Here is a 144,179-nt window from a genome sequence, read left to right as displayed (position 1 = left end):
GTCGGGGCTAACGCTGGGTGAGGTATGCGCAGGGCCGGGCCCTGCCGACGCAGAACGACCAATCTACTCCTTATTCCCCCCTTTCCTAATTGTTGCTTGCGCGTCAAGGGGGACTCTTGAGCATCGCGACTCAGGAGCCTAACTTGTCACGTAGCCCCTCACCCCTTAGTCCTGTCCTGGTTTCCGGTTGGGGCTAACGCCGGGTGAGGTATGCGCGGGGCCGGGCCCTGCCGATGTAGAGTGCGAGCAAGTAGGAGAGAAAAACGCAACTTCCAGGAAATTCAAAGCAAGTATTACAAGCCATAGATTGTTTCACGATGCCAAACACAAGTTTAAACGCCTCCGCGAGGCATGGTGCATGTTGCAGGAATAAAAACAAGACATAAACCGCGAAGGGATCACTCTCCAGTGGCGCCACCGCCTGTGGTGGAGTCGTGCTGGGCGACCCCGCCTCCTGGGGCCACGGAGCTGGCGGCACCATGCCCGGGCAAGATGCTGAAGGCGCGGAACCTCCCCAGCAAAGCTTCGGCTCGGCCTTTCACGGCCTCAGCAGCAGCGGCGGCAAGGTCGCCGCTCATGGGTTCCAGCAGGCTGTCGAAGTCGACGTTGGGGTCGCGCAGGTAGACGTGGCTGAGGACATGCGTCAGCGCCGCAGAAGACAAGGCACGCGCCTTGATGTCTACTACACCACCTTCTTCTTGTAGACGTTGTTGGGCCTCCAAGTGCAGAGGTTTGTAGGACAGTTGAAAATTTCCCTCAAGTGGATGACCTAAGGTTTATCAATCCGTAGGAGGCGTAGGATGAAGATGGTCTCTCTCAAGCAACCCTGCAACCAAATAACAAAGAGTCTCTTGTGTCCCCAACACACCCAATACACTGGTAAATTGTATAGGTGCACTAGTTCGGCGAAGAGATGGTGATACAACTGGTATATGGATAATAGATATGGGTATTTGTAATCTGAAATAATAAAAACAGCAAGGTAGCAAGTGATAAAAGTGAGCGTAAACGGTATTGCAATGTGTTGAAACAAGGCCTAGGGTTCATACTTTCGCTAGTGTAAGTTCCCTCAACAATACTAACATAATTGGATCACATAACTATCCCTCAACATGCAACAAAGAGTCACTCCAAAGTCACTAATAGCGGAGAACGAACGAAGAGATTATGGTAGGGTACGAAACCACCTCAAAGTTATTCTTTCCAATCAATCCGTTGGGCTATTCCTATAAGTGTCACAAACAGCCCTAGAGTTCGTACTAGAATAACACCTTAAGACAATCAACCAAAACCCTAATGTCACCTAGATACTCCAATGTCACCTCAAGTATCCGTGGGCATGATTATACGATATGCATCACACAATCTCAATTCATCTATTCAACCAACACATAGGACCTCAAAGAGTGCCCCAAAGTTCTACCAGAGAATCACGACGAAAACGTGTGCCAACCCCTATGCATAGGTTCATGGGCGGAACCCGCAAGTTGGTCACCAAAACATACATCAAGTGGCACGTGGTATCCCATTGTCACCACAGATATCCACGGCAAGACATACATCAAGTGTTCTCAAGTCTTTAAAGACTCAATCCGATAAGATAACTTCAAAGGGGAAACTCAATTCATTACAAGAGAGAAGAGGGAGAGGAGAAACATAAGATCCAACTATAATAGCAAAGCTCGCGATACATCAAGATTGTATCACCTCAAGAACACGAGAGAGAGAGAGAGAGAGAGAGATCAAACACATAGCTACTGGTACATACCCTCAGCCCTCGAGGGAGAACTTTCGGTGTTCTGGGAACGGGGGTCCCCAGACTTGCCTACCTGCGGCCTGCGGCGTGGCTCAAAGGGGGCCCGGCACGGCCCATCTTCATCAACACAAGACTCAAGACCCTCGCGAGGGGCCAAGCCTCGCGGGGCGGACGACATGGAGCTTCCTCAGGCGCGGCCTCGTCAGGCTGGCTCATGAGGAGGCAGAGAAATCAAGGCGGGGTACCTCGCGAGGTGCCCGTGACGCAAGCCATGACGACTCAAGGCGCCAGGCGGGTGCCAGCCTGTGCAGCGTCCTCCTTTCCTCTTTGGTGCAAAGGGAGCAAGCGCAGCCGCGGAGTACCGAGGCATCAGGCAAATGTTGCCATTTCGGTGCAACGAGACCAAGACCAGGAGGACTACGAGACGGAGGTCACCGTGGAGCCCAAGACGGCGTCATCACCAGAGCTTTGTGCAGGCGAAGACTACTTTTGTCAGGATAACTGATACTTGCTGTCCCCCTTCAAATTAGCCCGCCATTGTTGGCTCCCTTCCCGCTCAATATTTGGGAAGAGGACCAGGGCTTCTATAAATAGGACCAGCCGCCCACAGAGCAAGGGGTTGGAAAAAAGGAAGGGGAGGCTCGATAGAGAGGTTGGAAGCATAGAGAGAGAGAGAGAAAGGTGGCTGAACTCCTCCCAGCAGTTCATTGCCCAAGCCAAGAGCAGACCCTCGCGAGGCTGTTCTTCCTTGTATTGTTCATCATCATCAGCCCCAAGAGGCAATCCACCCACCACACACTGGAGTAGGGTATTACACCACAACGGTGGCCCGAACCAGTATAAACCTTGTGCCTCTTGTGCAGTTCTTTCAGTAGTCTAGATCCTTGCGAGACGGAGGGGTAGAAGACGTAACCTTCACGCTCACCTTAGAGTTCGAACCTTAAGGGTCTGCCGGAACCCGAAATCCGACATTTGGCCCGCCAGGTAGGGGTGCACCGGAGTTTGTCTTCCACCGCACCGTTCTCCTCCGACCGTCGCGTCCATGTCCGACGCTCGTCGGGCCCGTGCCGAGCGCCGGGCCGCCATCGCTTCCCGCATCGCCCAGACGGTACCCGTCGGCGGACGTCCTCATCATTCCCCGTCACCTGCCATCAACGCCGCCACCGGCCCGGCGGGGGGCGAGCAGCAAGCGTCGTCTCAGCATCCGTCCGTGTGGCAAGACGGCCGCACCGCTACTCCATCGCTCACACCAGCTGGTTCTTCGTCCCGCGCGCTCCGCGCACCCTTGGAGGCTCGAGCTGCGCTCATCACGGCAAATGAGCTCCTGCGCTACCGTCCCGTCGACGACATCAACAAAGAGTGGCTCGACCGCGTCGCCGAGCTCGTCCGCGCCGCGGGGGGCTCTCTCACGCCGTCCATTCCGCTGCGCCGCACCCCGCCCCGCGCGGGAGACGAAGCTCCGGGGGCATATCAGCCGCCTCCTCTCCAAGAAGACACCATGGCTCCAAGGCGGGTGGCCCCTGGGCGGAACCCGCTCCGTCAGGCGCCAGCGCAGCAAGAACGGAGCTGCCAAGAAGTCCCTCGCCCGCAAGGAGCTGCTCGGGGGCTCCCTGCTCCGGCACGCCGCGACCCTGCTCCGGCTCCGGCACGCCAAGACCCCGCGCTGCTCCTAGCTGCAGCGCGTGGGGACCCTCAAGACCGAGCTCTCCACCAGCCGAAGCCTTTCGTGGCCACCGCAGGCTGCCGTGCCTACACCACCGAGCTGTGTAGCGTCGCGTGGCCCGGCAAGTTCAAGCCAGGCCTGCCTCCTCGTTACGACGGCATGACTGACCCTGCAGAGTTCCTCCAGCTCTATGAGCTGGGCATCGAAGCTGCCAGCGGGGAAGAGAAGGTCATGGCGAACTGGTTCCTCATGGTGCTCAAGGAAGGAGCTTGCACCTGGCTCGTGAATCTGGCTCCAGGCACGATTTCTTCCTAGGACCAGATGCGCACCCGCTTCATCGCCAACTTCCAAGGTACTCGCGACCGGCCACCCGCCATGAGCGACATGCGCTGCATCAAGCAACAACCCGGAGAGACCCTGCAAAAGTACATCCAGCGCTTCAATAGCGCGCGCCTCAAGATCCCCAAGGTGTCTGAGGAGGCCATCATCTCAGCCTTCTCCGATAGTGTGCACGACGTCAAGATGAAGGAGGAGCTGGCGATGCATGAAGACCTGTGCACCTCCCTGGAGCTATTCAACTTGGCGACCAAGTGCGCCAGGGATGAGGAGGGACGCCTCTCCCTCCTTGAGATGCCTGCCGTAGACCCAGAAGAGAAGAAGCCCAAGGCCAAGGATGTGAAGCGCAAGGGGGCTGTCGTGCTCGCGGCAGAACTAGACACCAAGCGGGGCAAAGATCTGCCTGAGTCCTCCAGGGGCAGCCGGTACTGTGTGTATCACGACCTCCACACCCACAACACCAACGAATGCCAAGAACTCCGCACCGTGCGAGAAGGAAGGATCGGCCGAGGAGGAAGAAACGCAGGACGCTGGGAAGACCGCGGCCCGCACCAAGGGTGGCGCGATCAACCTTGCGAGGATCGCTGGCGAGACCTGCCTCGCGAGGGGGACTGGAGGGATCAGCCTTGTGAGGATCGCCCACAGGGAAACGTAGGCCTCCCTCCACTGCCGCCTCAGCCAAGGAGAAACGAGGACCGCCTCAGCCATCGAGACGAAGGGGCTGGGGGCCCCAGCCTCACAACGCATCTTCAAGCAGTTTGCCCGCGAAGTGAATGCAGTCCTCCCCAGGCTTGAAGCAACGCGCCCTCTCAGGTGGTCGGCCTGCTCCATCACATTCAGCTCAGCGGATCAACTCAAGTGTGCGGCCACAGCCGGGGTCCTCCCGATGCTTTGCTCCCCAGTCATCAGCAATGTACTGGTCACCAGGACCCTCATCAACGGTGGGGCAGGGCTCAACGTCCTATCTGTGGAAACGTTCAACAATCTCCAAGTGCCCTACGACCAACTTCAGCCAACCAAGCCCTTCTCTGGAGTCACCGACGGCTCCACGGTCCCGATTGGGCAGGTCCGCCTCCCTATCACCTTTGGGGCATGCAACAACTACCGCACCGAGCTCATCGACTTCGACGTCGCCCACATCCGACTGCCGTACAACGCCATCCTCGGGTACCCAACGCTGGCCAAGTTCATGGCCGTAACTCACCATGGCTACAACGTCCTCAAGATGCCAGGAAGTGGCGGAGTCATCACGGTGCCCTGTGAAGAGAAGGATGCAGTGTGTTCCCTGGAGCGAGCCTTTCAGGCCGCATCACTGGAAGACCCGGATCGTGGGAGCAGGAGGCTTCCCGAGACCACCCCCAAGAAGAAGAAGACATCGTCCGGACCAGCCCCTCGGGAGGCGGGCCCCTCAGGGCCCGCATCTGCCCAGGGGGAACCTCCTTCCATCGCATAGGAAAGCGCGCCTGACTCCCTCCTTGGGTAGGGCTCAGGGGCTCTTCCCTGGAGGGCCACCGACCTGGCCAAGGTCACGAGGGAGGCACTTGGGCACCACATGGAGGTGTGTTACGAAGCACGTTTCCCTCAAGGAGGAGCAAGGCAAGGAAGGTCAGACCCGCAGGAGTTCGTCGACAAGGCCATTCAAGAACTACAGGAATCAAGAATCACGAGGGGTTGCCGCCGTCCACCGGCTGTGGCTCCCCATCCAGGCGAGGATGGTAGGCTGCGCGTCTGCATCGACGTACCAGGGCTCAACCAAGTCGCTACAATAGAGCGCCTCTGGCCCTCGCGAGTGGAGCGCTGCGGGGGTCCGCCCCATAGCTATGTCCGCATGCCTTACGGCTTGCCGAGCGCGGTTGCAACGTGCCAGCGCCTCATGAGGGGCATCATGGAGGCTCAAGAAGACATGCGTTCCGCAGCCTTGGCGGAGATGGAGACGATTCACGAAGAGCCACCAGTGCCTCCGGAGCCTCCCGAGGCCCCTAGGCCTGGGGGCTCGTGAGGATCGGCTTCCGCAGCCCACCGAGTCTGCTGCACCAACACCCCTTCGCCCTCGACACCTTTAGGTGACATCTTACAAGTTTCATTTCCAGCTGGGAGCGCCCTCCCAGGGCTGCATCATTCCCAGGCCACGTGGGTCCGTCCCTGCGGTATGTATCCCTTTTATTTCATGTCGTTAGCTTGCTTTGTTGGGGGCACCCCTCGGGCTGCATCATCCCTAAGTCGCTCGGGCCAGGCCTAGCGGCATGTATCTCCCTTGCGTTTATTTCCGGCTATGCATTCGCCCGTCATGCTTGATTACTTGATGCCTGTCCACGGCACCTCTTCTTCTCCATGTCGACCACTTGCACGTTAAAGAGGGGGGGTACCCGAGCATCGCGACTCAGGGCTCTTACTGGCTCTCCAGCCCTCACCCTCTGGCCATGTCCACGGCATCGCGACCTGGCATACCAGCGACGGCTGAGACAAGCTCGAGGGCCGGGACCCGAGGACGTAGAGTGCCGGCATCTAACCAAATTTGCAGGAACACAGCACAAGATAAGGCCCAGTGCTAGGCGCAACCCGCCTAGAGGTAGGGCCCCGTGAGTCCCGCGCTGGCTCACGGGTGCCCAGATACACCTCACCTAACCCTACCGTGCCGGCCATGTGTCAGGGCGGGGCTGTACACGCCCCGGGGGCTCCTCTCGGAGGGGAGCCCCCTCCCACATACCAGTGGAAGCACCATGCTCCGCGCTGGCTGACGACACTACCGAGGAGCGGCTATGCCCATACACATGCGGAAGCGCTATGCTCCGCGCTGGTGATAAACAACTGAGGGTGGCCCCCAGGTTGCATCAACCTCAGGGAGCCCAGAGCTCAGTGTCTAGCCTCATTGCAACGCCTCCCCTCGGGAGCGCCGCGCGAGGGGGCTGGGCACGGGGGCCGCACCTGGGTCACGCCCAGACGTACGCCACCCAGCCAGGCCCCTCGGGCCTGGTTCACCGCGCGTCTCTCCCCTAGCGGAGCCAATGTATGAAGGTCGTTTGAGCATCAAGGGGGACCCCTGAGCATCGCGACTTAGGGGCCTAACTGGTCCCGTAGCCCCTCACTCGTTAGTTCCGAAAGGCTAGTGCTGGGTGAGGCACGTGCGGGGCTGAGCTCTGCAGACGTAGAACGGTGGTCCCACTTGCATCTCACCTCATCACTTGCTGTTTGCGCGTCAAGGGGGACTCCTGAGCATCGCGACTCAGGAGCCTAACTGGCTCCGTAGCCCCTCACTCCTTTGGTCCCGTCCTAGTTTCCGGTCGGGGCTAATGCTGGGTGAGGTACGCGCGGAGTCGGGCTCTGCAGATGTAAAGCGGAAGATCCACCTACATCACACCTCCCTACTTGTTGTAAGTGCGCCAAGGGGGACTCCTGAGTATCGCGACTCAGGAGCCTAACTGTCTCCATAGCCCCTCACTCCTTTGGTCCCGTCCTGGTTTCCGGTCGGGGCTAATGCTGGGTGAGGTACGCGCGGGGCCGGGCTCTGCCGGCGTAGAACACATGTAAGTAGGGAAGAAAAGCATAAAATTCAAGGAATTTGAAAGCAAATATTATAGTCCATACTGTCGTCTCAATACCAAACGCGAGTTTAAACGCCTCCCCGAGGCATGATGCATGTGCAGGAATGAAAAGCAGGGCAGGAGCAGTAGCGGAGTCACTCGGCGGCGATAGAGCAGCGCGGGTGGTCCCGCCTCATGGAGCAGCAGGACCGGCAGCATCCTGCTTCGACTTGGTACTGAAGGCCCGGAACTTCCCCAGCAGAGCCTCCGCGTGACCCTTCACGGCCTCGGCAGCAGCGGCAGCACCCTCGCCGCTTACTGGCTCCAATAGGCTGTCGAGGTCGGCGCTGGGATCGCGAAGGTAGATGTGGGTGAAGACCCGCGTCAGCGCAACAGAAGACAGGACACGCGCCTTGGCCTTGGCCGTGGGGCCAAGGCCAAGGGTGACATCCTCAAGAGCACAAACCAGGAAGGGAAGCAGCTTGGCGGGGCCGTCCTCAGCGCCGGCCAGCGAGCTCTCCAGGCCACTGGCGTAGAGCATCTTCAGCGAAGCACGAGCCTTCTTCTCCATGTCTGCGAAGGCCACACGATCCTCGGCAAGAACCTGGGCCTTGCTGTCCAGCTCGACCTTCGTCGCCTCCAACTCCTTCCCCAGCGCACCCAGGCGGTCGCGGCGCTTCTTGAGCTTGGCCTCTCGGCCCTCGATGGCCACCTCGCAAGCCTTCATGCCTTCTTCTTGCTCCTGGCGAAGACGAACCTCTTTCGCGAGCTGGTCCTGCAGGCCTTGCAGCTCGTCCTCCAGCGCCTTGCAATGATCACGGACTTCAACCACCTCCCCCAGGGCTGCGTCACGAGCAGCCTTCATCTCAAGGACGGCCTGCCTCTCCTTGTCGCAGGCAGTCGAGGCTCGAACCAGCGCCGCACGGATTGAGGCGTCGGAGCAAATCCATCCTGAAGCTAGCTCCAAGCGCTCGGCCACCAGGCGAGGGTCGGCAAGAAGATCCTGCTGCAGCCGGTCCAGTCCAGCAACAGCACGCTCCAGGACGGCAGGAGGAGTTGGAGAAACAACAGTCGGCGGAACGGGGGAAGAAGGCGGCGACGGCAAGACCACAACGTCCTGAGGTGGAGCTTGCTGCGCCCCAGCGGCTGTGGTGGTGGCAGTGGGCAAAGGCACCACAGGAGTCACTTGGGCCATGGGGGCCAAGCTCACCCCAGCCAGCTCGGCCAGGCCTCGCGAGGACGACCGAGCAGGAGAAGCCCGCACGCCACGGTCACCCCCTCCACAGGTGGAGGCGCTGCCGCGGATGGAGCCTCAGGAGCCCCCTTCGGCTTCTTCGCCGTGGGCGCCAGCCTATTCAAGAGATGCGAACGTCAAGCCTCGGCAGCGGAACAAGAAATAAAGACAAGGGTCAAGCACTTACGGGTCATCGCCGGTGAGCTCGGGCAGCCTCCGGCCTAACTTGAAGCCTGACAGCCGGCTGGAAGGGTCAACCTCGGAAGCAGAAGGCGCGTCTGCAGACTGGCTCGGGGCAGGGGCAGACCCGCGGGAGATCAACCCGGTCCTGTCCTTCTTCGGGATCAGGGGCAAGCTCCCGCCAACCTGCTCATCTCCGTCCTTGTCATCGTCGCTCTAAGAAAGGCGGAGATCGCGGGGCCTGCGCCGGGGGAGGGGAGCCCTCGACTCTCCATCGGTCGCCTCGGAGTCAGGCCCCTTTTTCCGCTCCTCCTTGTCCTCCTCTTTGCTGGAGTCGCCGGAGGACACGTTCACCAGTCCCTCGGAAGCCGCCACAGGCACGGGCCCGTCCCCATTGAAAACAGGCATGGACTCCACCACCTGCTCCCAGTCGTCGCGAAGGAACAAGGGCTTGGGAGCGCCCTCCAACCTTGACACCTCGCCACCAACCAGAGATTGGAGGACCGCGGCCAAATCTTCGTCGGCCAAGGCCGCAGGGCTCGGATGAGGCCTCCACATCGGAGGCGAGTACTGCCGGAGTGGAGCCAGCTGGTGCTCCAGGAACTCCCTCAGCAGCAACGCATCGGACAACTTCGCCATCGCCGTGCTGACCGGCCTCAGGTCCGCGTCCATCTTCTCCAACACCAGTTTCGCGCGGGGGTCCATGAGCTCCGCCCGGCACCAGTCGCTGGAGCTCGCGGGCTGCTCCGCGGGCAAGATCAGCCGAGGGTGGATGCGCCCGACATCTACCAAGACCCACTTGCTCCTGAAGCCCTCAATCCTCTTCCCGGGATTCGAGATGGCAATGGTGCCGCCATACGCGACGAAGCTCGCACATGCGGAAGGAGAACCGCGAGAGACCCGGAGGGAGAAGTAGTGGCGCAGAAAGGCCACTGAGGGATGCACCCCTACGTGAGCCTCGCAGTAATAAGCGAAGATCGCCAAGAGAAGGACGGAGTTGGGGTGGAGATGCATAGCCTGCAAGTTGTAATGGCGGAGGACAGAGAAGAAAAACTCGGAGAAGGGAGGCACCAGGCCCGCAGCAATGGAGCTTACAAAGAGAGGGTAAAAGGTGCTCCCTCGGCCCTCAGGAGTGGCGGAGCCGACCTTGAACACCTGCACCCCATCGATGCCCTGCGCCGCTGCCATCCGACGCAGCCGGGCGAGGCCCGCCTCGGACACGCTCGGCAAGTCCAGAGCAGGAGAGTACCAAGCTTCGGTCAGTGGCTGATGAGGCGCCATGCCTTCCTAGGTCACGCGGCCGAAGTAGATATGGAAATTTGGAGGAAGAAAGGGGAGGCGCAAGAAAGGGGATCTGAGCAGCAACCGGAGAAAGCAAAAGGCAAAGTCTGGGCAAATGCCGCTCCTTTATCAACCTGCGCGGTTGTTGAAGCACTTGTGTCCAATCAACCGCCACGCGGAGCCCAAGGCCGCAAGATGTTAGGGCTCGTGGCGCTTCGCCCTCGCCCTTTCGCCTCCCAGCATGGCCAAGTCCGGGCGCGCCTTGGGCCCGGGGGCTACTGTCGGCGTTCTGGGAACGGGGGTCCCCAGACTTGCCTGCCTGCGGCCTGCGGCATGGCTCAAAGGGGGCCCAACACGGCCCATCTTCATCAACACAAGACTCAAGACCCTCGCGAGGGGCCGAGCCTTGTGGGGCAGACGACGTGGAGCTTCCTCAGGCGCGGCCTCGTCAGGCTGGCTCACGAGGAGGCAGAGAAATCAAGGCGGGGTACCTCGCGAGGTGCCCACGACGCAAGCCATGACGACTCAGGGCGCCAGGCGGGTGCCAGCCCGCGCAGCGTCCTCCTTTCCTCTTTGGTCCAAAGGGAGCAAGCGCAACCGCAGAGTACCGAGGCATCAGACAAAGGTTGCCATTTCGGTGCAACGAGACCAAGACCAGGAGGACTACGAGATGGAGGTCACCGTGGAGCCCAAGACGGCGTCATCGCCAGAGCTTTGTGCAGGCGAAGACTACTTTTGTCAGGATAGCTGATACTTGCTGTCCCCCTTCAAATTAGCCCGCCATTGTTGGCTCCCTTCCCGCTCAATATTTGGGAAGAGGACCAGGGCCTCTATAAATAGGACCAGCCGCCCACAGAGCAAGGGGTTGGAAAAAAGGAAGGGGAGGCTCAATAGAGAGGTTGGAAGCATAGAGAGAGAGAGAGAAAGGTGGCTGAACTCCTCCCAGCAGTTCATTGCCCCAGCCAAGAGCAGACCCTCGCGAGGCTGTTCTTCCTTGTATTGTTCATCATCATCAGCCCCAAGAGGCAATCCACCCACCACACACTGGAGTAGGGTATTACACCACAACGGTGGCCCGAACTAGTATAAACCTTGTGCCTCTTGTGCAGTTCTTTCAGTAGTCTAGATCCTTGCGAGACGGAGGGGTAGAAGATGTAACCTTCGTGCGCACCCCAGAGTTTGAACCTTAAGGGTCTGCCGGAACCCGAAATCCGAGAAGAACTACTCCCTCCTCGTCATGGAGAGCACCGGGATGATGAAGATGGCCACCGGAGAGGGATTGCCCCCTCCGGTAGGGTGCCGGAACGGGTCTAGATTGGTTTTCGGTGGCTACGGAGGCTTGTGGCGGCGGAACTCCCGATCTATCTTGCGTTCTGGAAGTTTTAGGGTATATGGAGTTATATAGGAAGAAGAAGCACGCCAGGGGAGCCACAAGGGCCCCACGAGGCAGAGGCGCGCCCTAGGGGGTGGGCGCGCCCCTACCCTCGTGAGCTCCTGCTTCCTTCCTTGACGTGGGGTCCAAGTCCATCGGGTGGCTTTCGTTCCAAAAATAACTTCTCTAGTTGATTTTGTTCCGTTTCGACTCCGTCTGATATTCCTTTTCTTCAAAACACTGAAATAGGCATAAAACAACAAATCTGGGCTGGGACTCCGGTTAATAGGTTAGTCCCGAAAGTAATATAAAAGTGGATAATAAAGCCCAATAATGCCCAAAACAGTTGATAATATAGCATGGAGCAATCAAAAATTATAGATACGTTGGAGACGTATCAAGCATCCCCAAGCTTAATTCCTGCTCGTCCTCGAGTAGGTAAATGATAAAAAAGATAATTTTTGATGTGGAATGCTAGTTGGCATAATTTCAATGTAATTCTTCTTACTTATGATATGAATATTCAGATCCGAAAGATTTAAGACAAAAGTTCATATTGACATAGAAATAATAATACTTCAAGCAAACTAACTAAGCAATCATGTCTTCTCAAAATAACATGGCCAAAGAAAGTTATCCCTACAAAATCATATAGTCTGGCTATGCTCTATCTTCACCACACAAAATATTTAAATCATGCACAACCCCGATGACAAGCCAAGCAATTGTTTCATACTTTTGATGTTCTCAAACTGTTTCAATCTTCGCGCAATACATGAGCGTGAGCCATGGACATAGCACTATAGGTGGAATAGAATGGTGGTTGTGGAGAAGACAAAAAGGGAGAAGATAGTCTCACATCAACTAGGCGTATCAACGGGCTATGGAGATGTCCATCAATAGATATCAATGTGAGTGAGTAGGGATTGCCATGCAACGAATGCACTAGAGCTATAAATGTATGAAGGCTCAACAAAAGAAACTAGTGGGTGTGCATCCAACTTGCTTGCTCATGAAGACCTAGGGCATTTTGAGGAAGCCCATCATTGGAATATACAAGCCAAGTTCTATAATGAAAGATTCCCACTAGTATATGAAAGTGACAACATAGGAGACTCTCTATCATGAAGATCATGGTGCTACTTTGAAGCACAAGTGTGGTAAAAGGATAGTAGCATTGTCCCTTCTCTCTTTTTCTCTCATTTTTAGTTTTTTTTTATTTGGGTCTTTTCTCTTTTTAATGGCCTCTTTTCTTTTTTTATTTGGGCTTCTTTGGCCTCTTTTATTTATTTTTCGTTCGAAGTCTCATCCCGACTTGTGGGGGAATCATAGTCTCCATCATCCTTTCCTCACTGGGACGATGCTCTAATAATGATGATCATCACACTTTTATTTTTCTTACAACTAAACAATTACAACTCGATACTTAGAACAAAATATGACTCTATATGCATGCCTCCGGTGGTGTACCGGGATATGCAATGAATCAAGAGTGACAAGTATGAAAGAATTATGAACGGTGGCTTTGCCACGAATACTATGTCAACTACATGATCATGCTAAGCAATATGACAATGATGAATGTGTCATGATGAACTAGATGGTGGAAAGTTGCATGGAAATATATCTCGGAATGGCTATGGAAATGCCATAATAGGTAGGTATGGTGGCTGTTTTGAGGAAGGTATATGGTAGGTGTATGATACCGGTGAAAGGTGCGCGGTATTAGAGAGGCCACCAAAGGTGGAAGGGTGAGAGTGCGTATAATCCATGGACTCAACATTAGTCATAAAGAACTCATATACTTATTGCAAAAATTTAAAAGTTATCAAAGCAAAGTATTACACGCATGCTCCTAGGGGGATAGATTGGTAGGAAAAGACGATCGCTCGTCCCCGACCGCCACTCATAAGGAAGACAATCAATAAATAAATCATGCTCCGACTTCGTCACATAACAGTTCACCATACGTGCATGCTACGGGAATCACAAACTTCAACACAAGTATCTCTCAAATTCACAATTACTCAACTAGCATGACTCTAATATCACCATCTCCATATCTCAAAACAATTATCAAGTATCAAACTTCTCTTAGTATTCAACACACTCATAAGAGAATTTTATTATTCTTGAATACCTAGCATATTAGGATTTTAAGCAAATTACCATGCTATTTAAGACTCTCAAAATAATCTAAGTGAAGCATGAGATTTCATCTATTTCTTCAAAATCAAACTACCACCATGCTCTAAAAGATATAAGTGAAGCACTAGAGCAACAACAAACTACTCCGAAAGATATACGCGAAGATCAATGAGTAGTCGAATAATTATGCAACTATGTGAAGACTCTCTAACATTTAATAATTTCAGATCTTGGTATTTTATTCGAACAGCAAGCAAAGCAAAATAAAATTACATCTAAGAATAGCAAACATCATGTGAAGAAGCAAAAACTTAGGATCAACCGATACTAACCGATAGTTGTTGAAGAAGAAAGGTGGGATGCCAACCGGGGCATCCCCAAGCTTAGATGCTTGAGACTTCTTGAAATATTATCTTGGGATGCCTTGGGCATCCACAAGCTTGACCTTTTGTGTCTCCTTAATTCCTCTCATATCACGGTCTCCCTAAATCTCAAAAGCTTCGTCCACACAAAACTCAACAAGGACTCGTGAGATAAGTTAGTATAAACCATTGCAAAAACCTTATCATACTCTATTGTAGCAAATCACTAAAATTATTATTCAACATTTCATACTAAATGTCTCTGCATATTTAATAGTCCTATCCTCAAATATAATCATTAAAGAAGCAAATATATGCAAACAATGCAAACATAATAGCAATCTGCCTAAACAGGATAGTCTGTAAAGAATGCTGCAACATCCATACTTCCCTAGCTCCAAAAATTATGAAAGAAAATTCCCACTGTAGTAAATTTATCAGATCTTAATATGCAAAAGGTTTCAACATTTTATCTCATTCTGAATTTTCTAGGGAATTATTGCAACAGCGGTAAACTTTCTGTTTTCAAACAGCAACATGTATACTTGTAACATAGGCGTAGTAAAGGCTATTAATGCCACTTTTATTGAAATAAAAGATGAAAAACATTATTATAAATAACATCAAGAAAATTCTAACAAAATAAATTGACGCTCCAAGCAAAACACATATCATGTGGCGAATAAAAATACAGCTCCAAGTAAAGTTACCGATGAACGAAGACGAAGGAGGGGATGCATTCCGGGGCATCCCCAAGCTTAGGCTCTTGGTTGTCCTTGAACATTACCTTGGGGTGCCTTGGGCATCCCCAAGCTTAGGCTCTTGGTTGTCCTTGAATATTACCTTGGGGTGCCTTGGGCATCCCCAAGCTTAGGCTCTTGCCACTCCTTATTCCATAGTCCATCGAATCCTTACCCAAAACTTGAAAACTTCACAACACAAAACTTAACAGAAAACTCGTAAGCTCCGTTAGTATAAGAAAATAAATCACCACTTCAAGGTACTGTAATGAACTCATTCTTTATTTATATTGGTGTTAAACCTACTTTATTCCAACTCCTCTATGGTTTATAAACTATTTTACTAGCCATAGATTCATCAAAATAAGCAAACAACACACGAAAAACAGAATCTGTCAAAAACAGAACAGTCTGTAGTAATCTGGATCAAACGTATACTTATGGAACTCATAAAATTCTCAAATAAATTTATGGACCTAAGGAATTTATCTATTAATCATATTCAAAAATAACTAACTAAATATCACTCTCCAAATAAAAATGGCAGCAATTCTCGTGAGCGCTAAAGTTTCTGTTTTTTTACAGCATGATCAACAAGACTTTCCCCTAGTCTTCCCAAAGGTTCTACTTGGCACGAACACTAATTAAAAGCATAAAACCACATATAAACAGAGTCTAGATGAATTATTTATTACTAAACAGGAACAAAAGGCAAGGAATAAAAATAAATTTGCGTTGCCTCCCAACAAGCGCTATCGTTTAATGCCCCTAGCTAGGCATGATGATTTCAATGATGCTCACATGAAGGATAAGAATTGTAACATAAAGAGAGCATCATGAAGAATATGACTAGCACATTTAAGTCTAACCCACTTCCTATGCATAGGGATTTTGTGAGCAAACAACTTATGGGAACAAGAATCAACTTGCATAGGAAGGTAAAACAAGCATAACTTCAAGATTTTAAGCACATAGAGAGGAAACTTGATATTATTGCAATTTCTACAAGCATATGTTCCTCCCTCATAATAATTTTCAGTAGCATCATGAATTAATTCAACAATATAACAAGCACCTAAAGCATTCTTTTCATGATCAACAAGCATAGAAAATTTACTACTCTCCACATAAGCAAAATTCTTCTCATGAATAATAGTGGGAGCAAACTCAACAAAGTAACTATCATGGGATTGAAAATTGAAATCAAGATGACAAGTTTCATCATAATTCTTTAAAGCATACGTGTCATCACAGTAATCATCATATATAGGAAGCATGCTTTCATCATAATAAATTTGCTCATCAAAACTTGGGGGACAAAAAATATCATCTTCATCAAACATAGCTTCCCCAAACTTGTGGCTTTGCATATCATTAGCATCATAGATATTCAAAGAATTCATACTAACAACATTGTAATCATGCTCATCATTCAAAGATTTAGTGCCAAACATTTTATAGATTTCTTCTTCTAGCACTTGAGCACAATTATCCTTTCCATCATACTCACGAAAGATATTAAAAAGGTGAAGCGTATGAGACAAACTCAATTCCATTTTTTATAGTTTTCTTTTATAAACTAAACTAGTGATAAAACAAGAAACTAAAAGACTCGATTGCAAGATCTAAAGATATACGTTCAAGCGCTAACCTCCCCGGCAACGGCGCCAGAAAAGAGCTTGATGTCTACTACACAACCTTCTTCTTGTAGACGTTGTTGGGCCTCCAAGTGCAGAGGTTTGTAGGACAGTAGCAAATTTCCCTCAAGTGGATGACCTAAGGTTTATCAATTCGTAGGAGGCGTAGGATGAATATGGTCTCTCTCAAGCAACCCTGCAACCAAATAACAAAGAGTCTCTTGTGTCCCCAACACACCCAATACAATGGTAAATTGTATAGGTGCACTAGTTCGGCGAAGAGATGGTGATACAAGTGGTATATGGATAATAGATATGGGTATTTGTAATCTGAAATAATAAAAACAGCAAGGTAGCAACTGATAAAAGTGAGCGTAAACGGTATTGCAATGTGTTGAAACAAGGCCTAGGGTTCATACTTTCGCTAGTGTAAGTTCCCTCAACAATACTAACATAATTGGATCACATAACTATCCCTCAACATGCAACAAAGAGTCACTCCAAAGTCACTAATAGCGGAGAACGAACGAAGAGATTATGGTAGGGTACGAAACCACCTCAAAGTTATTCTTTCCAATCAATCCGTTGGGCTATTCCTATAAGTGTCACAAACAGCCCTAGAGTTCGTACTAGAATAACACCTTAAGACAATCAACCAAAACCCTAATGTCACCTAGATACTCCAATGTCACCTCAAGTATCCGTGGGCATGATTATACGATATGCATCACACAATCTCAATTCATCTATTCAACCAACACATAGGACCTCAAAGAGTGCCCCAAAGTTCTACCAGAGAATCACGACGAAAACATGTGCCAACCCCTATGCATAGGTTCATGGGCAGAACCCGCAACTTGGTCACCAAAACATACATCAAGTGGCACGTGGTATCCCATGGTCACCACAGATATCCAGGACAAGACATACATCAAGTGTTCACAAGTCTTTAAAGACTCAATCCGATAAGATAACTTCAAAGGGGAAACTCAATTCATTACAAGAGAGAAGAGGGGGAGGAGAAACATAAGATCCAACTATAATAGCAAAGCTCGCGATACATCAAGATTGTATCACCTCAAGAACATGAGAGAGAGAGACATCAAACACATAGCTACTGGTACATACCCTCAGCCCCGAGGGAGAACTACTCCCTCCTCGTCATGGAGAGCACCGGGATGATGAAGATGGCCACCGGAGAGGGATTGCCCGCTCCGGCAGGGTGCCGGAACGGGTCTAGATTGGTTTTCGGTGGCTACGGAGGCTTCTGGCGGCGGAACTCCCGATCTATCTTGCGTTCTGGAAGTTTTAGGGTATATGGAGTTATATAGGCAGAAGAAGCACGTTAGGGGAGCCACGAGGGCCCCACGAGGCAGGGGGCGCGCCCCAGGGGGGTGGGCGAGCTCCTTCTTCCTTCCTTGACGTGGGGTCCAAGTCCATCGGGTGGCTTTCGTTCCAAAAATAACTTCTCTAGTTGATTTCGTTCCGTTTCGGCTCCGTCTGATATTCCTTTTCTTCAAAACACTGAAATAGGCATAAAACAACAAATCTGGGCTGGGCCTCCGGTTAATAGGTTAGTCCCGAAAGTAATATAAAAGTGGATAATAAAGCCCAATAATGCCCAAAATAGTAGATAATATAGCATGGAGCAATCAAAAATTATAGATACATTGGAGACGTATCACGCCTCGGCCTCGGCCGTGGGGCCAAGGCCGTCTACGACATCTTCAAGCGCATGGACCAGGAAGGGAAGCAGCTTGGCGGGGCCGTCCTCCGCACCGGCCAATGGCTCCTCCAAGCCGCTCTCGTAAAGCATCTTCAGCGCGGCAAGAGCCTTCTTCTCCATCTTCGCGAAGGCCACCCGATCCTCCGCCAGGACCTTCGCCTTGGCGTCTAGCTCGGTCCTCTCCGCGTGCAGCGATCGCTCCAGCGTCTCCAATCGGCCGTGGCGGTCATCAAGCTCGACGTCTCGGTCCTTGACGACAGCCTCCCGAGCCTTCATCTCTTTCTCTCTCTCCTGGCGGCCGTGGGCCTCCTTGGTGAGCTTGTCGCGCAGGCCTTGCAGCTCGGTCTCCAGCGCCTCGCAGCGAGCCTTGGCAGCCGCAGCGTCGCCCAAGGCAGTGTCGCGAGCGGCCTTGGCTTGGTTGGTGGCCTGCTTCTCCCCATCAGAGGCCGACACGGCCTGGCTCAGCGCTGTTCGAACGGAGGCAGCGGAACAGGCCCAGCCAGAAGCTAGCTCCAGGCACCCGGCCGCTAGGCGAGGGTTCGCGCTCAGAAGATCCTCTCGCAGCTGGCTTAGTTTGCTGGCGACCTGGTCTAGGATGACGGCAGAGGGAACAGAAGAAGCGGGAACCGGCAGAGCAGGCGAAGAGGACGGCAGCATGATCACGACTTGACAAGAAGGAACCCCCTGGGCCTTGGCTGCCCCGGCTGTAGCATCGAGCGCAGTCGACTCTAGGGTCAGCGGGGCCACGGGGGCTGACTCCTCGCCGAGGCGTCCCAGTCGGCCTCGTGAGGACGACCGGGCAGGGGAGGCGCGAGCCTCGCCGTCTTCCTCCCCAGCGGATGAAGGCACTGCCCCGGCAGATGGACTCGCCCCAAGCAGGGCCACAGAAGCCCCTCTCAACCTCTTCGCCGCAGGCGCCGGCCTGACAAAGAATATGTATGTCAAGCCTCGGTGGCAGAAACCAAGCAAAGCATGAATCGAGCACTTGCTGGTCATCGCTCGCAGACTCAAGCAACCTCCGGCCAAACTTGAAGCCCGAGAGCCTGCTGCTAGGGTCAGCCTCGGGAGGCCCGGAAGCAGAGGGCGCGTCAGGAGGGCTGGAGCTGGCCTCAGACCGCCCAGGGACCAGAGCAGACCCTGGGGGAACCAGCCCCGACCTGCCCTTCCTTGTGACCGAGGGAGAGTCCTCCCCTCGTCGCCTGGCGCCGGCCTCGTCGTTGTCCGGCATGGAGCGGAGGGCCTCGGACCTGCGCCGAGGGAAAGACTCCCTCGACTCCTCGCCAGTCGCCTCAGAGTCAGACTCTTCCTCCTCCACCTCTTCTTCCCCCACGCTCCCGCTGGAGCTGCCGGAGGACACGTTCACCATCGCTAGTGCCGCAAGACCCCCGGGAGCTTCCGCGGGCACCAGCCCCTCACCATTGAAGGTGGGCATGGCATTCACCACCTGCTCCCACTCATCACAAAGGAACAGGGGGATGGGGGCACCCACCGGGCTCGCCATGTCTCCCCCAACCAAGGAATGGAGGGCTGCGACCAGATTCTCATCGGTCAGGGCCTCAGAGCTTAGGTGCAAGGTGGCGTCCGCTTCCCCAAGCCTCCACAACGGGAGCGAGTGCTCCTGGAGTGGAGCCACCCGGTGCTCCAAGAACTCCCTCAGGAGCGTGGCCCTAGTCAGCTTCGCCACCCCCAAGTTGCTTGGCCTCAGGTCCGCGTTCATCCTCTTCAGCACCGCCTTCGCACAGGGGTCGACGAGCTCCGCGCGGGACCACACGTCGACAGCCTTGGGCTGCCCCGTAGGCAACACCAGACGGGGGTGGATGCGCCCATGACCCACTTGCTCTGGAAGCCTTCGATCGTCTTCCCAGGCTTCGAGATAGCATTAGAATTGGAGTATGCGATGAAGCTTGCACATGCGGAGATATGGCCACCAGAAACCCGGAGGGAAAAATAGTGACGCAACAAGGCCACCGAGGGCTTTACCCCGACGTGAGCCTCACAGTAGTAAGCAAAAATCGCCAGGAGAAGAACAGAGTTGGGGTGGAAATGCAGAGCCTGCAAGTTGTACTGGCGGAGAACAACAAAGAAGAACTCAGAGAAAGGAGGCACCAGACCGGCGACGATGGCACTCACAAAGAGCGGATAGAAGGTGCTCCCCTTGCCTTCAAGCTGGTCGGAGCCGGCCTTGAGCCCAGTTGTCCCCTTGCTGCCCTGCGCCACCGTCATCAGGCGTGTAAGGGCGAGGTTCTTCTCCGACATGTTCGGGGAATCCAGGGCCGGCGAGTACCAGGCCTCGGTTGGGGACTTGCGAGGCGCCATGGCGTGCCAGATGAGAAGGATTGAGATAGATCTGGAGGATTTCGGGAGCAAGAAGGAGGAGAGCGAGAAAGGGGATCTGGGGCGAGGCGAACGAGAACAAAGCAAGTAGGTCTGGCCCGGGCACCTCTTTTGTCAGATGGACAGTTGCCGAGGCGTCGTGGGGAAGCGCAGAGGCCGCAGGCTTTTTGGGCCCGCGGCGCTTCGCGCTCGCCCCTCCGCTTCCCTGCTAGGCCAAGCCCGGGCGCACCATGGGCCCCGGGGCTACTGTCGGTATTCTGGGAACGGGGGTCCCGAGACTTGCCTGCCTCCGGCCTGCGGCGTGGCTCAGGTGGGGGCCCAGCGTGGTCCATCTTCATCAGCTCAAGCTCAAGACCCTCGCGAGGGGCCAAGCCTCACGGGGCGGATGACCGGAAGCTTCCTCAGAGGCACCCTCATTAGGCAGGCTCGCGAGGAGGCGGAGAGATCAAGGCAGGGGTATCTTGCGAGGATCCGGTGACGCAAGCCATGATGTCGAGACCAGGCGGGCGCCAGGTGGGCGCCGGCCTGCGCAATGTCCTTGTTTCCCCTTTGGTGCAAAGGGGGCAAGCATAGGCCGAGCCATCGGGCAAAGGTTACCATTCCGGTGCAACGAGACCAAGACCAGCAGAGCGGCAGGACGGAGGTCACCATGGAGCCCAAGACGGCGTCATCACCAGTGCTTTTGGCAGCCGAAGACCACCTTTGGTCAGGATAACTTGTACTAGATGTTCCCCTTCAAAATGGCCAATTGTTGGTGCCCTTCCCGCTCATTATTTGGGGAGAGGCCCAGGGCTTCTATAAATAGAGCTAGCCACCACAGAGTAAAAAAAGAGAGAAAATGAGGAGAGAGAGAGAGCTCTGATAGAACCCTACCAAAGAGAGGACATCTAGAGATCTGATAGAGCCCTAGAAGAGAGAGAGAGGCGATTGAACTCACCCAAACAGTTCATCGCACTAGCTCAAGAACACCTCTCGCGAGGCTGTTCTTCCCTTGTACTGTTCATCATCAGCCCCTGAGACAATCCACCACACCACACACTGGAGTAGGGTATTACACCACAATGGTGGCCCGAACCAGTATAAACCTCGTGTCCCTTGTGTTGTTCGTTGTTTACAGCTTAGATCACGCGAGGAGATTGGACGTAGACTGGTAGGGGAGAGATCTCCGCGTGCACCCCAGTGTTCAAACCTCAAGGGTCTGCCGGAACCCAAAATCCGACAGTCGTGCACGCTGAGCCGTCTCGATGATGTCGGTACAGATGTCCGGCTCAGCGCCCGGTTTGCAGATCTTGCCGATGAAGACGTGGATTCCGCCGAAGGGGACCCGATACCCGTACTCAATTGAGCCGGCCTCGTGGCCCAAGCCTGCATCATCGATGTAGAGCTTGCCGCAATGACTCTTGGTCATCTGGCCCACAATGTATCCCTTGACCCCTTCGAAGCTTCCATGTAAGAACTCGAAACCACCATGCGTCAGCCCCACGGTGGGCGCCAACTATCATGGAATTGTTACAGCAGATGTCCTAGCGGAAGGACTTAGTCATGGAGCCACCGCAACTAGGTTAGCTTAAAGAGGTTAAACGGGACAAAGGACACATAGAGTTTATACTGGTTCGGCCCCTTGCGGTGAAGGTAAAGGCCTAATCCAGTTTGAGGTGGTATTGCTTAGGTTTTAATTACCAGAGAGCGAATATGCTTGACCTAGCTTCCGATCTCTTGTTTCTTTCCCTAAACCGCCACCGAGTCGTCCCTTTAGATACAAAGGTAGACGCCCAACAGCTCATAGAGTCTCGGCTGGCTCATATACAACGTGTCTGGCTCGGTGACTAATTACACTTTCCTTACATGGCGTTCATCCTCCTGGGCCTTAAATCACCTCTGGGCCTTGGGCCGTCATCCGGCTCGTATGATCCGCCACCTTCATTGGTAAGCCATCAGTGGTATAACTCGGCCCCTCCTGGGCAGTTTATACCCAATAGTTATATCCCCAACACATAGGGAATGACTTTTCATTCTCTTTCTGTTTTCTGCCGTGGTCGGGTTTTGAGTCTTTACTCAACTTCACACCTTACAACTCATGCAAGAACTCCTTCTTTGACTGCTCCATTTTGAACTCCTTCAAAATCTTATCAAGGTATGTACTCATCGAAAGTCTTATCAAGCGTCTTGATCTATATTTATAGATCTTGATGCCCAATATGTAAGTAGCTTCACAGAGGTTTTTCATTAAAAAATTCTTATTCATGTATCCTTTTATGCTATGCAGAAATTCTATATTGTTTCCAATCAACAATGTGTCATCCACATATAATATTAGAAATGCTACAAAGCTCCTACTCACTTTCTTGTAAATACAGGCTTCTTCGAAAGTCTGTATAAAACCATATGCATATATTCCAACTCCGAGAGGCTTGCACCAGTCAATAAATGGATCGCTAGAGCTTGCAAACTTTGTTAGCACCTTTAGGATCGACAAAACCTTCTGGTTGCATCATATACAACTCTTCTTTAAGATATCCATTAAGGAATGCAATTTTGACATCTATTTGCCAAATTTCATAATCATAAAATGCGGCAATTGCTAACATGATTCAGACAGACTTAAGCATCACTACGAGTGAGAAGATCTTATCATACTCAACACCTTGAACTTGTCAAAAACCTTTTGCAACAATTCAAGCTTTGTAGATAGTACCATTACTATCAGCGTCCGTCTTCCTCTTGAAGATCCATTTATTCTCAATGGCTCGCCAATCATCGGGCAAGTCAATCAAACTCCATACTTTGTTCTCATACATGGATCCCATCTCAGATTTCATGGCCTCAAGCCATTTCATGGAATCTGGGCTCATCATCGCTTCCTCATAGTTTGTAGGTTCGGTAGTAATTTGATCTGAAGTTTCATGATCATCATCATTAACTTCCTCACTAATTGGTGTAGGAATCACCAGGACTGATTTCTGTGATGAACTACTTTCCAATTCAGGAGAAGGTACAATTACCTCATGAAGTTCTACATTCCTTCCACTCACTTCTTTCGAGAGGAACTTCTTCTCTAGAAAGGATCCATTCTTAGCAACGAATATCTTGCCTTGGGATCTGTGATAGAAGGTGTACCCAATATTTTCTTTTGGGTATCCTATGAAGATGCATTTCTTTGATCTGGGTTTGAGCTTATCACGTTGAAGCTTTTTCACATAAGCATCACAGCCCCAAACTTCAAGAAACAACAGCTTAGGTTTCTTGCTAAACCACAGTTCATATGGTATCATCTCAACGGATTTGGATGGTGCCCTATTTAATGTGAATGCAGCTGTCTCTAATGCATAACCCCAAAACAATAGTGGTAAATCGGTAAGAGACATCATAGATCGCACCATATCCAATATAGTACGGTTACGACATTCGGACGCACCATTATGCTTTGGTGTTCCATGTGGCGTGAGTTGTGAAACTATTCCACATTGTTTCAAATGAAGACCAAACTTGTAAGTCAAATATTCGCCTCCACGATCAGATCGCAGAAACTTTATTTTCCTGTTTTGATGATTTTCCACTTCACTATGAAATTCTTTGAACTTTTCAAATGTTTCAGACTTATGTTTCATTAAGTAGATATACCCATATCTGCTCAAATCATCTGTGAAGGTTAGAAAATACCCACCGTGAGCCTCAACACTCATCGGACTGCTTACATTAGTATGTATTATTTCCAATAAGTCAGTGGCTCGCTCCATTGTTCTGAAGAACGGAGTTTTAATCATCTTGCCCATGAGGCATGGTTCGCAAGTATCAAATGTTTCATAATCAAGTGATTCCAAAAGTCCATCCGCATGGAATTTCTTCATGCGCTTTACAACAATATGACATAAATGTCAGTGCCACTAGTATGTTGCACTATCATTATCAACTTTGCATCTTTTGGCATCAATATTATGAATATGTGTATTACTACGATCGAGATTTAATAAACCATTCACCTTGGGTGTATGACCATAGAAGATTTTATTAATGTAAATAGAATAACAATTATTCTTTGACTTAAATGAATAACCGTATTGCAATAAACATGATCCAATCATATTATACTCAAGGCAAACACCAAACAACATTTATTTTAGGTTCAAGACCAATCCCGAAGGTAAAGGAAGTGTGCGATGGTGATCTTATCAACCTTGGAATCACTTCCTACACACATCGTCACCTCACCCTCAACTAGTCTCTGTTCATTTTGTAACTCATGTTTCAAGTTACTAATCATAACAACTGAACCAACATCAAATACCCAGGGGCTACTATGAACACTAGTAAAGTACACATCAATAACATGTATATCATATATACTTTTCTTCACTTTGCCATCCTTCTTATCTGCCAAGTATTTGGGGTAATTCCGCTTCCAGTGACCATTTTCTTTGCAGTAGAAGCACTCAGTTTCAAGCTTGGGTCTAGCTTTGGGCTTCTTTATGAGAGTGGCAACTTGCTTGCCATTCTTCTTGAAGTTCCCTTTCTTTCCCTTGCCCTTTTACTTAAAACTAATGGTCTTGTCAACCATCAACACTTGATGCTTTTCTTGATTTCTACCTTCGCTGATTTCAACATTGCTTAGAGCTCTGGGAATCGTTTTCGTCATCCCTTGCATATTATAGTTCATCACGAAGTTCTAGTAACATGGTGATAGTGACTAGAGAACTGTGTTACATTCTGAGTACATGCTCACTGGTTGATCTATTCTCCTCCTTCTTGTAGGCAAAATACGTGTCAGAGGTCTCATACCTCTCGACTCGGGCATGAGTCTGAAATACCAATTTCAGCACTTGGAACATCTTATATGCTCCTTGGCGTTCAAAACGGTTTTTGAAGTCCCGGTTCTAAGCTGTAAAGCATGGTGTGCTAAACTATCAAGTAGTCATCATACTAAGCTTGCTAAACGTTCATAACGTCCGCATCTGCTCCTGCAATAGGCCCGTCACCTAGCGGTGCATCAAGGACATAATTCTTCTATGCAACAATGAGGATGATCCTTAGATCACGGATCCAGTCCGCATCATTGCTACTATCATCTTTCAACTTATTTTTCTCTAGGAACACATACAAAATAAACGGGGAGCTTCAACATGAGCTATTGATCTACAACATAATTTGCAAATACTATCAGGACTAAGTTCATGACAAATTAAAGTTCAATTAATCATATTACTTAAGAACTCCCACTTAGATAAACATCTCTCTAGTCATCTAAATGATCATGTGATCCATATCAACTAAACCATGTCCGATCATCACGTGAGATGGAGTAGTTTTCAATGGTGAACATCACTATGTTGATCATATCTACTATATGATTCACGTTCAACCTTCCGGTCTTAGTGTTCCGAGGCCATATCTGCATATGCTAGGCTCGTCAAGTTTAACCCGAGTATTCCACATGTGCAAAACTGGCTTGCACCCGTTGTATGTGAACGTAGAGCTTATCACACCTGATCATCACGTGATGTCTCGGCATGACAAACTGTAGCAACTGTGCATACTCAGGGAGAACCCATATACCTTGAAATTTAGTGAGAGATCATCTTATAATGCTACCGCCTTACTAAGCAAAATAAGATGCATAAAAGATAAACATCACATGCAATCAAAATAAGTGATATGATATGGCCATCATCATCTCGTGCCTTTGATCTCCATCTCCAAAGCACCATCATGATCACCATCGTCACCGGCTTGACACCTTGATCTCCATCGTAGCATTGTTGTCGTCTCGCCAACTATTGCTTCTACGACTATTGCTACCACTTAGTGATAAAGTAAAGCAATTACATGGAGATTGCATTTCATACAATAAAGTGACAACCACATGGCTCCTGCCAGTTGCCAATAACTTTTACAAAACATGTTCATCTCATACAACAATTTATATCTCATCACGTCTTGACCATATCACATCACAACATGCCCTGCAAAAACAAGTTAGACGGCATCTACTTTGTTGTTGCAAGTTTTACATGGCTACTACGGGCTTCTAGCAAGAACCGTTCTTACCTGTGCATCAAAACCACAACGATTTTTCATCAAGTGTGCTGTTTTAACCTTCAACAAGGACCGAGCATAGTCAAACTTGATTCAACTAAAGTTGGAGAAATAGACACCTGCCAGTCACCTGTGTGCGAAGCACGTCGGTAGAACCAGTCTCATAAACGCGTTCAGGTAATGTCAGTCTGGGCCGCTTCATCCAACAATACCGCTGAATCAAAGTAAGACGTTGCTGGTAAGCAGTATGACTATTATCGCCCTCAACTCTTTGTGTTCTACTCGTGCATATCATCTACGCACAGACCTGGCTCGGATTCCACTGTTGGGGAACGCAGTACTTCAAAAAATTTCCTATGACCACACAAGATCTATCTAGGAGATGCATACGAACGAGAGGGGAGAGTGTGTCCACGTACCCTCGTAGACCGAAAGCGGAAGCATTTAGTAACGCAGTTGATGTAGTCGAACGTATTCACGATCCAAACGATCCAAGCACCAAACGTACGGCACCTCCGCGTTCAGCACACGTTCAGATCAATGATCTCCCTCGACCTCTTGATCCAGTTGAGGATTATGGAGAGTTCTGTCAGCACGACGACGTGGTGACGGTGATGATGATGTTACCGGCGCAAGGCTTCACCTAAGCACTACGATGATATGATTGACGTGTGTAAGTGTGCAGGGGGGCACCGCACACGGCTAAGAGAAGACTTGGTGTTCCTTTGGGGTGCCCCCTCCCACGTATATAAAGGGGGGAGGAGAGGAGGCCGGCCCTAGAGGGGGTGCGCCAAGGCGGGGAGTCCTACTTGGACTCCCGGTCCAAGTAGTATTCACCCCCCCTTTCCTATTCCAACTAGGAGAAGGAAGGGAAGGGAGAAGGGGGGAGAAGGAAAGAGGGGGGCGCCGCCCCCTCCTAGTCCAATTCGACCAGTCCATGGGGGGCGCGCGACCACCCCTTGAGGCCATCCTCTCCTTTCCACTAAAGCCCATTAAGGCCCATTACTTCCCCGAGGGGCTCCCGTAACCTCCCGATACTCCAGAAAATACCCAAAGCACTTCGGAACCATTCCGGTGTCCGGATATAACCTTCCAATATATCGATCTTTACCTCTCGCCCATTACGTGACTCCTCATCATGTCCATGATCTCATCCGGGACTCCTAACAAACTTTGGTCATCAAATCACATAACTCATAATACAAATTGTTATCGAACGTTAAGCGTGCGGACCCTACGGGTTCGAGAACTATGTAGACATGACCAAGACACATCTCCGGTCAATAACCAATAGCGAAACCTGGATGCTCATATTGGCTCCTACATATTCCACGAAGATCTTTATCGGTCAAACCGCACAACAACATATGTTGTTCCCTTTATCGTAGGTATGTTACTTGCCCGAGATTCGATCGTCGGTATCATCATACCTAGTTCAATCTCGTCACCGGCAAGTCTCTTTACTCGTTCAGTAATGCATCATCCCGTAACTAACTCATCAGTCACATTGCTTGCGAGGCTCATGGTGATGTGCATTACCGAGAGGGCCCAGAGATACCTCTCCGATACACGGAGTGACAAATCCTAATCTCGATCTATGCCAACTCAACAAACACCATCGGAGACACCTGTAGAGCATATTTATAATTGATACGTCTCCAACGTATCTATAATTTTTGATTGGTCCATGCTATATTATCTACTGTTTTGGACTATATTGGGCTTTATTTTCTACTTTTATATTATTTTTGGGACTAACCTATTAACCGGAGGCCCAGCCCAGAATTGATGTTTTTTTTTGCCTATTTCAGTGTTTTGGATAAACAGAATATCAAAAGGAGTCCAAACGGAATAAAATCTTCGGAAACATGATTTTCTCACCGAACGTGATCCAGGAGACTTGGACCCTACCGCAAGGGATCAAAGAGGTGGTCACGAGGGTGGGGGGCGCGCCCCCTGCCTCGTGGGCCCGTCGGTGCTCCACCGACGTACTCCTTCCTCCTATATATACACACGTACCCCCAAACGATCAGAACAAGAGCCAAAACCCTAATTCCACCGCCGCAACTTTCTGTATCCACGAGATCCCATCTTGGGGCCTGTTCTGGAGCTCCGCCGGAAGAGGGCCGTCATCACGGAGGGCTTATACATCTTCCTAGCCCCTCCGATGAAGTGTGTGTAGTTTACCTCAGACCTTCAGGTCCATAGTTAGTAGCTAGATGGCTTCCTCTCTCTCTTTGAATCTCAATACAGAGTTCTCCCCCTCTCTCGTGGGGATCTATTTGATGTAATCTTCTTTTTGCGGTGTGTTTGTTGAGACCGATGAATTGTGGGTTTATGATCAAGTCTATCTATGAATAATATTTGAATCTTCTCTGAATTATTTTATGCATGATTATCTTTGCAAGTCTCTTTGAATTATTCGTTTGGTTTGGCCAACTAGATTGGTAGTTCTTGCCATGGGAGAAGTGCTTAGCTTTGGGTTCGATCTTGCGGTGTCCTTACCCAGTGATAGAAGGGGCAGCAAGGCACGTATTGTATCGTTGCCATCGAGGATAACAAGAAGGGGTTTATTTCATATTGCATGAATTTATCTCTCTACATCATGTCATCTTGCTTAAGGGGTTACTCTGTTTTTAACTTAATACTCTAGATGCATGCTGGATAGCGGTCGATGAGTGGAGTAATAGTAGTAGATGCAGAATCGTTTTGATCTACTTGTCACGGACGTGATGCCTATATACATGATCATGCCTAGATATTCTCATAATTATGCACAATTCTATCAATTGCTCAATAGTAATTTGTTCACCCACCATAGAATACTTATGCTCTTGAGAGAAGCCACTAGTGAAACCGATGGCCCCCGGGTCTATTCTCATCATATCAATCTCCATCACTTTTATATTGTTTTGCTATTTACTTTGCCTTTACTTTTTACTTTGCATCTTTATATCAAAAATACCAAAAATATTCTATCTATCAGATCTCACTCTCGTAAGTGACCGTGAAGGGCTTGACAACCCCTAATCCCATTGGTTGCGAGTAGCTATCGCTTTGTGCAGGTACGAGGGACTTGAGCGTGGGCTCCTACTAGATTGATACCTTGGTTCTAAAAAACTGAGGGAAATACTTACGCTACTCTGCTGCATCATCCCTTCCTCTTTGGGGAAAACCAACGCAAGCTCAAGACATAGCAAGAAGGATTTCTGGCGCCGTTGCCGGGGATTCTACGCAAAAAGTCATATACCAAGTACCCATCACAATCCCTATATCTCGCATTACACTATTTGCCATTTGCCTCTCGTTTTCCTCTCCCCCCAATTGACCCTTGCCATTTTATTCGCCCTCTCTCTCTATCCTCCCTCTCTATTTGCCTCTTTTTGTCCGCTTGCTTTTTGTTGGCCCGTGTGTTAGATTGCTTGTTTGTCGCGATGGCTCAACCAAGATTTGGTGATTTTCACCTTAAAAGGTTAGAGGAGATCGAAAACAACGTTAGGAAGTTTATGGTTTTGCAATTTGAGCATAATAATTTCTTTAGAAACGAGCTTAAAGAACAAAAAAGTTTTTTGAGTTATATGAATAAAGAGCTTGATGATATGTCTAAAGAATTTGAGGGTATAAGATCCCACATTGCTCGTCTAGAGAAGATGACTGCTGAAATTTCGGATATGCAAGCCACCTTAGTCAATAAGATGGGTGCTAAACCGAATACCTATGAAAATCAAGATGAAGATCTAAAAGTTATTGATGTGTCTCCAATTAAATCTTTATTTTGCAATATGAATCTTGATGAAACTGAATATGATCTTCCTTTACCTACAAGGCGTTCTAAAAATTCGGAGTGTTTAGATCTTAATGATGAAATTGATGAAAGTGGGATTGAAAGAAATAAAAATCTAGATGTTACTAAACCCACTATATTTGATTTCAAGGAATTTAATTATGAAAATTTCTCTTTGATTGATTGTATTTCCTTGTTGCAATTCGTGCTAAATTCTCCACATACTTATAGTCGAAATAAAGCCTTCACCAAACATATTGTTGATGCCTTGATGCAATCTTATGAAGAAAAACTTGAGTTGAAAGTTTCTATCCATAGAAAACTCTATGATGAGTGGGAACCAACTATTAAAATTATAATTAAAGATCATGAGTTTTATGCTTTGTGTGATTTGGGTGCTAGTGTCTCTACTATTCCCAAGACTTTGTGTGATTTACTAGATTTCCGTAATTTTGATGATTGCTCTCTAAATTTGCATCTTGCGGATTCCACTATTAAGAAATCTATGGGAAGAATTAATGATGTTCTTATTGTTGCAAATAGGAATTATGTGCCCATAGATTTCATTGTTCTTGATATAAATTGCAATCCTTCTTGCTCTATTATTCTTGGTAGACCTTTCCTTAGAACGGTTGGTGCGATTATTGATATGAAGGAAGGGAATATTAGATTTCAATTTCCATTAAAAAAGGGCATGGAACACTTTCCAAGAAATAAAATAAAATTACCATATGAAACTATCATGAGAGCTACTTATGGATTACCTACCAAAGATGGCAATACCTAGATCTATTCTTGCTCGTTATGCCTAGCTAGGGGCGTTAAACGATAGCGCTTGTTGGGAGGCAACCCAATTTTATTTTTATTCCTTGCTTTTTGATCCTGTTTATTAATAAATAAATTATTTAGCCTCTGTTTTGGTTGTGTTTTGTGTGTGTTTAATTAGTGTTTGTGCCAAGTAGAACAGTTGGGAAGACTTGGGGAAAGTCTTGTTGAACTTGCTGTAAAAAACAGAAACTTTAGCGCTCACGAGAACTGCTGTAATTTTTATTTGAAGAGTGATATTTAGTTAATTATTTTTGCAGATGATTAATAGAGAAAGTCCTCACATCCAGCAATTTATTTTATAATTTTTGGGGTTCCAGATCTTGCGCTAGCTACAGATTACTACAGACTGTTCTGTTTTTGTCAGATTCTGTTTTTCGTGTGTTGTTTGCTTATTTTGATGAATCTATGGCTAGTAAAATAGTTTATAATCCATAGATAAGTTGGAATACAGTAGGTTTAACACCAATATAAATAAAGAATGAGTTCATTACAGTACCTTGAAGTGGTCTTTTGTTTTCTTTCGCTAACGCAGCTCACGAGTTTTCTATCTTGAGTTTTGTGTTGTGAAGTTTTCAAGTTTGGGTGAATTCTTTTGATGGATCATGGAACAAGGAGTGGCAAGATCCTAAGCTTTGGGATGCCCATGGCACCCCCAAGATAATCCAAGGACACCAAAAAGTCAAAGCTTGGGGATGCCCCCAGAAGGCATCCCCTCTTTCGTCCACTTCCATCGGTAATTTACTTGGAGCTATATTTTTATTCACCAACATGATATGTGTTTTGCTCGGAGTGTCTTGTATTATTTGTTTCTTTGTTTGTTAGTATGACACAATCATCCTTGCTGTACACACCTTTTGAGAGAGCCATACATGAATTAAAATTTTATATAATGCTCTATGTGCTTCACTTATTTCTTTTGAGCTAGATAATTTTGCTCTATGTGCTTCACTTATATCTTTTGAGCTAGATAATTTTGCTCTATGTGCTTCACTTATATATTTTGAGCTAGATAATTTTGCTCTATGTGCTTCACTTATATCTTTTGAGCTAGATAATTTTTCTCTATGTGCTTCACTTAGATCTTTTAGAGCACGGTGGTGGATATGTTTTAAAGAAACTATTGATCTCTCATGCTTCACTTAAATTAATTTGAGAGTCTCTTAATAGCATGGTAATTTGCCTAATAATAATATGCTTGGTATTCAAGATTTGTGAAACTTTTTTTTGAGTGTGTTGAATACTAAGAAAAGATTGAAGCATGATAATTGTTTTGAGATATGGAGGTGATAATATTAAAGTCATGCTAGTTGAGTAGTTGTGAATTTAAAGAATACTTGTGTTGAAGTTTATGATTCCCGTAGCATGCACGTATGGTGAACCGTTATGTGATGAAGTCGGAGCATGATTTATTTATTGATTGTCTTCCTTATGAGTGGCGGTCGGGGACGAGCGATGGTCTTTTCCTACCAATCTATCCCGCTAGGAGCATGCGCGTAATACTTTGCTTTGATGACTTCTAAATTTTTGCAATAAGTATATGAGTTCTTTATGACTAATGTTGAGTCCATGGATTATACGCACTCCCACCCTTCCACCCTTGCTAGCCTCTCTAATACCGCGCAACTTTCGCCGGTATCATACACCTACCATATACCTTCCTCAAAACAGCCACCATACCTACCTATTATGGCATTTCCATAGCCATTCCGAGATATATTGCCATGCAACTTTCCACCATCTAGTTCATCATGACACATCCATCATTGTCATATTGCTTAGCATGATCATGTAGTTGACATAGTATTTGTGGGAAAGCCACCGTTCATAATTCTTTCATACTTGTCATTCGTGATTCATTGCATATCCCGGTACACCACCGGAGGCACTCATATAGAGTCATACTTTGTTTTAGTATCAAGTTGTAAATAAATAGAAGTGTGATGATCATCATTCAATAGAGCATTGTCCCAAAAAAAGAGAAAGGCCAAAGAAAAAAAGAAGGCCCAAAAAAATAAAAAGTAAAAAGGGGCAATGCTACTATCCTTTTTCCACACTTGTGCTTCAAAGTAGCACCATGATATAGCAAGTCTCATATATTGTGCTTCAAATTAGCACCAGGTTCTTCATATAGAGAGTCTCATATGTTGTCACTTTCATATACTAGTGGGAATTTTACGTTATAGAACTTGGCTTGTATATTCCAATGATGGGCTTCCTCAAATTGCCCTAGGTCTTCGTGAGCAAGCAAGTTGGATGCACACCCACTAGTTCCTTTTGTTGAGCTTTCATACATTTATAGCTCTAGTGCATCCGTTGCATGGCAATCCCTACTCACTCACATTGATATCTATTGATGGGCATCTCCATAGCCCGTTGATACGCCTAGTCGATGTGAGACTATCTTCTCCTTTATTGTCTTCTCCACAACCACCATTCTATTCCACCTATAGTGCTATGTCCATGGCTCACGCTTATGTATTGCGTGAAGATTGTAAAAGTTTTGAAAAAGTTAGAGTATGAAACAATTGCTTGGCTTGTCATCGGGGTTGTGCATGATTTAAATACTTTGTGTGAGGAAGATGGAGCATAGCCAGACTATATGATTTTGTAGGGATAACTTTCTTTGGCCATGTTATTTTGAGAAGACATAATTGCTTTGTTAGTATGCTTGAAGTATTATTATTTTCTATGTCAATATAAACTTTTGTCTTGAATATTTCTAATCTGAATATTCATACCACAATTAAGAAGATTTACATTGAAATTATGCCAAGTAGCACTCCGCATCAAAAATTCTCTTTTTATCATTTACCTACTCGAGGACGGGCAGGAATTAAGCTTGGGGATGCCTGATACGTCTCCAACGTATCTATAATTTTTGATTGCTCCATGCTATATTATCTACTATTTTGGACTATATTGGGCTTTATTTTCCACTTTTATATTATTTTTGGGACTAACCTATTAACCAGAGGCCCAGCCCAGAATTGCTATTTTTTTGCCTATTTCATTGTTTCGGATAAACAGAATATCAAAAGGAGTCCAAACGGAATAAAATCTTCGGAAACGTGATTTTCTCACCGAACGTGATCCAGGAGACTTGGACCCTACTGCAAGGGATCAGAGAGGTGGTCACGAGGGTGGGGGGCGCGCCCCCTGCCTCGTGGGCCCCTCGGTGCTCCACCGACGTACTCCTTCCTCCTATATATACACACGTACCCCCAAACGATCAGAACAGGAGCCAAAACCCTAATTCCACCGCCGCAACTTTTTGTATCCATGAGATCCCATCTTGGGGCCTATTCCGGAGCTCCACCGGAAGAGGGCCGTCATCACGGAGGGCTTCTACATCTTCCTAGCCCCTCCGATGAAGTGTGAGTAGTTTACCTCAGACTTTCGGGTCCATAGTTAGTAGCTAGATGGCTTCCTCTCTCTCTTTAAATCTCAATACAAAGTTCTCCCCCTCTCTCGTGGAGATCTATTCGATGTAATCTTCTTTTTGCGGTGTGTTTGCTGAGACCGATGAATTGTGGGTTTATGATCAAGTCTATCTATGAATAATATTTGAATCTTCTCTGAATTCTTTTATGCATGATTGGTTATCTTTGCAAGTCTTTTCAAATTATTCGTTTGGTTTGGCCAACTAGATTGGTAGTTCTTGCCATGGGAGAAGTGCTTAGCTTTGGGTTCGATCTTGCGGTGTCCTTACCCAGTGACAGAAGGGGCAGCAAGGCACGTATTGTATCGTTGCCATCGAGGATAACAAGATGGGGTTTATTTCATATTGCATGAATTTATCTCTCTACATCATGTCATCTTGCTTAAGGCGTTACTCTGTTTTTAACTTAATACTCTAGATGCATGTTGGATAGCGGTCGATGAGTGGAGTAATAGTAGTAGATGCAGAATCGTTTCGATCTACTTGTCACAGACGTGATGCCTATATACATGATCATGCCTAGATATTCTCATAATTATGCACAATTCTATCAATTGCTCAACAGTAATTTGTTCACCCACCGTAGAATACTTATGCTCTTAAGAGAAGCCACTAGTGAAACCTATGGCCCCCGGGTCTATTCTCATCATATCAATCTCCATCACTTTTATATTGTTTTGCTATTTACTTTGCCTTTACTTTTTACTTTGCATCTTTATATCAAAAATACAAAAAATATTATATCTATCAGATCTCACTCTCGTAAGTGACCGTGAAGGGCTTGACAACCCCTAATCGCGTTGGTTGCGAGTAGTTATCGCTCTGTGCAGGTACGAGGGACTTGAGCGTGGGCTCCTATTGGATTGATACCTTGGTTCTCAAAAACTGAGGGAAATACTTACGCTACTCTGTTGCATCATCCTTGCCTCTTCGGGGAAAACGAATGCAAGCTCAAGACGTAGCAATAATCACCCAGTTACATTGTGATGTTTGATAGCACACAAGGTGTTCCTCCGCTATTCGGTAGTTGCATAATCTCATAGTCAGAGGAACATGTATAAGTCATGAAGAAAGCAATAACAATAAAACTAAACGATCATAATGCTAAGCTAACGGATGGGTCTGGTCCATCACATCATTCTCTAATGATGTGATCCCATTTATCAAATGACAACACATGTCTATGGTTAGAAAACTTAACCATCTTTGATTAATGAGCTAGTCTAGTAGAGGCATACTAGGGACACTCTATTTGTCTATGTATCCACACATGTACTAAGTTTCCGATTAATACAATTCTAGCATGAATAATAAACATTTATCATGGTATAAGGAAATATAAATAACAACTTTGTTATTGCCTATAGGGCATATTTCCTTCAAAAGGAATTGCAACAGAAAGAACTACAGTCTCATTTCCCCCCGCCAGCAGCCTCTTGAGCCCTAGCACCCAGATCCGATCTTGCCTTCCTTCTCTGCTACATCCCAGCTTTCACTCCCAGCAATGGTTGACACCCTCAAGGGGCACTGGGGTGGTTCGCTCGTGACGGAGGGCACCATCCTGGAGCTTCACATTGCGGGGTACATCCCCGCCAACACTGACACCTGAGCGCCGGACCCCAACCAGCAGGTACCCTCTCCCAAACCAGGGGAGAGGGTGGTCTTCATTCCCACCCTCATTGGAGGCCTATGGTTCCCGCTGCACCCCTTCATGAGCGGGATAATGTTCTACTATGGGCTGGACTTCCGCTACATGCCCCCGAACTCCATCCTCCACCTCGCCCCTTCATCACGGTCCGCGAGGCCTTCCTCTACATTGAGCCGCACTTCGGCGTCAAGCCAAAGTCTAGGGGCTCTGATATACCAGAGTGCGGAGGGGCCATGATCAGCAAGAACCATAAGTCTGACTGGTTCCAAGGCGCCTTCATCAAGACGGTGAAGGAGTGGCAACGCGAGTGGTTCTATATCACCAAGCCACTTGCCACTGGGCAGGCTGAGGTCCCAGCCTTTTCGACTAGGCCTCCAAAGATGCTCGTGTCCTAGAAGAAGAAGGGAATCACCTCGGGGAACCCAAAGGAGGTGGAGGCATTGATCAAGAAGATCAAGTGGTGGTCTACCGAGATGAACCTCCAGTTAGCCAACATAGTAAATGTCATGCTCCACCACCGCATCCTCCTGCTCTAACTCTTGGCTAACCCGATGTGGGAGCACAAGTCCAAGGACGCATGGCCCATCCTTAAATTCTTCCGCTCCACCTTGGCCGGCATGTGGATGCGGCTGTTCAAGCCATCCAAGGAAGGAGTCCCTTCAGAAGGCCACGACCTCATCTTTGAAACCAATGACGACCCCCGGTAATTTTTACACATAGAGGTTTATACTCTGTGTTTCCTTGAACTTTATAGTTCGCAACTAACCTGATTGGTCTTGTATTCATAAACGTGGATCTCTAAGGCACAACTGATGTTGTGCCCGGCTCCGCTGCCAGAGGGGGAGAGGACCCCTGAGCTCACGGCCCTCCTAGTCGAGGAGACACATGTGGTGATCCCTAAGGGGCCGAAGATTCAGAAGGGTAGGGCTGGGCTGGGCTCCGGACCCGGGAGACCTCGGTTACCCGGTCTGAGGACACCCATGCCTCACTACAAAAAAGTACACTTCCGTGATGATACGTGTTTGTCACAGTAGGTCACATTTTTGTCATGCATGTACATCCATGATGATTTTATAATAGAATCAAGATAGTCATACGTGTGCTGTCGTAGAAGTGTTCCATGACATTACCAAAATTATCATCAAGGATGCCCGCAAATGATCTGGAGAAAATTAAGAAGCGGATTAAGGAGTTATTGGAGAAAGGTAATATTCGACCAAGTTCGTCACCGTGGGGAGGCCCAGTGCTCTTAGTTGAGAAGAAGGATGGATCTTTGCGAATGGTTGTGGATTATCGTGCACTGAATGAGGTGACGATCAAGAGCAAATACCCACTACCGATGATCAACGATTTGTTTGACTAGCTACAGGGAGCCAAAGTATTCTCCAAGATTGATCTTTGATCAGGATACCACCAGCCGAAGATCTGAGAACACGATATACCTAAGACAACTTTTACCACAAGGTATGGGCTATATGAGTACACTGTCATGTCTTTTGGTTTGACCAACGACCCTGCCTACTTTATGAGTATGATGAATAAGGTGTCATGGAGTTCTTGGATAAGTTTTGTCAGATCTCGGGTTCCGGCAAAACCCTCAAGGTTTGAACACTGGGGTGCACACGAAGATCTCCCCCTACCAACTCACGCCCTCAACCTCGCCACGATCTCTAAGCTTAGCTCGATGAACTCGCAACACAAGAGACACAAGATTTATACTGGTTTTGGCCACCGTTGTGGTGTAATACCCTACTCCAGTGTGGTGTGGTGGATTGCCTCTCGAGATGAGGATGAATAGTACAAGGGGAAGAACAGCCTCCTGAGGTGAGGTGTTCTTGTGCTAGGTGGGTGTGAGGATGGGTTGGATCTAGTCCAAGATGAGATGGCTAAGGATCTATTTGTTCGCCCCTCCTACTGTGGTGGCTAATCCTATTTATAGAGGCCCTGGTCCTCTCCCCAAATATTGAGCGGGAAGGGAGCCAACAACAACCAATTTGAAAGGGGACAACTAGTACAAGTTATCCTGACAAAAGCAGTCTTCGCCTGCCAAAGGCTCTGGTGGTGACGCCGCCTTGGGCTCCATGGTGACCTCCATCTTGCTGTCCTGCTGGTCTTGGTCTCGTTGCACCGATATGGAAACCTTTTATTGACGCCTTGGTACTCCTCGCCTGCGCTTGCCTCCTTAGCACCAAAGAGGAAACAAGGACACTATGCGCGCTGGCGCCCGCCTGGTCTCGATCGTCATGGCTCATGTCATTGGAACCTCGCGAGGTTTGCCCGGCCTTGATCTCTCCGCCCCTCATGAGCCAGCCTGGTGAGGCCGCTCCCGAGGAGGTCTTGTGTCGTCCGCCTCGCGAGGCTTGGCCCCTCGCGAGGGTCTTGAATGCTTGTTGGTGAAGATGGGCCGTACGGGCCCGCCTGCAGAGCCATGCCGTGGGCCGCAGGCAGGCAAGTTTGGGGGCCCTCGTTCCTAGAACCCCAACAGTAGCCCCTGGGCCCAAGGCGCGCTCGGGCTTGGCTTCGAGGCGAAGCCAAAGGGCAAGTGGGGAGCGCCGCGGGACCGAATAGCCTGCGACCTTGGTCGACGCGTGTCGGTTGATTGGTCATGGGCGTCTCCGCTTCCCATGTTGCCTCGGCAACTGACCGACTTGACGAGTCCCTGCTGCATGCAAGGAAGAAACCATCATTACCTGTGATCGTGGGGGGAGCTTGTTGGCCTTCTCCTGCTATAACTGGGAAGGGGGCAGAGCCCCCGTCGCCCATCTCTTCCCATTCCGCTCGCTTCTCCCTCTTTGCTCCATTGCCAGTGGCGGCACCAATGGCGCCGATCCAAAGATTTTCTGCCACGAAGAAAGGAAAGACTCCCCGCGACAAGCCAGGGCCGCTCCCGCCGAAGAAGAGGCCGGTCCACCGTAGTGACGTGGTGGTGACGCAGGAGGTGACAAGGCCTTGGTACAAGCGGCCTCCTCTTGGGTATCCATTGCCCCTGTCGCTCAAGCCGAGGGCTCAGGAGGAAGAGGCGTCAAGGGGCGCCACGCGCGCCACGGCCATGGTCGCCGTGCCACGGTGGCGCGTGTCGCTGCCCCTGGAGTCCACGCCACAGACTCCTCGCGTGAACTTGTGCTGTTGGCGGTGATGCCTCTGAGCACTTGGATCCGCTTCCCTTCCTTCTTCTCTGCTAAGATGCCACCGAGGGGGCCCCTCGAGCTTTGGCTGCAACACGCCGACTGCGACGCGCCGATGACTGGGGCGGAAGTTGAGGCCGTCTCCTCGGGCAAGATCTTCATGACCCAAGGCTGGGGTAAGGTCGCTCGAATGACGTGCGGAGGGCTCCCTCGCGATCCACTTCGAGTACGACGACGCCTCCACGTTGTCCTTCAAGGTCTTCGACATAGAAGGCCGTTGTCTTGAGTGCTGCTCCGGAAGGGATCGTCAGGACGGCGCCGCGGCAGGGCAGGGCCTGCCATCCATGTCGCCAGCAGCTCCTCTGGAAGTAGCAGCGACGCCTGGAGTCCAGCGATTCTCTCGAGCTCCACGAGACTCTGAAGACGAGTGACGAAAACTACGTGCGCCCAAGCTCTCGCCGTGCCCGGAGCAAGGCCGCAACGGCTGGCCGCCGCCGCCGCTGATCTGGATGAGGTTGGCACCAGCCTCTCGTGGCCCACTGTTGATGATGGCATCGGCCACTGGGGCACGTGTAAATAGAGCTTGAGGGAGTCCTAGATTAGGGGGTGTTCGGATAGCCGGACTATACCTTCAGCCAGACTCCTGGACTATGAAGATACAAGATTGGAGACTTCGTCCCGTGTCCGGGGGGACTTTCCTTGGCATGGAAGGCAAGCTTGGCGATACGGATATTCAGATCTCCTACCATTGTAACCGACTCTATGTAACCCTAACCCTCTCCGGTATCTATATAAACCGGAGGGTTTTAGTCCGTAGGACAACATACACATCAACAATCATACCATAGGCTAGCTTCTAGGGTTTAGCCTCTCTGATCTCGTGGTAGATCTACTCTTGTACTACCCATATCATCAATATTAATCAAGCAGGACGTAGGGTTTTACCTCCATCGAGAGGGCCCGAACCTGGGTAAAACTTCGTGTTCCTTGCCTCCTGTTACCATCCGGCCTAGACGCATAGTTCGGGAGACCCTACCCGAGATCCACCGGTTTTGACACCGACATTGGTGCTTTCATTGAGAGTTCCTCTGTGTCGTCACTGTCAGGCCCGATGGCTCCTACGATCATCAATAGCGATGCAGTCTAGGGTGAGACCTTCCTCCCCAGACAGATCTTCGTCTTCGGCGGCTTTGCACTGCAGGCCAATTCACTAGGCCATCTGGAGCAGATCGAAAGCTACGCCCCTGGCCGTCAGGTTAGATTTGGAAGTTTAAACTACACGGCTGACATCCGCAAGGACTTGATCTTCGACGGATTCGAGCCACTGCCGAGCGCGCCGCACTGTCACGACGAGCATGATCTAACTCTGCCGCCGAACAGTGCCCTGGAGGCCGCACCCGCACCGGCTCCGACCCCTAGTTCGGAGCCAACTATGCCGATCGAGGATGGGCGGTTGGACGCCACCTCGGGGGCTGCGACCCGAACGACGATTGAGCCGAACACCAGCCCCGTACTCTGCGAGACTCGTGACTCCAAGGCGCCGGACTCCTCTCCGGACTCCGAGCCCTCCGCGCCCCTGCCAATCGAATCCGATTGGGCGCCGATCATGGAGTTCACCGTCGCAGACATCTTTCTGCACTCGCCTTTTGGCGATGTCCTGAAGTCACTAAAGTCTCTCTCTTTTTATCAGGAGAGCCCTGGCCAGGTTACGGTCAGCAAGGTTGGGGTACGGACGATGAAGAAATTTAAAGCCCACCCACCACCCAGTTTCTAGCCACTGTCGACGACTTAACCGACATGCTCGACTTCGACTCCGAAGACATCGACGGTATGGACGCCGATGAAGGAGATGATGAAGCACCAGCGCCTACTAGGCCTTGGAACGCAACCCCGTCATATGACGTATACATGGTGGACGCACCAAAAGATGACGACGAGGAGCGGAAGGACGCACCGAAGGCTTGTTCCCTCGAGAAGCAGTCAAAACGGCGACGCAAGCGCCGCCCCAAATCCCGCCCCGGCAGAAATAGCGATCACACAGACCCAGCGCTGGAGCAGGACGAACCGCTGCAGGACAACGACAATCCGGATAATCAAACCGAACAAACAAATTCCATCAAGGATTATGGTCCGAACGACATAACGCCGGACATGCACCCGGAGCAGCAGAATGACCATAAAAGGCTTGTTGCTACCGCGAGGAGCCTGAAAAAACAGAAGCAAAGGTTGAAGGCTGCGCAAGACACACTCCAAATCAGATGGAGTAAAATACTCAGCACAGCAGCGATGTACGGCGACAATCGCCCCTCCAAGAGCTACCCAAAGCGGAAGCTGCTACCTGAATTCGATGAGGAGGCCTCAGACCCCCACAACCAAATATCAAAGCAGCCACCTGGTCGGATAGACGACCCCTCTATCAACATAGAGCGGCATAAAACGCCACTCACAATACAACACGCGACCCATGCGAGGGCTCGCACCCAAAGGACGGCGCAACAAGATCCATCTATGGACCACGCAAGCGCGCCCTAGCATACAATGCAACACAACAAACATCCGAACAACACGGTACACCCAGCTACAGGGGTGCCGCACACCCCCTATGTTTCACCGATGAGGTGCTGGACCATGCATTTCCAGAGGGATTCAAGCCCGTAAACACAGAGGCATACGATGGAACAACAGACCCTGGGGTTTGGATTGAGGACTATATCCTTCATATCCATATGGCTCGAGAAGATGATCTCCACGCCATTAAGTACTTACCCCTCAAGCTCAAAGGGCCAGCTCGTCACTGGCTCAAAGGCCTCCCCGAAAGCTCCATTGGAAGTTGGGAAGATCTCGAAGACGCCTTTCGGGCAAATTTTCAAGGAACTTATGTCCGACCTCTGGATGCGGACGATTTGAGTCATATAACTCAACAGCCCGGAGAGTCAGCCCGAAAGCTTTGGAACATGTTTCTTACTAAAAAGAACCAGATTGTCGACTGTCCGGACGCTGAAGCCTTGGCAGCTTTCAAACATAGCGTCCGTGACGAATGGCTTGCCAGACACCTCAGCCAAAATAAGCCGAGAACGATGGCCGCATTAACAAACCTCATGACCCGCTTTTGCGCGGGTGAGGACAGCTGGCTAGCCAGATGCAGCACCAGCGACCCCAGTACATCTGAAGTTAGAGATGGAAACGGGAAATCACGGCGCAACTACAATAAAAAACGCCGGAATAAAGAAGACATCACGAAGGGCACGACAGTAAATGCCGGATTCAAAAGCTCCCGACCAGGTCAAAGGCCGCCCACTAAAGGCACCAGGGATGAACTGTCCAGCCTCAACAAAATTCTGGACCAAGTATGTCAGATCCATAGTACCCCTAGCAAACCTGCTAATCATACCCACAGAGAATGTTGGGTCTTCAAACAGTCCGGCAAGCTTAACGCCGTACACAAGGGGGAGGATACACCAAGTGAAGACGAGGACGTGCCTCCCAAGCAAGACACGGGGGAACAAAAGAAATTCCCACCAGAAGTCAAAACAGTAAACGTGTTACACGTTATCAAGGGAAAAAACAATGCGGCACCCCCAGGAAAATTTACCCAAGTGCCTGTCACCGCGAAGTCCTGCCAATGGTCGTGTCAACCGATCACTTTCGACCATCGTGATTACTCAGCAAGTATCCGACATGCAGGATGGGCGGCCCTGGTATTAGACCCAGTTATTGGCGGATATCACTACACATGAGTCTTGATGGACGGCGGCAGCAGCCTATACCTAATATATCAGGATACAATCCGTGGGATGGGATTAGACCCAACACAAATTCGCCATAGCAATACTACCTTCAAAGGAGTAACACCAGGCCCAGGGGCTCGTTGTACGGGCTCCCTCCTACTACAAGTTATATTTGGCTCCCCCGATAACTTCCGTAGTGAGCATTTAACCTTCCACATCGCTCCGTTTCAAAGTGGCTATCAAGCACTGCTCGGGCGCGAAGCTTTCACTCGCTTTAATGCAATACCACACTACGCCTCCCTCACACTCAAGATGCCCGGTCCACGCGGGATCATTTCAGTGCACGGAAATATCAAGCGATCTCTGCGCGCCGAAAAGAGTGAGGCTGCCTTGGCAGCCGCACACTAAAGGTGCTCGGACTAGCCAAATCGTCCCACAGGTCGTCAAGACCTCAGACACAACTAATCGAGTCCGGCGCTGCTACTTATACCGAATAAATGGTCACACCCCTATTCGTCAATACAAGGGGCTCAACGCGCGCAGACATGTGGCCATCTCTCCTCATCTTGAATTATGCATAGTTTCTTTAACAAACTATATTTTTGCACGACAACTTTTTTCACCTAAATTCCTCTCTTTTACAGACGATCATCGTGCTACACCCGTCCAGGATACATCACAATGGAGACACAGGCGCAAACGTGCAGCAGGGACCCGTTCCAAGGATTCTTTTTAGATTAAGACCCTGCGTAAACCTTTTTTACTGTCTCTTGTTGATACATATCCACCGTTTAGAAGGATGCTGACGTCTTGGCATGTGGCCATGCCAGACCAATGCACGTACCTGGACATAAGGGGCTTCTTACAAAGGCCATTATTTAGGCCCGGTTTATACCACAAAGACCGAATACCTTAGGGAGTGTTCGGCGTCGCGAGTTTGGCCCTATATGCATCAGCTCCGAATCATTGTCTTTGGACAAATGTTGGGTTTGCCCGGCTCCTGTGTTTTGGTGCCTTACGTTCCGCTTTACCGGCTAAGGTAGCACCAGGAGAACTACTGCGATTGTGCCCTGGTTCATCCGGACGAGCCCCTCAGTAGAGAAAGCTGAAAACTGACTGTCATGATCTAGCGTGAGACTGGTCAACCACTCGATGACCCATGGGAATGTTGGAATTCCTCCGCCTTAATGAAGGGCCGTTTTTCGGCCAGGCATGTACGCACCCCGGGATCGGGAGAGTACGGAGCCACCAGGGGCTATCTAGTAGCCCCACTGTCAAACTCCCATGGCTAAGTGAAAGTGTTAAAGCGTTATAGTCCGGTTGCCTCGCTTGCTCCGCTATCACCTCCTTAATAGGACCAAGACGTTGCGTTAAGTGTGAACGCGTGTTTCTGCAAACACCTCCGCATTATATGCGTGGGGGTTGAGGCCGACGACTGCAATGTTTCAGGTTATACACAGGTATACATAAACGGCTGCCCAGGAGGCATCACATTACTTTCAGGAAAAAGTATAAAAGTAGCCTTATGAAAATTTATAAAAGCATTTCGCTTACAATGAGATTACATATCACTCAAACATAATATTTTTTGAGCACTGGGTCTCTATCAAACGAGCACCCTCAAGAACTTCCTCAAAGTAGTGCTCAGCAGCCCTTCGACCTATGGCCGAATCCTGCACTGCAACAGTGGTAGCATCCATTTCTGCCCAGTATGCTTTAGCACGGGCAAAGGCCATTCGTGCGCCTTCTATGCACGCCAACCTCTTCATCGCATTTATGCGCGGCGCCACGTCAAGGAACTGCTGCACCAAGCTGAAATAGCTGCTCGGTTTTGACCTTGCCGGCCATAGCTGCTCCACAACAGACCTCATGGAGAGTCCGTACAACCTATTTAGTTCGGCCCATCCGGCTAATTGGTCAGTCAATGAAAGCGGACGCTCGGGAGAAAGGAATTGTTTCCAAAACAGCTGGTCTACTTCACGGTTTGTCTGACCCTGGAAGTACTTGGCCGCATCGGCAGCGCTCGCCGCCAAATCCATATACACATCCTCCGAACTCCATAGCCGATCCAGAGGGGCATACCGTGGATCTCCGAACTTCCTCTGCAGCATAAAGGATTTCCCAGCTACAATATCCCCGGCTTCCCGCAGCTCCTCCTTCTTTGCCCTCATAGCAGAGTGGAGGTCTTTTCCCGTTGCAGCAGCCTTCTCAAGGTCCGCTGCCTTCGCCCGGTTTTCCTTTTCAAGAACCCGACAACGGCCGACGGTGGTTTTTAATTTTACTGCCATATTGGCCATCTTATCCCGGCTCTTGCCATGCGCGGCCTTGTCGGCTCGCAACTCTTCAGCCGCCTTCAAAGCAGCCACATTACCCAATTTCGCTTGTTCCTTGGCTCGAGCAAGTTCCGCCCGCAAGGCTTCAATAGTGACAGCTCCATCTGTAGTCATAACATGTTAAATATACTGACTTCATGCCGCCCTTACTATGCGGCGTTTACCAGACAATAGCACTTACCCTATGCCTCGTCAAGCCTTTTGTTAACAAGCTCGATGTCGGCGTCTGCCGCATCCAACTGCCGTCTTAAATGGGCAAACTCGCTAGTCCGGCTAGCCACCGGAGCTTCCATCACCTGCTCATAGAGGCAGTATGGTTACTACCTGGGATTATGATTCTCTGATCGTTGTCGTTCCCGATGACAACCAGAGTCTCACGGGCTACGATCTACACAGGGCACACTTAGCATGTGTAGGATTATCATACATTACTTTACGTACCTCAAAACCTGTCAGTAGACTCATAAAAGCTTTATGCAATCCGCTTTCAGCGGACGAGATTCTCTCCATCACCGTATTCATCAGCACACGGTGTTCATCTGAGATGGCCGCTCGCCCCACCAACTCCCTCAGAACATCCGACCGCACACTAGACGGTACCAGACTCTCTTGTCTGCTCTCTTCGGGAGCCGGACACTGGGAGCTTTGGGGGTCGATGGGATTATCTTCTGGCCTCGCCGGACTCGGAGAGGCCCTCCACGACGACACTTCAGGGTCGCCCGCTTCCGGAGCGGAGGAGTCTGGAGGAGGCGTTTCGCTTTCCATCATCTTTGGAAGAAGATCCCCCGAAGACGAGCTCATTTGAGAGGGCCTAAGGCCCGAACTGCAAAGATATATGCGGTGGTTATTTTCTCAGAAGAAAAGATGGCATATCTATACTATTAAGGTATTTTAGGTCACTTACGACTCGTGGGAGGATTGATCCACCCGCGGACTTTGTGCGGCAACCGCACCCCCCGGGGCAGGACCCTCTGTGGGAAACTTCTTCTCCCATTTGGAAGCTTTGGCTTCCGAATCCCCGGACGCAGTCCTTTTCCTCTTCTGGTCGTCTTCCTTCATGGAGACGCTCGCTCTCTCGGCTAGTGTGGGCAGCGTTGGGGGCCCGCGACCGCCCGCATTTTCCTTCAAGGGCTCCGGGCAAGGTGCGGTCTGGGGCATCTTTTCCAATACCGGATTTTCCAAACCCTCAGGGAGGGGAGACGAGCACCGAATCAACTTCGCCTTCGTTAGCCAGTCCTGGTCAAAAAAGCAAACTCTCAGAAATAACTTTGTATCAAAGGAGAGGTAGTACGTTCGGTCGGGAGGTGCCTTACCTTTTCGGCGACGCGGTTACTACTCAGGCCCACGTCCTCGGTGGTTTCCGGACACTCCACTTGAGGTCCGAAGAACGACTTGTACATCTCCTCGTGCATCAGGCCAAGGAAATTTTGAATGGCGCGCGGTCCCTCAGGATTGAACTCCCACAATCGAAGAGGCCGGCGTTTGCAAGGCTGGACTTGACGAACCAGCATAACTTGTGTTACCACAACCAAACTAAGATCTCCATTAAAGAGATCCTGAATGCGGATTTGCAGTATAGGTACGTCCTTGGCTGGATCCCAGCTCAATCCTCTGCTTATCCATGACATCAGTTGTGGTGGAGGGCCGGGGCGAAAAACAGGGGCGGCCGCCCACTTGGCATTTCTAGGAGCCGTGATGTAAAACCACTCATGTTGCCGCAATTCAGACACCTCTGTAATGGAACCTTTGGGCCATACAGCTCCCGTCAGCTTGCGTATTGAGGCACCTCCACACGCCGCATGTTGCCCCTCGATCATCTTCAGCTTTACTTCGAAAGTCTTGAGCCATAGGCCAAAGTGAGGGGTAATCAGGAGGAAGGCCTCGCACACAACAATAAATGTCGTGATATGAAGGAAGGAGTCCGAAGCTAGATCATGGAAATCTAGCCCGTAGGAAAACATCAAGCCCCTGACAAAAGGATCCAATGCAAGGACTAGACCTCGGAGGAAGTGGGAGACGAACACGACGCTCTCGTTGGGTTCGAGGGAGGGGACGACCTGCCCCCGGGGAGGCAGCCGATGCAGAATCTCGGCGGTCAGATATCTAGCCTCCCTCAACTTTTTGACGTCTTCTTCCGTGACAGAGGAAAGCACCCATCGGCCTTGAAGACTAGATCCGGACATGACTGAAGGTTTGGAGCACCTGACCTGAACTTTGGGCGTTTGAGCTTGAGGTGGGGGAAGGATTCGATTGAGCACGGGAGGGAAAAATAAAAAGCATCGTCCCTTTATAAAGAGGGTGAATATCGAGCGTCCTCTCTGTGTCCGTTTGGACTTGCCTATAATCTAGGAGTCCTAGAAGCGGCTGGGTTACCCACGCCCGTATTGATGAGAATCCCGGAATAAGGGCACACGATCTCTGCTTTGACAAGACGTGCCAAGGAAACCGCCTCGCATGATGGGCTGAGGTGGGATAATGAAACGACTCGGATAAAGGCTTGGCCATGGTGTGTCACACTACGGAATACGTCAACAGATTAGATTGATGTAAATATTATTCTCTCTATGGCAATATGTGGAAACTTATTTTGCAGAGCCGGACACTATCTTTGTGTTCAAAACCTGCTACGAAGTACTTGGAGAAGGAACCCACCTTGCAATGCCGAAGACAATTTGCGCGCCGGACTTGTCGTCATTGAAGCCTGGTTCAGGGGCTACTGAGGGAGGCCTGGATTAGGGGGTGTTCGGATAGCCAGACTATACCTTCAGCCGGACTCCTGGACTATGAAGATACAAGATTGGAGACTTCGTCCCGTGTCCGGGGGGGGGGGGGGACTTTCCTTGGCGTGGAAGGCAAGCTTGGCGATACGGATATTCAGGTCTCCTACCATTGTAACCGACTCTATGTAACCCTAACCCTATCCGGTGTCTATATAAACCGGAGGGTTTTAGTCCGTAGGACAACATACACATCAACAATCATACCATAGGCTAGCTTCTAGGGTTTAGCCTCTCTGATCTCGTGGTAGATCTACTCTTGTACTACCCATATCATCAATATTAATCAAGCAGGACGTAGGGTTTTACCTCCATCGAGAGGGCCCGAACCTGGGTAAAACTTCGTGTTCCTTGCCTCCTGTTACCATCCGGCCTAGACGCACAGTTCGGGACCCCCTACCCGAGATCCGCCGGTTTTGACACCGACAGGGCTCCTAGAAGTTCTTTTCCTTTGTTCCCTGCGAGGAATCAAGAAGTACCCTATGGGGGCATGTAAAGGGTCCGCAATGTCCTTTGTTGATATTATCCTTATTATGAAGTTGTGCGTGTGCGTGCTCCGTTTCGGCTCGGTTTCCCCTTTCCAACCTCGCGATGGCCTGGTGCTCTACGCCGGCAGGTCCCGGTCCCCAGGCAGGCTTCAGTCTTCGCTGGTATGCCAGGTCGCGATGTCGTGGTCAAGGCCAGGAGGTGAGCGGCCTGAGGTCCAGCAAGAGCCCCTGAGATGCGATTCTCAGGAGGTCCCCTTTGGTGCGCAAGCAACCATCGAGAGGTAGGAAAGGGAGACTACGTGGCTGCGGCGGGGCAACACAAATGAGAACTCTATGCCATAGCGATTGGTTGACCCGAGCGTGAAACTTATCTTGGTAGTCCTGGGTCGGTCCTTCGCGAGATGCCAGGCTCGTGCATAGGAGGTTGTAGCTTATCCAGGTCAGGCCCATACGAACCTCCCCCTCTTCCCACGCCCTCCTTCGTGTTCTACGTCCTCAGGTCCCAGCCCTCGAGCGAGCTCAGCCGCCGCTGGTATGCCAGGTCGCGATGCCGTGGTCAAGGCCAGGGGGTGAGGGCTGGAGAGCCAGTAAGAGCTCCTGATTCGCGATGCTTAAGAGCCCCCCTTTTAACGTGCAAGCGGATTACATGGGAGAAGAGGGAACCCACGGTGCCACCTGCGAAGGTCCTTACGAGGTTCCTGCAAGTCAGCACGAGGGAGGGTGCAGTTTGCTGTTATGATAGCCGGGTGGCCACTGATTGCTTCGCCAGAGAATGGAGGCACTGAGGGCCTGGTGAGGTGGCACGCGCGGCCAGAGCTCGGCCGCTCAGATTTGTCGACGTTGTAGGGACAGAACCAAGCACAAACACTGTGCTAGCGTGAGCAGCTCCCGTGATAGGCAACAATGAAGCAAGTGACAATCATAGATAGATTAAGCATGGAAAGTGAACGTGCCACTGGGTTAGGCCCAAGCGGCTTGGGGATGATGCAGCCCGAGGGGCGCCCCCAGCAAGGTAAGCTAAAGGCATAAACAAGAAGGGACACATGCCATAGGGACGGACCCATGCGGCCTGGGAATGATGCAGCCCCGAGGGCGCTCCCAACTAAATAAACTTGGAAAATGTCACCTGATTCTGTCGATGGAGGAATGTTGGGGCAGCTGCAGGTATGCGGCGAAGGGGTTGCTCCTCACGAGCCATCGGGGCCCCGAGCCTCGGGAGGCTCTATGGGCCCAGGCAGTTCCTTGAGGACCGTCGCCATCTCCGCCAGGACTGCGTGATGCCTGGCCTCCTAAGCTGCCAGGACGCACCACAAGTTGCGTTGGTAGGCGGACTCCATGCTCGGCAGGCTGAATGGCATGCGAACGTAGATGTGTGGTGGGCCCTCGCAGCATCGCACGCACGAAGGCCAGAAGAGCTCCTAAGATGCGGCCCTGTTGAGCCCTGGGACGTCGACGCAGACGCACAGCCCGACATCCTCGCCTGGATGGGGGCTACGCCAGGTGAGCGGCGATCGCCGCACATGGCCCTCGCATCCTGCAGTTCCTGAGTGGTCTTGGTGATGAACTCCTAAGCACTGGGTGCTCCTCGCCCTGTGTCCTCCTGAGGGAAACGTGCCATGAAGCACGCCTCCAAATGGTGCCCGAGCGCCTCCCTCGTAACGTTGGCAAGGTCTGAGGCCCTCCAGAAGAGAGCCCCCGAGCCCTGCCCGAGGAGGGCGCTGGGCGCGCCTCCTATGCGACAGAGGGAGGCGCCCTAGGTGCGGGCACTGATCATGATGTGGCGCCACTTGTGGCGCCGCTCTCCTGAGGCCCAGTACGGAGTAGCTGCTTCTTATTCTTGGGGATGGCCTCAGGAGGGTACTTGCCCTTGCTGTCGGGGTCGTTGATTGCTGCAGCTTGGAAAGCACTCTCAAGGGAGCACACCGCGTGTCTTTCTTCGCATGGGATTGTGATGATTCTGCCGCTTCTATCAGCGTTCTGGGAACGGGGGTGTCGGTGTCAAAACCGGCGGATCTCGGGTAGGGGGGTCCCAAACTTTGTGTCTAGGCCGGATGGTAACATGAGGCAAGGAACACGAAGTTTTACCCAGGTTCGGGCCCTCTCGATGGAGGTAAAACCCTACGTCCTGTTTGATTAATATTGATGATATGGGTAGTACAAGAGTAGGTCTACCACGAGATCAGAGAGGCTAAACCCTAGAAGCTAGCCTATTGTTTGATTGTTGATGTGTATGTTGTCCTACGGACTAAAACCCTCCAGTTTATATAGACACCGGAGAGGGTTAGGGTTACATAGAGTCGGTTACAATGGTAGGAGATCTGAATATCCGTATCACCAAGCTTGCCTTCCACGCCAAGGAAAGTCCCTTCCGGACATGGGACGAAGTCTTCAATCTTGTATCTTCATAGTCCAGGAGTCTGGCTGAAGGTATAGTCCGGCTATCCAAACAACCCCTAATCCAGGACTCCCTCAGTAGCCCCTGAACCAGGCTTCAATGACGACGAGTCCGGCGCGCAAATTGTCTTCGGCATTGCAAGGCGGGTTCCTCCTCCAAGTACTTCACAGAATATTTTGAACACAAAGATAGTGTCCGGCTCTGCAAAATAAGTTTCCACATATTGCCATAGAGAGAATAATATTCACACCAATCTAATCTGCTGACGTATTCCGTAGTGTGACACACCACGGCCAAGCCTTTATCTGAGTCATTTCATTATCCCACCTCAGCGCGTCATGCGAGGTGGTTTCCTTAGCACGTCTTGTCAAAGCAGAGATCGTGTCCCCCTTATTCCGGGATTCCCATCAATACGGGCGTGGGTAACCCAACCGCGCCCTTGATTACGGTGCTTGGAGATAAGCGAGTTTTACCAGGCTGGTGGGGACATGTAGTTGCATCCATCCATATAAGGGGATAAGGATCCACCTTTTCACCCACACCTTCTTCCTCCTTTGCCTATCCATTCTTGCGCACTCGAGCTCCAGCGTCCATGTCCGTACTCTCAACTCAACCTTTCTCCAGCCATGTCCAGAGCAGGAGGCAAGTGGATGGTCTCCTCCGTCACGGAGGGACACATCAAAAAGCTGAGGAAGGCCGGATACCTGTCTAGCGACATCGCGCACCGGCTTCCCGAAAAGGGGAAGCTTATCCCCACCCCTAGGCCCCATGAGAGGGTGGTATTCCTCCCCCATTTCCTCCGCGTACTGGGCTTCCCTCTGCATCCATTTGTCCGTGGCTCATGTTCTACTACGGCCTGGATTTCCACGACCTGGCCCCGAACTTCGTCCTCAACATCTCGGCCTTTATCGTCATGTGAGAGGGCTTCCTCCGTATTCGCCCCCATTTCGGCCTATGGCTCAAGACTTTCAACGTCAAGCCGAAGGTGGTGCGCGGCAGCCAGGCGGAGTGCAGCGGTGCCATGGTGGGCAAGATGGCCAACGTCCTGTGGCTCGAGGGCTCCTTTGTGGAAACCCTGAAGGGGTGGCAATCGTGGTGGTTTTATGTCACCAAGCCGTGCGACGCCGAATGGGCCGCACCCCCTGAGTTTCGATCCGCCCCCCTACACGTCTCACCTCCTGGAAGGAGACGGGCCTGTCTTGGGGTAAAAAAGGAGAGCTGACCGGACTCCAAACATGCATCCAAACCCTGGTGGACAAGAAGCTCAAGCTTGTCAACGTAGTCCAGGTGATGCTCATCCGCATGATCCTCCCGTGTCAACAACGGGCCTTCAACTTGTGGGAGTTCGACCCGGCGCAACACCGAACTCTAAACAGGCTCTTCGACACGACGTACAAAGATGCCTAGAGGATGCTTTTGAAGGGCGCCGAGGCTCCCGCATCCACTACCGAGGATCGCGGATTCAGTATGCAACATCACGCTCATGCGGTATGCTGTTATTTTTCCTTTTACAGGACATTAGGCTATCATAGTTTGACTCCATGCGGGATCTAAGCTCCCTTACCTTTGACAGGATTGGTAGGTGACGTCCGGACAGATCAACTGTCCGGCTCCTTTGCCCGAAGGCCCAGCAGACGCTCGCTTGGCGAAGCTGCTGGTTCCGGCGCCCCTATGTGGTGCCGGAGAAGAAGGCCGCGAAAAGGGCCACGGGGACTCGAAAGAGTGCCCGACGCCAGGAGGTGTCGGATTCATCATCCGACGGTCCCGAAGCGCCTTCCTCTCGTGAAGACGAGGAGGAAGAAGAAGAAACCTCTCCCCCTCCAGCGGGAGGAGAGAAGAAAAGGAAGGCCGCCCTCTCTGAGGAGGCCGGAGGGTCCAAGAAGGGGAAAACCCTTCCTCCGGACTATTCCACCGACGCCGACGACGACGGAGAGGAGTGGCAGCCCAGGGCCAAGCCCTTGGCAAAGTCGTAAGTATCCGGATACCGGATTAATTCATAGTATTCGTTTATTGCACAACTTTCCCTTATGTCGAATATGTTTATGCAGTCCACTCAAAGACCGGCTCAACACGTCATCGAGCGGCTCACTGGACTCGTCGGATGTGAACTCGCTTTCGACGGCTTCCTCCCCCCGTCCTACGGACGACACCGAGGTGTTGTCCCAACAGGCTCCAAGCAGGGAGGAGGTGGTCCTGGAGGCGCCGCGAGGCGACCTCCCGGACTCCAGGAGTAAAGGGGATGAAACCCCCCAGGGCTCCAAGTCTGGCTCTAGGCCGGACACCGCTTCGGAACCTTCAAAGGTTCCGGAGTCCGGCGGGGGACCTCCTTCCAAGAGGAGCAAGTCCACCGTGCCGGCGGCCCCCATCCAACCGGAGGCGCCGGACAATATGTTGGAGGCGCTCCAAGGCGCCTCCATCGACGAGGAGCACCGCATTATTATGAGTGTGGTGATCCACAAGGATCAGTCCGCCAAGAGCGGACTGACTGAAGCTTGTACAAGCCTTTTGACAGGCTTTGAGGTAAGTAAACAATGTGTAAATAATATTATCGCATAGACAGTAGCCCCTGATGCTCTGTTGGGCGTTCGGGAAGAAAAGCCGAATAGAGGACCAAAAAATTCGCAGGAGTCTAACAAAAGGAGTCAATATGCGTATGCAGGCTTCTCTGCTAGCGTCCGCCGCACTGACTGCGGAAGTGGACGCGCTGAAGTAGAGCCTCGAGAAGTTCGAGCAGGAGCTCGGGCATGCCAAGAAGCAGCTCGAGGAGAAGGAAGGTAAGAAATACCTTGTTTGAATATATATATATATATATATATATATATATATATATATAATAGGGGTGCAATTGCAAAAAATGACAAGATTAACATGGCTATTGTAGGGGCCATGTCTGAGGTGGCAACCCTTAAGCAAGCGCTGCTCGAGGCTGAGAAGAGTGCGGCCGCGGAGCGCACCGAGCGGGAGAAATATGAGGCCGAGGTTGGCAAGGTGCGGCGAGAGCGCCAGGTTCTCATGAAGAAACATGAGAGTTTGGAGCCTGACTCGAAGACGCGAGCGTCTGAGCTCACGGCGGCTATTGAGAATGCCAAGTCTGCCAAGACCGAGTCCCAGAAGACCCTCCAGGAGTTGGATGAGGTGAAGAAGATAGCGGCGGGTAAGGCATTCTTTATGCAAAGCAAACATATAAACATGAGCTACTTGATACTTACCCGAATCCGGAGCTCTCCAGGAGCATTTGCAGATCTTCCTCGGAGTGTATCTAATGCCGCCGCATTCTATCGAGCCACGGAGGGTAGCTCGACAGAGAAGGTGTTCTGGTCTCAGTATGCTGAGGCCGGACACCCCGTGCCCCTGAGCGACCAGCTGAAGCAACTGGTCGAGCTCCACAGGGCGGCCGAACAGGCCATGAAGGGCCTCCTAGTTCGGCTGTGGCCTGGAGAGGCTCTGCCTGGGAGCTATTTCGGGCTAGTGCGGCGGCTGGTGGAGGCCTGTCCAAGGCTCGAAGTCATCAAGTGCTCCGTCTGCATTGAAGGTGCCCATAGGGCCTTTGCCCGTGCTAAGGTGCACTGGGGCAGGCTGGATGCTGAGAAGCTTGTGACGGACGGGCCACCGCCGGGGAAAGAGCATCGCAAGCCCGAAAATTACTATAAGGATGTTCTGAAGGGTGCCCGCCTTGTGGCGGATGAATGTACTAGGGATGTAATTTTGAGTAAAACTCGCTTGTTTTTGTCCTGTGCGCTGAAAACTTGTTCATATGCGCTGAGCAATGCTGCTTGAATTTAAAATATTACCTTCTGTGCGGCTGTTTATCAATACTGAGAGATGGCGAGTCGTCGGCTTCTGCCCCCTTGCCACTAGTGCTGGGGTGTTCGAGGATAAACCTGGGTGCTCTTTTCCCCATATTTGGGTCCTTCGAGGGAGGCGCTCAGCCCAACGAACGAGGCAATCGGACTATAATGCGTGAACACTCTCACTTAGCCATAGAATTCTATAATTTTAAATTTCGGCGAAGCCCCTAGTATTCGGAAGACCGAGTTCGGGGCGCTATCCACGCCTTGGCCGGACAGAGCCGACTCCTCACCCTAAGCGGCATAAGTCTTTAGGGACTCAAAAAAACCTCTCGAACAACGACTAGCTCTCGCTTCATCATGACAGTCAGTTTTAGCTTTCTCCACTGAGGTGCTTGCCCAGCTCAACTGGGGCACAATCGCAGTGGTTCTCCTAGTGCTACCTTAGCCGATATAGCGGAACGTAAGGCACCAAAACATAAGAGCCGGGCAAACCCAACTATTGACCCAAGACATGATTCAGAGCCGATGCATATAATGCTATAAGTTCGGGGTGCCGCACTTGTGAAAGTGTTCGGACTTCTCACACCATATTGAGGGATACTGAAGCCCCTGGCGTATTTTGGCCGTACCAAATTGTACGGGAGCAACATGTCATTAAGGAACATATATTTATAAAGAGGTAATGCAAAAATAGATAAAAGCTGTGCATTGTTTATTAAAAATAGCTGCGATCGAAGCAGAACGATACAAGTAATGCGATGAACAAAAAGCTAGACTATTTAACATGTCTGCTCCAGGGGCAGGCTGCGGAATAGAATGCGAAATAGGTATACTGCTCGTGATAGAGACCACCTGAGAGTTTCGTAATGTGGCATGGCTCGTCTGCTTCCCTGGTTCTTGCATCGTTTGTGCGGCAATTGAACTGCCGGACAGGCCTTCCGAAGAGTAGAGTCCTGGAAGTAAGAGAAAAGTAAAAAAATCGGCAGCCCCTGGTGCGGTTTAAGCCGTGTTTTGGGCGTGCCGTGATAGTGCCCCTCCCCCTATGCCCATGGTATTTCTAGAGCGTAGTTATGTACGCGAAGTACTGGTGTCGCCTTTTTGCGAGGGTTGGGGTTGGGGCCGCATTGCTACGCCTGCTCAGAACGTGCCAGGCGGTCTTGTTGTGGGTTACTCCGGGCGCGCTTGACGGTGTCCGGACGTTTAATGGCCGGACTGGAGAATTGCCTGGAGAGGCTGCTTTGTACTTCCGCTGCAAGGGCGGCCGTGTGCTCCTCCGTTCGGAGAGAGCGTTCGGTGTTTCCATTGACCGTAATTACTCCACGAGGGCCTGGCATCTTGAGCTTAAGGTATGCGTAGTGCGGTACCGCATTAAACTTGGCGAATGCAGTTCGTACGAGCAGTGCATGATAGCCACTGCGGAATGGGACTATGTCGAAGATCAACTCCTTGCTTTGGGAATTATTTGGAGATCCGAAGACCACTTCAAGTGTGACCGAGCCTGTACAGTTGGCCTCTACACCTGGTATTACGCCTTTAAAGGTCGTTTTGGTGGGCTTAATCCTCGAGGGATCTCTGCCCATTTTCCGCACTGTATCCTGGTAAAGCAGGTTCAGGCTGCTGCCGCCGTCCATAAGGACTCTAGTGAGATGAAATCCGTCAATAATTGGGTCTAGAACCAATGCGGCGAAACCGCCATGACGGATGCTAGTGGGATGGTCCCTTCGATCAAAGGTGATCGGGCAGGAGGACCATGGGTTGAACTTTGGGGCGACTGGCTCTACCGCGTATACGGCCCTTATCGCGCGCTTCCGCTCCCTTTTGGGGATGTGGGTTGCGTATATCATGTTCACTGTCCGCACTTGTGGGGGAAAACCCTTCTGTCCATTGTTGTTCGGCGGCCGGGGCTCCTCGTCGTCATCGCTATGCATCCCCTTGTCTTCGTTGTCGGCGTTTAATTTGCCTGCCTGCTTGAACACCCAACAATCCCTGTTGGTGTGATTGGCTGCCTTTATGGGGTGCCATGTATTTGGCACAAGCGGTCGAGTATACAGTCCAAGCTGGACGGGCCCCTAGGATTCCTTTTGAATGGCTTTTTCCGCTGACCGGATTTAGAGCCTATGAATCCGGCATTAACTGTCGTATCCTCAGCGTTGTCGCTGTTAATGCGGCGCTTCTACTTGTTGCAGCGCGACCTGCCACTAATGTCCCTGGTGTCCGAACTACCAGGGTTCTTGGTCATATTGTTGCTACGAGCAAGCCAACTGTCTTCTCCCGCGCAAAAGCGGGTCATGAGTGTCGTGAGTGCTGCCATAGATTTTGGCTTTTCCTGTCCGAGGTGCCGGGCCAGCCACTCGTCACGGATATTGTGCTTGAAGGCTGCAAGGGCCTCAGCATCCGGACAGTCGACTATTTGGTTTTTCTTTGTTAGGAACCGTGTCCAGAATTGCCTGGCCGATTCCTCTGGCTGCTGAATTACGTGACTTAGGTCATCGGCGTCTGGGGGTCGCACATAAGTGCCCTGGAAATTGTTGAGGAATGCAGCTTCCAGGTCTTTGCAACAACTGATTGATCCTGTTGGCAAGCTGTTAAGCCAATGCCGAGCTGGTCCTTTAAGCTTGAGTGGGAGGTATTTGATGGTGTGAAAATCGTCGCCGCGGGCCATGTGGATATGAAGGAGATAATCCTCGATCCATACCGCAGGATCTATTGTGCATTCATATGATTCGATGTTTCCGGGTTTGAAACCCTCGGGGATTTGATGATCCATTATTTCGTCTGTAAAGCATAGTGGGTGTGCGGCGCCTCTGTACTGGGCGATATCATGACGTAGCTCCAATGAGCTTTGTCTACTGTGTTCGGCCCTGCCGAATTTGTGGCCAGCGTGACGGTTACCGTCTCGAGCCGTGGGGTGCCCACGCGATCCGTAGATCGATCGTGTTTGCCTTGCCTTGTCCTCCAACATGTCTCGTAAGTCCGGCGCATATTCCCGTGCCTTGGTACGGGGTGCGGCTTGAGTGGAGGACCGGGAGGCCTCTCTGTCGCGGCCACGAGGTGGCCGTTCGGCCGCATCAAGTGCTTCCTCCTCTAATTGGGGTAGCAACCTGCGCTTTGGGTAGCTCTTGGAGGGGCGTTCGAGTTTATGCTCTTCGGCCGCAAGGACTTCAGTCCATTTGTCAAGCAGCAAATCTTGATCAGCTCTAAGCTGTTGCTGTTTTTTCTTGAGGCTTCTTGACGTGGCCATAAGCCTGCGTTGAAAACGTTTTTGTTCGACGGGATCCTCTAGCACGATGAATTCGTCGTCGTCGAGGCTTGCCTCGTCTTCGGAGGGAGGCATATAATTATCGTCCTCGACCTCTCTGTCAGCCGCTCCCTCATGAGGGCTGGTTTCTCCATCCTCCTGTGCTACATCTTGCTGGAGGGGGTTTTCTTCGGCACTTTCCAGGGTATTATTATCTCCCGTGCTTGAATCGCCGTTTTTGTTTTGGCGGGATTTTGAGCGGCGCTGCTGACACCAACGCTTAGGCTGTTTCTTGGAGGGGTCATCCTCCGCTGTTCCATCGCCATCTCCTTCTTTTGGGGTGTCCACCATGTATATGTCATATGACGAGGTGGCCTTCCAGGGCCTGGTAGGCACTAGTGCTTCATCATCTCCTTCATCGGCGTCCATACCGTCGATGTCTTCGGGCTCGAAGTCGAGCATGTTGGTTAAGTCATCGATAGTGGCTACAAAGTGAGTGGTGGGTGGGCTTTGAATTTCTTCATCGTCCGTACCCCAACCTTGCTGACCGTAGTCCGGCCAGGGCTCTCTTGATAAAGAGAGAGACTTCAGTGACTTCAGGATATCGCCGAAAGGCGAGTGCTGAAAGATGTCTGCGGCAGTGAAATCCATGATCGGCGCCCGATCGGATTCGATTGGCAGGGGCACGGAGGGTTCGGAGTCCGGAGAGGAGTCCGGCTCCTTGGAGTCACAAGTCTCGAAGAGTACGGGGCTGGTGTTTGGCTCAATCGCCGTTGGGATCGCAGCCCCCGAGGTGGCGTCCAACCGTCCATCCTCGATTGGTGCAGTTGGCTCCGAACTAAGGGTTGGAGCCGGTGCGGGTGCGGCCTCCAGGGCACTGTTCGGCGGCAGAGTTAGATCATGCTCGTCGTGATAGTGCGGCGCGCTCGGCAGTGGCTCGAATCCGTCAAAGATCAAGTCCCCGCGGATATCGGCCGTGTAGTTTAAACTTCCAAATCTGACCTGACGGCCAGGGGCGTAGCTTTTGATCTGCTCCAGATGGCCAAGTGAATTGGCCCGCAGTGCGAAGCCGCCGAAGACGAAGATCTGTCCGGGGAGGAAGGTCTCTACCTGGACTGAATCACTATTGATGATTGTAGGAGCCATCGGGCCTGACGGCGACGACACAGAGGAACTCTCAATGAAAGCACCAATGTCGGTGTCAAAACCGGCGGATCTCCGGTAGGGGGTCCCGAACTGTGTGTCTAGGCCGGATGGTAACAGGAGGCAAGGAACACAAAGTTTTACGCAGGTTCGGGTCCTCTCGATGGAGGTAAAACCCTACGTCCTGCTTGATTAATATTGATGATATGGGTAGTACAAGAGTAGATCTACCACGAGATCAGAGAGGCTAAACCCTAGAAGCTAGCCTATGGTATGTTTGTTGATGTGTATGTTGTCCTACGGACTAAAACCCTCCGGTTTATAGACACCGGAGAGGGTTAGGGTTACATAGAGTCTGTTACAATGGTAGGAGATCTGAATATCCGTATCGCCAAGCTTGCCTTCCACGACAAGGAAAGTCCCTTCCGGACACGCGACGAAGTCTTCAATCTTGTATCTTCATAGTCCAGGAGTCTGGCTGAAGGTATAGTCCGGCTATCCGAACACCCCCTAATCCAGGACTCCCTCAGGGGGTCCCCAGACTTGCCTGCCTGCGGCCTGCGACGTGGCTCAAGTAGGGGCCCAGCGCGGCCCATCTTCATCAGCTCAAGATCAAGACCCTCGTGAGGGGCCAAGCCTCGCGGGGCGGACGACAGAAAGCTTCCTCTGAGGCAGCCTCATCAAGCAGGCTCGCGAGGAGGCGGAGAGATCAAGGCGGGGATACCTCGCGAGGAGCCCGTGACGCAAGCCATGACGATCGAGACCAGGTGGGCGCCAGGCGGGCGCCGGCCTGCGCAGTGTCCTTGTTTCCCTTTGGTGCAAAGGGGGCAAGCACAGGCCAAGGCACCGGGCAAAGGTTACCATTCTGGTGCAACGAGACCAAGACTAGCAGAGCGGCAGGACGGAGGTCACCGTGGAGCCCAAGATGGCGTCATCACCATTGCTTTTGGCAGCCGAAGACAACCTTTGGTCAGGATAGCTCGTACTATATGTTCCTCTTCAAAATGGCCAAGTGTTGGCGCCCTTCCTGCTCATTATTTGGGGAGAGGCCCAGGGCCTCTATAAGTAGAACTAGCCACACAGAGTAGAGGCACATCTAGAAATCTGGTAGAGCCCTAGCAGAGAGAGAGAGAGGCGACTGAACTCGCCCAAGCAGTTCATCGCACCAGCTCAAGAACACCCCTCGCGAGGCTATTCTTCCCTTGTACTGTTCATCATCAGCCCCTGAGGCAATCCACCACACCACACACTGGAGTAGGGTATTACACCACAACGGTGGCCCGAACCAGTATAAACCTTGTGTCCCTTGTGTTGTTCGTTGTTTCCAGCTTAGATCATGCGATGAGATTGGACGTAGATCGGTAGGGGAGAGATCTCCGCGCGCACCCCAGTGTTCGAACCTCAAGGGTCTGCCGGAACCCGAAATCTGACATTTGGCGCGCCAGGTAGGGGTGCGTCGGAATCTTTCTTGCGCTGCTCGCGTGTGATCTTCCGTCGTGTCCATGGCTGACGCTCGTCGGGCTCGCGCCGAACGCCGGGCTGCTCTCGCCACCCGCGTCGCCCAGACGGCGCCCATCGGCGGACGCCCTCGTCGTTCCCCGTCGCCTGCCGCCAACGCCGCCACCGGGGAACAAGCAGCAGGCCTCGTCCCAGCATCCTTCAGTGCAGCGGGAAGGCCACACCGCCACACCATCGCTGACTCCAGCCCCTTCGTCGTCCCACGCCCGTCGCGCCCCCACGGACGCGCACGCCGTGCTGCTCCTGGCAAGAGAGCTCTTGCACTCCCGCCCCGTCGACGACCTCTACGAAGACTGGCTCTCCCGCATCACTAAGCTCATCAGCGCCGCAGGGGGCTCCCCCTTGCCGTCCTTCTCGCTGCCTCGCCCTCCATTCCGCGCAGGAGGCGAGGATCAGGAGGCGCCTCCACCACTTCCTCCCCAAGAAGGCGCCCTGGCTCCAAGGCGCGCAGCCCCAGGGCAAGACTCTCCGCATCCGGCGCCTGTGCAGCAAGAAAGGAGCTGCCAAGAGATCCCTCGTCCCCAAGAAGGTGCTCGCGCGCTCCCAGCGCCAGCACGCCAAGATCGCGTCCCTGCACCTCCACGCCAAGACCCCGCGCTACTCCAAGCGGCGGCACGCGGTAATCCCCAGGAGGAAGCCTAGTACCGCAAAAGGCACCGGTGGCCATAGCAGGCTGCCGCGCCCTCACCCCCGAGCTACGCGGCGTCGCATGGCCAGGCAAGTTCAAGCCTGACCTGCCCCCTCGCTAGATGGCACGGCGGACCCTGCGGAGTTCCTGCAGCTCTACGATCTATGCATCGAAGCCGCCAACAGAGACGAAAGGGTCATGGCGAACTGGTTCCCCATGGCGCTCAAGGACGGGGCCCGCACCTGGCTCCCGAACTTGGCTCCTGGCACAATCTCCTCCTGGGACGAGATGCGCACTCGCTTCGTCGCCAACTTCCAGGGCACTCGCGACCCGCCCCCGGCCGTGAGCGATCTGCGCCGCATCAAGCAGCAGTAAGGGGAAACCCTGCAGAAATACATCCAGCGCTTCAACAATGCTCGCCTCAAGATCCTCAGGGTGACTGAAGAAGCCATCATCTCGGCCTTCTCCGATGGCGTACGCGACATCAAGATGAAGGAGGAGCTAGCAATCCACGAAGACCTGTGCACATCCATGGAGCTGTTCAACTTGGCGACCAAGTGCGCCAGGGCTGAGGAAGGGCGCCTTTCCCTCCTCAAACTCCCGACTGCCGACCCAGAAGAGAAGAAGCCCAAGGCCAAGGACATGAAGTGCAAGGGGGATGTCGTGCTTGCAGCGGAGCCAGACACCAAGCGAGGCAGGGATCAGCCTGAGTCATCCAAGGGCAGCCGGTACTGCGTGTACCACGACCTCCACACCCACAACACCAACGAATGTCAAGAGCTCAGGGCCGTGAGAGATGGACGTGTCAGCCGACACCCCGAGCGCAACGACAGGGGCTATGGCTGAGGAGGAGGAAGAGGTGGCGGACGATGGGAAGACCATGGCCCTCGCCAAGGGTGGCATGACCGACCTCGCGAGGATCATTGGCAGGACCAGCCTCGCGAGGGAGGCTGGTGAGGTCAGCCTTGTGAGGACCGCCCGCACGGCAACGCAGGCCTTCCTCCTCTGCCGCCACCGCCAAGGAGGACCAACATCAAGATGAGGGAGCCGGGGGCTTCTAGGAGCCGTGCGCAATCGCTTGCATCTTGGGTGGCGCGCAGGCCCCAGCCTCACAGCGCATCTTCAAGCAGTTTGCTCGCGAAGTGAATGCAGTCCTCCCCAAGCTTGAGGCCACGCACCCTCTCAGGTGGTCTGCGTGCCCTATCACGTTCAGCTCAGCGGATCAGCTCAAGTGCGCGGCAACGGCCGGAGTCCTCCCTATGCTTTGCTCCCCAGTCATCAGCAATGTGCAGGTCACCAGGACCCTCATTGACGGCGGAATAGGACTCAAGTCCTGTCCGTCGAGACATTCGCCAATCTCAAAGTGCCGTACGATCAGCTTCAGCCAACCAAGCCATTCTCAGGAGTCACTGATGGTTCCACTGTTCCGATAGGGCAAGTTCACCTTCTAGTCACCTCCGGGCAGCGCAACAACTACCGCACAGAGCTCATCGACTTCGACGTCGCCCACATCCGTCTGCCATACAACGCCATGCTCGGGTACCCAGCCCTGTCCAAGTTCATGGCAGTGACTCAACATGGATACAATGTCCTCAAGATGCCAAGAAGCAGTGGAGTCATCACCGTACCCTGTGAAGAAAGGGACGCAGTGTGTTCACTCGAGCGCGCTTTCCAAGCCGCAGCAATCGAAGACCCAGACCACAGGAACGGAAGACTTCCCGAGGCGACCCCCAAGAAGAAGAAGGTTTCGCCTGGCCCAAGTCATCAGGAGGCAGGCGCCTCCAGAGGTGTTGCGTCAGGATCTGCGCCCAATCAGGGAGCGCCACCCTCTCTCGCATAGGAAGGCGCGCCAGGCGCCCTCCTCAGGCAGGGCTCGAGGGCTCTTTCTTGGAGAGCCACCGACTTTGCCAAGGTCACGAAGGAGGCGCTCGGGCACCACTTGGAGGGGTGCTTCCAGGCACGTTTCCCTCAGGAAGGTACAAGGCAAGGAAGACCAAACCCTCAGGAGTTCATCGCAAGCAACACTCAGGAGCTACAAGAGTCGAGAGTCATGCATGACAGCCACCGCTTGCCCGCCATGGCCCCACATCCAGGCGAGGATGGTGGGCTGCGTGTCAGCATCGATGTGCCAGGGCTCAACCGAGCCGCGTCTCAGGAGCGCCTCTGGCCTTCCCGCTTGGGGCGTTGCGAGGGTCCACCTCACAGCTACGTTCGCATGCCTTTCGGCCTGCCGAACGCGGTCACTGCTCATCAATGCCTGCTGAGGAGCATTCTGGAGGCTCAGAAGGTCAGGCATCATGCGGTCCTGGCGGAGATGGAGAAGGCCCTCGGAAACCCACCAGTGCCCCCGGAGCCTCTCGAGGCTCCTGGGCCTGGGGGCTCGTAAGGATCGACATCTTCATCGCGCATCGCCCGCTTCTTCAACATCAACCCATCTTCAACGGCACCAGGTGACATCTTTCTAAGTTCCGTTTTAGGCTGGGAGCGCCCACAGGGCCGCATCATTCCCAAGTCGCGTGGGTCCGTCCCTGCGGCATGTATCCGTTTTGCTTATGCTCTTTACTTACCTTATTGGGGCGTCCCTCGGGCTGCATCATCCCCGAGCTACTCGGGCCTGGCCCAGCGGCGTTTTCTTTTCCCGCGTCTACTTAAAATGAATTTCCTCCTGCGTGCTTAACATACCCAACCTAATCGCCTGCTCGATTGACGCCTACCTATGGAGCCGCTCGCTCTGGCATGACATTTGCACACGGGTCTGTCCCTGCAACACCGATAAATCTGAGTGGTCGAGCTCTGGCCGCGGCAGCCCCGCAAGGTGCCACCTCACCAGGCCCTCAGTGCCCCAATCACTCCCACGGAGCGACGAAAGGTTGGCTGGCAACCGTAACAACAGGTCTTGTTTCTCTTTATGATTGGTGTGCAGGACCTACTCCAGGAGCAATGCTAGGGACGTCGTGAGCTTCCTCTCCCTCTCTCCGGCACGGAGCGCTTGCATGTTAAAAGGGGAGCGCCTGAGCATCACGACTCATGGTCTCCTACTGGCTCTCCGGCCTTCACCCCTGGCCTTGACCCACGGCATCGCGACCTGTCATACCAGTGGCGGCTGAGCTCGCTCAAGGGCCGGGACCTGAGGACGTAGAACATTAAGGAAAGTGCAGGGGAGTGGGAAGAAGCTCGCAAGGACCTAACCCAACAGCGCCTCAGCTGCCACCGCTCGGGCCAGGTGCTTCATCGAGGAACTACACGAAACTCAAGAGATAAGTCACGCCCTTACAAGAGTTGAACCAACACAGCGCAAAAACCCTCGCCCAGTGCATCTCTGTCACGGCGACGTTGCCTTCCTTTCTCGCCCAGCAAGGGCTGCTTGAGCGCTAAAGGGGACCTCCCGAGCATCGCGACTCGGGGGCTCTTACCGGACCTCGGGCCGCTCACCTCCTGGCCTTGACCACGGCATCGCGACCTGGCATACCAGCAATGGCTGAAGCCTGCCTGGGGACTGGGACCTGTCAGCCTAGAGCGCCAAGTCCTCATGAGGATAGAAAGGGGGAGCTGACCCGAGACAGGGCAAGCACCCCGCATTGATTCATATTAAGGATACAATATTCATAAAAGACATGGCAGGCACCTTACATACCCCCGCGGGTGTTGCTTCGATTCCTCGCAGGGAACAAGAGTACTAATCCTAAGGAACGCCAACCGTCGAGCACCACGATCACAGGTAATCATGACTGGTTTCTCTGCATGCAGGGACAAGTCAAGTCGTGCGATTGCCGAGGCGTCATGGGGAAGCGCAGACGCCCACGTCCAATCAATCGCCATGCGGCGCCCAAGGCCGCAGGCTGTTGGGGCCCGCGGCGCTTCACGCTTGCCCCTTCGCTTCCCTGCTAGGCCAAGCCCGGGCGTGCCTTGGGCCCGGGGGCTACTGTCGGCGTTCTGGGAATGGGAGTCCCCAGACTTGCCTGCCTGCGGCCTACGGCGTGGCTCAAGTGGGGGCCCAGCACGACCCATCTTCATCAGCTCAAGCTCAAGACCCTCGCGAGGGGCCAAGCCTCGCGGGGCGGTCGACAAAAAGTTTCCTCTGAGGCAGCCTCATTAGGCAGGCTCGCGAGGAGGCGGAGAGATCAAGGCGGGGATACCTCGCGAGGAGCCCGTGACACAAGCCATGACGATCGAGACCAGGCAGGCACCAGCCTGCGCAGTGTCCTTGTTTCCCCTTTGGTGCAAAGGGGGCAAGCAGAGGCCAAGGCACCGGGCAAAGGTTACTGTTTCGGTGCAATGAGACCAAGACCAGCAGAGCGGCAGGACGGAGGTTACCGTGGATCCCAAGACGGTGTCATCACCAGTGCTTTTGGCAGCCGAAGACCACCTTTGGTCAGGATAGCTCATACTATATGTTCCCCTTCAAAATGGCCAAGTGTTGGCGCCCTTCCCGCTCATAATTTGGGGAGAGGCCCAGGGCCTCTATAAGTAGAACTAGCCACACAGAGTAGAGGCACATCTAGAAATCTGGTAGAGCCCTAGCAGAGAGAGAGAGAGATATGCGACTGAACTCGCCCAAGCAGTTCATCGCACTAGCTCAAGAACACCTCTCGCGAGGCTGTTCTTCCCTTGTACTATTCATCATCAGCCCCTGAGGCAATCCACCACACCACACACTGGAGTAGGGTATTACACCACAACGGTGGCCCGAACCAGTATAAACCTTGTGTCCCTTGTGTTGTTCGTTGTTTCCAGCTTAGATCATGCGATGAGATTGGACGTAGATCGGTAGGGAGAGATCTCCGCGCGCACCCTAGTGTTCGAACCTTAAGGGTCTGCCGGAACCCGAAATCCGATAGCTTCCTGGCATTTTGAGGACATTGTAGCCGTGGTGGGTCACCGCCATGAACTTAGCCAGGGCCGGATACCCGAGGATGGCATTGTACGATAGACGGATGTGGGCGACATCGAAGTCGATGAGCTCGGTGCGGTAGTTGTCGCGCTGTCCGGAGGTGACTGGGAGGCGGACCTGACCTATCAGGGTGGTGGAGCCGTCGGTCACTCCTGAGAAATGCTTGGTAGGCTGAAGCTGATCGTAGGGAACTTGAAGGTTGTTGAACATCTCGACGGACAGGACGTTAAGCCCTGCACCGCCGTCGATGAGAGTCTTGGTGACTTGCACATTGCGGATGACGAGTGAACAGAGCATTGGAGAGCGCCAGCGATGGCCGCGCACTTGAGCTGGTCTGCTGAGCTGAAGGTAATAGCGCACTTGGACCACCTGAGTGGGCGTGTAGCCTCGAGCTTGGGAAGGACTGTGTTCACCTCATGAGCAAATTGCTTGAAGATAAGCTGTGAGGCTGGGGATTGAGCTCCGCCCAAGATGCAGGCGATAGCACGCGGCTCCTGGAAGCCCCCATCCCCCTCGTCTTGGTGGTGGTCATCGTTCCTTCTTGGTGGTGGTGGCAGTGGAGGAAGCTCAGCATTGCCCTAAGGACGGTCCCCGCGAGGCTGATCCCTCCAGGCATCGTCGCGAGGCTGATCCTGCCATCGGTCCTCACGAGGCCGGTCGCGCTGCTCCTGGCGTGGGCCCCGGTCATCCTAGCGTTCTCCGCCACGTCCTCCTTGTCGGTCGTAGCCTCGGTCGTTGCACTTGGGGCATCGACCAAAGCGTCCGTCGTGAATGGCCCTGAGCTCTTGACAATCGCTGGTGTTGTGGCTGTGCACGTTGTGGAAAGCGCAGAACGATGGCTGCTCTTGGATGACTCGGGCTGGTCCCTGCCGCACTTCGTGTCCGGCTCTGCCGCGAGTATGGCCGCTCCCTTGTGCTTCACGTCCTTGGCCTTGGCTTTCTTCTCTTCCAGGTCGGCAGCTGGGAGCTCGAGAAGGGAAAGGCGCCCTTCCTCAACCCTTGCACACTTGGTCGCGAGCTTGAACAACTCCAGGGATGTGCATAGCTCCTCATGGATGGTGAGCTCCTCTTTCATCTTGACGTCGCGGACGCCATCGAAGAACACAGAGATGATGGCCTCGTTCGTCACCTTGGGGATCTTGAGACAAACGTTGTTGAAGCGCTGGATGTACTTCTGGAGGGTTTCCCCTGGTTGTTGCTTGACGCGGCGCAGGTCACCCGTGGCCGGAGGGCGGTCGCGAGTGCCCTGGAAGTTGGTGACGAAGCGGTCGCGCATATCATTCCAGGAAGAGATGGAGCCTGGAGGCAGGTTCAGGAGCCGTGAGCGTGCGCCATTCTTGAGAGCCATGGGGAACCAGTTCACCATGACTTTCTCGTCATCGTTGGCCGCCTCAATTCTCAGCACGTAGAGCTACAGGAACTTCGCGGGGTCGGAGTGTCATCGTAGCGCGAAGACAGGTCTGGCTTGAACTTGCCTGGCTAGGCGACACTACGCAGCTCGGGGGTGAAAGCGCAGCAGTCCGTGGTGGCCGCAGGGACCCTTTGCTCATGTGGAGCCTGGCCTTGACGCCCTCGCACCGCCATCACAGGCGGCACACGGTCTTGTCGTAGCGGCGCTGGGTGCGCAGGAGCGTTTTCTTGCGGACGAGGGACTTCTTGGCAGCTTCCTTATTCGCGTACAGGGACTTCTTGCGGACGAGGGGCCGCATGCCTTGGCGCCAGGGTGCCGTCTTGGGCCAGAGGTGGTGGAGGCGCTCCATGAGCCACGTCGCCTGCAGCTGGTGGAGGGCGAGGCAACGAGAGGGACGACACAGGGGAGCCCCCTGTGGCGCTGACAAGCTCGGTGATGCGGTCGAGCCTGTCCTCGTAGAGGTCATCAATGGGGTGGTAGCGCACGAGTTCGCGTGCCATGCACAGCGCGGCCTGTGCGGCCATGGGAGCACGACGGGCGTGAGACGATGAGCCGGCCGGGGTCAGCGATAGAGTGGCGGTGCGGCCGTCCTGCCGCACCGAAGGGTGAAGCGAGGAGGCTTGCTGCTCATTCCCCGCCGAGCCGATGACGGCGTTGGCGGCAGGCGACGGAGAGTGATGGGGTGGCCCGCCGATGGGAGCCGTCTGAACAACGCGGTCGGCGAGGGTGGCCCGATGCTCAGCGCGAGCTCGGCGAGCGTCTGACATGGACGTGACAAAGCGTCGGGACGCGGAGCGATGGAAGGAAAGCTTCGGCGCACCCCTTCCTAGCACGCCAAATGTCGGATCTCGGGTTCGGGCAAAACCCTCAAGGTTCGAACATTGGGGTGCACACGAAGATCTCCCCCTACCAACTCACGCCCTCAACCTCGCCACGATCTCTAAGCTTAGCTCGACGAACTCGCAACACAAGAGACACAAGATTTATACTGGTTCAGGCCACCGTTCTGGCGTAATACACTACTCGAGTGTGGTGTGGTGGATTGCCTCTCGAGATGAGGACGAATGGTACAAGGGGAAGAACGGCCTCCTGAGGTGAGGTGTTCTTGTGCTAGGTGGGTGTGAGGATGGGTTGGATCTAGTCCAAGATGAGATGGCTGAGGCTCTGTTTGTTCGCCCCTCCTACTGTGGTGGCTAATCCTATTTATAGAGGCCCTGGTCCTCTCCCCAAATATTGAGCAGGAAGGGAGCCAACAACGGCCAATTTGAAAGGGGATAGCTAGTACAAGTTATCCTGACAAAAGCAGTCCTCGCCTGCCAAAGGCTCTGGTGGTGACGCCGCCTTGGGCTCCATGGTGACCTCCGTCTTGCCGTCCTGCTAGTCTTGGTCTCGCTACACCGATATGGAAACCTTTGCTTGACGCCTCGGTACTCCTCGCCTGCGCTTGCCTCCTTAGCACCAAAGAGGAAACAAGGACACTATGCGCGCTGGCGCCCGCCTGGTCTTGATCATCATGGCTCACTCCATTGGAACTTCGCGAGGTTTGCCTAGCCTTGATCTCTCTGCCCCTCGTGATCCAGCCTGGTGAGGCCGCTCCCGAGGAGGTCTTGTGTCATCCGCCTCGCGAGGCTTGGCCCCTCGCGAGGGTCTTGAATGCTTGTTGGTGAAGATGGTCCGTACGGGCCCGCCTGTAGAGCCATGTCGTGGGCCGCAGGCAAGCAAGTCTGGGGGGCCCCGTTCCCAGAACACTGACAAGTTTGCTGTGGTGTTCATTGATGATATGTTGGTATGCTCGAAGAATGAATAAGAACACAAAGAACATTTGCGCTTAGTTCTCGAGAAGCTCAGGGAACATCAGCTATATGCCAAGTTTAGCAAATGTGAATTTTGGTTGAAGGAAGTTGGATTTCTCAGACATGTTATATCTGGAGAAGGTATAACAGTAGACCCTTCCAAGGTTCAGTCTGTCACTGAGTGGTTGGCACCCACCTCAGTTGGAGCGATACATAGTTTTCTTGGACTCGCAGGATATTACCGGAGATTCATTGAGAATTTTTTCAGGATTGCGAAGCCCATGACGGAGTTACTGAAGAAGGACACCAAGTTCAAATGGTCCGAAGAATGTGAGGCCAGTTTTCCAGAGTTGAAGAAAAGTTTAGTTACAGCCACAGTGCTAATTCTTCTGGATATACGCAAGGATTTCCAAGTCTATTGCGACGCTTCTCGCCAGGGACTTGGAGGTGTACTTATGCAAGACGGAAGAGTTGTATCATATGCCTCACGTCAGCTTCGACCTCATGAGTTGAATTATGCCACACATGATTTGGAGTTAGCAGCCGTGGTACATGCACTCAAAACCTGGAGACATTTTCTTATTGGAAACCGTTGTGATGTATACATGGACCATAAGAGTTTGAAGTACATTTTTACGCAGAAGGAGTTGAATCTCAGGCAGAGGAGATGGTCGGGGCTCATAAAGGTTTATGATATGAAGCCCCATTATCATCCAGGGAAGGCCAATGTTATAGCAGACGCTTTGAGCCGCCAGAGTTATGTTAATACTCTCGTGACCGGAGGATTACCGCAAGAGTTAGCCGATGATCTCAGAGAACTTCGTTTGGAGATAGTTCCGAGAGGTTTTATTACAACATTGGAAGTTCAGTCCACGTTGTTGGGAAAGATTCGAGAATCCGAGAAGACTGATAAGGAGATTGTGGAGATAAGGGAAAATATGAGTACATAAAATGCCAAAGATTTTCCTGAGGATGATCATGAAACTTTATGGCTTGAGGACCGTATTTATGTGCCCAATGACCCAGAAATCAGGAAGTTAATACTTCAAGAGGCTCATGACTCACCATACTCGATTCACCCCCGAAACACCAAGATGTATTTGGATTTCAAGGAATGTTTCTGGTGGACACGAATGAAGAAGGATATTGCCGAGTATGTAGCCGTATGTGGCGTATGTCAAAGAGTTAAGGCAGAAAACCAGAAGCCAGCTGGATTACTTCAGCCTATGCCGATACCCGAATGGAAGTGGGATAAGCTTGGCATAGATTTCATCAACGGATTATCCAGGACACTATTAGGTTATGACTCCATCTGGGTAGTAGTAAATCACTTGACCAAAGTGGCTCACTGTCGATGTTCTGGGAATAGGGGTCCCCAGACTTGCCTGCCTACGACCCGCGGCGTGGCTAAGCCAGCAGGCCGTACGACCCATCTTCATGAACAAGTCATCCGAGACCCTCGCGAGGGGCCAAGCCTCGCAAGGCGGACGACATGAGACCTCCTCTGGAGTGGCCTACTCGGGAAGGCTCACGAGGGGTGGAGATATCAAGGCGAGGCAAACCTCACAAGGCCCTCGTGACGTGAACCATGACGATCGACACCAGGCGGGCGCCAGCACGCGCAATGCCCATGTTTCCTCTTTGGTGCTAAGGAGGCCAGCACATGCGAGGACTACCGAGGCATCAGGCAAAGGATGCCATATCAGGGCAACAAGACCAAGACCAGAAGGACAACAAGACGAAGGTCATCGTGGAGCCCAAGATGGCGTCACCACCAGAGCCTTTCGCAGGCGGAGACCGCCTTTGTCAGGATATCTTGTACTGGCTGTCCCCCTTCAAATTTGCCCGCCGCTATTGGCTGCCTTCCCGCTCAATATTTGGGAAGTGGACCAGGGCCTATATAAGTAGAGCTAGCCACCACCACGAAAGAGAGGAACGGACAAGGGAGACAGACAAAAGAGATGGACAAGAGTGGACGGATCATCAAGATCATCCCCAACCACACAAGTCCACCAAGGACGAGAACACCTCAACCTCAGGAGGTTGTTCTTCCCCTTGTATTGTTCATCATCAGCCCTAGAGGCAATCCACCACCACCACACTAGAGTAGGGTATTACACCACAACGGTGGCCCGAACCAGTATAAATCTTGTGTCTTTTTGTGTTGCGAGTTCGTCGAGTTCGTCCGCAAGATCTTAGCGAGCTAGGGCGTAGATCGGTGGGAGGAAAAGACTCCGTGCGCACCCCAATGTTCGAACCTTAAGGGTTTGCCGGAACCCCACATCCGACACTCACTTTATCCCCGTGAAAACCACTTATACGAGCGCGAAGTTGGGAAAGATATATATGACCAGGACCGTATGTCTGCATGGAGTTCCAAGGACCATCGTATCAGATAGAAGAACACAGTTTACCTTGAAGTTTTGGAATCAATTACACCAGACTTTGGGTACCAGGCTAGAGTTCAGTACAGCCTTTCATCCACAGATAGATGGACAGACCGAGAGAGTCAATCAGATTCTGGAGGAAATGTTGAGAGCTTGTGCACTAGACTATGGATCTAGTTGGGATTGTAATTTTCCCTACGCAGAGTTCTCATATAACAACAGCTACCAATCCAGTTTGAAGATGGCCCTTTTGAAGCTTTGTATGGAAGAAGGTGTAGAATACCATTGATGTGGGATGAAGTCAGAGACCATCAATTGTTCGGACCAGATTTAATCAGAGAGTCTGAAGAGAAGGTTAATTTGATTCGTGATAGACTGAAGGTAGCTCAGTCCAAGCAGAAGAGTTATGCCGACACTAAACGCAAGGAGGTAGCCTTTGAAGTCGGAGACAGAGCATATCTCCGTGTGTCATCACTTCGAGGAGTGAAACGATTTGGAGTCAAGGGAAAGTTAGCCCCAAGGTTTGTAGGACCATACCGAGTTTTGGAGCGTATGGGAGAAGTTGCCTACAAATTGGAGTTACCCGAAGGATTGTCAGGAGTTCATGATGTGTTCCACGTTTCCCAGTTGAAGAAGTGCCATGTAGAGATGGCCGATATTCCTCTGAGAGATATAGTGCCCCTGGAAGCAATTCAGTTGGAGAGTGACCTAACCTACAAGGAGAAACCTGTCAAGATTCTCGAGTTTGCCAACCGAGTTACACATAGCAAGGTCATAAAGTTTTGCAACGTCCAGTGGAGCCACCATACCAAGGAAGAAGCCACCTGGGAGCAAGAAGAAGACCGACGGAAAGACCACCCACACCTATTTGCTAGCCAACCCGAATCTCGAGGGCGAGATTCATTTTAAGGGGGGTAGGTTTGTAACATCCCAATTTTCAATTTGGATGTTAATCATTAGGTCATCATATGCATCCATATTTTGATCATTTTGAATTTGGTTTATTCGGACACTTTGATCCTAGAAGACCTTAAGCAACTCAAGGACCATGTGAGAGAGTTGGAGGTTTCATAAAACTCCATTTTGAATTTTTAAAGTTGGTAATTTGGATCAAAGTGATTTTTGTTTGAAATTATTTTTCCCAATTATTTCCAAATAAATAAAAATAATAAGAGAGGATAATATGACTTCTTCAAAAAAAAGGAAATAATGAGATTTAATTTTGAATAATATATATATATATATATATATTTGAGTTTTATTTGATATTTATTCGGTTAAATAGGGAAAAATTGCATTTTAACCCAGAAAAGTGTTCACCTGGTCCAAAATATTTGGAAAGGACTGTGAAAATTATTTTTGGAATTTTAGGAATTTTAGTTATATTATTTTGGATTTTTCTCTGTGGCGATTTTTTTTTAAAATCTGCACGCCGACTAGGCCGGACCAGGCGAAGCCAGGCCCAGCTCTGCCGAGCGCCTTCCCCGCGTCGCCGCCGTGTCCTCACCGGACTCCGGCTAGGAGTCCGGGTCGGACTCCACCCCGCCGCCGTGGCCCCTTTCCCAAGCGGGCCACCGCCGCCCATTTATATAGCCGCCACCCCGCCTCTCCTCCTCAAGCTGCCTGCCGCCCCAAGCCACCACCTGCCGTCGCACCGCATCCCGCCGCGCCGCCGCCGCCTCGCCGCGCCGCCGCCACCTCTTCGCACCGCCGCCGCGCTGCTCCACCGCCGCCGCTGCCTTACCACGCCTCGCCGGAGCCGCCGCCGGTTCTTCTCCCCGAACCGGTATAAATTTGCTAAAACCCGTTCGTTTTTTTAAAGTTTGGTTTTATTTTATTAGATTGGTTTATTATTTTGGTTATGTTATTTAGTGAACGTTCACCCGATTCGTTCTGTTAACGAACGAATTTGTTCGCTAGTTTTTGTTAGCGAACGTTCGTTCGTTAGATTTTTCTTTTTAGTTTAATTTTCCACCAGGGACCTATCCGTAATTATTTTCATCACAGATTAGTCCCTGATCTTCAAATCCTCCCTAGTTTTTGCTCGTTTATCCAAATCCAGTGAAACCAACGCCAATTTCTTCGTCTTGATCCCCTTTGTCCAGAAAAACAACTTGAACATGATTTTGAAAATTTAAAATTTGGTTTCAAGAAGATTTGAATTTTGAACTTCTTTTGATCGTAGTTTGAGTTTCGTAACTCCGATTCGAGTGATTCTTTTTGCAAATCGAAGCTCTTCACTTTAACTTTTTGTTTAGATATTTTCTTTTGATTTTACCTTTGAATCTTATGCTTGAGTGATTATGTATGCTATTGTTTGTTCACGATAGAGTTTTCGGAGTGCGAGGCTTGCTACTGCGAATCTCTAGGGTTTTTCGATCGTCAGCAAGGCAAGTAACACTTTGATCATATCCCTTATTTACCCAGTTTTTATGCATTAGTTTCAAACCCTCAAACTTTGCATGAGTAGGGTTTTGATAACATGTGGGTATTGGGAAGTAGTTCATGAGGTAGGAACCTATTGTCTTATATCAAAACCCAGGTATTATTGCGTCATGCTTGCACTACTTTGCTATGCTAGTAGACGTGGATTGGTATGTGAGATTCATGAAAGATGTGAGAGTTATTTATAACTGAGGGAAACTTAAGGTGGCTACTTTAATACACATCTGGGTGGATTGGTTGCAGGCACCTGGGGAATCCAGTGTTGTCCTAGGAGATCCTGGGGTATCCGTCTGATCATCCTATGGAATGCTACTGACAGAGTCCTGGATTAGGGGGTCTCCGGACAGCCGGACTATATCCTTTGGCCGGACTGTTGGACCATGAAGATACAAGATTGAAGACTTCATCTCGTGTCCGGATGGGACTTTACTTGGCGTGGAAGGAAAGCTAGGGAATACGGATATGTATATCTCCTCCTTTATAACCGACCTTGTGTAACCCTAGCCCCCTCCGGTCTCTATATAAACCGGAGGGTTTTAGTCCATAGGACAATAGACATCATACCATAGGCTAGCTTCTAGGGTTTAGCCTCTCCGATCTCTTGGTAGATCTACTCTTGTAATACTCATATCATCAAGAACAATCAAGCAGGACGTAGGGTTTTACCTCTATCAAGAGGGCCCGAACCTGGGTAAAACATCGTGTCCCCTGGCTCCTGTTACCATCCGCCTTAGACGCACAGTTCGGGACCCCCTACCCGAGATCCGCCGGTTTTGACACCGACATTGGTGCTTTCATTGAGAGTTCCACTGTGTCGTCATCATAAGGAAAGATGGCTCGCCTCGTTGTCAAGGACAACATCACCTCTGGGGGAGCCCTGGTTGTAGGCCAAACTCTCCGACTAGGCGGCTTCGTCATGACCGCTTGCTCGGCCGCTGCGCCGACGATGACGTCTCGGGTCATCGAAAATAGCCTCCACATCGGCTCAAAATTTGCCGAGCAGATGGATCCAATGGAGCTCTCCTCTTTGAACGATCTCTTGGATCGCATTGCCGCTTTGGGAGTCACTACGGACTACGATCGAATCGGGCTTAAACCCGACCAAAGGGAGATTAACTCTCCGCCGGTCACCCATCAAATAGTGGTGGTGGAGGAGCAATGCGGTGATTCTCCCTCTATCCTGAGGATGAACTATGTCCGGATTCCAGAGCTCTCCGAACAGGATACGTGTTTGCAGGAGGACACCGCCTTAATCCTGAATCCAGAATCAGGCCGCATACCGAACCCGCAGGGCAATATCCCGGAGCCCGAACTTCCAAGATCGGAAACTGCCCTGCCCCGGGATCATAGATTGGGCCTGTACTTAAATCCACCCACCCACCCAGATAAAAACTATCTTTCCCGCATTAGGCAAGCGCCCCAAGAGACAATACATCACTATTGGGCCAGATTCCTCCTTGTAATGAACAAGGTCATGGACTGTCACTAGGAAGATGCAATTGCGTTCTTTTGCAACAATTGCACGGACAAGGGAGTCCTTAACGCCATAAGCCGCCGTGACGTAGCACACTTTGCTGACTTGGCGGACATAGTATGGAAATACTGTGCGATGGAAAGTGCCTAGAAAACCCAAACGCAATTTTGGGACAATCCGGCTCTAACAAGACCCCCAGTCCGAACTAAAAGGGCGCACTCTTATAAGTCGCCCGACTCAATTACATAGAAACAAAAGCCCACTACAGGGCGTGGAACCGTATTGGAGGGATGGCTCAACGGGCCCTGCAAAATCCATAGTACATCGGATACCATATCAACACACATCCTTAGAGCATGTTGGGTACTCTGGCAGGTGGCCAAAAGCAGCGAGGATCTTCTCACCCAAAATACCTCAGAGCACCCCCATGGATAACAACACAGTATTAACGGTCTTCAAGACCTTCGCCTCAAATAATTGGCGTAAGCGAGCACTCCGCGGTCTCGCCAAAGTCTGCCACATGGCAGAAATAAATCCATGGAGCGACACAGCTATCACCTTCAACGCCAGTGACGAACATAAATTCTGAATAGCCCGAGCACCAGCCTCTTTGGTCCTCAACCCAATTGTGGATGGCTTTCGGCTCACTAAGGTGCTCATGGATGGCGGCAGCGGATTAAACCTCATCTACAAGGAAACTCTCCAAAAAATGGACATAGACAACAACCGTATTGAACAAAGCAGTACAACCTTCCGAGGAATCATCCCTAGTCGGGAGGCACGTTGCGTAGGGAAAATCACATTTGATGTGGTATTCGGCACTCCAGAGAATTATAGGTCCAAATAAATTACATTACAAGTGGCCCCGTTCAGTAGCGGATACCACGCCCTTCTAGGGCTTGAGGCATTCACGATTTTTCAAGCCATACCCCATTATGGGTACATGAAGCTCAAAATGCCCGGAGCCAAGGGAATTATCACTCTAGCTAGTGATACGGACATAGCACTCCGCGTCGAGAACAAAACAGCCGCACTAGTCCTCGAGGCATTATCCGAAGCCCTTGTGGTGGAGGAGTTAACCGCGCTGCGCTCCACGGTGGACAGGGACGACGTGATACTAGACAAAAGATCCAAGTCCACCTCCTTTAAACCAGCGGATGAAATATTTAAATTCCAAGTCCATCCAATGGACCCTACAAAAACAGCATCCATTGGGGGCACAGTTAGACCCCGCTGTAGACGCCGCACTATGAGAGTTTCTACGCGAGAATTGGGACATATTCGCCTGGCATCCTTCTGTTGGGGAACGTAGTAATTTCAAAAAAATTCCTACGCACATGCAAGATCATGGTGATGCATAGCAACAAGAGGGGAGAGTGTTGTCCACGTACCCTCGTAGAGCGAAAGCGGAAGCGTTAGCACAACGCGGTTGATGTAGTCGTGCGTCTTCACGATCCGACCGATCAAGTACCGAACGCACGACACCTCCGAGTTCAGCACACGTTCAGCCCGATGATGTCCCTCGAACTCTGATCCAGCCGAGTGTTGAGGGAGAGTTTCGTCAGCACGATGGCGTGGTGACGATGTTGATGTTCTACCAACGCAGGGCTTCGCCTAAGCACTGCTACAGTATTATCGAGGTGGACTATGGTGGAGGGGGGCACCGCACACGGCTAAAAGATCAACTTGATCAATTGTTCTGTCTATGGGGTGCCCCCTGCCCCCGTATATAAAGGAGCAAGGGGGGGGGTGCGTCCGGCCAGGGAGGAGGCGCGCCAGGAGGAGTCCTACTCCCAAGTAGGACTCCCCCCTTTCCTAGTTGGAATAGGATTCGGGAGGGGGAAAGAGAAGGGAGAGAAGGAAAGGGGGGGGGCGCCCCCCTCTCCTTGTCCTATTCGGACTAGGGGGGAGGGGCGCGCGGCCCAGCCCTGGCCGCCTCTCCTCTTCTCTGTAAAGGCCCACTAAGGCCCATTTACCTCCCGGGGGTTCCGGTAACCTCCCGGTACTCCGGTAAAATCCCGATTTCACCCGGAACACTTCCGATATCCAAACATAGGCTTCCAATATATCAATCTTCATGTCTCGACCATTTCGAGACTCCTCGTCATGTCTGTGATCACATCCAGGACTCCAAACAACCTTCGGTACATCAAAACATATAAACTCATAATATAACCGTCATCGAAACTTTAAGCATGCGGACCCTACGGGTTCGAGAACTATGTAGACATGATCGAGATATGTCTCTGGTCAATAACCAATAGCGGAAACTGGATGTTCATATTGGCTCCCACATATTCTATGAAGATCTTTATCGTTCAGACCGCATAACAACATACGTTGTTCCCTTTGTCATTGGTATGTTACTTGCCCGAGATTCGATCGTCGGTATCTCAATACCTAGTTTAATCTTGTTACCGGCAAGTCTCTTTACTCGTTCTATAATACATCATCCCACAACTAACTCATTAGTTGCAATGCTTGCAAGGCTTAAGTGATGTGCATTACCGAGAGGGCCCAGAGATACCTCTCCAACAATTGGAGTGACAAATCCTAATCTCGAAATACGCCAACCCAACAAGTACCTTTGGAGACACCTGTAGAGCACCTTTATAATCACCCAGTTACGTTGTGACGTTTGGTAGCACACAAAGTGTTCCTCCGGTAAACGGGAGTTGCATAATCTCATAGTCGTAGGAACATGTATAAGTCATGAAGAAAGCAATAGCAACATACTAAACGATCGGGTGCTAAGCTAACGGAATGGGTCATGTCAATCACATCATTCTCCTAATGATGTGACCATGTTAATCAAATGACAACTCATGTCTATGGTTAGGAAACATAACCATCTTTGATCAACGAGCTAGTCAAGTAGAGGCATACTAGTGACAATCTGTTTGTCTATGTATTCACACATGTATTATGTTTCCGGTTAATACAATTCTAGCACGAATAATAAACATTTATCATGATATAAGGAAATAAATAATAACTTTATTATTGCCTCTAGGGCATATTTCCTTTAGTATCCCACTTGCACTAGAGTCAATAATCTAGATTACACAGTAATGATTCTAACACCTATGGAGCCTTGGTGTTGATCATGTTTTGCTCGTGGAAGAGGCTTAGTCAACGTGTCTGCAACATTCAGATCCGTATGTATCTTGCAAATTTCTATGTCTCCCACCTGGACTATTTCCCGGATGGAATTGAAGCGTCTCTTGATGTGCTTGGTTCTCTTGTGAAATCTGGATTCCTTCGCCAAGGCAATTGCACCAGTATTGTCACAAAAGATTTTCATTGGACCCGATGCACTAGGTATGACACCTAGATCGGATATGAACTCCTTCATCCAGACTCCTTCATTTGCTGCTTCCAAAGCAGGTATGTACTCTACTTCACATGTAGATCCCACCACAACGCTTTGTTTAGAACTGCACCAACTGACAGCTCCACCGTTCAATGTAAACACGTATCCGGTTTGGGATTTAGAATCGTCCGGATCAGTGTCAAAGCTTGCATCAACGTAACCGTTTACGATGAGCTCATCTCCATATACGAGAAACATATCCTTAGTCCTTTTCAGGTATTTCAGGATGTTCTTGACCGCTGTCCAGTGATCCACTCCTGGATTACTTTGGTACCTCCTTGCTAGACTTATAGCAAGGCACACATCAGGTCTGGTACACAGCATTGCATGCATGATAGAGCCTATGGCTGAAGCATAGGGAACATCTTTCATTTTCTCTCTATCTTCTGCAGTGGTCGGGCATTGAGTCTTACTCAACGTCACACCTTGTAACACAGGCAAGAACCCTTTCTTTGCTTGATCCATTTTGAACTTCTTCAAAACTTTGTCAAGGTATGTGCTTTGTGAAAGTCAAATTAAGCGTGTTGATCTATCTCTATAGATCTTGATGCCCAATATATAAGCAGCTTCACCGAGGTCTTTCATTGAAAAACTCTTATTCAAGTATCCCTTTATGCTATCTAGAAATTCTATATCATTTCCAATCAACAATATGTCATCCACATATAATACTAGAAATGCTATAGAGCTCCCACTCACTTTCTTGTAAATACCGGCTTCTCCAAAAGTCTGTATAAAACCAAATGCTTTGATCACACTATCGAAGCGTTTATTCCAACTTCGAGAGGCTTGCACCAGTCCATAAATGGATCGCTGGAGCTTGCACACTTTGTTAGCTCCCTTTGGATCGACAAAACCTTCTGGTTGCATCATATACAACTCTTCTTCTAGAAATCCATTTAGAAATGCAGTTTTGACATCCATTTGCCAAATTTCATAATCATAAAATGCGGCAATTGCTAACATGATTTGGACAGACTTAAGCATTGCTACGAGTGAGAAAGTCACATCATAGCCAATCCCTTGAACTTGTCGAAAACCTTTCGCAACAAGTCGAGCTTTGTATATAGTAACATTACCGTCAGCGTCAGTCTTCTTCTTGAAGATCCATTTATTCTCAATTGCTTGCCGATCATCAGGCAAGTCAATCAAAGTCCACACTTTGTTCTCATACATGGATCCCATCTCAGATTTCATGGCTTCAAGCCATTTTGCGGAATCTGGGCTCACCATCGCTTCTTCATAGTTCGTAGGTTCACCGTGATCTAGTAGCACGACTTCTAGAAGAGGATTACCGTACCACTCTGGTGCGGATCTTACTTTGGTTGATCTACGAGGTTTAGTAGTAACTTGATCTGAAGTTCCATGATCATCATCATTAACTTCCTCACTAATTGGTGTAGGCGTCACATGAACTGGCTTCTGTGATGAACCGCTTTCCAATAGAGGAGCAGGTATAGTTACCTCATCAAGTTCCACTTTCCTCCCACTCACTTCTTTCGAGAGAAACTCCTTCTCTAGAAAGGATCCATTCTTAGCAACGAATGTCTTGCCTTCAGATCTGTGATAGAAGGTGTACCCAACAGTTTCCTTTGGGTATCCTATGAATACACATTTCTCCAATTTGGGTTCGAGCTTATCAGGTTGAAGCTTTTTCACATAAGCATCGCAGCCCCAAACTTTCAGAAATGACAACTTTGGTTTCTTGCCAAACCACAGTTCATAAGGCGTCGTCTCAACGGATTTTGATGGTGCCCTATTTAATGTGAATGCGGCTGTGTCTAAAGCATATCCCCAAAATGATAGCGGTAAATCTGTAAGAGACATCATAGATCGTACCATATCTAGTAAAGTACGATTACGAGGTTCGGACACACCATTACGCTGTGGTGTTCCGGGTGGCGTGAGTTACGAAACTATTCCGCATTGTTTCAAATGTAGACCAAACTCGTAACTCAAATATTCTCCTGCACGATCAGATCGTAGAAACTTTATTTTCTTGTTACGATGATTTTCAACTTCACTCTGAAATTCTTTGAACTTTTCAAATGTTTCAGACTTATGCTTCATCAAGTAGATATACCCATATCTGCTTAAATCATCTGTGAAGGTGAGAAAATAACGATATCCGCCACGAGCCTCAACATTCATCGGACCACATACATCAATATGTATGATTTCAAACAAATCTTTTGCTCTCTCCATAGTTCCGGAGAACGGCGTTTTAGTCATCTTTCCCATGAGGCACAGTTCACAAGTACCAAGTGATTCATAATCAAGTGGTTCCAAAAGTCCATCAGTATGGAGTTTCTTCATGCGCTTTACACCGATATGACCTGAACGGCAGTTCCACAAATAAGTTCCACTATCATTATCAACTCTGCATCTTTTGGTTTCAACATTATGAATATGTGTATCACTACTATCGAGATTCATCAAAAATAGACCACTCTTCAAAGGTGCATGACCATAAAAGATATTACTCATATAAATTGAACAACCATTATTCTCTTATTTAAATGAATAACCGTCTCGCATCAAACAAGATCCAGATATAATGTTCATGCTCAACACCGGCACCAAATAACAATTATTTAGGTCTAATACTAATCCCGAAGGTAGATGTAGAGGTAGCATGCCGACCATGATCACATCGACTTTGGAACCATTTCCCACGCATATCGTCACCTCATCCTTTGCCAGTGTTCGCTTAATCCGTAGTCCCTGTTTCGAGTTGCAAATATTAGCAACAGAACCAGTATCAAATACCCAGGTGCTACTGCGAGCTCTAGTAAGGTACACATCAATAACATGTATATCGCATATACCTTTGTTCACCTTGCCATCCTTCTTATCCGCCAAATACTTGGGGCAGTTCCGCTTCCAGTGACCAGTCTGCTTGCAGTAGAAGCACTCAGTCTCTGGCTTAGGTCCAGACTTGGGTTTCTTCTCCTGAGCAGCAACTTGCTTGCTGTTCTTCTTGAAGTTCCCCTTATTCTTCCCTTTGCCCTTCTTGAAACTGGTGGTCTTACTGACCATCAACACTTGATGCTCCTTCTTTATTTCTACCTCCGCAACTTTTAGCATTGCGAAGAGCTCGAGAATTGTCTTATCCATCCCTTGCATATTATAGTTCATCACGAAGCTCTTGTAGCTTGGTGGAAGTGATTGGAGAATTCTGTCAGTGACGCTATCATCCGGAAGATAAACTCCCAGTTGAATCAAGTGATTGTAGTACCCAGACATCTTGAGTATATGCTCACTAACAGAACTATTCTCCTCCATCTTGCAGCTATAGAACTTATTGGAGACGTCATATCCCTCAATCCGGGCATTCTTTTGAAATATTAACTTCAACTCCTGGAACATCTCATATGCTCCACGATGTTCAAAACGTCATTGAAGTGCCGGTTCTAAGCCGTAAAGCATGGCACACTGAACTATCGAGTAGTCATCAACACGTGACTGCCAGGCATTCACAATGTCTATAGTTGCTGGCGCAGGTGGTACACCTAGCGGTGCTTCCAGGATGTAATTCTTCTAAGCAGCAATGAGGGTAATCCTCAAGTTACGGATCCAGTCCGTGTAATTGATACCATCATCTTTCAACTTTGCTTTCTCAAGGAACGCATTAAAATTCAACGGAACAACAGCACGTGCCATCTATCTACAATCAACATAGACAAGCAAGATACTATCAGGTACTAAGTTCATGATAAATTTAAGTTCAATTAATCATATTACTTAAGAACTTCCACTTAGAAAGACATCCCTCTAATCTTGTAAGTGATCACGTGATCCAAATCAACTAAACCATAACCAATCATCACGTGAAATGGAGTAGTTTTCAATGGTGAACATCACTATGTTGATCATATCTACTATATGATTCACGCTCGACCTTTCGGTCTCAGTGTTCTGAGGCCATATCTGCATATGCTAGGCTCGTCAAGTTTAACCCGACTATTCTGCGTGTGCAAAACTGGCTTGCACCCGTTGTAGATGGACGTAGAGCTTATCACACCCGATCATCACGTGGTGTTTGGGCACGACGAACTTTGGCAACGGTGCATACTCAGGGAGAACACTATTATCTTGAAATTTAGTGAGAGATCATCTTATAATGCTACCGTCAATCAAAGCAAGATAAGATGCATAAAAGATAAACATCACATGAAATCAATATAAGTGATATGATATGGCCATCATCATCTTGTGCTTGTGATCTCCATCTCTGAAGCACCGTCATGATCACCATCGTCACCGGCGTGACACCTTGATCTCCGTCGTAGCATCGTTGTCGTCTCGCCAAACTTATGCTTCCACGACTATCGCTACCGCTTAGTGATAAAGTAAAGCATTACAGGGCGATTGCATTGCATACAATAAAGCGACAACCATATGGCTCCTGCCAGTTGCCGATAACTCGGTTACAAAACATGATCATCTCATACAATAAAATTTAGCATCATGTCTTGACCATATCACATCACAACATGCCCTGCAAAAACAAGTTAGACGTCCTCTACTTTGTTGTTGCAAGTTTTGTGTGGCTGCTACGGGATTAGCAAGAACCGTTCTTACCTACGCATCAAAACCACAACGATAGTTTGTCAAGTTGGTGCTGTTTTAACCTTCGCAAGGACTGGGCGTAGCCACACTTGGTTCAACTAAAGTTGGAGAAACTGACACCTGCCAACCACCTTTGTGCAAAGCACGTCGGTAGAACCAGTCTCGCGTAAGCGTACGTGTAATGTCGGTCCGGGCTGCTTCATCCAACAATACCGCCGAACCAAAGTATGACATGCTGGTAAGCAGTATGACTAATATCGCCCACAACTCACTTGTGTTCCACTCGTGCATATGACTTCTACGCATAAAACCTGGCTCTGATACCAATGTTGGGGAACGTACTAATTTCAAAAAAATTCCTACGCACATGCAAGATCATGGTGATGCACAACAACGAGAGGGGAGAGTTTGTCCATGTACCCTCGTAGACCGAAAGCAGAAGCGTTAGCACAACGCGGTTGATGTAGTCGTACGTCTACACGATCCGATCGATCAAGTACCGAACGCACGACACCTCCGAGTTCAGCACACGTTCAGCCTGATGACGTCCCTCAAACTCCGATCCAGCCGAGTGTTGAGGGAGAGTTTCTTCAGCACGACGGTGTGGTGACGATGTTGATGTTCTACTGACGCAGGGCTTCGCCTAAGCACCGCTACAGTATTATCGAGGTGGACTATGGTGGAGGGGGGCACCGCACACGGCTAAAAGATCAACTTGATCAATTGTTGTGTCTATGGGGTCCCCCTGCCCCTGTATATAAAGGAGCAAGGGGGGTGCGGCCGGCCAGGGAGGAGGCGCGCCAGGAGGAGTCCTACTCCCACCGAGAGTAGGACTCCCCCCTTTCCTAGTTGGAATAGGATTCAGGAGGGGGAAAGAGAAGGGAGAGAAGGAAAGGGGGCGCCTCCCCCCTCTCCTTGTCCTATTCGGACTAGGGGGGAGGGGCACGCGGCCCAGCCCTGGCCGCCTCTCCTCTTCTCCGTAAAGGCCCACTAAGGCCCATTTACCTCCTGGGGGGTTCCGGTAACCTCCCGGTACTCCGGTAAAATCCCGATTTCACCCGGAACACTTCCGATATCCAAACATAGGCTTCCAATATATCAATCTTCATGTCTCGACCATTTCGAGACTCCTCGTCATGTCTGTGATCACATCCGGGACTCTGAACAACCTTTGGTACATCAAAACATATAAACTCATAATATAACCGTCATTGAAACTTTAAGCATGCGGACCCTACAGGTTCGAGAACTATGTAGACATGACCGAGACATGTCTCCGATCAATAACCAATAGCGGAACCTAGATGTTCATATTGGCTCCCACATATTCTCCCTTTGTCATCGGTATGTTACTTCCCCGAGATTCGATCGTCGGTATCTCAATACCTAGTTGAATCTCGTTACCAGCAAGTCTCTCTACTCGTTATGTAATACATCATCCCGCAACTAACTCATTACTTGCAATGCTTGCAAGGCTTAAGTGATGTGCATTACCGAGAGGGCCTGGAGATACCTCTCCGACAATCGGAGTGACAAATCCTAATCTCGAAATACGCCAACCCAACAAGTACCTTTGGAGACACCTGTAGAGCACCTTTATAATCACCCAGTTACGTTGTGACGTTTGGTAGCACACAAAGTGTTCCTCTAGTAAACGGGAGTTGCATAATCTCATAATCATAGGAACATGTATAAGTCATGAAGAAAGCAATAGCAACATACTAAATGATCGGGTGCTAAGCTAACAGAATGGGTCATGTCAATCACATCATTCTCCTAACTTTATTATTGCCTCTAGGGCATATTTCCTTCACCTTCAGACATGCCAGGAATCCCACACAGATTGGCCGAGCATAGCCTTAATATTCTAAAAGGATTCAAGCTGGTCAAGCAGACTCTTCGGTGTTTCTCTGAACCTAAGCGACAAGCCATGTGAGAGGAGCTAGCCAAGCTACTGGAAGCCGGATTCATTAAAGAAATAAAACATCCGGATTGGCTAGCAAACCTGGTGATGGTACCAAAGAAGGACAAATCTTGGCGCCTATGTGTCGACTTCAAAGACCTTAACAAGGCTTGCCCAAAGGATCCCTTCCCACTCCCTCGCATCGATCAAATCATCGACGCTACCGCAGGACATGAATCATTGTGCTCCATCTACGCATACTCTGGTTACCACCAGATTAAGATGGCAGAGTCTGATCAAGCCACAACAGCATTTATAACACCACAGGACCCCTTCTGCTTTAACACAATGCTTTGGGCTCAAAAATGCCGGCGCAACATATCAGCGCATGATCCAGACATGTCTGGAAAAGCAGATCGGCAAGACTGTGGAGGCATACGTAGACAATGTGGTCATTAAAACCAGACACGTCGACTCTTTAATAGACGACTTGAGGCTCATGTTCACCAATCTCCGAACATACGACATTAAGCTCAATCCAGAAAAATGCGTCTTCGGCGTTCCCGCCGGAAAGCTCCTGGGCTTCATCGTCTCGAATAGTGGAATTGAAGCAAACCCGGCTAAAATCCAAGCTCTGTCACAGTTGGCTATCCCAACTGACCTCAAGCAAATCCAGAAATTTACTGGATGCATGGCGGCTTTAAGCCGCTTTATCTCCCGAATAGAAGCAAAGGCACTTCCCTTTATCGCCTTCTTAGGTGCACCGAACACTTTGAGTGGACGGACGCAGCCACGGCCGGACTGGAAGAAATCAAAGCCATGCTGGCCGCCAACCCAATCTTGGCCGCGCCAACTATTGGCGAACCAATGCTATTATATATAGCGGCAACTCACAAAGTTGTAAGCGCAGTGCTCATCGTCGAACGAGAGATGGACGGACATAAATTCCCGCTTCAAAAGCCGGTATATTATGTATCCACCATCCTCACTCCATGCAAATCACGGTACCCACATTACCAAAAGATAGCACAAGCGGTATTTATGGCATCCCGGAAATTACGACACTACTTTCAAGAGTGTTCGATGACGATAGCATCCGAAGTACCACGCAATGACATATTAAACAACCGTGATGCCACGGGCTGGATTGCCAAATGGGCCATTGAGCTCCTCCCGTTCGACATAACATATAAGCCACAATGAGCCATTAAGTCGCAAGTACTAGCCGATTTCGTAGCCGAATGGATAGAAGCCGAACTCCCTAAAGAGTACGGCGCATACTCCAATTGGATCATGCACTTCGACGGCTCTAAAATGCTGGTTGGTCTAGGGGCTGGCATCATCCTGACGTCCCCCACCGGAGACACGGTGAAATACGTGCTCCAAATACTATATACGGACTCCAATAACACAGCCGAATACGAGGCCCTACTACACAGCCTCCGGATGGCAGTCTCCATGGGCATCCAACGCCTAGAGGTGCGTGGGGACTCAAACCTCGCAATATCCTAAACGAATGGAGACTTCGATGCCAAGGATCCGAAAATGGCGGCATATCGCAACATCGTCCTCAAAATGTCAGCCCGGTTCGAGGGGCTGGAATTCCACCACGTGGCTCGGGAAAACAACCAGGAAACAGACATCCTAGCTCGTATCGGCGCTAAACGCGACCCTGTCCCACCAAACATCTTCCTGGAAGGACTGTTTAAACCATCCGTGGTATGGGAAGGGGACACCGACAAAATTAGTCTGGACCTGGCCACAACCCCAGATACCAAATACTCTGACCCAATCGGAGGCTCTGCCACCGAAATAACACCTTTAGCCCACGTGATAATGGCTGTCATCGCCCTGTGGACAGAACCATTCCTGGCCTAACTAACTAGACAGGAATTACCTGAGGACCAAAATGAGGCTCGCTGCATAGTGCGGCGATCTAAAGCCTACAAGGTCCATGAGGGAGAGCTCTATAAGAAAAGCACAACCGGAGTCCTTCAAAGGTTCATCTCCGAGGAGGAGGGGCGGAAACTGTTGGCAGAAATCCATGCCGGAATCGACGGCCACCATGCAGCAGCCCGGACCCTTGTAAGTAAGGCCTTCCATACAGGTTTTTATTGGCCGACGGCCCGGGCAGATGCACAACATCTGGTTCAACATTGCGTTGGTTGCCAGCTTTTTGCAAACCAAAGCCACATGCCACCTACCGCCCTCCAAACCATCCCATTACTTGGCCCTTTGTGGTCTGGGGGCTCAATATGGTCGGACCCCTCAAGGGGGAAACCCATAAGAGAAAATACTTACTGGTCATGGTGGATAAATTCACCAAATGGATAGAAGCCAAACCTGTCAAAACGGATGAATCCGGACCGGTGATAGACTTCATATCCGGGGTTGTACACCGTTATGGCATTCCCCACAACATCATCACTGACAACGGCACGAACTTTACAGCCGACAAGGTGAAACTTTGGTGCAGCAACATGGGCATCAAGCTCGATTATGCTTCGGTCTATCATCCGCAAACTAATGGTCAAGTCGAACGAGCAAATGGTCTTATCATGAGTGGTATTAAACCCAGATTAGTCTGGTCCTTAAAGGAATCAGACACCTATTGGGTAGAGGAGCTCAACTCCGTACTATGGGGGCTGCAGACCACGCCGAATCGTACTACCGGATACACACCGTTTTTATGGTGTACGGCGCTGAGGTGGTGCTACCTTGCGACATAATTCATGGCTCACCTCGAGTGCGCATGTACGAAGAAAGAGATGCCGAGCTCGATCGGCAGGACAATTTGGTGTAGGGATCTATGGTAGGGTGCGTCGACTGCAAATTAAAATTTCCTACACGCAGAACAACAAAGAACATGCTACGGGAGATGGATCATAGTTCGTTACCACTAGACGCGCAGTGTCGTGCAGCGGAAGAAGAGTTGGGGCAGCGCGTCCGCGTGGATCGTCTCCTCCTTGTCCGATCTCCCTCCTACTACCGGTGGTCGGTTCCCACGTACAGGTTCGCCGGTGCGGCGCAAGTGCACCGCCTCTAACAGTATCCGCGCGTGCAGGAGGAACGTCGTGCGTCAGACTGCTAGGTCCGATCACACAACCGGCGGCGAGTGGAGGTGTTTATTCGCAACGCATGTAAACCCTAGTGACAACGCCGAAGCGATCATCCCCATGAGTGTGCCGCACCTCCACTATATATATAGGCGTCTGTCACGGGCTCAACACTTGGGCCTCGCACGGACCCTAAAGCCCATAAGTCTACTCGGCCACAATCCGAATACAGTTCGGATCACATCCGACCAGTGTCCTCGGATCCGACCTTGTAGGTTCCTTCCCTTAAGCGCGTGACCCCTTAGGTTCAAGTCAACTTGGTCGTAGTTCGGATCACCTCCAAACTGCACTGTTGGTAGCGGCCTCTAGCAAGGCATGCCAAACACCAAGCAGACTATGAAGCTGGTTAGCGAACCTGTACATCACACTTTCATTCCTTTTGCCACACGATATATGTTGTTGATCTCAAGGCGAGTCTGTCATCCTTGTGCTAGCCCGACCTCTTTCTCGTTCCAGTGATGCCGACCACAAACCGGATTATCTCATAATCCTTGTCGCATGGCCATGCTTATCTTGGTCGGATCACATGAGGGGCCCAGAGTATATCTCTCCTGATTGGAGGGGCAAATCCCATCTTGCTCGACCACGTCTCGCAACATGGTTCTGGACAAACCCAAAACCTACCTTTATAACTACCAAGTTACGGAGTAGCGTTTGGTCAGCCCAAAGCAAGTCTGTCACCATCCCAAGTACATGCGTCAGCTCAGGTCTTAGGACATAGAACATATGTTGTACTAGAGACTAATATATGACATATCTATGCGTCTCATAGTTGGGTCTGTCCGACTCGGACCTTATCTCGACTCGGATCCGACTACGTCGAATCCGACTAGATCCTTCCAAGTCCATACTATACGGTTAGCATCCAATGCTCCATGGCTAGTGAGACCAAGCCATTGAACGTGTCATATGCTAGTCTAGTTGGCTGCGCGTCCACACAACCCTTTCGACTAGGGACCTTTTAGGACAGTCATCATACAATGCATAGTCCCACAAACAAGTCACGTACTTGCTGATACACATCATTGATAATGTCTAAAGACTATCTTTATTCATAAACACATAGGAAATATCATTATACATGATTGCCTCTAGGGCATATCTCCAAAAGTCTCCCACTTGCACTAGAGTCAATCAAATAGACATCGAATGCCCATAGCTCTAACATGCCCCTCATGCTTGGGTTGTGGAAGTGGCTTAGTCAACGGATCCACAACATTTGCATCCGTGTGAATTTGCATAACTCTACATCACCACTCTTTATGACCGTTCGTATCAGGTGATATTTCCGATCTATGTGTCTGACCTTGTGGTGATTCCTCGGCTCCTTGGCTTGTGCGATGGCACTAGAATTATCACAATAAAGGTCCAACGGTTTTACCGAGGCTGGGAAAATACCAAGATCATCTAGAAAGTTCCGGATCCAAACACCTTCCTTTGCAGCTTCACAAGCCGCAATGTATTCGGCTTCTGTAGTAGAATCGGCCACCGTATCTTGCTTGGAACTCATCCAGCTCACTGCTCCTTTGTTCATGATGTACACGAATTCGGACGGTGATCGACAATCATCTCTATCGGTTCGGAAACTAGCATCGGTGTAACCCCTTACGACGAGCTTTTCCTCACCTCCATAAACTAGGAACATCTCTTTAGTCCTTTTCAGGTACTTCAAAATAGTCTTTACCGCTGCCCAGTGACTCTCACCTGGGTTGGCCTGGTATCTACTTGTTAGGCTTATTGCAAAAGCAACATCGGGCCGCGTACATATCATGGCATACATGGTGGATCCGATTGCCGAGGCATATGGAATCCTACTCATCCTGCTTCGCTCATCAGATGTCGAAGGACTCCGAGTCTCACTTAGCCTTATACCATGTGAGAGTGGCAAGAACCCTTTCTTTGCCTCACTCATGTTGAACCGCTTCAATACTTTATCTATGTACGTGCTCTGGCTTAAGCCGAGCAGCCTCCTTGATCTATCTCTATAGATCTTAATGCCTAAAATATACATTGCCTCACCAAGGTCCTTCATCGAAAACTTTCCATTCAATGACTCCTTGACCGAGTTCAGCATCGAAATATCATTTCCGATCAGCAGTATGTCATCCACATACAAGATCAAAAACACTATCGAGCTCCCACTTAACTTGTATAAACAAGAGTCCTCTTCGCTTTTGATGAAGCCGAAACCAGTGACGACCTCATCAAAACGAATCTTCCAGCTCCGAGATGCTTGCCTCAACCCATAAATGGATCTCTTGAGCTAGCATACCTTACTAGTGCTAGTCGGATCGACAAAACCCTCAGGCTGTATCATATACACGTCCTCGGTTAAATTTCCATGAAGGAAAGCTGTATTGACATCCATCTGCCATATCTCGTAATCGAAATATGCAGCTATAGCTAGTACGATCCTTACCGACTTCAGCATCGCTACCGGCGAGTAAGTCTCGTCGTAGTCAATTTCTTGAACTTGTACATAACCCTTAGCGACAAGCCGAGCTTTGTGGATCTGAACATTTACATCCACATCGGTTTTCTTCTGAAAGACCCATTTGCAACCAATGGCCGTTACGCCAGGCGGCGGATCAACCAAGTCCCAAACTTGATTCTCATCCATGGACTTTAACTCGGATCTCATGGCCTCCAGCCATGCCTCGGAATCTAGGCTCACCATCGCTTCCGCATATGTGGCTGGCTCGTCGCTTTCTAGGAACAATACATCATGCACCCTGCGCAATCTTTCCGACCTCCGTGGTTCCGGTGCCGCTTCCACTACGGGTTTCCTGACTGACTCCCGTATGATCTCATCACCAGCCGAGCCATCCTCGAGTGGTCCTTGAATTTCTTCACATCGAACCGTCCTCCCACTGGCCTCCCGACTGAGAAACTCTTTATCAGGGAAAACCCCGTTCCGAGCAACAAACACTTTGTTCTCTTCCCGGTTGTAGAAGTTATACCCCAAGGTTTCCCTTGGATATCCCACGAATATGCATTTATCCGACTTGGGTGTAAGCTTGTCTGACATAAGTTTCTTGACAAATGCTTCAAAATCCCAAATCTTTAGAAAAGACAAACTGGGACTCTTCCTGGTCCACATCTCATGTGGTGTCTTGTCTACAGATTTTGATGGTACCCTGTTAAGTGTGAAAGCTATAGTTTCTAGAGCATATCCCAAAATGGCAAGGGTAAATCCGACTTGCTCATCATAGATCGAACCATGTCCAACAAGGTGCGATTCCTCCATTCTGATACACCATTTCTCTGTGGCGTACCTAGAGGTGTGAGCTGAGGTACTATACCTCTGCTTTTCAGATGATCATCAAACTCCTGGCTCATGTACTCACCTCCATGATCAGATCGTAGAAGTTTTATAGTCTTGCCGAGCTGATTCTCCACCTCGTTTTGAAACTCTTTGAACTTTTCAAAAGTCTCTGACTTGTGCCTCATCAAATAGATATATCCATATCTACTCAAGTCGTCGGTAAAAGTCACGAAGTACTGAGAGCCACCTCTGGTAGTTTTGCTCATTGGTCCACACACATCACTGTGTATCAGTTCTAACAGCTCGGATGCCCTCTCGCAACTCTTTGCGAAAGGAGACTTAGTCATCTTGCCGAGCAAGCATGATTCGCATGTCTCGAACGAACCAAAGTCGGTCTAAGTTAGGAGTCCATCATCATGGAGCTTCTTCATGCGTTTCAGACTAATGTGTCCAAGCCGGCAATACCAGAAGTATGTCAGATTTATCTAATTGGGCTTATGCCTCTTGACAATTCAATATAAATAACCCATCAAGAATGGGTGCATAGCCGTGGAACATTACCATTCAAATAAATCGAACAACCATTGTCCTTTAAATTGAATTCATAACCCTGACTCATCAAGAATGAGGCAGAAATAATGTTCCGACTAAGTGCAGGAATATAATAACAATTTTTCAATTCCAAAGTAAATCCAGAAGGAAGCTGGAGCTGCATTGTGCCGACCTCCAACGCAGCAACTCTTGCTTTGTTGCCAACCCTGATGTCAATCTCCCCTTGTGCCACACGCCTAGTTCTTACCAGCCCCTGCATCGAGTTGCAAATATGAACAACCGATCCGGTATCAAATACCCAAGATCTACTAGGTATGTCAGCAAGGTAAATGTCTATAACATATGCAACAAGTGTACCTTTGCCTGAAGCAGCATTCCCGGCCTTCTTGCCATGCTCTACAAGCCACTTGCTACAGTTACTCTTCCAGTGACCACTTTCCTTGCAATGATAGCAAATGGTCTTTGAGTCCGGTCCAGACTTCGGTGAAGTGGTGGAGGTTACCATCTGTGTGCCCTTTGCCTTAGCTTTCTTCTTAGACCAACTCTTCTTGAACTTAGCCGATTTCTTCACCATCAACACTTGATGCGTGCCTTTCTTAATATCCTGCTCTGCCACTTTGAGCATCCCATGCAATTCAGTGAGCTTCTCATCCATGCCATGCATATGATAGTTCGAGATGAACGTCCCATAGCTGGGCGGAAGAGAACACAGAACTGCATCAGTAGCCAGCTCATCCAAGAGCGGGAAGCCCAACCGATCCAAAGCTTGCACATATATGATCATCTTGATCACATGCGGGCTCAGTGGATCACCTTCCTTCAGCTTACAATCCATCAAGGATTGCCAGACGTTGAACCTTTCAGTCCTAGCCTGCACCTGAAACATGCTCTTGAGACTCTCGGTCATATCTAAAGCCCCAACGTCTTCGAAATGTTGCTGCAAATCAGGCTCCATACAAGCCAGCATGAGGCAGCTGATCTCGTTTGATTCATCAACGAGTTTCTGGTAGGCATTCTTGGTTGTGGTACTAGCATTATCGGCAGGTTCCTCTGGAAGTGGATCCTCTAGAATATGTTCCTTTTTATCATGCTTGAGAACAATTCTCAAATTTTTATACCAGGTAGTAAAGTTTGTTCCATTCAGTTTATACTTTTCCAGAATTGATTTCAATGCAAAGTTGGGTGAGCAGGTGGTGCCATTGATCTACAACAGAAAAATATGCAATCACTAAGCAATGTGTTTTGTAGAGTAATTCTAGCCTTAAACAGAAATACTCCCACTAAAGTCAGCATCCCTCCGCAAACTCTCAGTGATTTAGGATCCGACTAGCACATACGACTAGTGAGATTTAGCATCACTGCTAGACAACATGCCTATCCGGTAAGCAATTCCTTGCTAATCGTATCTCTATACGACTCCTGTCGGTCGGGTAGGTATCTCATACCCCGGCTCCCGACCTCTTTTGCCACAAGGCCCAAAACCGTTTTGATAGCCTTGTCAAGTCAACCTAATGCAGTGCATGTCCGTGTCCGACATGAACCCTTCAGTTGAAGGACACCAAGCAGCACCCCAATTTTATGAGCCCACTACTAGACGTACTTGACGTGCGAAGGTGCAACATCGGGGATGGAAATTCGCTTGATATTCATGAGGGATCTTTCTACCATTCTAACATGCATAGAAAACAAGGAAGCATAACAATAAAAAATAAACACATATTGTGAAATAGTATGGCTCCTTCATGGATGTTTTTCTAGGTCGGCTCCAACTCCGATGACCATCTAGAAACTCCATCTTGTTTGTCACGCCGGGACGCCAAGCCACCAACCTGATCTGTATTATCCAACTACAACTAGTAATGAATTTTACATAGAGTCACAAGTCGACACGCAGGTCATTATACAATATAATGACAGCACTTTGGCTCCTGCCAGCTGCCAAACATGACACGCAAGCCATGTATAATTTACACACATGCGTCACATACACATGAGCCATACTATTCACATCAAACCCTGCAAAATAAAGTTATTCATAGAATCACATTCTACCGGTTTGAGTGATCGTGTACAAAATACAAGGCGCTACGCACACGGTGGTCCTGCTAGCTGGTTAGCGGGTGGGGTTCGAAGGGGCAGCGCCCGACGTTTTCGGAAATCACAGATCACATCTGAACTCCGATCACGCTGAATTCTCTGATCCGACCGATCTCATCGATCACCGCGAATCCGATTCGGATTTACGTTTCACTGTTAATCCTAATGGCGGACAACCGACCGGTAGGGGTAGATCGTGTCACGACCTCATCGATCCCAATCAACAGAAAACATAGCGACATCGATCCCCATGTGCAGTTGATCTCATCAACCATGCACACAGCCAATCTTATCAATGACAACATATCTCATCTATTGCCTCCACATATCTAATATGCATACAATCTGAACCCAAATCCTATAGCAGAGGCTCTGATACCATTGTAGAGATCTACGATAGGGTGCATCGATTGCAAATAAAAATTTCCTACACGTGGAACAACCAAAAACATGCTACGGGAGATGGATCATAGTTCGTTACCACTAGACGCGCAGTGCCGTGCAGCGGAAGAAGAGTTGGGGCAGCGCATCCGCGTGGATCGTCTCCTCCTCGTTCGATCTCCCTCGTACTACCGGTGGTCGGTTCCCACGTACAGGTTCGCCGAAGTGGCGCAAGTGCACCGCCTCTAACAGTATCCACGCATGCAGGAGGAACGTCATGCAGTGGACTTCTAGGTCCGATCACACAACAAGCAGCGAGTGGAGGTGTCTATTCGCAACGCATGCAAACCCTAGTGACAGCGCCGAAGCGATCATCCCCATGAGTGTGCCGCACCTCCACTATATATATAGGCGTCTGTCACGGGCTCAACACTTGGGCCTCGCATGGACCCTAAAGCCCATAAGTCTACTCGGCCACAATCCGAATACAGTTCGGATCACATCCGACCAGTGTCCTAGGATCCGACCTTGTAGGTTCCTTCCCTTAAGCGTGTGACCCCTTAGGTTCAAGTCGGCTTGGTCGCAGTTCGGATCACCTCCAAACTGCACGGTTGGTAGTGGCCTCTAGCAAGGCATGCCAAACACCAAGCATACTATGAAGCTGGTTAGCGAACCTGTACATCACACTTGCATTCCTTTTGCCACACGATATATGTTGTCGATCTCAAGGCGAGTCTGTCATCCTTGTGCTAGCCCGACCTCTTTCTCGTTCCAGTGATGCCGACCAGAAATCGGATTATCTCATAATCCTTGTCGCATGGCCATGCTTATCCTGGTCGGATCACATGAGGGGCCCAGAGTATATCTCTCCTGATCGGAGGGGCAAATCCCATCTTGCTCGACCACGTCTCGCAGCATGGTTCTGGACAAACCCGAAACCTACCTTTATAACTACCAAGTTATGGAGTAGCGTTTGGTCGGTCCAAAGCAAGTCTGTCACCATCCCGAGTACATGCGTCAGCTCAGGTCTTAGGACATAGAACATATGTTGTACTAGAGACTCACAGATGACATATCGTTGCGTCTCATAGTTGGGTTTGTCCGACTCGGACCTTATCTCGACTCGGATCCGACTACGTCGAATCCGACCAGATCCTTCCAAGTCCATATTATCCGGTTAGCATCCAGTGCTCCATGGCTAGTGGGACCAAGCCATCGACCGTGTCATATGTTAGTCTAGTTGGTTGCGCGTCCATACATCCCTTTCGACTAGGGACCTTTTAGGACAATCATCATACAGTGCATAGTCCCACAAAAAAGTCACGTACTTGCTGATACACATCATTGGTAATGTCCAAGGACTATCTTTATTCATAAACACATAGGAAATATCATCATACATGATTGCCTCTAGGGCATATCTCCAACATTTGGATGCCCTGGAGGAGGAGCACGACATGGCAAAACCCCGTTCCGCATTTTGTCAACAACAGGCTCGAAGGTATCAAAGCAGAGAAGTGCAGGCCAAAACCTATAACGTTGGTGAACTAGTTTTGCGCCTGCCGAAGAAGAAAAAGAACAAGCTCAAGCCCAAATGGGAAGGTCCTTTCATTATCGACCATTTTCTGACCGGTGGAGCGTACCGTCTGCGGGATGCATCAAATAATCGACTCGAGCCAAACCCATGGAACACAGCCAAACTTCGATGATTCTATGCCTAGCGCCGGACTCTATGTTCGTCTCCTTACCTCCATGAATTTTCTGCACACCTGTTTTTTCACTCTTTCTTCCTTTGTTTTCTCTTCAAAGCCCTTAAGGGCTAAACCTGTGTCTTGGTTACACAATCTCGACGCACTAACCGCACTCAATATACCTGGGGGCTTCCTATACAGAAGCTTAATCTAATTATTTTTCCTGGCTTCATGCCCCGCACATGTGTTATTCTTCCGCATGTACCCTTTTTCGCCATTATATGCATCGATATGACTTAAGTTTTGGCCAAGATGGGTTGCCTGGCTCTTGTGTTTATGCCCTACATTCTCGTTAATTCGGCTAGGGAATAAGGGGAGCACCTCTGCGATTGTTACTGCCGGGTCAGCCGGATGTGTACCTCAGACTGGGTGAAGCCGAAAGCTAGCGTTCTTAAGGGAATATTCAGTCGGTGAATAAAAGATGACTTTTATTTAAATTACTACATGCCCCCAGATGTTTTTAACCTGCGTCTCGCAGTTCGGACATGCACATTAGGGCATGCGTACCAAGGGAAAGGAACCCTTAACGGAACTATTCTCCCTGGAAGATGTTTCTTACTACCCATGTAATATAACATAGCTAGCTGGGTACTTGTCTGTTCAAGCACTTATGACCCATACGCCTGGTCTCCATGCATACCCCGGTTTTTCTATAACCGAGTGGTTATTCGGATACACTCTGGACTATCGGGTCCAGAGGTCGAAGCGAAAAGGTCCGCCATGACAAATGATTTACAATCCGGCTAGGGACATTACATATGTCACTGAAGTACACAGTCACTAAGACTAATTAAATTCTTCTTCTATGCCATCCAACAGGCTGTCTAGCCTACAATCCTATTGGGAATACTTGGCGGCTAACTCTACTTGATCATACACTAAACTGACAGGGATCTCCTTCCCATCGGGCCCCATAGGTTCGACCTCGGCCATGTGGTTTGGGTCAGCCTTGGTGTATCGTGTCTTCACCATAGCCCAGGCCTCCCGTGCACCTTGTCGGCAGGCTGATATCTTTCATAATCGGAAGCGCCGTCGTCCTCCCTTCAACTTCTCTATAAGCTCTCCCATGCCTCCTGGCAGGGACGCGGCCGACCACAAGGCTTGGGCAATACTCCGCATCACCCGCCGAACTTGTTCGTGCAGTTGTGAGAGCTCTGACAAAAGATCACCCGAGGACCGGGCATCTGCTCCACGGGATGACCCATCAGGATACCTGCAGATATAACGCAGTTAGCAGGCTTCTTCGCCGAACTCCTTTAAAAAGTTTGTTCAAGCACTTACTAAAAATGCCGCGCTGAAGCTGTTTATTCTCCTTCACGGAGTCCGCAAGCTGGGCTCGGACATCCTTCAGTTCCACGCCCAGCCGGATATTGGCATCTTGGAGATCATTTTTCTCCTGCCTGACTCGCGTCAGCATGCGCTCGCCAGCATTTCGCTGTCGATCATCACGTGCTGTATCCGCCTCCACAGCCTCGGAATTAACTCCGGGGCCACCTGCAACATCTATTGTTAGGTGTGCATGTACGCTGCATACTACCTGGTACTGATATTCTTTGCAATAGACAAAGGAGTTACCATGGGGCCATTTTTAGACTCCTTCAATGCGGCAACAACGGCTTCCAGCCGGGCCTTGCACTCGTCCAACTTTTGAGACAGTTGGGAATTCTTCTTTGTAAGATCGTGCACAAATATTGATCCTTAAATCATTTGTGTCAAGTGTTTCAAGTCTCAGGGGCTACTGATACATATAATCATCAGATGTACTTACCTGTACATCCCTTACATACTGGTCCGTGCCTCTGGCTAGACCATTTTGAGCAGCACGGAGGTACGCGTCTCCAGAATTGAAGGCATCAAATGCCTCTGGTGAGAAGCAAGCGTCACAGAGTACGGCCCAGCGACACCTATGATTCATGGCGCTCTCCACTTGTGAATTTGTAGCGGACAGTCTATCCGCATCCTCTGTAGGAGGAGTATCCGGCGTCCGCCCCATGTCGGCTTCCCCCTCTATGTCTGGCCCTGGAGCCCGACTGGTGGAAGCATGATCGGCAGCCTCTCCGGACATATTCCAGCAAGCGTTTTTTCTATTAAAGAAACATGGATGTCATTACATTTTGAGAAAGACGACAACCACGGAGCGGGTTTTTTTCTTTCATACCTCTGCGCTGGCATCTCTGTCCTGACCGCCTTCCTTTTTGGCCTACCCGGCCTTGGTGCCTCTTGTTGGCGAGTTGTTGCGGGTTCGGCACGGTGTCCTGCATGCCTTCCCTATAAAACACCATATGTATATGGTAGGTGAAGTGTCTAAAAGGGGATCCTAGTTTTTGGAGTTGGGATTTTGGCTTTTCTTACATGCGACATAGGGAGCAGTCCGGGATAATCAGCCGTAATGGCCACCATGGCGTCATCACAGCTCAGTTGATAGAACTGTCTGTCTATCAGCTCCACGAATATGTCCAGATCTTCTTCGAGTCCGGGACCAAGGGCCCGGTCAGGGTCCTCTGGTTGTGGAGATGGGCTGTTGACCTCCCTTACAGCTTTTCGCAGTTCCTGCCGTAAAATGGCAAGGTAAGTACCTACGACAAAAAATGCGGGAAGAATGGGAGTAAGGAGATATAACTCACCCAGCTTGGAGGATTGTACATGGAAAATCCATCCCGTGGCTTGATGCGGATGAACTCCTCTTCCTCTCCCTTGAACAACTCAAATAGAATTTTTGCTAAAGCAGCAGCGGAGTCCGATCCCTTGCGCCCGCAATGGGTGGCATCATCTTCCCCGTTAAAACACCACAAAGGGTGCCCTCGATATTGAAGTGGCTGCACTCCCCACATTATGCATATTGAGATAACCTCGATTACTGTCAATCCTGATTGAGCCAGTGCTTTAATCCGATTCATTAGGTAAAGGACTTCCCCGTTGTCTTCCTCCTAGGGGCTCCGTGGGTGCCAGCTTTGGCGTTTCTTCATAGGAGCATTGTTGAACTCAGGAAGACCCCGCCGAACAGGGTCCAGAAGGGGAACGTCCTCCATATAAAACCATTCAAAAGGCCAGTCTTCGGACGTCTTCTTCGGAGTACCAGACAGGTATCCGATTTCGGTGATGCGCCATATTTCGGCTCCGCCCACTTGACAAAGTGACCCATTCTGTGTGCGAGGGACGAGGCAAAATAACCTCTTCCACAGCTCGAAATGAGCCTCGCAGCCCAGGAATAACTCGCAAAGGGCGACGTAGCCAGCGATGTGTAATATGGAAGCAAGGGTGAAATTATGCAGTTGGAGGCCGTAAAACTCCAGGAGCCCGCGGAGGAATGGATGAATTGGAAATCCGAGTCCCCTTAATAAGTAAGGAACAAGGTACACCCGCTCCCCCGTAGAGGGGCTGGGGAAGCTCTCCGCTTGCTCCCCGCCATTGTAGGTGGCGAGCCCGGCTCAAACAAGAACCATATACGCTGGAGGGAGAAATCCCTGAGTTTGTAGTTGGATTAATCGACTGTGTGGGACGGAGCATCTCTCCCAATCACCGGGCTTAGGCCTACGGGGGCGAGAGGAGGAGCCACGATGGTCGGCCATGTTGGAATGGATTTTCCCGAAGCACACTCCGATGGATTCTCGCTGTGGGAGGATGGTATGGATTGGATCTAGGAATCCCCATCCCTTTAATAGATAATTTATTTATCTGGCTAGGGGGGTGAATGTAAAAACGCCTTGGCTCCTCATATTCATTCGACGCGTGGAAGATAGCTCTTATGGGGCGTAGAAGCCAAGAAGTCCAACATTTATGGGTCCGGACACTACTTAACAAAACATTCAAGATTTGAGAAGAACCTGCCTTGCAGTGCCGAAGACAATACTGCGTGCCGGACTTGACATCATTGAAGCCTGGTTCGCGGGCTACAGAGGGAGTCCTGGATTAGGGGGTCTCCGGACAGCTGGACTATATCCTTTGGCCGGACTATTGGACCATGAAGATACAAGATTGAAGACTTCATCTCATGTCCATATGGGACTTTACTTGGCGTGGAAGGCAAGCTAGGCAATACGGATATGTATATCTCCTCCTTTGTAACCGACCTTGTGTAACCCTAGCCCCCTCCGATGTCTATATAAACCGGAGGGTTTTAGTCCGTAGGACAACAGACAATCATACGATAGACTAGCTTCTAGGGTTTAGCCTCTCCGATCTCGTGGTAGATCTACTCTTGTAATACTCATATCATCAAGAACAATCAAGCAGGACGTAGGGTTTTACCTCTATCAAGAGGGCCCGAACCTGGGTAAAACATCATGTCCCCTGCCTCCTGTTACCATCTGCCTTAGACGCACAGTTTGGGACCCCCTACCTGAGATCCTCCGGTTTTGACACCGATAGCTACCCAGGCTCAAAGGGATCATAAGATTATTCATGCTAGAAACTTCCGTGTGCAGCCACAAGCCATTTGGGCTCTGGCATAGTTGAGTAAGTTGTGGGAATCCTTTCCATGACAAGCTAGCAGATATAGGGGAATTGTAGGTGTACCGACCTATCTATTTGTTAAAGGGACCTCTTCGGAACACTACAAAAAAATACACTTCCATGGTAATACGTGTTTGTCACAGTAGGTCACGTTTTCTGTCATGCATATACATCCATAACAAATTTATGACAGAATCAAGATAGTCATACCTGTGTTGTTGTAGAAGTGTTCTATGACATTACCAAAATTATCATCATGAAAGTGTCCACTTCCATGACGATAAATCACGCGTCACAGAAGTGCTTTCGTCAAGGGTGACCGACACGTGGCATCCATCGTATCGGAACGCCGTTAAGATATCGGGCCCGGTTTTGGATCCGATAACCCGCTAACAGCCCCGACCAATGGGGATTTTCCACATGTAAAATCATCATTGGCTGGCGGAAACACGTGTCGGCTCACCATTGGGACAGATGTCATCCACTCATTGGACCCAAAGCGCCTATGATACGTCGACATGTGGCATGGCCCAACAGAGGCCCATTCCTGTGAAAAGGCCGGCCCATTTGACTTGGTCAAATGGTGGCGGGCCGGCCCACAGCAAGCCTGTTAACTGCCTGGTCACATATAGCCCATTTACATCCCGCTAACCCAGGGCCCGTTTACGGCCTATCCGAATTAGGCCTAATAGCGTCATCTGGGCCGTCCAATATAATTCCAGCCCATTTTAACTTCGGGCCCATGTATGGCCCATGACGTCTTTTGGCCCATATGAGGCCCTTAGTAACCCTCGGCCCATTAATGACCCGTGGTAAAACTGGCCCGTAATGAACAGTGTATCACTTTATACCCATTAACGGCCCATTATTCCTTTGGGCCATTTCCAGCCCATGTTATCTTTCGGTCTTCTTAGGGCCCATTTATTCTTGCGCTCATTTCCAGCATTCATTTACTTTCAGCCTGTTGTTGTCATTTTCTACTTGTGGGCCAAATACAGCCAGTGGTTACAGTCGACCCATTTGTGGCCCATTAATACGTTGGGACATTTTCATAACGTCATCATATACGGCCTATTAACGACGGCCCGTTATCGTCGGCCCATGAACGGACGATTTCAACTCTAGCCCATTTACGACCATAATGTGGTCTGTTATTGGCCCATGTTTGGCCAACTGATCATACGGCCCGTAGAATGCCCATTGATGATACGACCTGTAGAAGGCCCATTATGTCTACGCCCCGTAGAAGGCCCATTGTTTCTATGTCCCTTAGAAGGCCCATTGTTTCTACGGCATGTAGGAGGCCCATGTTAACTACAGTAAATATGTAGCCCATTGTTAATGTGGCCTAGTTTTAAAAAATATGTTATTGCGGCCACTAGCAAACCATGAAAAAAGAACTGTACTGACTACAAGAAAACAAATAAACAAGACAACGGAAATAAATAATCAAGCAAATTACGCTAGGCTATCATGGCTATTAACATATTACATCCACTGGGCATCAAAGTTCGCCACAAGTGCAAATATAGGGAACAAAGCAGCATATAAACGCCACAGCAAAACAAGTACATAACTGAAACCACTTCAGAAGAGCTCAAGAAACAATATCCTGGGTACCCATAATGCTGGCAAGATGCTTAACAAGCTTATTAACTTCTCTTGTTTGGCGCTTAAATCCTCCAGCACTTGCTGTTGCACCAGAAAGTATGCATCTGAATTCTGCAGGGACTTCCTCGGTCCTTCGGCTTCCTGTCGCATAACATCTGATCGATGTCTTTCAACTTGAAGTTGAGACTAAAGAAGCCGAACTGATTCAGGCAGCAAGTTCAAAGAGCTGGTGCCAGCAGTAGTAGCGAGTAACTCGAACACTACATCAAGACCGGACTTTGGGGTTGTCTCAGTGTCTTCAATATAGTTTTTATCATCTTTCTTGGAGAACAACAGGGATGTATCACTATCTTGAACTTGATCTGCATTACTTCCTGTACCATTGCATAACGGGGGTACTCTTCTCCAATATTTTATCCGTGTTGTAATGGAGAAACAAACAAACACATCACAGGTTTACAAATGTAGTATATGAAACTCATTTTGGTAAACCAGTTCAGTAGTAAGGTGGGAAGGATAATAGCACGAAACAAACATATATCTATGGAGCATGGTCACTGTATGGTCTATATCATTCGAGTTTATGTTGCCAAATCAAGATAGATATAGTTTGAATCATATCTATTTAAGACAAAGCAGCATAGACAGAATATAAGTGTGGGAAACTACATAGCAATAACAACACTTGTAATGTGCATGGCATGAGAACATAATTGTTTATTCAATTGAAGCTGAAATCAACATAGAGCAACTTACAACAGCAAACACGTTAAAGAAACAGGTTTAAAACATACCTATTGCGCCATTGGAGTTTTAATTGCATCCTTCAAATTTGAAATTAGTTGGTATGAGTAAATATAGTGATGCAAGAGCAAACTAGTATGAACCATAGCTACGGAACCTGACCTGAGAACAATTCTTCTTTTGCTTTAAGCATTGACTTGGGGTTCAGAGTGGTGGTCCTCGTGCTTTGGGCACTGCAGTTGCCTTACTAACTGCTCGTGTTTGGGTGCTCTGTGGTGGAGACAGTGCTGTGGCAACGGGAATTGGGTTACTATCTGCTGGGGTTGGGGTTAGAAGGGGTGTAGCTGGTTCTCTGTCCAACTGGGTAGGGGTACAATCTGCATGAGTCTGGGTTATGTGTGTTGGGGTTGGTTCTTGGGCAAGTACAACCGTGGTTCTATCTCCATCAACAGGTAGCACGATCTTTTCTAAAGACCGTGTTTTTACTCCCACAGATACTGCCATCACCCCTCCAATTGAAATGGCTGATAAACAAGAAAAGTAATTGAATGTACACACATTGAAAGATAGACAGGTGCAATGGATAGTAGGGAAGAAAACATGGCATGAAATAATTCACATTTATGTTGTCTAACCAAACAGAATAGCAGGACATAATTTCAAATATATGATGGCTAATTAAACAGGATAGCATGACACAATTTCGCATGTATGATGGCCAACTAAACAGGATAGACTGACATACTTCAAAATATGATGACTATGTAAATAAGATGACATGATATAACTATACGATGTGTCTATTAAAGTGGTTGGCATGCCATAAATCATAAACATGCCATCGATGGAAACACGATGGCATGATATAATTCATGGATAGAATGACATAATTCAAAATATGATGACTATGTGAACAGGATGAGATGATATAACTATATTATGTCTTTAGAAAATGGGTTGGCATGCCATAATTCAGATACACGTTGTCTATGTAAACATCATGGCATGATATAATTCAAATATATGATTTATATACTAAGGAAGTGAGCAGAGGGCAATCACATATATGATGTGTCAACTAAGGAGATGGCATTCAATATCATGTATATGATGTAAAAACTAAGCATTGCAATACAACATATGCATGATATGAGTAATATAACCCTACCAAGTTTGAGCATACACCTCATGGGGATAATAGGACTGGTCATCTGCCTCTGAATCCTCCTTAGAAGAGCTATCTGTAACTAGCAACATATCTGCTTCACCAGGTAGCATTGTCTGCTCTGAAGAACTTGTTTTCACTCCAGATTTCTCCATCACCAATTCAAATGGCTGATGCACAGGAAGAGCAGTTGAATATACAAACATTGTCGACAAAAAAGCAATGAGAAATACAAAAAAAGGACGGCATGATATAATTCACATATATGACGCTTGGCTAAACAGCATGGCATTGCATAATTCACATATATAATGCCTTGCTACAAGATAGCATTGCATAATTCACATATATAATGTCTTGCAAAAAGATGGCATTGCATAATTCACATATATGGTAATTAGACACTAAACAGGTGCATTCACACAAATCATGTCTAAACTAAGCAAATGACATAGCAATGCAAGATACCATACGCACGATGTGACCAACATAACCCTGCCAAGTTAGAGCATGCACCTCGGGGGGGGGGGATAGGACTGGTCATATGTCTCAGAATCCTCCTCTAAGGAGCTATCTGTAACCAGCAAGACATGCGCTTCATCAAATAGCATTGTCTGCTATGAAGACCTTGTTTCCACTCTAGATTTTTCCATGACCGTGTCGAATGGCTGATGCACAGGAAGAGTAATTGAATGTACTAAAATTGTTGACAAATTTAACACGTAATAAAAAATGATGTCATGATATAATTCACATAAAAGATGACTGGATAACCAGGGTGGCATTGCAAAATTCACATATATGATGCCTGGCTAAACAAGATGGCATTGCATGATTCACATATACGATAAAGAAACTAAATAGATGGCATTGACACAAAGCAAGTCTAAACTAAGTAGATGACATCTTTGATGTATACAGTAAGCAATGCAAGGCACCATATGCATGATATTGCCAACATCAGCATGCCAAGTTAGAGCGAACACCTCATGGGGTAAATAGGAGTGGTCTTCTGCTTCTGAATCCCCCTTAGAACAGTTATCTTCCTCTTGATTACGATCCAAAATTGGTGGTGGGCTGCCTTTGCGCCCACCATGGAGTGACGTCTGCATGAAATTTTATTGCCACGCAAGGCTCGTCTATTTTTCTCTACATGTCCAGTTCCATTGTGTACAATAACTGACATGCATTGGAATAAAACATAGTGAGATTATGTAAGGAGTGCATGCACAAATCCAGAGTGAATGTAGCAAACTGTGGATAGACCCAAAACCAATGATAGCATGCAGATAATAGCTTTAGTTAAAAATAGAGATAATGGCTCCTTTAATGTTTGTTTGCACCCAACATGAAACTCATAGTAGACACCCGAGATTAACCAGATAGTAGACAGATAGTACTGATTGCTGCCCCAATATGTACCCCACAACCATTTAAAAACTCAAGTTTCAGCATAAGTTTGGACCTGAGTCGGAGTCTAATAGGTGAACACAACGATAAAGTAGCATGTCATCATATTAAGTGATGCATAACGTAAGCAGACACGGAAGAGTGCGACCTCTCTTGCAGACCCATGTAGTCCTCAAGGTCATCTGCTCAGTTGATGATGGTAATGCAGTTGTCGTGGGTGCCGACGGCGGGGAAGAAGATCTGAGGCGGCGAAAGACAGTCTGGAGAGCGGATCCCTACTGTGGTGAACCCTTCCATCGTTGGAGCAGCTGAGCTGGGGTGGAACACAGCACTGCAGGAGCAGGACAAACCACACAAGGTTTTCTTTGACACATATCTGTAACAGAAGTAATTGTGTAAGGGCTTGTTTGAATTTGAGGATTCTAACACTGCAGGGATAGGAAATCAACAGGAATAGGATAGGAATGCACGTGCAAAACAGAGAATTTAAAAACACAGGATTTCTGCCAGTATGGGTGTTTGGTTCAAAAGAATTGGAAGATCGCAGGATGCAAAGAAGCATGGTGAGATTAAGTCAGACCACAAGAAGTGTACAACCTCTTTGGCGAAGCCATGTCGATCTCAGCGTGATTGGGTTGGCCGGTGAGGATGCTCCGGCTGACTTGGCTGTCGGAGGAGGGGAAGAAGATCTTAGGCGTCTGGAGATGGAGCCCGAGGTACTGCTCCACTTTGATGGAGGGTTTCATCGTTGGAGCAGCTCCGGTGAGTTGTACGACGCTGAGGCTGAAGGAAGACAAGAGAGACAACGTTAACCTGAGTGGAATTCTAATAGCGTCTCCAATAGATGATGTAAAATACATAACCACAAACTGCTAGATGTATACATCAGCCGCTCATCTCTGAACTTAACTGTCGAAACTGAATTTAACTGTCGAAACTGAACTTAACTATCGAAACTGAATTTTGCAGTCGAAACTGAATTTTACTGTCGAAACTGAACGCACTAGAGCTGAGGCTACAAGTTAGTCGACTGACTTTTTCATCTCTGGTCAGTCGATTTAGCAGCCGTTGGATACGAAATCAAGGGTCTGCATTTCATCTTCAACCTCCACCCCCCTGAGCCGCTAACCACCACCAGCCAAACAGCTGCCCCCCCCCGCCCGCGGCCGGCGGTGCGCCGCCCCGCCTGCCCCGAAAACACTCCCCACCACCGGTCCGCCGCCGCCCTGGCCATCCCTATAGCCCCCCCCCCCCCCCGTGCCGAGCTTTTTCTCCGGCGATCCCACGCCACCACCCCACCACCGCCGACGACCACCGCCCCCACCCTGAACCCTAAGATAAATAGTGGGGTACCTCTCCGGTGAGCCCCCCTCCCCGCTGCAGCTGGTTCTTCCTTAACTCCGGTGAGCCCCCCCCAGCCCCTGAAAATTGACTGACCCAAAAGTCGATTCAGTCGACTGAAGTGTAGCTAAATCGGAGCAGCATCGCAAGCAAGAGCGAGAGCAGCAGTGCGAGCAAGAGTAGACCAGGCAGGGGACTAAGAGCAAGAGCAGAGCAGCAACACGAGCGAGAGCTAAAGCAGCAGCAGCTCCTACTGATGTGGACGTCGCCGCCGAGGGAGCGACGCCGTGGAGGAAGTGGCCGGCGATGCCATCGTGGATGGATCCGCGCCGTGTCGGCTCGGGACCGAGTGCCGGCAGCACCGTGAGATCAAATCAAGAAGAAAATGCGGAGATTAGTGTACAACCTCTTTAGTGGCGCCGATTAGGCCGCAGCTTCATCTGAGGAAACGGTGATGATGATGCTCTTCTGGTGGTGCAGGTGAAGACGGCGGTGTGGGAATGGAGGTGGCGCGAAAGACGAGGGGAATGTCGGGGCAGCTCCTTGGAGGTGGAGGACGGGGTGACTGAACCGGCGGGACGACCAGATCGACGATGGATCCTCATTCGATACGATGGATGAGGGACGTCGAGGTGTTGCTGTGGACGACGTCATCGGGGAAGAGGCTCCGGCTGGGAGGCGGATGGAGGAGGGTGTGGGGCTTCACGGGTTTTGCCGGCCTCGGTGTACGAATGGGTGGGCGGATGGGATGGGAGTGGGGAACCATGGCTAGGGACGCGCTTGTCCGAAATGTGGTGTAAGTTACGAAAGTACCCCCACCGATTTGAGGTGGTTCTTTCGGTTCAGGGGTATCACGGGCATTTCACGTGTCGGGATTTCACAGGAGGTGGGAGTTTTCACACGTGTTGTAATTTTGGAATAGCAAGGTGCGGGTTGAGATGGAGGGAGTTTTCGGAGCACAACGAGACAAAGATATTTCTTAAATATTTCGGGCTAACACGGGGTGGGTTGAAATTTCCGGACAAGCCTAACGTGTACTGTACCAAATCAATTCGCACTACAAATGTCATTCAAAACTTTGAATTCATGTTATGTTCAATTAAAATATTTTGCTACCTGTATAATGCATGCAACTTAGTACTCAAATGAATGTTTTAGTGCATTCCAAACGTATATACTACCACTTCAATATGAACTAAGTTTGAATTCGTTTCTCTATTTGAATAAGATCTACAATAATGATTGTTGTGAAGTCAAAGCATTTGAATTCGTTTCTCTGTTTTAATAAGATCCACAATTGTCATTATTGTCAAGTTAAACCATCATTTGTGTGTTATCTTCACAGCACACCACATGATTAGTCTCGAGTTACATATGAACTATGTGTACTATATGAACTCGAACTCGATTTTTTGAATCCACTTTATGTTGATTTCAAATCATAGTACATTTCAAGCTCTAGCTAGATCTTCACAAACTAAACCATGTCTCATATGTATAATGTGTTTATCACATTATGTATGGTGCCCCGCCCCCTATGTCTACAAGTATTTATATGTGAGTTGCAAACACCACACATTACCACAAATTCAAATAAACTGTGAGAATGTTTGATATATAGTATTGTTTAAATTGTTTGATATTTAGTTGTAAGCTGCAAACGCCACACATTATCACAAATTCAAATAAAATGTGAGATTGTTCGATGTATAGTATTGTTTAGATTGTTAGACATTTAGCTGTGAGTTGCAAACGCCATGCATCATCACATGGTATAACATGTGCAAAACCACAACACGTGTATCACCGCTATATTCATGCATGCATATGTTTAAAACACTATGATCTCCTATTCAAATATATGAATCCACTTTCATATCAAATTATGATCTTTGTTAGTCTCTTACACCCACACAATCCTCTAACCTTTGTAGCTACCACTAACTTTCTCTTTGTGCATGCACACGCCCTCCTCACCCTCTGCATTCTATCCATCGCACACATTCATTTTTCTTCTTCTTTAGGTCGTTCTCCCACAGTCTCCACAACTCCTTTCCAACACACAACGATCGATAAACCTCTCCAGCGATGTATGCCTACAACAAACACACGCACCTTCAATCTCCTCCTTTATGTGTCCTTGCCTCGTGTCTCTCATACGGTCCCACACACGTGTAAACTCTCGCCCTCTTTTCATTGATCTCACAACCGCACACTCCTCCCCCTATCTAGCTAGTAGCTAGGCCTCTCGCACCACCTCCTAGCTCCATTCTCGCTGTCTATCTGTCTCGCCGGGCCTTATTTGCCTCTAACAAATGGACGTACACCGACCGATCTCCTGCTATACATGTAGCTAGCTAGGTCCTTTGATAACCCACAAGTATAGGGGATCACAACAGTTTTCTAGGGTAGAGTATTTAACCCAAATTTATTGATTCAACACAAGGGGAGCCAAAGAATATTCTCAAGTATTAGCAGCTGAGTTGTTAATTCAACCACACCTCGAAACTTAATATCTGCAGCAAAGTGTTTAGTAGCAAAGTAATATGATAGTAGTGGTAACGGTAGCAACAGTAATGTTTTTGGTATTTTGTAGTGATGATAGCAATAGCAACGAAAAAGTAAATAAGCGAAGAACAATATGTGGAAAGCTCATAGGCAATGGATCAGTGATGGAGAATTATGCCAGATGCGGTTCATCATGTAACAATCATAACCTAGGGTGACACAAAACTTGCTCCAGTTCATCAATGTAATGTAGGCATGTATTCCGAATATAGTCATACATGCTTATGGAAAAGAACTTGCATGAAATCTTTTGTCCTACCCTCCCGTGGCAGTGGGGTCCTTACGGAACCTAAGGGATATTAAGGCCTCCTTTTAATAGAGTACCAGAACAAAGCATTAACACATAGTGAATACATGAACTCCTCAAACTACGGTCATCACCGGTAAGTATCCCGATTATTGTCACTTCGGGGTTAATGGATCATAACACATAAGAGGTGACTATAGACTTGCAAGTTAGGATCAAGAACTCGCATATATTGATGAAAACATAATAGATTCAGATCTGAAATCATGGCACTCAGGCCCTAGTGACAAGCATTAAGCATAGCAAAGTCATAGCAACATCAATCTGAGTACATAGTGGATACTAGGGATCAAACCCTAACAAAATTAACTCAATTACATGATAGATCCCATCCAACCCATCACCGTCCAGCAAGCCTACGATGGAATTACTCACGCACGGCGGTGAGCATCATGAAATTGGTGATAGAGGATGGTTGATGATGACGATGGCGACGGATTCCCCTCTCCGAAGCCCCGAACGGACTCCAGATCAGCCCTCCCGAGAGGTTTTAGGGCTTGGAGGCGGCTCCGTATCGTAAAATGCGATGAATCCTTCTCTCTTATTTTTTTCTCCCCGAAACCAAATATATAGAGTTGGAGTTGAGATCGGAGGAGCTCCAGGGGGCCCACGAGGTAGGGGGCGCGCCCTAGGGGGCAGGCGCGCCCCCACCCTCGTGGACAGGTGGTGGGCCCCCTGGCCTTCATCTTTTGCAGGTATTTTTTATATTTTCCAAAAAGTTTCTCCGTGAAGTTTCAGGCCATTCCGAGAACTTTTGTTTCTGCACATAAATAACACCATGGTAATTATGCTGAAAACAGCGTCCGTCCGGGTTAGTTCCATTCAAATCATGCAAGTTAGAGTCCAAAACAAGGGCAGAAGTGTTTGGAAAAGTAGATACGATGGAGACGTATTAACTCCCCAAGCTTAAACCTTTGCTTGTCCTCAAGCAATTCAGTTGAAAAACTGAAAGTGATAAAGAAAAACTTTTACAAACTCTGTTTGCTCTTGTTGTTGTAAATATGTAAAGCCAGCATTCAAGTTTTCAGCAAAGATTATAACTAACCACATTCGCAGTCAGGCTTAGGTCTCAAGTTTACTCATATCAGAGGCATAATCAACTAGCGAGCAATAATAATAAATCTCGGATGACAACACTGTCTCAAAACAATCATAATATGATATAACAAGATGGTATCTCTCTAGCCCTTTCTGAGACCGCACATAAATGCAAAGCACCTTTAAAGATCAAGGACCGACTAGACATTGTAATTCATGGTAAAAGAGATCTAGTCAAGTCATACCCAATGTATACTAACAATAAGGAATGAAAATGACAGCAGTGCTCTCCAACTGGTGCTTTTTAATAAGAGGATGATGACTCAGCATATAAGTAAATAGATAGGCCTTTCACAAAGGGAAGCAGGGATTTGTAGAGGTGCCAGAGCTTGGTTTTGAAATAGAGATGAATAAAATTTTGAGCGGTATACTTTCATTGTCAACATAACAACCAAGATATGACGATATCTTCCATGCTACACACATTATAGGAGGTTCCCAAACAGAATGGTAAAGTTTATACTCCCCCTTCCACCAACAAGCATCAATCCATGGCTTGCTCGAAACAACGAGTGCCTCTAACTAACAAGAGTCCTAGGGGGAGTTTTGTTTGCAATTATTTTGATTTAGTTTGCATAAAGCATGGGACTGGGCATCCCGGTGACCAGCCATTTTCTCATAAGTGAGGAGCGGAGTCCACTCCTCTTGAGAATAACCCGCCTAACATGGAAGATACGGACAACCCTAGTTGATACATGAGCTATTCGAGCATACAAAACATGATATTTATTTGAAGGTTTAGAGTTTGGCACATACAAATTTACTTGGAATGGCATGTGGATACCGTATATAGGTAGGTATGGTGGACTCATATGGAATAACTTTGGGGTTTAAGGGATTGGATGCACAAGCAGTATTCCCGCTAAGTACAGGTGAAGGCTAGCAAAAGACTGGGAAGCGACCAGCTAGAGAGCGAAAATAGTCATGAACATGCATTAAAATTAATCAACACCGAATGCAAGCATGAGTAGGATATAATCCTCCATGAACATAAATATCGTGAAGGCTATGTTGATTTGTTTCAACTACATGCGTGAACATGTGCCAAGTCAAGTCACTTAAATCATTCAGAGGAGGATACCACCCTATCGTACCACATCATAACCATTTTAATAGCATGTTGGCATGCAAGGTAAATCATTATAACTCATAGCTAATCAAGCATGGCACAAGAACTATGATCTCTAGTTGTCATTGCGAACATGTTTATTCATAATAGGCCGAATCAGGAACGATGAACTAATCATATTTACAAAAACAAAAGAGGTTGAGTTCATACCAGCTTTTCTCATCTCAGTCAGTCCATCATATATCGTCATAATTGCCTTTCACTTGCACGACCGAACGATGTGAATAATAATAATTGTGCACGTGCATTGGACTAAGCTGGAATCTTCAAGTACTCAATAAACAGGAGAAGACAAGGCAATATGGGCTCTTTTGTCAGATCAACAATTATGCATATAAGAGTCAGTTCAACAATTTAATCATGGTCTTCTCCGATCGACCCCCCAAAGAAAAGAAAAGAAATAAAACTATTTACACGGGAAATCTCCCAACAAGCAAAAGAAGAACATGAAATCTTTTTGGGTTTTCTTTTTAATTACTACTACAAGCATGGAAAGTAAACTAATTAAAAACTACAACTAATTTTTTTTGGTTTTTCTTAAGGTTTATTAAACACACAAGAGGAAAGCATAAAAAGGAAAATAAACTAGCATGGATGATACAATGAAAAAGTATGAGCACCAACGTCTAGCAATGAATGTGTGAACATAAATGTAATGTTGGTGGGAAATACATACTCCCCCAAGCTTAGGCTTTTGGCCTAAGTTGGTCTATGGCCACGGCTGGCCTGGCGGATATCCATAATAATAGTTGGGGTCGTACTGAGATGTAGCGGCTATCGCCTCCTGAGCTGCAGCATGGCGACGAGCGGCCTCCTCCCTCCTCTCGTACTCATCTACCTCCTCTCTAGTAATAACGTATCTTCCTTTTGCCTGACGATCAAAGAAGGCAGGAGCAGGGAGAGTAATATGGACAGCACGACGTGTGTCAAACATTAGTCGATACTGGAGAGGTGATTCATTCCTCTCGACAAACTGGTGGTGAACGATAGCATTAAAGTCTAGGTAAGCAGGGGGTAATTCAATATCATCTTCGCGTATGGCTATACCAAGAAAATTAGCTATGCGGGTTGCATAAATTCCACCAAAGAAATCTCCATTAAATCTATTAAGATGCAACCTACGTGCAACAATGGCTCCCAAATTATAAGATTTATCTCCTAACACAGCACTCCTAAGAATACTGAGGTTAGGGACACACATGTGACATGCCTCATCTTTACCATTAATGCATCTACCTATGAAGAGAGCAAAATAATGTATAGCAGGAAAGTGAATGCTCCCTAGAGTGGCTTGTGTTATATCTCTAGATTCTCCCACAGTTATACTAGAAAGAAAATCTCTAAATTCAGATTTGCGAGGATCCCTGATACTACCCCATTGTGGAAGTTTGCAAGCAGTGGTAAAATCCTCTAAGTCCATAGTGTAAGAATTTTCATAAAGATCAAACAGGACAGTTGGAGAATTACGTGAAGATCAAAAGTCAAACCTCCTCACAATGGAACTAGTGAGCTGGTGATACTGGCTGCACTTCTCTTCCACGAAGCTCACAAGATCAGCATTATGCAAATATGCGTTAAATTCTTCCTTAATTCCCGCTCGATCCATAAAGTTCTCAGAAGGCCATTCACAAGGACGCACTGGAGCGTCTCTTGGTGGCTCTTCATCAGCATCACGCATTGCAAGCCTGGGTCCTTGCTTCCTTGAAGAACCACCTTGTCACATTTTCCTAAGCATATTTCTTCCTCTGAAAAATTTCTAAATTTTTTAGTAACTTCAAAATAAAAGTAAACCAAACTCAATAATATTGATAGCAACTACTCATACGAGTGCCTAGGGCCTATATCATGCATCAAAACTACTTGGAACCATATAAATTTGACATGCAAGCTCAAGAACATGGTGACCTAGGCAGCACAAATTAGCAATGAATAAAGCACTAGAACAAAAACTAATTGGACCAATGGAGGAGTCACATACCAAGGAACAATCTCCCCAAGCAGTTTTGTGAGAGGTGCTTTGAGCAAGGAGATCAAAAATGGTAGCAAAACGAGCTTGGACTCGGGTTTGAGCTAGTTATTCGTGTTTGTGGGAGGAAGAAGGAGTGTGTGAGTGAAAGGATAAGTAGAGGAGGGCCACCATGGGCCCACGAGGCAGGGGCGCGCCCAGGGGGGTAGGGCGCTCCCTCCACCCTCGTGGCTAGGTGGATGACCCCCCTGTTGTGTTCTCAGTGCCAAATATTCTCAAATATTCTAGAAAAAATCATATTTAAATTTCAGGGCATTTGGAGAATTTTTATTTTGGAGGTACTTTTATATTGCACGGATAATCACATAACAGACAGAAAAATATTTTTTTTTATTTTATTTAATATAAATAAAAGAAAGTAAAAGTGGGGTACAGAAGGTTGTGTCTTCTAGCTTCATCCATCTCATGCTCATCAAAAGGAATCCACTAACAAGGTTGATCAAGTCTTGTTAAAGAACTCATTCCAAATAACATGGAACTAGAGAAATTTCGAATAACACTATGTTACCTCAACGGGGATATGCACATCCCCAATAATAAGAATATCATATTTCTTCTTGACAGTAGGAAGAGGAAATTCAAAACCTCCAAAATATAGTTGATGGAATTTTTCCAATAGAGTCGATACTATGAACTTGAGGTTGTTTCCTCGGAAAGTGTACCATATGCTCATTACCATTAACATGAAAAGTGACATTGCCTTTAGTGCAATCAATAATAGCCCCTGCAGTGTTCAAGAAGGGTCTTCCAAGAATAATAGACATACTATCGTCCTTGGGAATATCGAGAATAACAAAGTCCGTTAAAATAGTAACGTTTGCAACTACAACAGGCACGTCCTCACAAATACCGACATGTATAGCAGTTGATTTATCATCCATTTGCAAAGATATTTCAGTAGGTGTCAACTTATTCAAATCAAGTCTATGATATAAAGAGAGAGGCATAACACTAACACCGGCTCCAAGATCACATAAAGGAGTTTTAACATAGTTTCTTTTAATGGAGCATGGTATAGTTGGTACACCAGGATCTCCAAGTTTCTTTGGTATTCCACCCTTAAAAGTATAATTAGCAAGCATGGTGGAAATTTCAGCTTCCGGTATCTTTCTTTTATTAGTAACAATATCTTTCATATACTTAGCATAAGGATTCATTTTAAGCATATCAGTTAATCGCATACTGATGTCTACTACACAACCTTCTTCTTGTAGACGTTGTTGGGCCTCCAAGTGCAGAGGTTTGTAGGACAGTAGCAAATTTCCCTCAAGTGGATGACCTAAGGTTTATCAATCCGCAGGAGGCGTAGGATGAAGATGGTCTCTCTCAAGCAACCCTGCAACCAAATAACAAAGAGTCTCTTGTGTCCCCAACACACCCCATACAATGGTAAATTGTATAGGTGCACTAGTTCGGCGAAGAGATGGTGATACAAGTGGTATATGGATAGTAGATGAAGGTATTTGTAATCTGAAAGTATAAAAACAGCAAGGCAACTAATGATAAAATTGAGCGTAAACGATATTGCAATGCGTGGAAATAAGGCCTAGGGTTCATACTTTCACTAGTGTAAGTTCCCTCAACAATACTAACATAATTGGATCACAAAACTATCCCTCAACATGCAAGAAAGATTCACTCCAAAGTCACTAATAGCGGAGAACGAACGAAGAGATTATGGTAGGGTACGAAACCACCTCAAAGTTATTCTTTCCAATCAATCCGCTGGGCTATTCCTATAAGTGTCACAAACAGCCCTAGAGTTCATACTAGAATAACACCTTAAGACACAAATCAATCAAAACCCTAATGTCACCTAGATACTCCAATGTCACCTCAAGTATCCGTGGGTATGATTATACGATATGCATCACACAATCTCAGATTCATGTATTCAACCAACACATAGAACCTCAAAGAGTGCCCCAAAGTTCCTACCGGAGAATCACGACGAAAACGTGTGCCAACCCCTATGCATAGGTTCATGGGCGGAACCCGCAAGTTGATCACCAAAACATACATCAAGTGAATCACGTGACATCCCATTGTCACCACTGTCGGTGTTCTGGGAACGGGGGTCCCCAGACTTGCCTGCCTGCGGCCTGCGGCGTGGCTCAAAGGGGGGCCCAGCGCGGCCCATCTTCATCAACACAGACCCAAGACCCTCGCGAGGGGCCAAGCCTCGTGGGGCGGACGACACGGAGCTTCCTCAGGCACGACCTCATTAGGCTGGCTTGCGAGGAGGCGGAGAGATCAAGGCGGGGTACCTCACGAGGTGCCCGTGACGCAAGCCATGACGACCAAGGGTGCCAGGCGGGCGCCAGCCCGCGCAGTGTCCTCCTTTCCTCTTTGGTGCAAAGGGAGCAAGCGCAGGCGAGAGCATCAAGCAAAGGCACCCGTTTCGGTGCAACAAGACCAAGACCAGCCCAACGGCAGGGATGAAGTCATTGTGGAGCCCAAGCTAGCGTCACCACCAGAGCCTTTGGCAGGCGAGGACCAACTTTAGTCAGGATAAGTGTACCCAATGTTCCCCTTCAAAATGGCCAATTGTTGGCGCCCTTCCCGCTCAATATTTGGGAAGAGGCCCAGGGCCTTTGCCTATAAATAGGACTAGCCACCCCCAGATGGGATGAGAGGAGATCGGGTAGATGAGACCAGAGAGAGAAGAGATCAGATTGACAAGAGAGAGAGAAAGAGAAGGGTGATTGAACTCCTCCTAGCAGTTCATCCCCCCAGCCAAGAACAGACCCTCGCGAGGCTGTTCTTCCTTGTATTGTTCATCATCATCAGCCCAAGAGGCAATCCACCACACCACAAATTGGAGTAGGGTATTACACCACAACAGTGGCCCGAACCAGTATAAACCTTGTGTCTCTTGTGTTGTTCTTTCCATAGCTTAGATCTTAGCGAGGCGGTGGGGTGCAGGTAGGTAGAAGGCGAAATCTCCGTGCGCACCCCAGTGTTTGAACCTCAAGGGTCTGCCGGAACCCAAAACCCAACATTTGGTGCGCCAGGTAGGGGTGCGCCGGAATTTGTCTTCCACCACCCCGTTCTCCTCCGACCATCGCGTCCATGTCTGACGCTCGTCGGGCCCGCGCCGAGCACCGGGCCGCTCTCGCCTCCTGCGTCGCCCAGACGGCTCCAGTCGGCAGGCGTCCTCGCCGTTCCCCATCACCTGCCGTCAAGACCGCCACCGGCCCGGCGGGGAACGAGCAGCAAGCATCGTCTCAGCATCCGTCCGTGCGGCAAGACGGCCGCACCGCTACTCCCTCGCTCACCCCAGCTGGTTCTTCGTCCCGCACGCTCCGCGCACCCATGGAGGCTCGAGCTGCGCTCATCGCGGCAAACGAGCTCCTGCGCTACCGTCCCGTCGACGACGTCTACGAAGAATGGCTCGACCGCGTCACCGAGCTCGTCCACGCCGCAGGGAGCTCTCCTGCGTCGTCCATTCCGCTGCACCGCACCCCGCCCTGCGTGGGCGACGAAGCTCCGGGGGTGCCCCAGCCGCCTCCTCCTCAAGAAGGCGCCCAGGCTCCAAGGCGCGTGGTCCCTGGGCGGAACCCGCTCCGTCAGGTGCCAGCGCGGCAAGAGCAGAGCTGCCAAGAAATCCCTCGCCCGCAAGAAGCTGCCCGGGCGCTCCCTGCTCCAGCACGTCACGACCATGCTCCTGCTCCCGCATGTCAAGACCCTGCGCTGCTCCTAGCTGCAGTGCGTGGGGACCAGCAAGACCAAGCTCTTTGTCACCCAAGGCCTCCTGTGGCCACAGCAGGCTGTCGTGCCTTCACCACCGAGCTATGCAGCGTCGCGTGGCCCGACAAGTTCAAGCCAGACCTGCCTCCTCGTTATGACGGCACGACCGACCCTACGGAGTTCCTCCAGCTCTATGATCTGGGCATCGAAGCTGCCAACGGAGACGAGAAGGTCACGACAAACTGGTTTCCCATGGCGCTCAAGGACGGGGCCCGCACCTGGCTCCTGAACCTAGCTCTAGGCACGATCTCCTCCTGGGACGAGATGCGCACCCGCTTCATCGCCAACTTCCAAGGTACTCGCGACCGGCCACCCGCCATGAGCGACATGCGCCGCATCAAGCAACAACCCGGAGAGACCCTGCAGAAGTACATCCAGCGCTTCAATAACACACGCCTCAAGATTCCCACGGTGACCGAGGAGGCCATCATCTCAGCCTTCTCCGACGGCGTGCGCGACGTCAAGATGAAGGAGGAGTTGGCGATGCATGAAGACCTGTGCACTTCCTTGGAGTTGTTCAACTTGGCGACCAAGTGCGCCAGGGCTGAGGAAGGGCGTCTCTCCCACCTCGAGCTGCCTGCCGCAGACCCAGAAGAGAAGAAGCCCAAGGCCAAGGATGTGAAGCGCAAGGGGGCTGCCGTGTTCGCGGCAGAACCAGACACCAAGCGGGGCAGAGATCAGCCCGAATCTTCCAAGGGCAGTCGGTACTGTGTGTACCACAACCTCCTCACCCACAACACCAACGAATGTCAAGAGCTCTGAGCCATACGAGAAGGAAGGATCGGCCATCGTCCCGACCGCGCTGACCGGGGCTACGGTCAAGGAGGAGGAAGAAACACAGGACGCTGGGAAGACCGCTGCCCACGCCAAGGGTGGCGTGATCGACCTCGCGAGGATCGTTGGCAAGACCCGCCTCGCAAGGGAGACTGGAGGGATCAGCCTCGCAAGGATTGCCCGCAAGGCAACGCAGGTCTCCCTCCGCTGCTGCCGCAGCCAAGGAGAAACGAGGACCGCCATCAGGACGAGGGGGCTGGGGGCTTCCAGGAGGTGCGCGATCGCCTGCATCCTGGGCGGGGCTCAAGCCCCAGCCTCTCAGCGCATCTTCAAGCAGTTCACCCGCGAGGTGAATGTAGTCCTCCCCAAGCTCGAAGCCACGCGCCCTCTCAGGTGGTTAGCGTGCGCCATCATGTTCAGCTCAGCGGATCAGCTCAAGTGTGCGGCCACGGCCGGAGTCCTCCCGATGCTTTGTTCCCCAATCATCAGCAACATGCTGCTCACCAGGACCCTCATTGATGGCGGGGCAGGGCTCAACGGCCTGTCCGTGGAAACATTCAATAATCTCCAAGTGCCCTACAACCAGCTTCAGCCAACCAAGCCTTTCTCCGGAGTCAGCGACGGCTCCACGATCCCGATTGGGCAGGTCCGCCTCCTTATCACCTTCGGGGCGCGCAACAACTATCGCACCGAGCTCATCAACTTCGACGTCGCTCACATTCGCCTGCCGTACAACTCCATCCTCGGGTACCCAGCGCTGTCCAAGTTCATGATCGTAACTCACCACGGCTACAATATCCTCAAGATGCCAGGAAGTTGCGGAGTCATCACGGTGCCCTGTGAAGAGAAGGACGCGGTGTGTTCCCTGGAACGAGCCTTTCAGGCCGCATCACTGGAATACCCGGATCGCGAAAGCAGGAGGCTTCCCGAGGCCACCCCCAAGAAGAAGAAGACATTGTCTGGCCCGGCTCCTCAGGAGGCAGGCCCCTCAGGGCCTGCGCCTGCCCAGGGGGAACCTCCTTCCATCGCATAGGAAAGCGCGCCTGGTGCCCTCCTTAGGAAGGGCTCGGGGGCTCTCCCCTGGAGGGCCACCGACCTGGCCAGGGTCACGAGGGAGGCGCTTGGGCACCACATGGAGGCGTGTTTCGAAGCATGTTTCCCTCAAGAAGGAGTAAGGCAAGGAGGGCCAGACCCTCAGGAGTTCGTCAGCAAGGCCATTCAGGAGCTACAGGAGTCAAGAGTCACGAGAGGCGGCCGCCGCCTACTAGCTGTGCCCCCCCCATCCAGGCGAGGATGGTGGGCTGCGCGTCTGCATTGACATACCAGGGCTCAATCGAGTCGCCTCTCTAGAGCGCCTCTGGCCCTCGCGAGTGGGGCGCTGCGTAGGTCCACCCTGTAGCTACGTTCGCGTGCCTTACGGCTTGCCGAGCGCGGCTGCCACGTACCAGCGCCTCATGAGGGGCATCATGGAGGCTCAAGAGGCCAGGCTCTCCACAGCCCTGGCGGAGATGGAGATGGTCCGCGAGGAGCCACCAGCACCTCCGGAGCCTCCCGAGGCCCCTGGGCCTGGGGGCTCATGAGGATCGGCTTCCGCAGCCCACCGAGTCTGCTACACCAACGCTGCTTCGTCCTCAACATCATCAGGTGACATCTTTCAAGTTTCATTTCCAGGTGGGAGCATCCCCTAGGGCTGCATTATTCCCAGGATGCGTGGGTCCGTCCCTGCGGCATGTATCCCTTTTATTTCATGTTGTTAGCTTACCTTGTTGGGGGCGCCCCTCGGGCTGCACCATCCCCCAAGTCGCTCAGGCCAGACCCAGCGGCATGTATCCCCTTTCGCGTTTATTTCCGGCTATGTGTTCGACCCACCATGCTTGATTATTTGATGTCGGTCCACGGCACCTCTTATTATCCATGCCGACCACTTGCATGTTAAAGGGGGGGGGGGTACCTGAGCATCGCGACTCAGGGCTCTTACTGGCTCTCCAGCCCTCACCCTCTGGCCTTGTCCACGGCATCGCGACCTGGCATACCAGCGACGGCTGACACCAGCTCGAGGGCCGGGTCCCGAGGACGTAGAGTGCCGACATCTAACCAAATTTGCAGGAACACATCACAAGATAAGGCCCAGTGCCAGGCGCAACCCGCCTAGAGGTAGGGCCCCGTGAGTCCCGCGCTGGCTCACGGGTGCCCAGATACACCTCGCCAGGCCCTACCATGCCAGCCACGTGTCAGGGCGGGGCTGTACACGCCCCGGGTCTCCTCCGGGAGGGGATCCCCCTCCCACGTACCAGTGGAAGCACCATGCTCCGCGCTGGCTGACGACACTGCCGAGGAGCGGCTATGCCCGTACACATACGAAAGTGCTATGCTCCGCGCTGGTGATAAACAACTAAGGGTGGCCCCCGGGCTGCATTAACCTCAGGGAGCCCAGAGCTCAGTGTCTAGCCTCATCGTAACGCCTCCCCTCGGGAGTGCCGCGCCAGGGGGCTGGGCATGGGGGCTGCGCCTGGGTCACGCCCAGACGCACGCCACCTAGCCAGCCCCCCCGGGCCTGGTTCGTCGCGCGTCTCTCCCCGAGCGGAGCCAAGGTACGAAGGCCATTTGAGCATCAAGGGGGACTCCTGAGCATCGCGACTCAGGAGCCTAACTGGTCACGTAGCCCCTCACTCCTTGGTCCCGTCCTGGTTTCCAGTCGGGGCTAACGGTGGCTGAGGTATGTGCGGGGCCGGGCTCTGCAGACGTAGAACGGTAGATCCACCCACATCTCATCTCCCTACTTGTTGTTCGTGCGTCAAGGGGGACTCTTGAGCATCACGACTTAGGAGCCTAACTTGTCACGTAGCCCCTCACTCCTTGGTCCCGTCGTGGTTTCTGGTCGGGGCTAACGGCGGCTGAGGTATGCGCGGGGCTGGGCTCTGCCGGCGTAGAACATAAGCAAGTAGGAAGGAAAAGCGTAAACTTCAAGGAATCCAAAAGCAAATATTACAGTCCACACTGTTATCTCAATGCCAAACGCAAGTTTAAATGCCTCCCCGAGGCATGATACATGTGCAGGAATTGAAGGCAGGACAGGAGCCACAGCGGAGTCACTTGTCGGCGGCGGAGCAGCGCGGAGTGGCTTCGCCTCATGGAGCAGCAGGGCCGGCAGCGCCTCGCTTCGGCTTGGTGCTGAAGGCCCGGAACTTCCCCAGCAGAGCCTCCGCGCGACCCTTCACGGCCTCGGCAGCGGCAGCAGCACGCTCGCCGCTTGCTGGCTCCAACAGGCTGTCGAGGTCGACGCTGGGATCGCGAAGGTAGATGTGGGTGAGGACCCGCGTCAGCGCTGCAGATGACAGGACACGCACCTCGGCCTCGGCCGTGGGGCCATGGCCAAGGGCGACATCTTCAAGAGCGCGAACCAGGAAGGGAAGCAGCTTGGCGGGGCCGTCCTCGGCGCCAGCCAGCGGGCTCTCCAGGTCGCTGTCGTAAAGCGTCCTCAGCGAGGAGCGAGCCTTCACCTCCATCTCCGCGAAGGCCACGCGGTCCTCGGCAAGAACCTGGGCCTTGTCGTCCAGATCGACCTTCCTCGCCTACAACTCCTGCTTCAGCGTGCCTAGGCAGTCACGGAGCCTCCTGAGCTTGGCCTCCCGGTCCTTGACGGCTGCCTCGCGAGCCTTCACGCCTTCCTCCTGCTCTTGGCGAAGGCGGGCCTCTTTCGCGAACTGGTCCCGCAGGCCTTGTAGCTCGTCCTTCAGCACCTTGCAGTGACCACGGACGTCGGCCACCTCCCCCAGGGCCGCGTCACGAGCAGCCTTCGCCTCAAGGACGGCCTGCCTCTCCCTATCACAAGCCGTTGAGGCCTGGACCAGCGCCGCCCGAATCGAAGCGTCAGAGCGAATCCATCCTGAAGCCAGCTCCAAGCGCCCGGCCACTAAGCGAGGGTCGGTGCCAAGAAGATCCTTCCGCAGCCGGTCCAGCCCAGCAGCAGCACAATCCAGAACGGCAGGAGGAGTCGGAGAGACAACAGTCGATGGAGTAGGAGGAGAAGGCGGCAGCGCGACTACGACATCCTAAGGTGGAGCCTGCTGCGCCCCAACGGTTGTGATGGCGGCAGCAGGCAAAGGCACCTCGGGAGTCGATTGGGCCATGGGGGCTGAGCTCGCCCCAGCCGGCTCAACCAGGCCTCGCGAGGACGACCGGGCAGGAGAGGCCCGTGCGTCGCGGTCACATTCCTTCGCGGGCAGAGGCGCTGCCCCGGATGGAACCTCAGGAGCTCCCTTCGGCTTCTTCGCTGCGGGCGCCAGCCTATCCAAGAGATGTGGACGTCAAGCCTCAGCAGCAGAACAAGAAATAAAGACAAGAATCAAGCTCTTACAGGTCGTTGCCAGTGAGCTCAGGTAGCCTCCGGCCAAATTTGAAGCCTGAAAGCCGGCTGGAAGGGTCAACCTCGGGAAGCTCGGAAGCGGAAGGAACGTCTGCGGTCCGCCTAGGGGCCGGGGCAGACCCGCGGGAGATCAGCCCGGTCCTGTCCTTCTTCGGGATCGGGGGCAAGCTCCCGCCGCTCTGCTCGTCATCATCCTCGGCGTCATCGCTCGGAGAGAGGCGGATAGCACGGGACCTGCGCCCAGGGAGGGGAGCCCTCGACTCTCCGTCAGTCGCCTCGGAGTCAGGCCCTTTTTCCCGCTCCCCTCCTTCCCCCTCTTCATTGGAGTCATCGGAGGACACGTCCACCGGTTCCTCGGGAGCCTCCGTAGGCACGGGCCCGTCCCCGTTGAAGACGGGCATGGACTCCACTACCTGCTCCCAGTCGTCGCGGAGGAACAAGGGCGTAGGAGCGCCCTCCAACCTCGCCACATCGCCCCCGACCAGAGATTGGAGGACCACAGTCAGATCTTCGTCGGCCAAGGCCACGGGGCTCGGATGGGGCCTCCACATCGGAAGTGAGTACTGCCGAAGCGGAGCTAGCTCGTGCTCCAGGAATTCCCTCAGCAGCGACGCGTCGGTCAGCTTCGCCGCCGCCATATTGGCCGGCCTCAGATCCGCGTCCATCTTCTCCAACACCAGCTTCGCGCAGGGGTCCACGAGCTCCGCTCGACCCCAATCGCTAGAGCTCGTGGGTTGCTCCGTGGGAAAGATCAGCCGAGGGTGAATGCGCCCAACATCAGCTAAGACCCACTTGCTCCTGAAGCCCTCAATCCTTTTCCTGGGGTTCGAAATGGCAATGGTGCCACCGTACGCGACGAAGCTCGCGCACGCGGAAGCAGGACCGCGAGAGGTCCGGAGGTAGAAGTAGTGGCTGCACCTCTACATAAGCCTCACAGTAATGGGCGAAGATTGCCAGGAGAAGGACGGAGTTGGGGTGGAGATGCAGAGCCTGTAGCTTATAATGACGGAGGACAGAGAAGAAGAACTCGGAGAAGGGAGGCACCATGCCAGTAGCAATGGTGCTTACAAAGAGCGGATAGAAGGTGCTCCCTTGGCCCTCAGGGGTGGTGGAGCCGGCCTTGAACACCTTCGCCCCGTCGATGCCCTGCGCCGCCGCCATCCGGCGCAACCGGGCGAGGCTCGCCTCCGACACATTTGGCGAATCCAGGGCAGACGAGAACCAAGCCCCGGCCGGGGACTGACAAGGCGCCATGGCTTCCTAGGTCACGCGGTCGGAGTAGATCTGGAAATTTTGGAGGAAGGAAGGAGAGGCGCAGGAAAGGGGATCTGAGCAGCAACCGGAGAAAGCAAAGAAAGCAAAGCCTAGGCAGATGCCGCTCCTTTATCAACACGCGCGGTTGCTGAAGCGCTCACGTCCAATCAACCGCCACGCGGTGCCCAAGGCCGCAGGCTGTTAGGGCCCGCAGCGCTTCGCCCTTGCCCTTTTGCCTCCCTACACAGCCGAGTCCGGGCGCGCCTTGGGCCCGGGGGCTACTGTCGGCGTTCTGGGAACGGGGGTCCCCATACTTGCCTGCCTGCAGCCTGCGGCGTGGCTCAAAGGGGGGCCCAGCGCGGCCCATCTTCATCAACACAGACCCAAGACCCTCGCGAGGGGCCAAGCCTCGCGGGGCGGACAACACGGAGCTTCCTCAGGCACGGCCTCATCAGGCTGGCTCGCGAGGAGGCGGAGAGATCAAGGCGGGGTACCTCACGAGGTGCCCGTGACGCAAGCCATGACGACCAAGGGTGCCAGGCGGGCGCCAGCCCGCGTAATGTCCTCCTTTCCTCTGTGGTGCAAAGGGAGCAAGCGCAGGTGAGAGCATCAAGCAAAGGCACCCGTTTCGGTGCAACGAGACCAAGACCAGCCCAACGGCAGGGAAGAAGTCATTGTGGAGCCCAAGGTAGCGTCACCACCAGAGCCTTTGGCAGGTGAGGACCAACTTTAGTCAGGATAAGTGTACCTGATGTTCCCCTTCAAAATGGCCAATTGTTGGCGCCCTTCCCGCTCATTTGGGAAGAGGCCCAGGGCCTTTGCCTATAAATAGGACTAGCCACCCTCAGATGGGATGAGAGGAGATCGGGTAGATGAGACCAGAGAGAGAAGAGATCAGATCGGCAAGAGAGAGAGAGAGAGAGAAGGGTGACTGAACTCCTCCTAGCAGTTCATCCCCCCAGCCAAGAACAGACCCTCGCGAGGCTGTTCTTCCTTGTATTGTTCATCATCATCAGCCCAAGAGGCAATCCACCACACCACAAACTGGAGTAGGGTATTACACCACAACGGTGGCCCGAACCAGTATAAACCCTGTGTCTCTTGTGTTGTTCTTTCCATAGCATATATCTTAGCGAGGCGGTGGGGTGCAGGTAGGTAGAAGGCGAAATCTCCGTGCGCACCCCGGTGTTCAAACCTCAAGGGTCTACCGGAACCCGAAACCCGACAACCACATATATCCACAGCAAGACATACATCAAGTGTTCTCAAGTCTTTAAAGACTCAATCCGATAAGATTACTTCAAAGGGGAAACTCGATTCATTAAAAGAGAGAAGAGGGAGGAAGAAACATCATAGGATCCAAATATAATAGCAAAGCTCGCGATACATCAAGATTGTATCATCTCAAGAACACGAGAGAGAGAGAGAGAGAGAGAGAGATCAAACACATAGCTACTGGTACATACCCTCAGCCCCGAGGGAGAACTACTCCCTCCTCGTCATGGAGAACACCGGGATGATGAAGATGGCCACCGGAGAAGGATTGCCCCCTCCGGTAGGGTGCCGGAATGGGCCTAGATTGGTTTTCGGTGGCTACAGAGGCTTCTGGCGGCGGAACTCCCAATCTATTGTGCGTTCTGGAAGTTTTAGGTCACGTAGGTATATATGGGTGCAGGTGGTACATCAGGGGAGCCACGAGGGCCCCACGAGACAGGGGGGCGCGCCCTAGGGGGGTGCCCCCCACCCTCGTGAGCACCTCGTTCCTTCCTTGCCGTGGGGTCCAAGTCCATCAGGTGTGTTTCCTTCCAAAAATAACTTCTCCAGTTGATTTCGTTCCGTTTTGACTCCGTCTGATATTCCTTTTCTTCGAAACACTGAAATAGGCATAAAACATCAAATCTGGGCTGGGCCTCCGGTTAATAGGTTAGTCCCAAAAGTAATATAAAAGTGGATAATAAAGCCCAACATTGCCCAAAACAGTAGATAATATAGCATGGAGCAATCAAAAATTATAGATACATTGGAGACGTGTCAAGCATCCCCAAGCTTAATTCCTGCTCGTCCTCGAGTAGGTAAATGATAAAAAGATAATTTTTGATGTGGAATGCTAGTTGGCATAATTTCAATGTAATTCTTCTTAATTGTGGCATGAATATTCAGATCCATAAGATTCAAGACAAAAGTTTAATATTGACATAGAAATAATAATACTTCAAGCATACCAACTAAGCAATTATGTCTTCTCAAAATAACATGGCCAAAGAAAGCTATCCCTACAAAATCATATAGTCTGGCTATGCTCCATCTTCACCACACAAAATATTTAAATCATGCACAACCCAGATGACAAGCCAAGCAATTGTTTCATACTTTTGATGTTCTCAAACTTTTTCAATCTTCACGCAATACATGAGCGCGAGCCATGGATATAGCACTATAGGTGGAATAGAATGGTGGTTGTGGAGAAGACAAAAAGGGAGAAGATAGTCTCACATCGACTAGGCATATCAACGGGCTATGGAGATGCCCATCAATAGATATCAATGTGAGTGAGTAGGGATTGCCATGCAACAGATGCACTAGAGCTATAAATGTATGAAAGCTCAACAAAAGAAGCTAAATGGGTGTGCATCCAACTTGCTTGCTCACGAAGACCTAGGGCACTTGAGGAGGCCCATTATTGGAATATACAAGCCAAGTTCTATAATGAAAGATTCCCACTAGTATATGAAAGTGACAACATAGGAGACTCTCTATCATGAAGATCATGGTTTTACTTTGAAGCACAAGTGTGGTAAAAGGATACTAGCATTATCCCTTCTCTCTTTTTCTCTCATTTTTTTATTTTTTTATTTTTTATTTGGGCCTTATCTTTTTTATGGCCTATTTTCTCTTTTTATTTGGGCTTCTTTGGTCTCTTTTATTTATTTATTTTCGTCCGGAGTCTCATCCCGACTTATGAGGGAATTATAGTCTCCATCATCCTTTCCTCACTGGGACAATGCTCTAATAATGATGATCATCACACTGTTATTTACTTACAACTCAAGAATTACAACTCGATACTTAGAACAAGATATGACTCTATATGAATGCCTCCAGCGGTGTACTGGGATGTGCAATGATGCATGAGTGACATGTGTGGAAGAATTATGAACGGTGGCTTTGCCACAAATACAATGTCAACTACATGATCATGCTAAGCAATATGACAATGATGGAGTGTGTCATAATAAACAGAACGGTGGAAAATTGCATGGCAATATATCTCGGAATGGCTATGGAAATGCCATAATAGGTAGGTATGGTGGCTGTTTTGAGGAAGGTATATGGTGGGTTTATGGTACCGGTGAAAGTTGCGCGGTACTAGAGAGGCTAGCAATGGTGGAAGGGTGAGAGTGCGTATAATCCATGGACTCAACATTAGTCATAAAGAACTCACATACTTATTGCAAAAATCTATTAGTCATCGAAACAAAGTACTACGTGCATGCTCCCATGGGGATAGAATGGTAGGAAAAGACCATCGCTCGTCCCTGACCGCCACTCATAAGGAAGACAATCAATAAATAAATCATGCTCCGACTTCATCACATAACGGTTCACCATACGTGCATGCTACGGGAATCATAAACTTTAACACAAGTATTCTTTAAATTCACAACTACTCAACTATCGTGACTCTAATATCACCATCTCCATATCTCAAAACAATTATCAAGTATCAAACTTCTCATAGTATTCAACACACTCATAAGAGAATTTTATTATTCTTGAATACCTAGCATATTAGGATTTTAAGCAAATTACCATGCTATTTAAGACTCTCAAAATAATCTAAGTGAAGCATGAGAGTTCATCTATTTCTTCAAAATAAAACTACCACCATGCTCTAAAAGGTATAAGTGAAGCACTAGAGCAAATGACAAACTACTCTGAAAGATTTAAGTGAAGATCAATGAGTAGTCGAATAATTATGCAACTATGTGAAGACTCTCTAACATTTAATAATTTCATATCATGGTACTCTATTCAAACAGCAAGGAAAGCAAAAGAAAATGACATTCTAAGAATATCAAACATCATGTGAAGAAGCAAAAACTTAGGATCAACCGAAACTAACCGATTGTTGTTGAAGAAGAAAGGTGGGATGCCAACCGGGGCATCCCCAAGCTTAGATGCTTGAGACTTCTTGAAATATTATCTTGGGATGCCTTGGGAATCCCCAATCTTGAGCTTTTTTGTCTCCTTAGTTCCTCTCATATCATTGTCTCCCTAAATCTCAAAAGCTTCATCCACACAAAACTCAACAAGGACTCGTGAGATAAGTTAGTATAAACCATTGCAAAAACCTTATTATACTCTACTGTAGAAAATTACTAAAATTATTATTCAACATTGCATACTAAATTCCTCTGCATATTTAATAGTCCTATCCTCAAATAGAATCATTAAAGAAGCAAACATATGCAAACAATGCAAACATAACAGCAATCTGCCTAAACAGGACAGTCTGTAAAGAATGCAGCAACATCCATACTTCCCTAGCTCCAAAAATTATGAAATAAAATTCCCACTGTAGTAAATTTATGAGATATTAATATTAAAAATGTTTCAACATTTTATCACATTCTGACTTTTCTAGGGAATTATTGCAACAGCGGTAAACTTTCTGTTTTCAAACAGCAACATGTGGACTTCTAAAATAGGCATAGTAAAGGCTATCAATGCCACTTTTATTGAAATAAAAGATGCAAAACATTGTTCTAAATAACAGAAAGAAATTCCTAACAAAATAAATTGATGCTCCAAGCAAAACACATATCATGTGGTAAATAAAAATATAGCTCCAAGTAAAGTTACCGATGAACGAAGACGAAAGAGGGGATACCTTCCGGGGCATCCCCAAGCTTAGGCTCTTGGTTGTCCTCGAATATTACCTTGGGGTGCCTTGGTCATCCCCAAGCTTAGGCTCTTTCCACTCCTTATTCCATGGTCCATCGAATCCTTACCCAAAACTTGAAAACTTCACAACACAAAACTTAACAGAAAACTCGTAAGCTCCGTTAGTATAAGAAAATAAATCACCACTTCAAGGTACTGTAATGAACTAATTATTTATTTATATTGGTGTTAAACCTACTGTATTCCAACTTCTCTATGGTTTATAAACTATTTTACTAGCCATAGATTCATCAAAATAAGTAAACAACACATGAAAAACAGAATCTGTCAAAAACAGAACAGTATGTAGTAATCTGGATCAAACGTATACTTATGGAACTCATAAAATTCTCAAATAAGTTTCTGGACCTGAGGAATTTATCTATTAATCATATGCAAAAAGAATTAACTAAATAGCGCTCCCCAAATAAAAATGGCAGAAATTCTCGTGAGCGCTAAAGTTTCTGTTTTTTACAGCATGATCAACAAAACTTTCCCCAAGTCTTCCCAAAGGTTCTACTTGGCACAAACACTAATTAAACACATAAAACCACATCTAAACAGAGGCTAGATGGATTATTTATTATTAAACAGGGACAAAAGAAAGGTACAAAAATAAAATTGGGTTGCCTCCCAACAAGCGCTATCGTTTAACGCCCCTAGCTAGGCATGATGATTTCAATGATGCTCACATAAAGGATAAGAATTGTAACATAAAGAGAGCATCATGAAGAATATGACTAGCACATTTAAGTCTAACATACTTCCTATGCATAGGGATTTTGTGAGCAAACAACTTATGGGAACAAGAATCAACTTGCATAGGAAGGTAAAACAAGCATAACTTCAAAACTTTAAGCACATAGAGAGGAAACTTGATATTATTGCAATTCCTACAGGCATAAGTTCCTCCCTCATAATAATTTTCAGTAGCATCATGAATGAATTCAACAATTAACCAGCACTTAAAGCATTCTTTTCATGATCTACAAGCATAGAAAATTTACTACTCTCCACATAAGCAAAATTCTTCTCATGAATAATAGTGGGAGCAAACTCAACAAAATAACTATCATGTGATTTAAAATCAAGATCAAGATGACAAGTTTCACGGTTATCATTATTCTTTAAAGCATACATGTCATCACAATAATCATCATAGATAGCAGGCACGCTTTCATCATAATATATTTGCTCATCAAAACTTGGGGGACAAAAAATATCATCTTCATCAAACATAGCTTCCCCAAGCTTGTGGCTTTGCATATCATTAGCATCATGGATATTCAAGGAATTCATACTAACAACATTGCAATCATGCTCATCATTCAAATATTTAGTGCCAAACATTTCGTAGATTTCTTCTTCTAGCACTTGAGCACAATTTTCCTTTCCATCATACTTACAAAAGATATTAAAAAGGTGAAGCGTATGAGACAAAATCAATTCCATTTTTTGTAATTTTCTTTTATAAACTAAACTAGTGATAAAACAAGAAACTAAAAGACTCGATTGCAAGATCTAAAGATATACCTTCAAGCACTCACCTCCCCGGCAACGGCGCCAGAAAAGAGCTTGATGTCTACTACACAACCTTCTTCTTGTAGACGTTGTTGGGCCTCCAAGTGCAGAGGTTTGTAGGATAGCAGCAAATTTCCCTCAAGTGGATGACCTAAGGTTTATCAATCCGTAGGAGGTGTAGGATGAAGATGGTCTCTCTCAAGCAACCCTGCAACCAAATAACAAAGAGTCTCTTGTGTCCCCAACACACCCAATACAATGGTAAATTGTATAGGTGCACTAGTTCGGCGAAGAGATGGTGATACAAGTGGTATATGGATAGTGGATAAAGGTATTTGTAATCTGAAAACATAAAAACAGCAAGGCAACTAATGATAAAAGTGAGCGTAAACGGTATTGCAATGCGTGGAAATAAGGCCTAGGGTTCATACTTTCACTAGTGTAAGTTCCCTCAACAATACTAACATAATTGGATCATAAAACTATCCCTCAACATGCAACAAAGAGTCACTCCAATGTCACTAATAGCGGAAAACGAACGAAGAGATTATGGTAGGGTACGAAACCACCTCAAAGTTATTCTTTCCAATCAATCCGTTGGGCTATTCCTATAAGTGTCACAAACAGCCCTAGAGTGCGTACTAGAATAACACCTTAAGACACAAATCAATCAAAACCCTAATGTCACCTAGATACTCCAATGTCACCTCAATTATCCGTGGGTATGATTGTATGATATGCATCACACAATCTCAGATTCATCTATTCAACCAACACATAGAACCTCAAAGAGTGCCCCAAAGTTCCTACTGGAGAATCACGACGAAAACATGTGCCAACCCCTATGCATAGGTTCATGGGCGGAACCCGCAAGTTGATCACCAAAACATACATCAAGTGAATCACGTGATATCCCATTGTCACCACAGATATCCACGGCAAGACACACATCAAGTGTTCTCAAGTATTTAAAGACTCAATCTGATAAGATTACTTCAAAGGGGAAACTCGATTCATTACAAGAGAGAACAGGGGGGAAGAAACATCATAGGATCCAAATATAATAGCAAAGCTCGCGATACATCAAGACTGTATCATCTCAAGAACACGAGAGAGAGAGAGAGAGAGAGAGAGAGAGAGATCAAACACATAACTACTGGTACATACCCTCAGCCCCGAGGGAGAACTATTCCCTCCTCGTCACGGAGAACATCGGGATGATGAAGATGGCCACCGGAGAAGGATTGCCCCCTCCGGCAGGGTGCCGGAACGGGTCTAGATTGGTTTTCGGTGTCTACAGAGGCTTCTAGCGGCGGAACTACCGATCTATTGTGCATTCTGGAAGTTTTAGGTCACGTAGGTATATATGGGTGCAGGAGGTACGTCAGGGGAGCCACGAGGGCCCCACGAGACAGGGGGCGCGCCCTAGGGGGGGGGGCGCCCCCACCCTCGTGAGCACCTCGTTCCTTCCTTGCCGTGGGGTCCAAGTCCATCAGGTGTGTTTCCTTCCAAAAATAACTTCTCCAGTTGATTTCGCTCCGTTTCGACTCCGTGTGATATTCCTTTTCTTGGAAACACTGAAATAGGCATAAAACAACAAATCTGGGCTGGGCCTCCGGTTAATAGGTTAGTCCCAAAAGTAATATAAAAGTGGATAATAAAGCCCAATATTATCCAAAACAGTAGATAATATAGCATGGAGCAATAAAAAATTATAGATACATTGGAGACGTATCACATACGCAAAAAGATAGGTCTAATCATTTCAGCAAAGTGCTCAAAATCCTCATCATCCTTTTTATTGTATGGTTTGGGAGGAAAAGGCATGGGTTTCTGAACCCATGGTTCTCTTTCTTTACCATGTTTCCTAGCAACAAGTCTTCCTTATCATAACGTTGATTCTTTGATTGTGGGCTATCAAGATCAACAACAGGTTCAATTTCTATATCATTATCATTACTAGGTTGAGCATCATCATGAACATTATCATTAACATTATCACTAGTTTCAGGTTCATTACCAGATTGTGTTTCAGCATGAAAGATAGAAATATCATTTGGGTTCTCAGGTGTTTCAGTAATAGGTTTACTAGAAGCATGCAAAGTCCTACAATTTTTCTTTTTCTTCCTTTTAGAAGGACTAGGTGCATCTACATTATTTCTCTGAGAATCTTGCTCAATTCTCTTAGGATGGCCTTCAGGATACAAAGGTTCCTGAGTCATTTTACCACCTCTAGTCATAACTCTAACAACATTATCATTATTCTTACTATTCAATTCATTGAGCAAATCATTTTGAGCTTTAAGTACTTGTTCTACTTTAGTGGTAACCATAGAAGCATGTTTACTAATAAGTTTTAAGTTCACCTTTGACATTAGCCATATAATCACCCAAGTGTTCAAGAATATTTGAATTGTATTTAAATTGTCTACCAAAGTAAGCATTAAAATCTTCTTGCTTAGCCATAAATTTATCAAACTCATCTAAGCATGGGCTAGCAATTTTAGTAAATGGGATTTCAGCTTTATCATATCTATAGAGAGAATTTACCTTTACTACCCGTGTCGGGTTATGAAGACCACGAGTTTCTTCAATAGGTAATGGATTAGGATCATATGTTTCTTCAACGGGCGGTAAATTAAGACCATGTATTTCTTAAATAGGAGGTAAATTCTTAACATCTTCAGCTTTAATACCTTTTTCTTTCATAGATTTCTTTGCCTCTTGCATGTCTTCAGGACTGAGAAATAGAATACCTCTCTTCTTCGAAGTTGGTTTAGGAGTAGGTTCAGGAACTGGCTTAGGTCGTGTCCAATTATTTTCATTTGTCAACATATTATTCAATAGGATTTCAGCTTCATTCGGTGTTCTTTCCCTGAAAACAGAACCAACACAACTATCCAGGTAATCTCTGGAGGCATCGGTTAGTCCATTATAAAAGATATCAAGTATTTAATTTTTGCTAAGAGGATGATCAGGCAAAGCATTAAGTAACTTGAGAAGCCTCCCCCAAGCTTGTGGGAGACTCTCTTCTTCAATTTGCACAAAATTATATATATATATATATATATCCCTTAAAGCAGCTTGTTTCTTATGAGGAGGGAAATATTTAGCAGAGAAGTAATAAATCATATCCTGGGGACTACCCACACAACCAGGATCAAGAGAATTAAACCATATCTTAGCATCACCCTTTAATGAGAATGGAAATATTTTAAGGATATAAAAGTAGCGAGTTCTCTCATCATTAGTGAACAGGGTAGCAATATCATTTAATTTAGTAAGATGTGCCATAACAATTTCAGATTCATAGCCATGAAAATGATCAGATTCAACCAAAGTAATTCTATCAGGATCAACAGAGAATTCATAATCCTTATCGGTAACACAGATAGGTGAAATAGCAAAAGCAGGGTCAGGTTTCATTCTAGCTTTTAGTGATTGTTGATTGCATTTAGCTAATAACCTCTTAAGTTCGTAGCTATCTTTGCAAGCTAAAATAGCTAAAGAAGCTTCTTTATCAAAAACAGAACCCTCAGGAATAACAGGCAAGTCTTCATCATCAATTTCATCAGTATTACCAGATTCAATATTTTCACTCTCTCTAACCCTAGCAAGTTGTTCATCAACAAATTCACTAAGTGGCATAGTAGTATCAAGCATAGAAGTAGTTTCATCATAAGTATCATGCATAGCAGAAGTGGCATCAATAACATGCGACATATCAGAACGAATAGCAGAAGCAGGTTTAGGTGTCGCAAGCTTACTCAAAACAGAAGGTGAATCAAGTGCAGAGCTAGATGGCAGTCCCTTACCTCCCCTCGTAGTTGAGGGATAAATCTTGGTTGTTGGATCTCTCAAGTTCTTCATAATGATAAGCATATATAAATCCCAGACTCAAAGGATAGAGCTATGCTCCCCGGCGATGGCGCCAGAAAATAGTCTTGATAACCCACAAGTATAGGGGATCGCAACAGTTTTCGAGGGTAGAGTATTTAACCCAAATTTATTGATTCGACACAAGGGGAGCCAAAGAATATTCTCAAGTATTAGCAGCTGAGTTGTCAATTCAACCACACCTGGAAACTTAATATCTGCAGCAAAGTATTTAGTAGCAAAGTAATATGATAGTAGTGGTAACGGTAGCAGTATTAATGTTTTTGGTATTTTGTAGTGATGATAGCAATAGCAACGGAAAAGTAAATAAGGGAAGAACAATATGTGGAAAGCTCGTAGGCAATGGATCAGTGATGGAGAATTATGCCGTATGCGGTTCATCATGTAACAATCATAACCTAGGGTGACACAGAACTAGCTCCAGTTCATCAATGTAATGTAGGCATGTATTTCCAATATAGTCATACGTGCTTATGGAAAAGAACTTGCATGACATCTTTTGTCCTACCCTCCCGTGGCAGCGGGGTCCTTACGGAAACTAAGGGATATTAAGGCCTCCTTTTAATAGAGTACCAGAACAAAGCATTAACACATAGTGAATACATGAACTCCTCAAACTACGGTCATCACCGGTAAGTATCCCGATTATTGTCACTTCTGGGTTAATGGATCATAACACATAATAGGTGACTATAGACTTGCCAGATAGGATCAAGAACTCTCATATATTGATGAAAACATAATAGGTTCATATCTGAAATCATGGCACTCGGGCCCTAGTGACAAGCATTAAGCATAGCAAAGTCATAGCAACATCAATCTCAGAACATAGTGGATACTAGGGATCAAACCCTAACAAAACTAACTCAATTACATGATAGATCCCATCCAACCCATCACCGTCCAGCAAGCCTACGATGGAATTACTCACGCACGGTGGTGAGCATCATGAAATTGGTGATGGAGGATGGTTGATGATAACGATGGCGACGGATTCCCCTCTCCGGAGCCCCGAATGGACTCCAGATCAGCCCTCCCGAGAGGTTTTAGGGCTTGGCAGCATCTCCGTATCGTAAAACGCGATGAATCCTTCTCTCTGATTTTTTTCTCCCCGAAACCAAATATATAGAGTTGGAGTTGAGGTCGGAGGAGCTCCAAGGGGCCCACGAGGTTGGGGGCGCCATAGGGGGGCAGGCGCGCCCCCACCCTCGTGGACAGGTGGTGGGCCCCCCGACCTTCATCTTTTGCAGGTATTTTTTATATTTTCCAAAAAGTTGCTCCGTGAAGTTTCAGGTCATTCCGAGAACTTTTGTTTCTGCACATAAGTAACACCATGGTAATTCTGCTGAAAACAGCATCAGTCCAGGTTACTTCCATTCAAATCCTGCAAGTTAGAGTCCAAAACAAGGGCAAAAGTGTTTGAAAAAGTAGATACGACGGAGACGTATCATCCTTATAACTCGTTTTTCCCCACACATCGATCGATCTACCTCATTAGTTATGTCTCTCCCTTCCTCCGACAACAACAATTGATCTACCGATCTAGTTAGGTTTGCTTACCAAACACATGGTTCCTCTTCATCATCCATGGGTGTGTCCCGACAGATCTATCACGCACAGGCACACACAGAAACACATCCCCACTCGTATTGATAATATTGCAGTTCTGATACGTCTCCAACGTATCTATAATTTTTGATTGCTCCATGCTATATTATCTACTGTTTTGGACATTATTGGGCTTTATTATCCACTTTTATATTATTTTTGGGACTAACCTATTAACCGGAGGCCCAACCCAGAATTGCTGTTTTTGCCTGTTTTAGGGTTTCGAAGAAAAGGAATATCAAATGGAGTCCAAACAGAATGAAACCTTCGGGAACGTGATTTTCTCATCGAATACAACTCAGGAGACTTGGACCCTACGTAAAGCCACGTAACAGGAGGCCACGAGGTAGGGGGCGCGCCTGCCCCCCCAGGCGCGCCCTCCACCCTCGTGGGCCCCTTGTTGCTCCACCGACGTACTTCCTCCTATATATACCCACGTACCCCCAAACGATCAGATACGGAGCCAAAACCCTAATTCCACCGCCATAACTTTCTGTATCCATGAGATCCCATCTTGGGGCCTGTTCTGGAGCTCCGCCGGAGGAGGCATCGATCACGGAGGGCTTCTACATCAACACCATAGCCTGTCCGATGAAGTGTGAGTAGTTTACTTCAGACCTACGGGTCCATAGTTAGTAGCTAGATGGATTCTTCTCTCTTTTTGGATCTCAATACAATGTTCTCCCCCTCTCTTGTGGAGATCTATTCGATGTAATCTTATTTTTGTGGTGTGTTTGTTGAGACCGATGAATTGTGGGTTTATGATCAAGTCTATCTATGAATAATATTTGAATCTTCTCTGAATTCTTCTATGTATGATTGGTTATCTTTGCAAGTCTCTTCAAATTATCAGTTTGGTTTGGCCTACTAGATTGATCTTTCTTGCAATGGGAGAAGTTCTTAGCTTTGGGTTCAATCTATCGGTGTCCTTTCCCGGTGACAGTAAGGGAAGCAAGGCACGTATTGTATTGTTGCCATCGAGGATAACAAGATGGGATTTTCTTCATACTGCATGAGTCTATCCCTCTACATCATGTCATCTTGCTTAAGGCGTTACTCTGTTTTTAACTTAATACTCTAGATGCATGCTGGATAGCGGTCGATGAGTGGAGTAATAGTAGTAGATGCAGGCAGGAGTCGCTCTACTTGTCTCGGACGTGATGCCTATATACATGATCATACCTAGATATTCTCATAACTATGCTCAATTCTGTCAATTGCTCAACAGTAATTTGTTCACCCACCACAGAATACTTATGCTCTCGAGAGATGCCACTAGTGAAACCTATGGCCCCCGGGTCTATCTTTATCATATCAATCTCCTACTACTTAGTTATTTACTTTGCTATTTACTTTTCCTTTATTTTACTTTGCATCTTTATCATAAAAATACCAAAAATATTATCTTATCATATCTATCAGATCTCACTCTCGTAAGTGGCCCTATAGGGATTGACAACCCCTATTTGCATTGGTTGCGAGGATTTATTTGTTTTGTGCAGGTGCGAGGGACTCACGCGTAGCCTCCTACTGGATTGATACCTTGGTTCTCAAAAACTAAGGGAAATACTTACGCTACTTTGCTGCATCATCCCTTCCTCTTCGGGGAAAACCAACGCAGTGCTAAAAGAGGTAGCAAGTTCCACCCTCAGTTTGTCTAGTAGGCCTCTCCCACCATCCTCGAGAAGCAACTCCATCACCCATCCAGCACTCTACCCCTCTCCCTCCCTCCCTCTCTCTCTATCCCATCCTATTTCCCGTCCTTCAGTTATGTATGGATGTCAACCATCTCCTTCAAGACATAGCTGGGTCTCTCCTTCTCAACACATATATGAGTCGTTCTACCTCTACAGTTAGGCATCTGCCTACCCCTCCCCCACCCCTCCCACACACACCGATACATCGAGCGCTCTAGTCATGTCTCCCTGCCACACACAAACTTGACCTGTGCCCTCTGACATTCTGGTAGCTAGGTCAGTGGCCCTATATCTTTGACTTGCAGACACACACAATTTCGATGGCTCTCTTCATCGATCTTGCACCCACCCACTTGATCCTCTCTTCGACTCTATCGATATCTATGACCCCTCCCTCTCTTCTCATGGATCGCCCGACCTTCTATATATGATATGGATAGGCCTCCATTTCACACACATTGCATGCAAAATTTTGTTTAAGATGTCATCGACACATATTCCCACAAATACATTCATGAAATCAACCTCCCCCCAAAACAAAAAACACTCACGAAAGCACAAGCCATTTGTCTAGGTTTGTATCTCTCACACACACCCACGTAGGTGGGGGACGTGCACGAAGAGAGGAGGTAACCACACCTGCGCGGGTACACGGTGGAGGTCATTTCTGTATGAAAAGGCAGCCCACGTGGTAATTTTACACGTGTACTGGTTGTCCACTAGATGGAGGGAGGATCGTCTACCACGGGTGAAAAAACAAATTGCGACTTGACGCGTTATGTTAAAAAAGAGGCAAACTATGTGGGGACTACCTTAGAGGCAAGGCTCTATACACTAGAGTACTTTTGATGTGTCCCGTCAACTCGCAGAACGAGGAGAAGCTTGCTTGTACACCGTCTCCCACGCCCACGGGCGCGGTGGCTCGCAGGATGAGGTGAAGCTTGCTTACTACGCCTTACGCCCGCTCCCTCGCCCACGCGCGCGGTGGCTCGCAGGACGAGGAGAAAATTTTACTAGTACTCCCTCCGTTTACTACTCGTCCCTACCTTGGTTAGAGAGATTATCATATTGTTTGGAATATATGTCCTTTAGTAGATTTCAATATGAGCTACTAGTACATACTCCAAACACTGATGTATATAGACGTATTTTAGAGTGTAGATTCACTCATTTTGCTCCATATGTAGTTCATATTGAAACGGACGTAATAGTACGCACTCTCCCTCGCCCCTCGACCCTCGCCACATGGTGGACGTGCAGTAATTCATTTGATCTCATATAGCCAGAACGATATATACTGCAGTACCATTATTGCTCGACTTCCCGAAGAGGCGAAGAGCCAATCGCAAGGTTAATAGTTTGGAGATGCTAAACGCAAGGTTTATAGGAGAACTAGTAGTAGGTGCCGAGTCATTTATAAATAAAGTTGTAGTGTGAGGTGGGCCATGTAATCACTGAGCCTGCATGTTTTCACTGCTCTTGCACTACTCCACCATAAGAATGGAGAAAATTGTAATCTAGTAGTACCTCCTTTCGCCGAAAGCGTGGGACATCCAGCAGTCCTAGCACCTCAGTAATAATGACCAATGAGCCGTCAAATAACATAGACCCATTAGTAAGTTGGACGGACGAAGCAACCATCACTCTTGAATCCTAATCTCCCTTCAACACAGGCGCCAGTGAGAGGTCGCGTCCGCTCTGCCCGGGCATGAATGCGGCACCGATTCTTTGGAGTGGCTAAAATCGTACACTACACACCATCTCTCTGTAGGAGTAGGTCAATCCGTCGCTCTCTCTAACACACACATGCTGTTAAACACACACACACACGCACGCACACACACACACACACATAGGTTCATAGAATAGGAAAATCATGCGAGTGCGAAGCCACATGAAGTGAGATGCAAATGGAGTACGTACAAGAAGAGAAGAGGTGATGAATATTCCATCAAACCTGGACTGAGAAGTAGTACTCCCTCCGTCTAGGTGTTAAGTCATCCTACGGAAATCAGATATTCCCAAAATGTTTAGGCGTCGTCCATTAACTTCGCATCTCAATCCCCTCCTGGCCTCGTTGCTAGCGAGCATTGTTACTTAGGGAGCGTTTGGATCCTTAGCAAGAACAGCTTATAGCATAGCCGGGCAAGGTTAGGCGTTTGGAACTGTTAAAATATGTTAGCTTTTGTGGGCTAGCTATCTTGGGTGGGCTAGAAAAACATTGCTATCTCAAGAGAGTTGCTATCTCAAGAGAGCCAGATCGGCTCGCTTCCGACGGCAACCTTCGTGTACTAGTAACATATGCATGTTGTACTAGTCCAAGTTACTCACCACTATGACCAGCCTAAGCAATGTAACCAAACGCTCCATACTCTGCCTTGTTATCTCCCCTGGGAACCCAATGCATGGAGCGAAACTACGCGTTGATCAGTCAACAAATCAAAGTCGGCTTGCATGCAAGTTAATACGTGGCCCTACATGGTAGTTAAAACGGCATCTCTTAGTTGTTTGGATTAATTGTTGCGTTTAGAGACAGAAATCAGGGCTTTCATTGGAGGAATGACCGGTCAAGTATCTCCTTCTCCTCCAATCTGCTTGCACCTTGGTCCCGCTGCACCTTCTAACGTGACTTATTACACCTAGACGGAGGGAGTCATACGAGATACGGTGGCACACTGACTTAGGTAGAATACAAGTGCCCAAAATTGTGTAAATGTTATAATAAGGATTCACTTAAAATAGTACGTGAGTGAACAGAGGGATCAATTGGACAGTGTTCCCGAGAAGTAGCGAGATGTGTGAGGTAAGATACACCACTGGCACTTTTAATTTTTCTTATTAATTTGTTTGTTTCACCCTCTGACTGGTGGGACCCAACACACTACATGGAGAGAGGTAAGGTGACTAAGGCTGCATTATTTCTGCACCACTATGGATAGTCTTACCACCAAAGCCACATGACACGATTATGATTTAAATCTCAATGACTCCTACACACAAAAAAAAACATGGCATGCTTGTCACACGAATGCAGGAATGTATAAAAGGTTATTTTCCTCTCGTTGAACATAATGGGAGGGTTGTGTAGCTGGTTAGCCTGTTCGCTCATCAAACTTGAGGTCTCGGGTTCGATAACTACACTTGAGCATAATTCATGCCAGGAGGATTCTTTGACTGGTTAAAATGGATGGATATGGAGCTATACGATCTCATAGTGACCGTATAATCACCTCATTACGTATAAGCTGCAGCCTCGGCGCTTGTTTTCTAGGGTTTGCACTCTTCACACTCTCTCCAGTATATATATACACGCTGGAGCCTCAGCGCTTGTAGTTGCTCTCTTCACACTCTCTCACCCTCTCTAGATCTAAACAAGACTTCGTTGGCCTCTCTGTCTCCCCTCACTGCTAGTCTGCTTGTAGTTGCATTCTTCACACTCTCTCACCCTCTCCAGATCTAAACAAGACTTTGTTGGCCTCTCTCTTTCCCCTCACTGCTGGTCAAAGTGCTGGCAGGATCCATCCGTCAGGAAGGGAAGGAGGCTTAACGCTATCGCCGTTGGCGAGGGAGGGAATCCACTACCGGTGCAGCTGGTCACTTTCACCCAACGGCGACACGGGAGGGCCTCCAACCCCTTCTTCTTCGCCGCCGTACATAGTGTGGGTCGAACGGCCTCCGGTCGCCCACTGAACCACACCCCAAGAACCTTAAGGTATAATTTACTCATTCCACATGCATTGCTCTAGCTGCATGTGGGCTTTTTCCGCTTCTGCACTTGAATCTAGGTGTTGGATCAAACATGAAAGTAGTGTGGAAAGTTGTATACCATGAATCTAGGACATGGTTCAAAGAGGAAAGGAATGGGGGAAAGTTGTGGGAAAAGTTGTATAGCATGAATCTAGGACGTGGTTCAAAAAGGAAAGGAAGGGGGAAAGTAGTGGGGAAAGTTGTATCGCATGAATCTAAGACGTGGTTCAAAGAGGACATGAATGGGGGAAAATAGTGGGGAAAGTTGTATAGCATAAATCTAGGACGTGGTTCACAGAGGAAAGGAAGTGGGGAAAGTACTAGTACAGACTGGCTATCCAGCACCTACATTGGTCGAAATGGGAAAACAATGACAAACGCAGTATGCACATCTGTAACGAACTGATCTTTTGTTTTGGGGGACAAGGCTGTAGAGTTTGAGCAGGACTAGATTTGTTGCGCTCACATAGGGAAAGGTGTCTAAAGATAACAAAACTGGGACCAACACAAATATGCTCCTTGGTTGTTTGTACTTTGTTGCAACAGACTGTGCAGCACCCCAGTACATGAGTAGATGCACATGGTGCTGGTGCGTCCACTGTCCCATGCAACTCTTTAGCTATTGTTAATCTAAGGCCCTGTTTCGTTAAAAACTCCCTAGTCCCTACCTGCTTGGTTCCAGGGACTAAACATGGACTAGAGGTTATTAAATGACATGCTAAAACACCATGTTACCCCTAGTAATGAACTAATAGAGACAAGGTGCGATGCGTGGCAGGGACAACTGTTGGAAAAAGTCCCAGAAAGACTCTCCCTCGGGGTCTTCTTTCTTTAGTCCCAAATTCCCACTTTTAGTCCCTAAAAGTCCCTCCTGTTTGGTTTAGATGGGACTGACATGGAGTTTTTTTAGTCCCTCCACCAAAATGTCCCAGTAAACAAGCACTCTCTAATGATGCCGCTGGAAAATTGATGCAATGCCACAGTTAAAAGAAAATTACATGTTTAATGAATTTTATTGTTAATATAATCGCTCTGTTAATATTAATCAATGCCACCGTTTGAGAAATGCTACTGTCTTGCTTTCTTTCCCATTTAGATAAGGTAGATGCTTCTTTTTGTTGGCTTATGTGTCATCCACCGTTATTGACCACTAGTTGTTTCCTTTGCACCTCTGTGTAATCAGGGTTATCTACTTCACCTCGTTGCCATTGTGACCTTTTGTTGCACTGCACAAACACTTCTGTTTTAAGAGTGTTTTGTGCAGTTCAACCAAAGTGTCACACCGACAACGTTTATTGATTGCTTGATCTTAGTGGAACTGCACAAGATGAAATCTTACTTCCTATCCGTGTTGGCAAATTTGGTTCAGATCTTCTTCTTGTGAGTTGTTTGAATTCCGTGTCATGAGAGGTCAGTACTAGCCTTCTTTCACATGATTCCGCAGTGTGCTTTGATATGTTGTGCTACTTGTATAGTAATGTTGCTTGATTTTAGTGAACTGCACAAATGGAGACAAGACTTCCAATCTGTATGTGCACCGCAATATCCCATTGAGGTAAGATAAGGATATTTCACAACTGTTGGCCTGTATTTTGCCACTTTCATCAGAAAATTAATATCATTGTTTAGTGCTATACTTGTGCAACCTAATTGACATGCCAAATCTTACATTGAAGGCGAATCTTGTCTGTTATTGAACCAAGTGATGAAGGGGAAGAACAAGCAGAAGAAAAACAAAAAATCAACTCCTGGTGTTGTAATGAAGCACTGGAACTGTGATGACACAAGTAAAGATATAGTTTTGCATCTTAATTTATTGCTATGGATGGAACGAGCAATTGTTTTGCCACTGATTTGATGCCACTCTTAGTGTAATACGCAATTATCTCTACTTGTGCAAACATGGATCTTCTTTGAAGATACCATATATTTTAGTGGAACTGCATAAGAAGATGTTGGAAACATCAATCTAATCGAGTAGTATATAGTAAGCATGGCCACCACAGTAGATAGCAACAGATTGTTCCGGAGAAGTGCTTCATTTGTATGCTCTACACAATAAGCCTCCTAACAAAGGTTGATACTCGCCCACTGATTTCATCCATATGATTGAGCTTTGTCATCTCTATTGGTGTTGTGCTACTGTTTAGATATTGTCATCAAAAAGTGGTATTGT

The sequence above is a fragment of the Triticum aestivum genome, chromosome 3A (genome assembly GCF_018294505.1).
Source record: "Triticum aestivum cultivar Chinese Spring chromosome 3A, IWGSC CS RefSeq v2.1, whole genome shotgun sequence".
In the NCBI taxonomy this organism is placed as follows: domain Eukaryota; kingdom Viridiplantae; phylum Streptophyta; class Magnoliopsida; order Poales; family Poaceae; genus Triticum; species Triticum aestivum.
The sequence above is the reverse complement of the archived record's forward strand: the minus strand, read 5'-3'. Positions refer to the sequence as shown.